We start from the raw sequence: 144,179 nt of genomic DNA on the forward strand, positions 1-144,179 counted from the left end.
TCTATTTCTTTTGTATATGACCTATATCTCCATTTTCTCATTTGTAAAATGTGGATGATTGCAATAGGATGTTGTGAGGATTGAATGATTTAATTTACGCAAAGCTTTTAGTGAGTGCACGCGTGCACACACACACACACACACACACACACACAGCTTTTAGAACAGTGTCCAGCCTATGATAAAGCCCAATATGTTAGTTGTTACTATTTTTATTTTTATTAATTTCCTGCCTTTTGTCTTTCACAGGTCAACATGTTGGGCTTTATTAAAGGAAACATGCATTATATGTTGCCTCATGTATGGTACCCTAAAATTACATAGAACAAAAATCATCACCTCATTTTCTCCCAGTTAAAAATCATATCTATCTGCTATGAAATTCGTAAATGTTGACTCGCAGTCTTTTGTAGCATTTTATTATGTCTCTTTAGGGAAATCCACAGTCCTGGTTGGCCTGGGACTGAGGGGCTCTCCAGGATGGGGGACTTTTTAGTAGGGTGAACTAGGGCAGTTGGCCATGATGGTCTTTGTTTCAAATTGAGTTCCATTTCTGCAGATCAGCTTCCAAACATGATTCCCCAAGTATATATCAGAAGTGAAAACAAAATGCATAAATCAAGGTGACAGACCTGAATGTAAGGTTGGGAATATGACAGGGAAGCCCTCACATGCCATCTTCTCTTCTTATTCATCCAAATGTGCACAGCCTGGGCATTTCCAGGACACATGAAGGTCCTTTCTTACTGGAGAGAAGGATGTATTCTGATTTCTGGCTTTGTTCTTAAACATTGCAGCTGTCTTCAGCTTAGTCTCTGTAAAGAGGATCAAACCAAAATCCTGTTCTCATCCCCCAAGCCTTCTCCTCTCCAGAAGGACTTAGAGGCCAGGAGGCCCTGGTGGCAGCTGACCAGATCTGAGCACAGCCATTGCACTAACTCCCGGTTTGCAGAGACGTAAAAGGGGCTGTTGCTCTCCACCAAGTTTTTTTTCTGGCCAAAAGTATCACCTTTGTTTGATGTGTTGCTATTTTGCTTTTATTCATTCACTCCTTTACTCTGTCAAACACATATGTGTTAAATACCAACTATAAAGAAGTACTAATACATATACATATACCTATAGCCACTCTTTTCTTAGATTATTTTTACATATAGGCCATTAGGGAGTATTGAGTAGAGTTCCCTGTTCTATACAGTAGATCCTTATTAATCATCTATTTTATATATCAGTTCAGCTTAGTCGCTCAGTCATGTCTGACTCTTTGTGACCCCATGAATTGCAGCACACCAGGCCTCCCTGTCCATCACCAACTCCCGGAGTTCACTCAAACTCATGTCCATCGAGTCAGTGATGCCATCCAGCCATCTCATCCTCTGTCGTCCCCTTCTCCTCCTGCTCCCAATCCCTCCCAGCATCAGTCTTTTCCAATGAGGTGGCCAAAGTACTGGAATTTCAGCTTTAGCATCATTCCTTCCAAAGAACACCCAGGACTGATCTCCTTTAGGATGGACTGGTTGGATCTCCTTGCAGTCCAAGGGACTCTCAAGAGTCTTCTCCAACACCACAGTTCAAAAGCATCAATTCTTCAGTGCTCAGCTTTCTTCACAGTCCAACTCTCACATCCATACATGACCACAGGAAAAACCATAGCCTTGACTAGATGGACCTTTGTTGGCAAAGTAATGTCTCTGCTTTTGAATATTTTATATATAGTAGTGTGTATATGTCAATTCCAATATGTATGTATATAGCAGATTTACCTTGGTGTACACCTGAAGCCAACACAACATTGTAAGTCAACACACTCCAGTAAAATTTAAAGAAAAGATGCTTTGGGAAGACTATGGACGAGGCAGTTTTAATGTGGATGTTGAATGCAGAGATATAGAGGAAAATAATAGAATGGGAAAGACTAGAGATCTCTTCAAGAAAATTAGAGATACCAAGGGAGTATATCATGCAAAGATAGACACAAGAAAGAACTGAAATGGTATGGACCTAACAGAAGCAGAAGATATTAAGAAGAGGTGGCAAGAATACATAGAAGACCTATACAGAAAATATATTAATGACCTGGATAACCATGATGATATGATCACTCACCTAGAGCCAGACATACTGGAGTGTGAAGTCAAATGGGCCTTAGGAATCATCACTAGGAACAAAGATAGTGGAGGTGATGGAATTCCAGCTGAGCTATTTCGAATCCTAAAAGATGATGCTGTTAAAGTGCTGCACTCAATATGCCAGCAAATTGGGAAAATTCAGCAGTGGCCACAGGACCGGAAAAAGTCAGTTTTCATTCCAATCACAAAGAAAGGCAATCCCAAAGAGATTTCAAACTACCACACAATTGCACTCATTTCACATGCTGGCAAGGTCATGCTCAAAATCCTCCAAGCTAGGCTTCAATAGTACATGAATCAAGAGCTTCCAGATGTACAAGCTGAATTTAGAAAAGGCAAAGGAACCAGAGACCAAATTGCCAACATCCGTTGGATCTTAGAAAAAGCAAGAAATTGCAGAAAAACAACTACTTCTGCTTCATTGGCTATACCAAAGCCTTTGACTGTGTGGATCACAACAAACTGGAAAATTCTTCAAGAGATGGGAATACCAGACCATCTTACCTGCCTCCTGAGAAATCTGTATGCAGGTCAAGAATCAACAAAACTGGACAGGGAACAACAGACTGGTTCAACATTGGGAAAGGAGTGTGTCAAAGTTGTATATTATCACCATGTTTATTTAACTTCTCTGCAGAGTACATTATGTGAAATGCCAGGCTGGATGAAGCACAAGCTGGAATCAAGATTGCTGGGAGAAACAGCAATAACCTCAGGTATGCAGATGACACCACCCTTATGGCAGAAAAAGAAGAGGAACTGAAGAGCCTCTTGATGAAAGTGAAAGAGGAGAGTGAAAAGGCTGGCTTGAAGCTCAACATTCAAAAAACTAAGATCATGCCATCCAATTCCATCACTTCATGGCATATAAATGGGGAAACAATGGAAAGAGTGAAAGATTTTATTTTCTAGGGCTCCAAAATCACTGCTGAGGGTGACCACAGCCATAAAAATCAAAAGATGCTTGCCCCTTGAAAGAAAATCTATGACAAACCTAGACAGTGTATTAAAAAGCGGAGACATCACTTTGCCAACAAAGGTCTGTATAGTCAAAGTGAAAGTGAAAGTCCCTCAGTCATGTCTGACTCTTTGTGACCCCATGGACTATTCAGTCCATGGAATTTTCTAGGCCAGAATACTGGAGTGGGTAGCCTTTCCCTTCTCCAGGGGATCTTCCCAACCCAACTCAGGTCTCCTGCATTTCAGGCAGATTCTTTACCAGCTGAGGCACAAGGGAAGCCCTGCCTGTGGTCAAAGCTATGGCTTTACCAGTAGTCTTATATGGATGTGAGTTGGACCATAAAAAAGGCTGAGCGCTGAAGAATTGATGCTTTTTAACTGTGGTATTGGAGAAGACTCTTGAGAGTCCCCTGGACTGCAAGGAGATCAAACCAGTCAATTCTAAAGAAAATCAACTCAGTGTTCATTGGAAGGACTGATATTGAAGCTCCAATACATTGGCCACCTGACGTGAAGAACCAACTCAGTGGAAAAGACCCTGATGCTGGGAAAGATAGAAGGCAGAAGGAGAAGGGGATAACTGAGGAAGAGATGGTTGGATGGCATCACCGACTCAATGGACATGAGTTTGACCTAGCTCCAGGAGATAGTGAAGGACAAGGATGCCTGGCGTGCTGCAGTCCATGGAAACACAAAGAGTTGGACTCAACAGAACAACTGAACAACAAAAAAATTTTAAGAAGTACTAATGATGGGTGCCAACAGTAAGACGTGTGATGAAGTTACAGCCTTCACCCATGTGAATTTCTTCTCATTCATCCTCACCAAGGCCTTATTCCAAGATGGGAACCATTTGCAGGAATCACAAGATGTGGGTTGTATGTGTTAGAGATTATGGGATCCATGCAGGCTGCAGTATTGGGAAAATGTGTTCCTGGCTCTTGAACCCATCATATTTACTTTGTGGCCTCTACCCTGCTGAAAATAGCAAGGAGTTAAAGACTAAGAAGTAGACCTTAGGAAGTCAGAAACCTATTTTAAACGGCTCAAGTTCCCCTTTAAGAGGGGAAGATAATGACTGTGAGTTCCAACTGTGTCCCCATTAAATTGTGAATGGCTTTTCCCTGCTCCATTCCTTAGGCCCTTCCTCCTATGTCTTTAAACTTCAGTCTGTCTCTTCCTCCATTGGCACCAGATGTATCTTCATAAAAAATAAGTTCATATTATCTCCCACCCAAGTCAGTTGGTTCTGGAGGTCTGTAAGAGCAGCTCCAAATCCTTGGCTTGCTCTTCTAGGTCTTTTGCAGTCTGGCCCCCAGCTACTCTCCAGCCCCTTCTCCTCACTCTTCCTGGGTGACCTCTGCTTCAGTCATCCAGCACTCACCACCATTTCTCCAGACCACCATGCCTTTTGGATTAGTCTTCATGAGCTGCTGTAATAAAATACCATAGGCTTGGAAGTCCAAGATCAAGGTGCAAGTATTCGTTTCTTGGTGAGAGCTCTCTTCCTGGGTTGCAGGTGCCTGCCTCCTCCTTGCATGTCTGATATCTCTTCCTCTTCTTAGAAGGGCACTAATTCCATGGTGGGGGAGGTCTTCTTAGAAGGGCACTAATTCCATGGTGGGGGAGGGGGGCTCCACCCTCATGATCACAACTAAGCCTGTAAGAGGCTGCCTCCTCTTGGAAACCTTCTTTGGCTCCCCTCTGGGTGCCTTTGTCTAGGCCTAAAGAAGTTGGCACTTTGTATGAGAATGCAGTCACATGTCATGTCTCCTGGAGTCTTGAGGGACTGGACTTCGGGTGTCTTCTTTGAAGTCACTGTGTCTGGTACAGGTGTGGTATAGTCTATTGAACGACTGAATAACAGCAGCAACGAAGTCACGAAGCTACTGCAAGCGCAAATCAACATTTACCCTTGATTGGGAGCGTTTATTCTGTGCTGAGATGCTCTCCTAAATGCTCCACAGGCCTCATCAATCTTCATTCTCATCTCAGTCCTTTCAGGAACGTGAATTTACTATCCCCGTTTTACAAGGAATATAAGTGTTAATTTGGTCAAGAACTGGAGTTCTTTACTCTGTCTAGGCAGCAAGAGCTTATGAGGCTCAGACATATCATCAACTGGATGTTTTTATTTAAAGCTTTAAAATACTTAGTAATAACCTTTATCAATCTATTCTAACGTGTTGGAAACTCTCATGCATTAAGAATGAATATGCTGACCACAAGTTCAGTGTAACCCCTAAGGCAACCTCCAAAAAAAAACTATTACATAACATTTTCTTAACCTGATGTCCTTTCTTGTTTGTATCAAAGTTGTAAAACTTTCACAAGATTCTCAGCTAGGTTGTTTAATAGAGCCACTCGGCCTTACCCCAGTAAGTATGGCTCAGGCTGAAGTGCCATTCAAAGCTCTGTCTCCTACGTGTTTCCCAGGCAATTTCCATGCTCGCTTTAGCAGACACTGCTTTGTGGCGCATGCCTGCTTTGGTGTACCATTTGAAGCGCAAAAATCTCTTTAGTGAAAAATTAAGCCAGCCTACAAAATCAGGCTCTGAGAAAACTTCTATTGGAGGGACAGATAGATGATGGTTGCATCTTTCTAGATAACTATAATGATAATAAAAAGAACTATAGTTTCTCAAGTAAAGTAAAGTTGCTCAGTCGTGTCCGACTCTTTGCGACCCTATGGACTGTAGCCTACCAGGCTCCTCTCTCGATGGGATTTTCCAGGCAAGAGTACTGGAGTGGGTTGTCAGTTCCTTCTCCAGGGGATCTTCCCAACCCAGGGATCGAACCCGAGTCTCCAGCATTGCAGACAGATGCTTTACTGTCTGAGCCACCAGGGAAGCCCCGATAGTTTCTCAAGACCCTCCTATATTTCAGCATAGTCTATAAGGTTGGTGGACCTTCCACATCTTACAGAGGAAGAAATTGAGAATCAGAAAGTTGTGTAACTTGGTTAATGACAGGGCAGAGGACTCAGGAGCTGAACCAAGGTTAGTCTGAGATCCCAGGTTTTTCTCCCGTGAGCTACAAAGCGGAGCAGTGCCAACAGTACGCCGTCTGCAGGCGTCCGACGTTTTAATCTGGTTTGTAAAATCATCAGCTCACGCTCCCCTAATGTGGCCTAGTGCTCATTCCCGGCCTCCGTATTTCTAGCGGGGGTTTCACATCCTGTGTTACCAGGGTCGACCTGTCCCAGAAGTCTTCTCACTCTTCTGTAGGGTTGGAGATTCCTTTGGACATTTTCCCTGAGCAGAGGAAGGGTGCAGCCAGGGTAATGCCATAGTGGGTGACAGCTGGCATAGTATTGAATAGCTTGATAGCAGGAACACTGACTGCCTTGCTTAGTGGGACATATTTAAACCTGTCCCTGACCTTTCCCCAGGCTCTCTGCCTCCATCTTATCTTGTTTCTACTTCCGGTGTGAAGGGTCTAGACCAATTGAATGATGAATAATGATAAAACCCAAGAAATGTTCTAATTAAGTCAACTTTTTATCTTGAAAATGGGAATTATGTGGGCAGGTAAAAACTCCAGGTGAATCCCATGTAAAGACCCAGGTGGCCTTTCTCACTCTTTCACACACAGAGAATCTTGGTGGAGACTGCAGCTTTACAAAGCTGGAGCGATTTGAAAATACATAATTCTCTAGGCTATAAAATTTACTCCACTAGACTCAATCTAATCCCTTGAGCCAAAGATCAAACTCTTTGCCAGATGTGGTTTTCCATTGTCATTTCAGCCTTCAGGTGGGAAAGCAATTGTTTATAGGTTTTAATATTGAGAAGCCGTGTCTCTATAAGCCAAAAGGAGGTGCAAGTCAGAGCAATTAACTGGGCAGTTCAGTCTGCAAACTTGGACCTTTACTGCCCAGAGTAGTCTAGACAAAGCTACGTTGATCCTGGTTTTAATTTTGTAGTTTATCAGTGTCCAGAAATTTGGTTTATTTCAGAGCTTTATTTAACTACTTGCTTTTTGAAACTGGCCTTGAATTAGTGCTTCCTTCATTTCTTTTTCTCTCTCTTTGGTATGTTCACCACAGCTGGAACCAGGGGCTGGAGAGTGTTGAAATGAGATGCCAGAGCCATCCATTGCAGGCTTCCAGGATGGCTCTGGCCGTGGGAGTCCAGTGACCCTGGGAGGCTGAGATGGACTCAGTTCTTCTGACTTAATGTGGCTGGAGGAGCCCCAACTCTGGAATTTTATCGTGATCTTTCATGCTGGGGGTTCAGCCAGCCCATGGGAAACTGGACTTGGGCGGGGCCACCTGGCAACAAATCCAAACTGAAATAGGAATCTGCTCTTTAAGGCCGACTGTGAAAATGTACGTGGGCCCACAGCCCAGCCCAGATGCCTAAAGGACATTGGGAAGGGAGGAAGCGGGATCAAAAAACTTTTAGCCGCACACTGAAAACACCGCTTATTCAACTGGCGTTTCTTTATGCACTAAGCCTGGAATATGGGAAGGGCCACTGAATGTCTTCTCAGGCCCATAAACAATGGCAGGGGCACAGTATTCCAGGAGCCTGTTTTAAAAGATGTTGTAGATTTTTTTTTTTTTTTTTGACAGTCCTAACTACTTTTATTTTTTAAAAACTTTCTCATATTGGACTATAGCCAATTAACAATGCTGTCATAGTTTCAGGCGGACAGCAAAGGGACTCAGCCATATACATATACATGTATCCATTCTCCCCCAAAGTTCCGTCCCATCCAGGCTGCCACATAACATTGAGCAGAGTTCCCTGAGTTATATTCATTTTTTAAAAAAGGAATGGTGACCCTTTGATGAGGCAAAGTAGCTAGCATTGAGTACTCTTGTGGGATATATTGTAAGAGACATGGGTTCAATCTCTGGGTGGGGAAGATCCCTTAGAAGAGGCATGGTAACCCACTCCAGTATTCTTGCTTGGAGAATCCCATGGACAGAGAAGCCTGGTGGGCTACAGTCCATAGCGTTGCAAAGAGTCCAATACGATGGTAACAACTTAGCATATGCACACATGGGATATATTGGTCATTGATTATTTACCTTTTCTAATAGCTCAGGCAGTCCTGAAAGTGAGGCCCCTTAAGCCCAAGTGAAGGCTGAAACTAGAAAGGGATCATTGGGATCATCCATTACAGCGGTCCTTAATATGATCCCACATTGGAATCACATGAGGATATTGTAAACCTACTGGAGTCTGGGTCCCATTTCAGACCAATGAAATCAGAACGTCTAGGGGAACCCTTCCTGACATAGGTATGTTTTAACACCTCCCTAAGCATTCTGCTGTGCAGCTGAGGTTGAGAAACACCAAGCTCGATGAATTTTACATATGAACTCGAGGCTCAGGGAGATGCAATATCTTGCCCAAATCATGTAGCTAGTTATTGTCAAAACCAGATTCTTATCTAACCCTCTTATGTCACATTAAGTTGCTTCTCTTTATTGTGGTTTCATAATAAATTAAAAGCACACTTCAAAATGTAAGTTTCTAAAGTAACTTTAAGAAATGGATTTCCCTTTAAGGCAAACAACGATTGAATCACCAGCGCACTCATGCTTTCCTATGTGATGATCTCTTGACAGATGTGACTGTTCATTGTATTTGGGGCCAGTGAGTCAAATATTGGCTCCTTGACTGCTTCTCCATTGCAGGCTCAGCACTCTGGCACTCTGTTTCTTCTCCGGAAATCTCGCAACTCCTTTGATTCCCTTCGGTAATAGAAAACACTCTCCATGAACCTCTAGCTGGTGATACGGATATACCAAGGAAACATTTTCCACAGAACTCACTTCATTTGGGGACCATGTGTCCAGAAGAGCTATCATTTCTGGCCAAGGCACCAATAGCACATGTGCCATCGCTATTCTACGAGACATCTGGTTACCAACTAAATAACTGAATTGGATGTCAGCAGCCAGCCCTGGAAACGTACTATTTTTTGTCCAGCCCACCATATTTGCCACACTGAAATGAAAATTCATAACCAGGCTTACCAACGATACCATTTAATTTCATTTCATAGCTAAGACTTCAAGGTGTTCTGGTCTCTACACAAAACATTTGAATTTCTTCTTGTGTCAAAAAATGGAAAAACCCATGATGTAAATTTCAAGGCATTTAGAGAAATTGCCTTATCTAGACTAAAGGTCTTCAATCCTGGCTACATCAGACTCATGTGGGACTTTAAAAATATAACGTTGTTTGGGCCCCACCCCTGATATAGTTAGTCTGAGGTGGGACCAAAGCATGAACATTTTCAAATGCTCCTCAGCTGAGTCTCATGTACATCTTGGGTTGAGAACCACTGTACCTGGTTATTAAAGAGGGCTCTGAGCTCTGAATTTTCATTCTGGCCTTAGTACTATAGGAATCACATCTCATTTTATTTATTCAACAAATTTACATTCAAGAGGGAAAGTAATTTTGCACTTCTTTCCATAAGTATCTTTTTCTCCAAAAATCCTACTTTTTTTTCACCTTTGCAGCCTCCTTATGGCTAAAGCAGAGATTGATCACCCCTGGGAAGGAGAAGGTAGGTGCTGCCAAGAATGGTGGTTTGCAAATGGAGATGTCCTTTAGAACCTCCTGGGAAGCTTTAAAAAATTGCCAGTGCCTGGCCACTCCAGACTAATTAAATCAGAGTTTGGGGGAATGGGCCCAGGGAATACTATAAACGTACCCCAGGCATAATAGTTTTTGTTACACAAAGTTGAGACCTATGGCTCTAGGAAGAAATGGATGACGTGTCAACATAAAATGAGGTTCTTGTTTCTTAAGATCTTGCAAATTTTAACGTAAGTTTTTGAAATTCAAGGGAAATTGTCTACTTATCTATAATTGGAAGAGATGGAGGTTAGTTTTATTATTGACAATATGATTTATGATTTAACAAATAAGTATTTATTGAGCAGTGCAAGGAAATTGTGATTAAAACCCACCACCCGAAACAGTGGAAACAGTGGCTGACTTTATTTTTCTGGGCTCCAAAATCACTGCAGATGGTGACTGCAGCCATGAAATTAAAAGACGCTTACTTCTTGGAAGGAAAGTTATGACCAACTTAGGCAGCATATTAAAAAGCAGAGACATTACTTTATCAACAAAGGTCCATCTAGTGAAGGCTATTGTTTTTCCAGTAGTCATGTATGGATGTGAGAATTGGACATAAAGAAAGCTGAGCACCAAAGAATTGATGCTTTTGAACTGTGGAGTTGGAGAAGACTCTTGAGAGTCCCTTGGACTGCAAGGAGATCCAACCAGTCCATCCTAAAGGAAATCAGTTCTGGGTGTTCATTGAAAGGACTGATGTTGAAGCTGAAACTCCAATACTTTGGCCACCTGATGCAAAGAGCTGACTCTTTTGAAAAGACCCTGATGCTGGGAAAGATTGAGGGCAGGAAGAGAAGGGGACAACAGAGGATGAGATGGTTGGATGGCATCACCGACTCAATGGACATGGGTTTGGGTGGACTCCAGGAGCTGGTGATGGATAGGGAGGCCTGGTGTGCTGCAATTCATGGAGTTGCAAAGAGTCGGACACGACTGAGCAACTGAACTGAACTGAACCCCCCAGGAACTTTTTGTTACTTTGAATCAGAAAGGAGATGAGAGTGGACGTATGTGTCTGGGTCCCAGCAGGAGAGAGATGACACATTCAACTGGATGACTGAGTAGGATTTAATAAAGGGAATGTTTATCATGATATGGGCAGGGTTTGTGCATGTGTGCCTGCTAAGTCGCTTCAGTCACGTCTGCCTCTCTGCGACCCTATGGGCTGTAGCCCACCAGGATCCTCTGTCCATGGGATTCTCCAGGCAGGAATACTGGAGTGGGTTGCCATACCCTCCTTGAGGGGATCTTCCCGACCCAGGGATCAAACCTGCGTCTCTTATGTGTCTCCTGCATTAGCAGGCAGGTTCTTTACCACTCGTGCCACCTGGGAAGCCCATGGGCATGGTTTAGGGAAAGCAGCCAGGAAAGGCATAGACTCCTCGGGCTGGCTGCTAGCAGTGGGAGCTGTCATCCTCCCAGGGCTGCAGGGGCTGGTCAGACTAGCTGTACCTGGAGGGCTGCCTGGCAAAGGAGTAAACTTTTCAAGAAGGAAACAGCAAGTCTCGTAGAGACCCTTTCCATATGAGATAATTCTAGCTGAATTCCTGTCTCATGGGGCAAGAGTTCTAAGTAATACAGAAACTGTTACTGGGAGTAAGGAGACACACGATATTTTGAGACTGGATCCATGGAGTAGAGAGTGATGAGGTGCCCCTACTTCTGCCTGGGAAAGCGGCAGTGTAACAGCGACTACCTCAGTCTCTTGGGACTCAGCCTACAAGGCTCACCAGGGCTGGAGCTTCTAGAAACAACATAGAGAATGTCAAAACATCATCCATTCATCCATATATACATTTATTCATTTTGTTAAATCAACAAATACTAAGTGGCTATCAAGTGCCAGGTACTGTTCCAGGATATTAGAGACTGACTGCTTGCAATGGGGTCTAGATCAGCCACGAAGAAGCAGCAAAGGATCCACGTTTGAGTCAGCTGGCCCCAAACACAGTAGCCATTCACACCTGCCGGGGGGTCACAGAGAGGAGCATCAGTGCATCTGTGATTAGATAAGCGCTTTGAGTCCATTTCATAAAGATACTTTGTAAACTTAACATTTTGAATACTGCTTTTCATTTATGGTAAAGCCACAATAAAGAGAAGCAACTTCGCGTGGGAAAACAACACTGAATAAGAATTTGGCTTTGACATGAACTAGGCGCAGAGCTTCCCAGGTGGCACTAGTGGGAAAGAACCCGTCTACCAATGCAGGAGACATAAGAGATGTGGGTTCGATCCCTGGGTCGGGAAGATCCCCTGGAAGAGGGCATGGCAACCCACACTAGTATTTTTGCCTGGAGGATCCTATGGACAGAGGAGCCTGGTGGGCAATGGTTCAAAAGAGTTAGATACAACTGAAGTGACTTAGCATGCACAGCCTCAGAACCCCTAATGTTATTTTAGAAATTTTTGTTATTTTAAATTAATTTTTATTGGAGTATAGTTGCTTTATAATGTTGCATTAGTTTCTGCTGTACTAAATCAGCAGATTTAGTGACTCAGCACACATCCCGTCTTCCTTGGATTTCCTTCCCATTTAGGTCACCATAGAGCCCTGAGTAGAGATCCCTGTGCTTTACAGCAGGTTCTCATTAATTATCTACTTCATACATATGTGTATCAATCCCAATGTATATGTGTTAATCCCAATCTTTCAATTCATCTCACTCCCTCTTCCTCCCTTGGTATCCATCTGTTTGTTCTCCACATCTGTGCCTCTGTAGAAATTTCAGTTTTTATTTCCCTAGGTGTAGAGATGTGACTTGGGCACTGTCGGAAGAAAGATGTCACTGAAGAAATTCAGGAGAAGGAAAGAGGCCTTTCCTAGCAGCCAGGGATGGTCTCCAGAATGAGGAGATCTTCATTCATTCACATATCCTTTTATTGTATGCCTATCATGTGCAGACACAGGTGGCAGGGGTCCCCAGATAATGACTGAATCCTTGCCTTCACAGAGACCAGGGTGTCATGGAGATTCAGGTGAGCTCAGACAGGTAACTAAACAGTGATACCATTTACCTGGAGGTTGTGGAGTTATTCTTTTGGAATCCCTTGAACGTGGTTCAGTTATTTTAAAGAAAAGGAATTGACTACCTGCCAAGTTCTAGCCTGAGTATTTGTGACTGTGTGCTGTTTGTACATTTGTGCACATCCGTGCATGCCTGCACACACATTCTTCATATAGAAATAATTCTCTCCTGAGATTAAAGGGGGAGGAAGGAGGAGAGCTGATAGCTTTTCCCCTAATGTTTCCTAGGGAAACATAAGCAAAAATCAGAGACAGCTCACAGTCTGTAAAGGAAGGAAACTTCATCAGGTCTAAACTATCTACTCTCTTCTGGCTTAAAGCTAAGTGACGCCAACAAGATGTAAGGTTTCAGGACGAGTCCTAGAGTCCACTGAGATGAATTAAACTTCATGACTCCTTGGAACATGGGCCTGTTTTCATGCGAGTCCCCCTGCATCGTTTGAGGGAACCTGGCAACAAATGGGTTTAGTATCTGGGGTTTCTTGTTAGATTGACCTCGCTTTGCTAACATCCAGGACTTTGAAATCTTTGAAGACCAAAAGCTAACGGAAAGCCCAGGAGGAGGCAAGTGTTTTCCACATTCGGAAGCCTAAGAGGTTAATATGCTCCTCTCTTTCTCTGTCATAACTTACATGCTTTTAGTCCTGACTTTTGCTAAGTGACCTTTAGCTGAGATGTCAGGGTCTGTCGTTTTTATATTTGGCAGCCATGGAAATTCATTCTGAACAGAGCAACAGTTACAGGTGCAAGGGGCAGGCTAGTTGGCTAAAGCTAGTTTTTGTAAGGTGAGAACAGTGTCATGGGGAGTAGCTGCCCCAGCAGTAACTGTCTTCTTATTCAATCTCATTGGGAACCAGAGACTGACTGCGCTGGGTCCCAGAGGGAGGAACAGGGGAGAGGGACTGAGGTGGTTATTGACTTTTGTTTAGGGCCATTGCAGAGTTGCTTTTTGAGGAAATATTTGAAAGACATTGGGAAGGAGTAGGGACAGACCCCTTTACAACTGGGGGGTTTGCTATTAGGTCATTTCCTATATACACATGGGTCTCTCATAACTTTGGGTGGATACCCCCTAAATATCGCGAGCTTTCTTTCTGAGTGTACCCAGGGCGACTCTGGGGTGTTACAGTGGCCCCACAGGCAATGGGAGATGAACAGTGACCACCCCTTTCAAGGTCATCCTAGCATCTCTGACCATCCTGGTGTCAAGCTTCTGACTTTGTTCTGCTTCTGATATATATCCTGAACTTCAGGTGACCTATATTTAGATTATGTAAAAAGGTTAAAAAGCAAAGGCCTTTTTGCACTGAGGTCAGAGCTTGGTCCTGCTTGATAACACTGCTTTGATCTCCGGGACCCTGCCTGTCAAGCTCTACGGTGTCTGTCAACTGACTTTGTCCTGCACTTGGCCTCTTGCTTGCCCGGACCTGTGGTTACTGCCAAGATTCTGATTCCTCAAGCCTGTCACCTCTGGCCAAAAAAAAAAAAAAAAAAAATCCCTAAATTCTGAGATTCGATGTTCCAGATTTTTCTCTGGCCACTTACAAACTTGTTTAAAAAGAAGGCCTTAAACACACACACACACACACACACACACAACCAGAAGGCAAAGAAGTGCATTTGAGAGGAAATTTCAAACAAATTATAGGATCATTGATGCAGGACTCAGTAATAGCAGTTTGTTTGGCCAGAGTCTTACAGAAGGCACTGGAATCACAAATTCTAGTTGAGGAGGGTGAAACAGAGAGATTATTTGCTGCAGCTCCCTGTTTTGGGGCAGATAACCCTCCAGTGATCAAAGCCAGATGCTTGTCTCCTGTCCTCTTGAGAATTTCTGAGTGTGCTTTCCTTTCCTTTCCTTTGATTTGCTCATTTTTATATTTTATCACACTGACAGCAAAAAAAAGTCCTTCCTCATGTCCAGCTGGAATCTTTGCTACTTAATTTAAAAGCCTACTTTCCATTCCCTGTCCATTTCGGTTATTTTTAATGGATCCTTTCCAGATGTGCACACAGTTTTCACAATGTGGTAAAAACCCACTTGGACACAAGACTCTCCTAAGGGTCTGACTCTCCCCGGGGTGTTGGAGCCACTGAACTAGGAATCAGGGAAACCCTAGTCCCCTGCCTGCCAAGAACCCATGGTTTGACCTTGGACGAGTCATTTTCCCTGACTAAACAAACTGTTCCTCATTTCTAAAGTGAGGGAATCAGACCACACAATCTCTAAAATTTCTTCCAGCTCTGGACAATTGTGTTCAATAATTTTGCTGACAAACACCATGTCTCAAGCAATGAATCTGTGCTTAGCGTGTAATAGATACACAATAAATATTTGTCAAACAGTATTAAATCATAGGGATTTCCACTGAAGGTTTCTCTTAGCAGTCAGTAAACCTTTTAATCACCTGGATGTCCTGTCTCTCTGTGGAAGGATCTGTCTCTCTTGTAAAAGTAAGAACCGGAGCAGATGTCTTCATAAAGTATTTCAAGGGCCTGGCATAGGAACAGTCAGGATTCTCAGGCTCCATAGACAACCAGGCCCAACCTGTTTCTAGTCACTTCTTTGCTGTCACAGCCAATCTATTAAGATGCCTCTGTGATTCCAGAAAGAAAGCAAGTGCCCATGAGGAAGAGGTGATACGTGTATCCAATTATAAATATATCCCATTAAAAATAGATATCAACAAGGAGCCTCAGCCAGAGTTGTGCTCAGTAAGCTAAGCTGGGATGGAGGGTGGAAAGTAGTGTATTATCCAGAAAGCAACCATTCTTTCTTAGATGATTCCTTAGTAATATCTTTGGGGTTGCATAAGGCTCTTAATTCGGAAAAGGCGATGGCACCCCACTCCAGTACTCTTGCCTAGAAAATCCCATGGACAGAGGAGCCTGGTAGGCTGCAGTCCATGGGGTCGCTAAGAGTTGGACACGACTGAAGCAACTTAGCAGCAGCAGGAGCAAAACTCTTAATTAGCTACTACATAATGTACAGTGGTCAGGGAAGTATTCAGGTTGAAAAGTTCAGTAAAAATAGAATTAAGACTTAATAAATATTTTTCTTCTCTAAGTCATAGGACTTATATAGGAACCCCAGTGAAGGGTTAGGAGTGACTGTGTTTCTGGGAGGACCAGGCTGCCTTTTGAAAGAGAGAATGGGGTGCAATCCCTAACATTGTTGGTCTTTAAAAGCTCTAAGGGAGCCCTTTGTGTGTGGGACAGAGGGAACTCTGGACCTGACATCAGAAACCTTGGACCTCGGCTTCTCACCTGGGCCCAGCATGTCCCAACTGGGTGACCTTGGGGAAACCAATGAACTTCTGAGGCTCAGGTTTGCATTAACAGTTAAGTGAGGCAGGGCTTTCCAGGTGGCTCAGTGGTAAAGAATCCACTTGCCAATGCAGAAGACATGGGTTTGATCCCTGATCTGGGAAGATCCCACATGCTGTGGAGCAACTAAATCCATATACTGCCACTGTTGAGCCCACGTGCCGCAACTACTAAACTCTGCATGCCGTACAGCCCAGGCTCTGCAACAAGAGAAGTCACAGCAATGAGAAGTTTGTCTACCATAACTAGAGAGTAGCCCCTGTCTCCACCACTAGAGAAAAGCCCGTGCGGCAACAAAGACCTAACATGGTCAACAATAAATAAATAAAATTATTGAAGAAGTAATTAAGTGAGGTAATAGATGAGAAAGCATCTTATATGTGGGAAAAACTCAAAGGTCTGTTTCTTGTAATGGCATCTGTGGTCAGAGCTGACAGCAACAAAGCAGTAGGGACTCAGGGCAGCTACAGCTGAGAACCTCCTGTGCTGTGCTTAGTCGCTCAGTCACCTCTGACTCTTTGCGACTCAGTAAACTGTAGCCCGCCAGGCTTCTTGTCCATGGGGGTTCTCCAGGCAAGAATACTGGAGTGGGTTGCCATGCCCTCCTCCAGGGAATCTTCCCAATCCAGGGATCGAACCCAGGTCTCCCACATTGCAGGTGGATTCTTTACCATCTGAGCCACAGGGAAGCCCAAGAATACTGAAGTGGATAGCCTATCCCTTCTCCAGGGGATTTCCCCAACCCAGGAATCGAACCGGGATCTCCTGCATTGCAGGTGGATTCTTTACCAACTGAGCTACTAAGTCATCTCATTTGGACCCTGTGATGAGTGTCTGTCCTCTCTGTATTAGTTTGTTGGGGCTGCCATGACAAAACATCACAGACTGAGTGGCCCAAACAGCAGAAACCTATTTTCTCATGGTTCTGGAGACTCAAAGTCCAAGATCACAGTGCTGGCAGGGTAGGTCTGAGGCCTCTCCACTTGGCTTGCACACGGCTCCCCTCTTGCCGCTGCTTCTCCTAGCCATCTCCCTATGCACATGTACCCTGGTGTGTCCTAATCTCCTCCTCTTAGAAGGACATGGTCAGATTGGATTAACTAAGTCATTTCCTTAAAGACCCCATTTCCACAGTCACTCTCTGGGGTACTGGGGTTAGGACTTCAACCTAGACAGAGTTCAGTCCACAACTCCCAGAAACTCACTGAGCCTGCAGGAGGAGTGCACATCACAGGGCCATGCGGGGCTTTGCAGTCTAGCTCTGCGATGAGGTTTTATGCTCAACATCAATCTTCCCTCCTCTTATCCCTCCCTCCCTCCTTCTTGGGAGGAAAACTCAAGCTAGCACCTCTGTTCTGAAAAGTGAATAGTTCTCCTTTGCAGAGATTTCTTCATCTGTGGTTGCTCAGGTTCATAAGCAGGACATCAAAGTCCCTGGGTTCTTGGGTGAGTCCCTGGGGATTTGGTTGGAGATGGGGGAAGCCTTAAAACTACCCCATGAAGTGGCCTCTTTGGCACAAAAGGCCATGCTGTCAGCTGGCCTGTGCCAGTCCATGAGATAGCGCTAGAGCCACACCCCTGGGACTGCAGGGGGCTCCCCTCCTCTGTGCATTCTCTCTTCTTCCCTCGGTGCTCCTTCTACATTATGAGTCATTCCATACACCCGGCCAGTTGTTTGGAGCGCAAAAAATAACCACAGCCAGAGGCATCTTGGTCCAAAACTCTCCTCTCCTCTCTCTTTCTTGCACTCTTTCTCCATTTTATTGCTCATTCCCCAAGTAATCTCCCCCAACACTCCATACTCTCAATCTTATCCCTTCCAAGGCTTAGTTTGGGAATCTGGTCTGAAGACAGTGAGTCTTTATCAGTGAATGTCTGACCTATCAAAAAATGAGTATTTACCAAACTAACAGTTACATCAAAGTGCTTAAGCCCAATCACATTCCTCTTTTCTTGTAATTCTTGCCTAGATTATTAACTTCTCATGAATGGGGACCATATTGTACTGTCCATGACCCTTAGTACAATTCTTTACACATAGGAATACTCCAAACACTTTGGAAGAAAGCAATAAACCTTTTAAGCATAATATTATCCTCTAAGAGGTTTAGGCCTACAGCATCTTTAAAAAAAATTGTTAAGCCCCTCAGTGGGCTTTCTAAACCATGAGTAGGGTGTTAGCTACTCAGTGATGCAATTTAAACGACTGAACTTAGCCAAAGGTGTTGTTTATTTAAAAAACAGACAACCAAAAAATAATTATAACTTCTTTTGATACAAACATATAAAACAGACAATCATAAAGAGTAGTTTTCATATATGTGAATGCCTAGGTAAAAATGCAATAGCTTATTGACAAGATACAATTTTGCTGTGTTTTTGCATAAAAAAAATTCCCCCCTCTTTTGGCTTCAAAGTTAGAAATTCTCTCTTATGTGCTTGCTCTGATTTTAAAGTCTGTGAAGTTTTGTTGAAGTTAATACCTCCAAGCCTTCCTAAACAAATGGTTCAGTGGTCTCTGGTCCTTGTCCCAATCTTACTTGTTCTTTTTCCTCCCTCTCTTTGCCATCAGAGGAAGAAGAGAGTAATGACAAGATCAGATGTATCACAGTCTCCCATATCTGACCTTTTCTATGCTTCTCCCTACTAGTAGAAATAAGAAAAATTGGGCATAAGTCCTAAATGTGTACTCATTCATTCATCCATTCATTCAACAAATATTAAACACCTACTATGTGCCAGACATTTTCCCAGGTGCAGGAACTACAGAGATGTTGTTGTTCAGTTGCTCTGTTGTGTCTGACTCTTGTGACCCAATGGACTGCAGCACGCTAGGCTTCCTTGTCCTTCACCATCTCCCGGAGCTTGCTCAGACTCATGTCCATTGAGTCAGTGATGCCATCCAACCATCTTGTCCTCTGTCACCCCCTTCTCCTCCTGCCTTCTGTCTTTCCCAGAATCAGAGTCTTTTCCAATGATTTGGGTCTTCACATCAGGTGGCCCAAGTATTGGAGCTTCAGTCTTTAAAATGAATATTCAGGGTTGATTTGGTTTAGGATTGACTGGTTTGATCTCCTTGCAGTCCAAGGGACTCTCAAGAGTCTTCTCCAACACCACAGTTAGAAAGCATCAATTCTTCAGTGCTCAGCCATTTTTATGGTCCAACTTTCATATCCACACATGATTACTGGAAAAACCATAGCTTTGACTATATGGACCTTTGTCAGCAGAGTAATGTCTCTGCTTTTTAATAGCTGTCTAAGTTTGTCATAGCTTTTCTTCCAAGGAGCAAGCGTCTTTTAATTTCATGGCTGCAGTCACCCTCAGCAGTGATTTTGGAGCCCCCCAAAATAAAGTCTCTCATTGTTTCCACTGTTTCCCCCATCTATTTGCCATGAAGTGATGGGATCAGGTGCCATGATTTTAGTCTTTTGAATGTTGAGTTTTAAACCAGCTTTTTGGCTCTCCTCTTTCACCTTCATCAAGAGGCTCTTTAGCTTCTCTTCTTGTTCTGCCATAAGGGTGGTGTCATCTGAATTTCTGAGGTTATTGATATTTCTCCCCGCCATCTTGATTCCAGCTTGTGATTCATCCAGCCCAAATTTCGCATGATGTACTCTGCATAGAAGTTAAATAAACAGGGTAGCAATATACAGCCTTGATGCATTCCATTCCCAGTTTTGAGCCAGTCTGTTTTCCATGTCTGGTTCTAACTATTGCTTCTTGACCTGCATACAGGTTTCTCAGAAGACAGGTAAGGTGGTCTGGTATTTCTATCTCTTTAAGAATTTTCCACAGTTTGTTGTGATCCACACAGTGAAAGGCTTTAGTGTAGTCAGTGAAGCAGAACTAGATTTTTTTCTGGAATTCTCTTGCTTTTTCTGTGCTTCAACAGATGTTGGCAATTTGATCTCTGGTTCTTCTGCCTTTTCTAAATCCAGTTTGTACATCTGGAAGTTCTTGGCTCATGTACTGTTGAATTTTAGCTTGGAGGATTTTGAGCATGACCTTGCTAGCATGTGAAATGAGTGCAATTGTGTGGTAGTTTGAACATTGTTTGGCATTGCCATTCTTTGTGATTGGAATGAAAACTGACCTTTTCTGGTCCTGTGGCCACTCCTGAGTTTTCCGAATTTGCTGGCATATTGAGTGCAGCACTTTAACAGCATCATCTTTGAGGATTTGAAATAGCTCAGCCGGAATTCCATCACCTCCACTAGCTTGGTTTGTAGTGACGCTTCCTAAGGCCCACTTGACTTTGCATTCCAAGATGTCTGGCTCTAGGTGTGTGATCACACCATGGTGGTTATCCAGGTCATTAATATCTTTTTTGTATAGATCCTCTGTGTATTCTAGAGAAGGAAATGGCAATCCACTCCACTCTTCTTGCCTGAAGAATCCCAGGGACAGAGGAGCATGGAAGGCTACAGTCCATGGGGTCGCAAAGAGTCAGACACAACTGAGTGACTTACAACAACAACAACAACAACAAAATCTGTGTGTTCTTGCCACCTCTTCTTAGTATCTTCTGCTTCTGTTAGGTCCATACCATTTCTGTCCTTTATCGAGCCCATCTTTGTATGAAATATTCCCTTGGTATCTTTAATTTTCTTGAAGAGATTGCTTGTCTTTCCCATTCTATTGTTTTCCTCTATTTCTTTGCATTGATTGCTGAAGAAGGCTTTCTTATCTCCCCTTGCTATTCTTTGGAACTCTGCATTCAGATGGGTATATCTTTCCTTTTCTCCTTTGCCTTTTCCTTCTCTTCTTTTCTGATTTATTTGTAAGGCCTCCTTAGACAACCATTTTGCCTTTCTTTTTCTTGGGAATGGTTTTGATCACTGCCTCCTGTACACTGTTATGAACCTCTGTCCATAGTTGTTCAGGCACTCTGTCTATCAGATCTAATCCTTGAATCTATTTCTCACTTCTACTGTATAATTGTAAGGGATTTGATTTAGGTCATACCTGAGTTGCCTAGTGGTTTTGCCTACTTTCCTCAGTATAAGTCTGAATTTTGCAATAAGAAGTTCATGATGTGAGCCACAGTCAACTCTCAGTCTTGTTTTTGCTGACAATATAGAGCTTCTCCATCTTTGGCTGCAAAGAATATAATCAATCTGATTTCAGTATTGACCATTTGGTGATGTCCATGTGTAGAGTCTTCTCTTGTGTTGTTGGAAGACGGTGTTTGCTATGACCCTCTTGGCAAAACTCTGTTAGCGTCTGCCCTGCTTCATTCTGTACTCCAAGCCCAAACTTGCCTCTAAATTCAGGTACCTGTTGATTTCCTACTTTTGCATTCCAGTCCCCTATAATGAAAAGGACATCTTTTTTGGTGTTAGTTCTAGAAGGTCTTGTAGGTCTTCATAGAACCATTCAACTTCAGCTTCTTCAGCATGACTGGTTTGCCTTGGAAACAAACCAAGATCATTCTGTCATTTTTGAGATTGCTCCCAAGTACTATATTTTGGACTCTTTTGTTGACTATGAGGGCTACTCCATTTCTTCTAAGGGATTATTGCCCACAGTAGTAGATATAATGGTCATCTGAATTACAGAGATGAGAAAGTCACAATCCCATTCTGCAAGAAGGTCACAGTCTATTAGGGACTTGAAATATAACCACATTGTTCCTGTATACTGAGATATTAGAAATAAGTATAAAGGACTATGAGAGAACTGAGGAGAGGTCTATTTCTTATCATGAAGAGAAGGAAGGTTAGAGACATGGGCACTAGTCCTTTAAGGGTTAAGGGAGGAGTGGCGAATATCATCTCCAACTATGGGATCCAAAATGGTAGCCACTAGCCTCATGTGGCTATTTTCATTAATTAAAATAAAATGAAAAACTTAGTTTATTAGTTGTGCCACGTTTCAAGTCCTCAGAAGCCAGCTATGGCTAGTGGCTACCACCCTGAACAGTGCAAATACAGGATATTTCCATCACTGCAGAAAGAGGGGAAAAGTGCATGTCAAAATGACACAGGAGCCAACCTGAAAGAGCTCCAATGGCTAGATCTAGAAAAACTTAAGCAAAAAAAAAAAAAAAAAAAGATAAAACAATAGTAACTTTGTGGAGAAATCTTGCAGACACCAAGTGATAAGAGTTAACACCATTAGTGATGGGTATGGCATGCCTTTGGTATGATAATGAGAAGGCACCAGTCCTCTGTAGTATTATTTCCAATTCCCCAAATCCCAGTCTAGGCATGAAAACCCATCAGACAGACCCACAATAGAGGATATTCTATGAAGTATCTGACCAGTACTCCTCGAAAGTGTCAAGGTCACAAAGAATAATGGAAGACTGAGAAACTGTCAGAGATCGGTGAGACTAAGGGGGCATGATGACTAAATACAGTGTGATATCCTGGGTTGGATCCTGGGCTGGGAAGGGATCATAAATGGAAAAGCTGGTAAAATCCCAATAAAATTGAAGTGTGATAATAGTGTTGTATCAATACTAATTTCTTGGTTTTGATAAATGCAGTAGGTTATATAAGATGTTAATATTGGGAGAGGCCAAGTGAAGGGTACACAGGAACTCTCTGTTCTACTATTGTAATAATAGTCTAAATAATAATAATAAGTCTAACAATAATAAGAAAGCCTAAAATTATTCAGATTAAAAATGTATGAAAAATAAAGATAGCTTGGTGAAAGTGTGCAGTGTTAAGTGAAATGAGTGAAGTTGCTCAGTCGTGTCCGACTCTTTGCGACCCCACGGAGTGTAGCCTGCCAAGCTCCTCTGTCCATGGGATTTTCCAGGCAGTAGTACTGGAGTGGATTGTCATTTCCTTCTCCAGAAGATCTTCCCGACCGAGGGATCAAACCCGGGTCTCCCACATTGTAGACAGACGCTTTACTGTCTGAGCCACCAGGGAAGTTAAGTCCCCCAAATTAAGGCCCAGTATTATGTGTTACCTTGACATCAGGTGAAACTGGTAGAGTCTTAAATGGCCTAACTGCAAGTTCCCCTCCCCACTCTGCTCCCACAGATAAGGTCTCGTAACCAAACCACCCTTCTTATCCAATAAACAAGGTACACTTCCTGCTTACCCCTGAGTTCCCAAGTGCAACTCCCGTGTGGTCCTTTGTGGTATGTGGCGTCCTTCCTTCCAGGACCGTGCGTGTATGTGATTAATAAGCTATCTCGTCTGCCCAGTATCAGTTGTCATATGTTCAGTCATCCCTGTAACCCAGGGTGGACTCCACCCCTTACCAATGGGGCAGATAAGAGGAGATTATAACAAGATGTCTAACCTCTCACCCTGTATCCCAGGTGTGCTGCAGGGTTCTGTCTCCTCAGAGCTGCCCTCTGGATTGGGATTTATCTCCTCCTCTTGCTCAGGATTTGGGAACCTGGGCAGGGAAAGGACAATGGGATGATAATCAGAGATGAGGAGGAAGGATACAGTGATGAGGAGACAAAAGAAGAGAAGCCAGGGAAAGAGTCAAAGAAAAAGATTACATACTTCTAAGATTCCACCCAAGGCTGGGGTATGCCCCAGGAACTTTAGGACAAAAGTGACCACCTGGACTTGCAATGGGCATTGAGTTGAGTGTCACAAGCTTGGAGCCTGCTTCCCATCCCATCATCCAGCTGTATGGCCTTGGACAAGTCCTCCAACTTCTCTGACTCTAGATATTCTTAACCATAAATGAGACTAATAGGATTTGAGTGTCTAATACTTCTCTGGTGGCTTGCTAAGTTGCTTCAGCCGTGTCCGACTCTGTGCGACCCCATAGACGGCAGCCCACTAGGCTCCCCCATCCCTGGGATTCTCCAGGCAAGAACATTGGAGTGGGTTGCCATTTCCTTGCCAATGCAGGAGACTTGGGTTTGATCCCTATGTTAAGAAGATCCCCTGGAAAAAGAAACGGCAACCCACTCCAGTATTCTTGTCTGGGAAATCCCATGGACAGAGGAGCCTGGCAGACTACAGTCCATGGGGTCGAAAGAGTTGGACACGACTTAGTGACTAAACAACAACAAACTGTATGAGAGTCAAATGTAATGTTCTATGTGAGAGTGTGTAAAAAGTGTGAAATCATATACATTTTATAGGAATAAGGATGGAAAGATATGGCTTCTGCTCTCAAGAAAGTTGTGACCCAGCAGGAAGTTGCAGAACATGCAGTGGTAACAGCGGTTCCCACGCTCATAGTTTCCATGGGGGAGATGTAAGCAAACTGCTAGAGCGGGGACAATTCGACTGGAGAGTTGGAGAGGTTCCATGGAAGAGGTATGGTTTGCCCTTGGCCTTGAAACAAGTCATCAGAAAATATTACATGGAGTGATGGCGATGGGTTTGGAACACTAGTATTTAGTGTTTACACTTCGTAGTTCTATGACTGTGGGCACGTTTAAAGCGTTCTCAGCCTTAGTTGCCTTGTCTTCAAAACGGGGATAATATCTACAGCTGTGATAGAATCAAATGGAGAATATAAGGGAAAGTGCTCCACAGAGTGCCCGTCATGTAGTGGCTACTCAATCAGTGTTGGCGGAGTCTGAAGCATTTATTGTCTCAAGGCTGGGACCTGGTTTTGCTGGGCAGGAGTTGGATCCAAGGAGTGGATAGGAACTTGACCAGCCCTTGGTGATTTACAAGGCACCAATAGCCTCAGTTTGAAAATGCTTCCCTGAGACTGCTTTTTGTGCGTGAGCCTTGCAGCCTTCAGTCATATTGTAGACAGAGTGGGACATGGGGCAGGGCCTAGGCAGCTGAGTACCCATTGACTATAGCAGGAGGCTGCTGGGTAGCCCCTCCTCCTGGGTCATCTACTCCCGGGGCTGGGTAATGAGAGTGGCACTGTTTCTGTGGCCTGGCAGGCATTGACAAGGATACCCCAGCTGGCTTGGGTGGCTTGCTACCTCAACATCTCCACCTGGACATGTAACAAACCTCTAAACTCGGTACATCCAAACCTGAGCTCTTGAACTCCACACCCACCGGCTCCACCTTCAGGCTATGGCATCTCCATTCTTCCAGTTGCTCAAGCCCAAATCTTGCAAGTTGCCTTGACTCCTCTCTTCTTCTCTCAGCTCCTATTCTGCCATCCAACTTCTCAGAAGATCCTATTGCCTCTACCTTTAGAATGCAGCCAGTATCAAGCACTTGTTACCACCTCCATTGCTGACCCTAGTTGGGGAATTCCGCTTTTCACCTGAATTATTGCTGCAGCCTCTCTGGTCTCTCAGCTTCTGCTCCTGCCACTCCCTCCCACCCCATACAGTCTGTCCCCAGTAGGGCATAATGCTAAAAGTTAGATCGTTTCAGTCTCCACTTACAATTCTTCAAATGCCCCCATTTCTCTCAGAGTAAAGTTCAGGGTCCCTCAAATATCCTACAAGACTATTTGTGAGCCCAGAACCGGGCTTCTGTTTCCTCCCTGACTCCGTCTCCTATTACCCATCTTGCCCTCTGCTCCAGCCACTTGGGCCTCCCCCTGTTCCCTAGAGCCTTTGCTCTGGCTGGAAAGCATTTCCTCCAGATAGCACTATGTTAACTCCCTCATTCCTTCAAATCTTTGCTCAAATGTCAACTTCTCAACAAAGCTTGTGACAATCCTATATTTAAAATAGGAACCACACACCTCCTTGTCTTCGCCCACCGTGCTCTGTCCCCGATACCCTGCAATACTCTTTTCACACTCATCACCCACCCTATCTCTTCATTTATTTCTTATTTTAAAAAATATTCTCTTTATTTATTCTTTTGGCTGTACCATATAGCCTACAAGATCTTAGTTCCTGAACCAGGGATTGGACCTGTGTCCCCTGCGGTGAAAGCACAGTGTCTTAACCACTGGACCACCAGGGAAAGTCCCTACTTCTTGATTATGTCCACTTTTGCTTTTCTGTCTCCCTTGACTAGAAACATAAGCCAAAAGAAAGCAAGTGACTCTCTCAGTTGTGTTCACGAGGAATCCAGGTGCTCAGAACACTTCCTGGTTGCGGATAAGTATTCATTTGCTGTTCTCACCCTCAGCCCCTCTCTGTTGCTGGATGGCACAGCAGAGAAGATCTGCTGACGGAGGAGCCCATTGGTGGCCTGGGTTGCAGCCCCTTGCTTCCCTTGAGGTAGGTTCCAGGAGTGAACTGACTTCCCCAAATTCTCAAGCTGAAGTTGAAGGCTCAGCTCAGTATGGACCTCAGGTGAGCTGATGCCAAATGAACCTTTCACTTTTCTGAGGCCCCCAGGTTGAAACAGTGTTGGTGGGAAAGGTGGTTGGAGCAGCGGAAGGGCTCCTGGGTGGGTTGGTGGTTTAGGGACCCCTGCTTGCCCTGAGTTCATCACATCTGTAGGATGTGACCAGGGTAGCTCTCTCTTTTCAAAGCCCAGCCCCCATCCATGCCCACTAGTTGTATGAGTCTCTGGGGGGGCATCCCTGACGATTCAGTGGCTGAGCAGGGTGGGGGAGGATTTAAAACATCAGAGCTGAGCTTGTCCGAGGGTGGGTCTGGGCTCTGAGTGGAACAAAGAGGAAAGGCGGGAGAGCTCTGGGGCCCCTCAACCCTACTTCTAAGCCATGGATTTTCCATCTGTTCAAAGGGAACAGTAAAGCCTGCCTGTCTCCCTTTCAGCATCTGAGGATCAAGTGAAATAATGTATATGAAAATGTTCCAAAAAGAATAAAGAGCTTTGCCAGGATACAAAATTGTTTTATTCCAAATGATAAGCCAAGGGTGAGATTTCTAATAAGTCATTTGTGTGGGCTGTTCTTTTAAGTCCTGTTTATTTATTTTTTTAAAATAAAAAACACTCCACATCTGCCCTGTCAATGAAGGGTGGAAGTGTGTTGCACAGCTTCAGGCCATCACTAGTCTCTCTGCAACTCGGCCCTTCTCTTCTGAAGCAGCTTGCTCCCAGGTGGGACATGCTGGTTGGCAGAGCACCCTCCAGCTGGCACGACCCCTCGCATGGCTGTGATGGGGATCCACACCCCTTGGTCATGAGGTTGAAATCACTTGCCTCCAGAGCTTCACTGACCCCACTAGGAGACAGAGGGATGTTGGGTCAATAACTTGGTTTGTTCAGGATCTGAGTGGGCAGCAGTAGAAAAGAGGAAGGAAACTCATATTGGTAAGACTTCTCTTTAGGCCATCATTACTTTGGACCATCATTACTTTAGGCCCCATGACTTACTTGTGTCTCTCTAAGGTAGGTTATTCTTATTTTAGAAAGGGGAAAACTGAGGTTCAGAGAAGTTAATAATCTGTTCCAGGCCACACAGCTTACTAGTAACTGGTGGAACCAGCATTGGAACTCAGATCTACCCAGTTTAAAAAGCCATGCCCTTTCCATGACATGACAGAGCAGTGGATGGGGCTCTAGCTTTAGCTCCTTGCCTTAGATGTATGCTCTTAGGCAAGTCATTTAAACCTCTCCCACCTGTTTTCTCAGCCACAGAAGGCAATGATAACTCTATCCCTTATTGGAAGTTGTGAGATTCAAGTGAAATAATATATGTGGAGTGATCTGAGTATTGCAGGTTGTTCCATGCAAGCAAGGAATTACTGTTACAGTTTAGAAGGTATTGCCTTCCTCCTGTGACTCCCTTGGTCAAGAACTTTCAGTGAGTTACTCGTCCCTGACCCAAATGAAGACTCTGGCCTCTCAAGATCCATCTTTTGTGCTTTCTGTTATTACTGTCCTCTCCAGCTAGCCTTGTTTTGATCTTGTAAATGGCACATTCATTATCTGAAATGTCCTCCCTGCCACCTCTCTGCCAATCTGGCTCTTTCCCCACCTTTAAAATGTGTTTGCCTCCTCCAGGAAACTCTCCTTTGCAGCCTCCCCTGGCCATGCCATGTGGATTCCAACATGCTGCTGGGCTGCTGGGTGTAAGTGCTCTTCAGTCATTTCATAAGCTCAAGCACTTCTCTTCAAGGAGGTTTTGGAGTCTTGCAGGCAGAGATCATGGTTCTGTGTTCTTTGTCCTCACAGTACCTTGTGCAGGACTCAGGACCCACGAGTGCTACACTCAGAAAATGTTGACTGATGGACTGATCCAGGGCACTGGACCCATGCCTCTATTTTCTCTTGTTGTGACAGGTCATGGGAAGGCCTGGCAGCCCTTCCAGCCATCCTCCTGCAGCTCCCAGCTGTTTTGCAGGAGCACTCACAGCATGCTTGCCTGGAGCTGTCACCACCCCACTTCTGTCTGGCCAGACCACTCTGTTCTTGCAGGGCCAACCCCCAGCAGAGCTCCTTACCCAAGGACTCTGTCCAAGTCATCTGCCCTACTCTGCACTCCTTTCCAGGCCATATCTGAGTGCTGGGTTATGTTTTGGCTTATCTTCCAAAAACGTTGAAAAGATAGAGCAGCCATGATCATCCATGGGCATGTAGTAGCTGCTTATTATACTTTACTAGGACTGCATATTGATCTCAAAGAAGAAGAGTCAGTTGAAATCTTCACACGTAGATTCCAGAGTTTCCCAGGTGCCTTTTATTATTCAGAATGAAGGCACAAGTACCCCCAAAGAGGGGCGGTAACAGAGAAAGTATGGCTCTGGTGTCAAACATGCCACTGGGTATGTTACCTTATCTCTTAGAGCCTTGATTTCTTAAGAAATATTGTGTATATTGTGGATAACAATAACCCAGACATTCCTAGGTTGTAGTAAGCATGGCTTTAAATTCCATCTTGAGTTCTCTCTTCAATGCCATTGTTCGGGGCTCTGCTTCAATGACCCCTTCTTAGAGAGAGTTTCCCTATACCCCAAAGAAAGCTCTGGTCTTGTCATAAACCATGGCGCCCTGTTAATTACCTTCCTAGACCGTCTTCCATCTACAGTGATTTTATTTGTGTACATGCACAGATAGTGTCTGCTTCCCTGGTAGAACGTAAGCCCCATGAGGGCAGTGTCAGTCTCATTCACCATTGTGTCCCTAACTCATAGGTAAACGCCTGGCACTCAGTAGATGTTTAGTCAATTCTGGTTTCTTTTCTTTCCCTTTCTCAGTAAATAGCATGTTGTTGGTCTCCGAGTCAGGAAGATAAAGGCTCTTTTTAACCTCAAAGAAAGCTCCTGCGATGACAGGAAGGTCCAAACAGGCACATATCAAGAAGAGGCTCCTACACTATAAAACCTTTCCTCCAGAAAGAGGAGGATCAGTGGATGGTGGGGAGGGGCAGGTACGGGTGACCTGTTCATCTGAAGCAGCAGAACAAATGCCCCACTTCCATCTAATGAATTGGTTTGGGGTTATCCTCTGCCTCAGCAGCTGGTCACTTGGGATCTCCAGGTCATAGGCCAAGTCTGGACTGTACCCACCTGGCAACAGGAGAGTGGCATTTCTGGGGACAGGAGCCCGGTCTTGCCCCCCCTCCCCCACTGTGCCCACTTCTGTCTTCCCAGTGCCTAATGAGCACCAGACTTCACCCTTCCTGGGTCTGTCTTGGTCACGGTCAGCACAGTGGCCCCAGAGGAAACCATGAAAGCTGTGACCGTTCTTGCCCAGTGTAGGCACAAGAAGTGTGGATATGGGTGTGAGTATGAGTGTGGGAGAGAGTGTTCATTAAAAAATTTTTTTGAGACAAGGAAAGTGGGAGAAGACAGAACAGAAAAGCGAGGGAAAGGCAAAGCCACAGGGAGGACAAAGGGGGAAGGTGAGGAAGGAAGAGAGAAATGTGGGGACAGAGGACTTTTTGTTTTTATTAGATCTGAGGAGGGTTTGAACTGGTAGAGAGGGAGAGTTTGAAAAGACAGAAACACAGGCAAAAAAAAAAAGGCTACTAACTAGAGCAGAGTCCAGGCTGATCCCAACCCCAATTTGTCCAGGATGAAGGGATGTCCTGGGCTGTGGGAAGAAGCAAACAGGGACTTCTTCCAGGATGTGCAGCAGGGCTGGCCAGGCAGTGGCCAAGAGTGGCTTTGTTGCAGACTAAGAACAGGTTACTAAGAGCCCAACAGGATGTGAACCCAGACCACACCCCATGTCAGCTCCACCCCAACAAACGCGCATTCTCCACACTGGAGGTGTGAGTTTGGAAGTGACCTGACCATGCTCATTTTCCTCATATGAGTTGGTTGGCGTTGGATGATGTGTGAGGGGCTCTGTAGCCCACTGAGCATTGTGAGACAATGGTATAGTTGCTTCTGCTGGGTTGAGTGGCCTGGCTGAGGTCTGCTGGCAGGAGAAAGCATCAGGGACTCCAGGGGAAAATCTTCAGGCAGAGCTGCTCTGGCTGTCAGTGGAAGCCTCTTCCTATCCTGCTGTGGAGGACAGGGCTTTGGGACAGCGATCCACACATGAGTGTAAATGGACCAGTGAGTGGGCGCGTACAGGCTTGTCTTCCCTCAGGAAACCCTGCCGCCTCCGTGCGGTCTGGGCTAGCCCAGCTCTGGCACAGCAGTGTCCATCTGTGCTGCGTGATTTCATCACAGCACCATGTGGCAGGGGCTTGAAGTGACAGCAGCAGAAAATGAGGTGGAGAGGGGGCTGGGGAACTGATCAGGTTTCTCAATTACTCCTTTACACTAACCAGTTCGGGCTTAGTGAGCACCTGGGCTCTTTAGTTTGGGTGGGGGAGGAGGTCCCAAGAGAGATGCTATTGGCCTTCCTTCAATTTGGGCAGGTGGGGACCTCAGCGATATATGTGCAGATAGGAACCAGATGTAACTTTATTTTCCAAGCTGGTGGTACAGGTCATGCCAATTGCTTGAGGTTTTAAAAGGAAGCAAAGAGAAAATAAATAAGATGCATGGGTCTGTGGTAGTGTTCATGTGTGTCGTATGTTGGAGGAGGTGACTGAAATCCCCAATCAATAAGGTAACTGAGTTATTTCCGTGAAGCGTTTAAGGCTATTACTTTGAGTGGACACAGGGCCGTTGGTTGTGTTTGCTGTAATCAGCTGTGGACTCATTGGGCATATTGATCATCCAGCACTATCTGGTGTTCTTAAAACATCGGCGAAACTCTCCCCCTCCACCTCTCCTCCACCCTTTTCTCCCTCCCAAGGCTTCTTAAAAGCAAAAGCACGCTTCTCTCTGCTGGCTGGGCTGCAAGTTTTCCACTCCACATCATCATCATTTGTTCTAAAAGCAAAATGCAATTTTCTGAGAGTCTTTACACTTCTGTGCACACACACATACACATGCACACACAGCCTCTGTACTCAACAATGTGCTTTTTAGTCTAGAAAAGTAGCAGAGACAACAGGTCCACTATAGTCCTGCAATATCCCAGGGCAGGGGAACCATTCCCAGTGCAGCCACAGACATTGTCCCCATTGAGGCGCCTCTCCAGCTCTGGGCGGCTCACAATCCCAACCTTTGTGACCACCAGAGAATCGTGGCCTGTACCCGTCCCCTTGGACTCCACCCTGCTGGCCTCCAAAGGTCACTGACAGTGATGTCACGGAAAAGCATGTGGCCAAGAGAGTCTGTCTTCGGAAGGAGTGCTGGAAACTGTTGGGCGATCCCTATCTGCCCAACCCCCAGCCCCGGGCCCTGGAGAACTTCTGCAGCTTGGAGGCAGTGCCCCGGGGAAATACTCCCGAAGTGGCTTGTGTGGGATAGTCCGCTGAGGGGCCTGCTGCTCTGCCATCTTCTCCACTCCCACGTACGCCCGCCCAGGTCTGTGGAATAGAGGACCGAGCAAGCTGGACCCCAGTGCCCTCTCCTGGGACCTCCAGCCTCTTAGCCGCGTTGTTAGCTCTTCTTGCACAGCTGGCTTGGGCACCACTGCTTTGTGTTCGTTGCCTTTTTGATTCTCTTTCCCTTGTATCACCAGCAGGACTGACATACACAGATTCACCTGCACACACACACACACACACACACACTCTGATCACCCCGTAAGCCCACTCTGTGTCAGCCTCTTCTAACCCAGTCCAGAGAGTGCACTTCTGGGGGCACTCCACACAGCTTCAGGTTAACTGGAGCTGTGCACATCTCCCTGAAAGTCTGGGAACACAGGACTTGCTAGTGCTCTGGGGTAATTTTAGAGAGGACCCCCAAAGAAAACAGCAAAATGTATATTAAAATTGCATTTACTGGGCTCTGTGTGTCATAAGTATTTCACATACATCATTTTCTATGACCTTCTTAGCCATACCAGGAAGGAGGTACGTCTGTTGTATTTTAGTGCTGAAGATGCTGGGACACTGGGGTGACCTCCTATGATCGCCTGTGTCCCAATCTGTGACATTTTCCCTAACCTCCATCACCCTGTCTTCCCAGAACACTTTGCACATCTAACTTTTGCATTCTAAGCATGACCAGAGCTGCATTTTAGAACAGTCACTGAATTGGTGGCATGGAGATGGGTTGGATGAGAGATGAAAGTCTCAGAGAACATTAGGAGTCGCTTTAACTGTTCTAGAGAGAAACTCAGGTGGTGATGCAAAGAAGGGTTCTGGCTGGTCTTGGGGACAGGGTCTGGGGGTCAAGACCACCAGATGTGCAGCTGAGTTTGACGCCAGGGTCTGATTAGGGGAGGTCAGCAGCAAGGTATGATTAAAGAAAGTTTTGTCTCCCCTCAGGGGACTTTCCTAAAAGACCTTTAGAAGACCCTTTCAACCCTTTAACCGATTCGGTTATGCTGCAGGCATTCTTAGGGTTGCTCAGAAGGCAGAAGCTCTAAAATTAGAAAGCCTTATTATTACTGATTAAATTTCTTTCCACCTACAGAATTTTCTGAAAGTAATAAGAAGAGGAAGCCTGAGTCTGTGCTGAAGGGTTCAGGGAGCAGAGATGTATTGAGAGGTGATGAGAGAAGAGGGATGGCGGGGAGAAGGTGAGGCCAGGCAGGTAAGGAGGGGGTGAAGCTAAAAGACATCCCTGAGTGAATACACTGACGGCTGAAGGGACCTTCCATTGTGTATCGGTGTTCAGGGGAGGTGCACACGGGGAAATAAAACATTAGGGTTTCTACTGAGGCCACCGCCTCGCTGCAGGAGGACAGAGGCCGAGGGAGTCAGGGCTCTGAGCTCGCCTCTGCTTCAGGGTGAGGCACAAGTGTCCCCCTGCCCTGACAGGCGTGCAGTTTCTACTCCCTTTATTCTTCTGCCTCCTGACGCATGTCATGCTCATAAAAATTCTGAGGAGGGCACCCATGGTGATCAGGCATCTATAAAGTCATATGCAGAGATGAGTTCGAAGGAAAGAAATGGAAAATACTATATTTGTACATTTAATTATTTATTTTTGTCATTTTTTCCCAGCTGGAGCAAATGAAACAATAGCAAATGAGATCAACATGCCAGTTCATGGCCCATGAGGGGATCACTCAAGCCCAGTTCTGTTCCTGCTGAGGTAGATTCTAAGTACAGAACAGTAAGCATGTTGATGGGAGTTGGAAAACAGAAAAAAAGTATAGTGTGGTTTCTATAATGTCCTTGAATATCTGAATCACTTAATAAATGGATCTTTTTGTTTATATTAAAAAATAAAAAGATGGTTCCCTCAACTGAATCAGCATCAGGTCCTACAAACATGAATCTCTGCCTTAGAATAATTTTGAATGCTGTTAATGCCTCAAGGAAATGGCACCCCACTCCAGTACTTTTGCCTGGAAAATTCCATGGGCGGAGGAGCCTGGTGGGCTACAGTCCATGGGGTTGCAAAGAGTCAGACATGACTGAGCGACTTCAATGTCAATGATGTGAACAGTCCGAGTCCATGTATTTCTTGTATATTCTCCTGTATAACTTGGTTCATTGCCCTGAGTGCTCTCCTCCGTCATCCCTCTAGAAGTATTCTTGTCAGCTTGGAAGACATCAGGACTTAAAAGTCAGCCTAGAAAGCTGGCTCTTCTCATAGCTGGCTTGGGCTACTGACCTCTTAAATGGAATTATCCTAAATTGCCCTTGACTCATAGGTAAAAAATGATGGGATACCAGCATTTTCCCATGATTTGACATAACAAGTCCTCTGAGTTTCTTCTCCAAAATGGAGATGATGAAGGAGTTGTTGTTTAGTGAGTGTAGGGTTTCAATTTTATAAAATGAGAAGGGTTCCAGAGATTAGTTGCCTGACAATGAATGTACTGGGTTTTTTTTTTTTTTAATTTTATTTAACTTTGCAATATTGTATTGGTTTTGCCATATATAAAAATGAATCTGCCACAGGTATACATGTGCTCCCCATCCTGAACCCTCCTCCCTCCTCCCTCCCCATACCATCCCTCTGGGTCGTCCCAGTGCACCAGCCCCAAGCATCCAGTATCGTACATCGAACCTGGGCTGGCGACTCGTTTCATATATGATATTATACATGTTTCAATGCCATTCTCCCAAATCATCCCACCCTCTCCCTCTCCCACAGAGTCCAAAAGACTGTTCTATACATCAGTGTCTCTTTTGCTGTCTCGTATACAGGGTTATTGTTACCATCTTTCTAAATTCCTGTTAAACAAACTTCAACAGAGTAAGTTTTAAAGATCTTATTGGCTTTATTCAGTGATTCATGAATCAGGCAGCATCCAGTTTAGCAGACAGAAAGGAGCTCTGAGCTGCTGTACAAGGTGAAAGACTTTATAGGTGGAAGGGGACAGGAGTGAGAAAGTTACATTAGGCAGAAAGCAGACTGATTATGGTGAGGTTACTTTCCCTGCAGGGGGTGGCAGGATTTCATAAGGCAGATTACCTACTTAATGCTAATCAGGTTGGATGGGTGAAGATTCCATTTCTGGGAGAGTGGGAACTGTAACCGAGTAAAGTCTGGGTTTGGTGGACACTAGGCTTAGCATTAACAACTTCATTTAAGGCCTGTTGTCTTGTTTTTAACAGTGCACAACACGGCCAGGCTGTACACTTGAAGTGGTGTATTTTGTTAATGTGTATTTTACCGCAAAAAAAAAAAAAATCCAGAAACTCCCCACTAGCTATCTATTTTACATACGATGACCTGTGCTCTGTAACAACCTAGAGGGGTGGGTGGGGTTGGGGTGGGGAGTGGGAGGGAGGTTCAAGAGGGAGGGGACATATGTATACTTATGGCTGATTTATGTTGTTGTATGGCAGAAACCAACTCAACATTGTAAAGCAATTATCCTTCAATTAAAAATAAATAAAAAAAAACAGATAATAAAGTCTGTCTCACCCGATGGTGGTGAAGATGGACTAAGATGATGTGTATAAAGTGCTTTCCTGGCACAGAGTAAACACTCAGCTGGATAAATGTTAGCTTTTATTAGTACTAACAGTTTGTCATTCCCAAGACTGGCATTCTCTTTTCCTAGGCCAAAATCAAGTTGTCCCTGTAGTAGTTTGGGAAGGAAAAAGCTATAGGGAATCATTACCTAAGAGAATCACCAAAATATTCATTATCAACATAAGGGTTTCCCTTAAGCCAGAATCTGCATCTCTGTATAATAGTAGCAGCTAACACTCATTTTAAGCTGAATAAGCCCATTTTAGCCACACAAAACTCTAGGGAATGGATATAATTATTTTCATCACTTGTGTGAAGTCACACAGCTAGTAAGCGACAGTCCAGATAAGGGTGTCTCTAATTTTTTTTTTCTTATTTTTAAATTTTTTTCGGAGTATAGTTCATTTGGCAGGTAGTTCAGATGGTAAAGAATTTGCCTGCAGTGCGAGAGACCCAGGCTCGATCCTTGGTTCGGGAAGATCCCCAGAAGAAGGAAAGGCAACCCACTCCAGCATTCTTGCCTAGAGAATTCCATGGACAGAGGAGCCTGGTGGCCTAAAGCTCATGAGGTCGAAAACAGTCAGACATGACTGAGCAACTAACACATACACGCACATAGTTGATTTATAATGTTGTTAATTCCTGTTATACAGTAAAGTGATTCAGTTATATATATATATTTAATATTTTTCCCATTATGGTTTATCATAGGATATGTTTTTAATTGGAGGATAATCGCTTCCCAACATTGTGACCACTAAATCATATGGGCTACACCCAGCCTGCCATTGCTTTAGAGTCTTCAGCTTAGAGCCACTTTTCACGATTGGTTCCTCTTTATCTGTGGCTGGCTAAAATCATTAGGCCTTATTCTCCCGAAATGCCAAATTTGCAAGACGTTTGTATTTCAGATGTAAGAAGGGCACAGCTGGAGGGGTGCTCACACTGGGAGGAGCCTAAAGGTGCTCCCTAGGTGGCTCATTACTCATAAGACTGCTCTATTCAATATGCCTTCCCCCAGAAGTCCTATTTGTTTAGTTTTGCACGTTCTTCACCCACTAATATACATGCAGAGAAATAAACACTTGAGCAATATAGAACACCTGAAAATGAAGAGTGAAAGTGTTTCTTCCCCCTCTCTCACTTATGCCTACACTTAATTACTTGTATCTAGCTCTTCTCGTGACTATTTCCAAACTTTAAATGCTTTTTATGTCTTTTTCTTGTTTTCTTTTTCAACTTGAAATAATATTTACTGATTTTTCACTATGATAGAGGAAAAACACAACTCATTTGTAGTAACTGTATCTCTCTTCCAAATTTTGCTTTTTTGTTGTTCTTATGTAATTTGAAATAATTTAAGTTTATGTTTTTAAAAGATTATGATTCAGTATATCTCAATTTTAGACAATATTTCCTGATTCTAAACTGTAAAATAAGGACTTCAGTGCCCGCCACATTCTAACTTCTGTGTTTTATCACTTTTACATTGTTGACATGAAATATTTACATTGTTCTGTAACTACCATTAGGGCCTCTGTGTTTTGTTTATATGTTGATTTCATAAATTAAAAGCAACTAATATTTCCATGGTAATTTGCATGGGTGCTCAGTTGTGTCTGACTCTTTGCGATTCCATGGACTGTGTAGCCCACCAGGCTCCATAGTCCATGGAATTTTTCAGGCATGAATACTGAATGGAGTTGCCATTTCCTTCTCCAGGGGATCTTTCCAACCCACAGACAGAACCTCATCTCTTACATCTCCTGCATTGGCAGGCAGATTCTTTACCACTAAGCCACCTGGGAAGCTCATTCCATGATGATTATGTAATTATTATTTTCTTCAGAATCAGGTATTTGTGATTGGATCCATAGAAAAGATACAGTTCTATCTATTGTTGAAGTAATTGAACAAAGAGGCATTTGACTGAGGTGACCCTAATGCTTTGGCAGCCTACTAAACAAACCAAGATTAAGCCAGAGTCAACCCCTGTAAGTGTGCTTGTATCTGAGAAAGTGAAAGTCAAAGACAACAATCACAGTTAACTAGGCTTTCCCAAATAGGTCAACCATTCAAGCCTTAGCCAGTTAAATCATTTCCTTGCTTCTGTGTCTGCCCTATAAAAGCCTTTCCCATAGTTCCTGTCGGCCCTGCACCCCAGACCATTCTCAGTTTATCTCTGCCTGATTCAAATTTACATTTGCTCAAATAAACTCTTCAAAAATTTAACATGCCTCAGTTCATCTTTTTAACACTGTGTTATTGAAACTCCTCCATTCAAAAATGACTGATCCCAGAATCAGCCAGATGCGTTCTGTTTTCATACATTCTTTTTTAAAAAGTTAATTTTTTATTTAAGGATCCACCTGCGATGCATGAGATCGGGGTTCGATCCCTGGGTCGGGAAGATCCCTAGAGAAGGGAGTGGCTACCCACTCCAGTATTCTTTCCTGGAGAATCTCGTAGACAGGGGAGCCCGGTGTGCTGCAGTCCATGGAGTCACAGAGAGTCGGACACTAACTGAGCAATTAAGCACACATACACATTTGCGTGTGCCAGGCCTTAGTTGCAGCATGTGGGATCTTTTTTGTTGTGGTATGCAAACACTTCGTTGCAGCTTGTGAGGTCTAGTTCCCCCATCAGGGATCAAACCCAGCCTCCCTGCATTGGGAGCCCAGAGTCCCAGTCACTGGACCACCAGAGAAGTTCCTGTTTTCATACATTCTATCCATGCTCAGAATCATAACATCTTCATTTTTGTATATTTGGATTGTGACTTTCTTAGACAGCTCTTTGCTACTTTTATTTCTTCTGGCATTTCTAATTACTTTTCTTGTTGTTCGGTGATATTCTTTTACCTTCTCAATAAGATCATCCAGCTTCTAATGCCAATGACTTGTTACAGGACATTTCCTTGATTCTTTAAGGTATTTCCAAAGCTCTGTCCTTCATTTCTAATGTGCTTCATTACTTTCTAGATCCTCTGAAGAACTGTCAGTCTAGGGTTTCGTTTCATTTCCCATTTTATGTCCACTCTTTCTGGGTCCCACATTCGCCACTCTTAGATGTCTGTTCTGCTTGGCTGAAGAATGCTTTCAAAGGATTGTTACAGAAAGCTGCACCGGATGCCAGCTTTCTGAGTCTCTGTTTGCCCTGGCACTGCCACCCGAGTCCCTGATTTGTTTGGCTAGAGTTTTAGGTTTAAGATGATTTTTCTCTCTGCTTTAACCTCTAGTACACAATTTTAGTGATGACAAGCTGTTACGTGTTGTTCTATAGATAACCGATTTTATTTTTTCCTAACCTATTAGGATCTTTTTTGTCCTTGGAATTTCTAAATTTTGACCAGGACATATCTGGGTGGTGGATCTAGTTTGTGGTTTTTGTAAGTTCCAAGGCATTTGTCCTCTTTTCTTTCTTTTACTATTTTTTCCCTTCTATTTTCTCTGTATTCATTTTCTGGAGTGCTCACCAAACGGATGGTTTTCTTACTGGATTGAGTGACAAAGTCCCTTGATTTTTCTCTGATATCTTCCATCTCTTTGTCTTTTTAAATCTATGGTCTACAGGATTTCTTTGAATTTGTCTTCCACCTACTCTATTGACCTTTTCTCTTTAGCAATTGTCTTTAATTTCCAATAACTATCTCTTGCTCTGTGAAGGTTTTATTTTTATAGGAACTGTTTTTGCTTTATGAATAATATCTTCCTGAGTCTCTCTAAACATACTAGCTAGAATTGTTTTAAAAGTTTCTATTTTGTTTCCTCTGGGGTTCTTAATTTATCAAGATTCTTTTGTGATGCTGATTTTTTCAAATACCTAGTGATACTTGGAAGTCTACTCATGTTTTTTGAATGAAAGAATACATTTAATTTCTGAAGCCAGTATGAATTTCCTTGGTGAATGTAGGATCCAATTTTCTTATCAGGCTCTTTCTTAAACAGAGAACAATTAAGGTCAGAGCCCAAGTGCTGCCCTCATGTTAGTTGTCATCTTAGGGATTAGTGAAGTTGCTCAGTCGTGTCCGACTCTTTGCGACCCCATGGACTGTAGCCTATCAGGCTCCTCCGTCCATGGGATTCTCTGGGCAAGAGTGCTGGAGTGGATTGCCATTTCCTTCTCCAGGGGATCTTCCCGACTCAGGAATCGAACCCAGGTCTCCTGCATTGAAGGCAGACGCTTTACCTTCTGAGCCAGGGAAGGGACTACATATCATCATATACATAATGAGATAAGTCAATATAAATTTTTTATAGTATTTGATGAGAATAACAGGGCTTTATGAAGGAGCATAGCTGGCAGATCTAATTTAGGTTGGAAAAATTTTAGGGAAGGCTTTTTTGAGGAGGTAACATCCATACTGGGCTCTGAAATATGGATTGGAGTTTTAGCCAGGCAGAGTGGATATAAGAGCCTTCCAAACAGAGGAAACAGCATGTTTAAAGGCCCTGAGAACAGAAACAGATATGGCATATTTTAAGCATTGAAAGGAGAGCTGTGTATCTATGACACACACAGCGATCAAGGGCAGGAATCCATTATTTTAGGGTAAAGAAGTAGCCAGAGGCTTGGTCATGGGACCTTGAAGATCAAGTTATAGTGGGAGGTTATTTTTCAGTGCAATGATAAATCACTGAATGAGTTTAGGCATGGTAGTAATATGATCAGACTCGTGTTAAAAACATCCTGGGTGTTGTGTGGCTAATGGAATAGAGGGGCTAACAGTGGAAACAGGGGAAGAATAAGGACATTTTTGTAGTGGTCCAGGCAGAAGGAGATGGTGGACCATCATGGGTACTTTAGAGATGAGGAGGAAAAACTGACAGGGTTAGATGGTGAAAGAACAATAAGGAGCAAGGAGGGAAGCAGTCGTGGATGACTGTTGGACTTCTGGCATGAGCAAAGTGGTACACAGAGATGCTGTGTGGGAAGGAAGACCCTGGGAGAGAGGCACATTTGGAGAGAAGATCGTGAGTTTAGTTGGGTTATGTCAGGTGTGAGATGGTTGTGAGATATCCAAGTGTAGATGTCCAGTAGGCTTCTGAATACTTGAATCTGGATAAAATGGTACCATGGAGGCCCAAAGAGCATGCTTCAAGAAGGAAGAGAAAGGTCCGCACATAGAGTGCTTTCGTGCTCACCAAGAAACAGCTGAGACATGCTAGTTCAAGCTTAAAACAGAGATTTTTGATGACCTTAGAAAGAGTGATCTTGTTAGAGGGGTGGCTAGACTCATGTGGATTGAGAAGCAAGTGAAGGAGAGCAGACAGACAAGGGTGGGAGTGGAGGAGGGATGCTTAGACAACCCCTTGGAGGAGACTGGCTGTGATGGGTAAGAAAGGACAACAGCTAAAGGAATGCAGTGTAATACGTGTTTCCACATCAGTAGACTGTGAACTATAGAAGGGCAGGGACAGTTTCTTCTTATACTTCTTTCTCTCCTCTCTCCCAATAGTGGAACATGGTAGTTGATCAAACCAAGTTTATCAAATCTACTAGAATATTCAAAGACTTTATAAGAAGAACCACTCTAAAACAACCTAAGTGTCCATCAACAGATGAATGAAGAAGAGGTGGTACATACATACAACGGAATACTACTCAGCCATAAAAAAGAAACAACATTTTGCCATTTGCAGCAACATGGATGGACTCGGAGGGCACTATGTTAATGAAGTGTCAGACAGAGAAAGGTAAATACTTTATGATATTGCTTATATGGGCAACCTAAAAAATACAATGAACTAGTGAATATAACATAAAAGAAGCAGACTCACAGATAAAGAGAACAAATGAGTGGTTACCAGTGGGCAGGGGAGGAGGAATACACGGGTAGGGGAGTGAGAGGCACAAGCTGTTAGGTATAAGATAGGTTCAAGGATGTATTGTACAACACGGGGAATATAGCCACTATTTTATAGTAATTGTAAATGGAAAGTAACCTTTTAAAATTGAATAAAAATTAAAAAAGTAAAAAAGAGAGCCATTCTACTGTTTCATGGAAGGCAGAACTGGCTCAACGCTTAGTCCCCAGTACTGTTGCTGAGACTGACCCCAGGTCCATGTAAAGCAGCCCGTTGATAGCTATGACTTGTGTAAATTGTCTTTGTCAGCCCCGTCTCTTGGGGATTAAGCTGCTGAAGCTTCTATTAATACTTGGAAAAGATGAAAAAAATCTGGCGGGCCTGCTGGGTAACCCCAGGCACTGGATTTGGAGTTGAATGGTCCTCTCAGGATAAGAACAGGGCCCTGTCATTGGTACTGAGTGCCTGCTACGCGACAGTGACCGTGCCCTGTGTTCTCAGAAGTCCTCTCATCGTTTCATGACTCTCTCATTCTCACAACTATCCTTTACCTTTCATGGATAAGAACAGGAAGACTCAGACAGAGTAAGTGTATTTTCTAAGATCATACAGCAAATTTAGGATTTGAACCTAGGTCTTCTGATTTCGTAAGACACACACCTTATAAAGGCATATGGAAAATCAGCAGGATAGAAAAGGAATGAGATGGGTTTTAATCGTCCATGAATCTTGCTGGTGTATCTTTTAGTTGACTTTCGAGGGACATGAAAAACAGATGGTAATTAAATAATCATGGATGGGGGGAGAGTGGAAGAGAGAAGGGGGAGGGGCAACTGAAGAGACTGATTCATTAATGGGATGAGATAGTCTAATGTAATTCAGGTGAGGGGACCCTGAGAGGCTGTGCCAAAGGGATGCCCATAAAATGTTGCTTTTTGTCTCCAACATTGTGGCTTTTTTAGGAAGGTAAGGCTTTCAGGCTCCTTTTGTTTATTTGTTCTGTTGTTTCTTAGCTATTTGCCTTATGAAATCAAATGTAAGGAGGAAAGAGGCTGTGATTTGTTACATACCAATGGCAAAAGCAAGCAATTCTGAAGACTGAAGAATATTTTTGTTCAAAATGTTAAATATTTTAATTATTTTTCTCATTGTAAATATAATAGGTTATAGGCAAGGTTAATAGGGTTGTGGAAGAAAATAGAAGTCATCTCAAAATTCCATGATCCAAAGTTAATCATTGTTCAAATTCTGCTCTATTTCAGGCTAAAGAATATTTTTGTAAAAATCCAGAGCTCTTTTAAATTCATATAAAATCTTTAAAGAAACCAGTAGGCAGTTCCTTCTTTTTCCTGCAGGCACATTTGATCTTATACTACTGCAGGACAGGAAGCCTAGTTTTTCTTAAAAATTCATAGAAAAGAATGTTCTTAGCCAGCCATGCTACTGGGACCCTGGTACCATTCCTGTGGACCCCACATTCTACATCCCAGTAGCCAGGGAGCTCTTTCAGGTTTCCAATCTAAATCTCTCCTCTTTCTCCTACCCATCTCCTTTAGTCCTGGCAACAATACAAACATCTATGTAAACACAAAAATAGCAACACTCAGTTTACCATTGAGGTGGCTAATATTTCAGCCATAAGATGAGATAAAATCAAGAAGGGACTAAGCTCTCTTCACCATCGTGACTGTCTCAGGATCTCAGTTATAAGTGAGGAACTAGCAAGAGGTAAGGAGAAAGCAAAGGTTAAATTGCAGACATTTAGGGACCACCGGAAGAGGAAGCTCAGTTAATAACGAGGTCATAAAAGTGTCCGTGAGCAGATGTTCTTCTCTTTGAGAAAACCCAACGATCTCACAGCTGGCTAGTGCCAAGCTGGGCCCAGAACCCGAGATATCAGACTCCCTGGCGGAAGCTAGGGCGGATAAAGTATCCTGTCCAGCGCCTGCAGCATAGACGACTCATTAGGCATGAATCTCCTTCCTTGCCCATCTAATATGCTCTCCATTGCGCTGGCAGCCTTCCATGCTGTGCAGAGTCCTGATGGACAGGGTAATTAAGTTTGATGATTTGGACTTCAGCATTGCAATTGACCTATTAACAGTGTACAAGCTTTCTAGCCCCCCAAGTTGCTAGGACTCATGGAGAACATCAACAACCAAGAGGTCATGCCAAACAGAGTTATAAGAAAACTTCTTAAAGCCATCTGTTGGTGAATTAAAAACAACCCAAAACAAAAAACTCATGTTTCTAATTTTTTGGTAAAAATCACCAAAAGCCTGATTTTATCTGCACTTATGCATGTATTTAAATCTTTTTAAAAAAAGTTGGGGCTACCAGCTTAAGTACATGGGGAGATCCTAAACTGCAATATGAGCAGAAAATCTGGAGATGCTCAAGATACTCTTCAGCTAGCAGGGCCCAGACAGGAGAAGCTGCCTGAGAGGCAGGAACCCCAACACAGTTTGTTCCTTCCCTTTGGTGCCTACTCTGTGTCTGTCTACATTTGCATTTACCTCCACCCCCATACTGTGTGCATCCCCCCGCACCCTGGTTCGCAACTGCAGGCTCCCTATTCTTATCAAAAGCTATTCCACTTCTCCAGATCATGTAATGCCCGTTACCATAGCACCCAGTACCTCACATTATTAAAACAATCTCTTTATTAGTAAGCCTGCTCCTCCCTGGAAGCTGGGCACCTTGGAGCCCATTTGACAAGATGATGGACCTGTGTCTCAGGAGGCTTAAGGGTTTGTCAGGGGGCAGGACAGAGGGGCCCAGAGAGCTCAGACCTCACGCCCTTCTCTTGGCTTGTACTCTGCTGTCTCGAGATGCTCCCAGCCAAGTCTCATTTCGTTGCCTTTTCCTTTTCATCATGCACTTATAATAATTATACATGTTATCACATGTCACATTTTACAAAAGGCTTTCAAACACATCCCTTCTTTCAATCTTCACAATATCTCTGTGAGCTAAGAATTTTGTGTTCATTTTTAAAGGCTGTGCGTGGATGCTCAGTTGCTAAATCATGTCTGACTCTTTGCCACTCGATGGACTGTAGCCTGCCAGGCTCCTCTGTCCATGGGATTTCCCAGGCAAGAATACAGGAGTGGTTTGCCATTTCCTTCTCCAGGGGATCTTCCCAACCCAGGGACTGAACCCACATCTCCTGCATTGGCAGGCAGATTCTTTACCACTGAGCCACCTGGGAAGTCTTTTGAAGGCTGAGGGTACTGGAAACTGACCTTTCAGGGCAGTCTGACTGATGCAGTTTGTATAGACTCTCAGGGGAAAGCGAGGGCTCAAAACTTGATTCTTTGCTGTCTCTACAACTACTTCTCTTCTAGGGGATCAGCAGATAGACAAATATTCTAAGCCTTTTTGCAGAAAGGATGCTTAGCAATTATTTGTTGATTTTTTGACTAATGTGTTTGCTTTTGATTCAAATGTGATGTTACTGACCCACCATCAGTAACATCCCCTTTAGCTTCCTCTCCTTTCCTTTCCTCTCCTCCTCTCCCTTCCCTTCCATTCCTTCCTTTCCCCTCCCATCTTTATCCCTTTCCCTTCCTTTTTTTGGCACATTCTATGAACAAGGCACTGGTGGAAGTGTTGGGGAAGGACAAACAGTGTCCTTCATCTCCTTATTCTTAGACAGTGAAGAGGGGATGCGAAGTCTTGTCATCCAGCATAGCTTGTAATAAATGCCATTCATCCATTCACCAGCTATTTTTTGACTACCAACTTTGTCCTAGAGTTCACTGGTGAGAAAACAAAAACAGATGTGGGCCTTGCCCTCTTGGAGCTTCTGTCTGTGAAGAGAGCAGGTGTTAAACAAACATTTATGCAATTATTTAATGATAATCGTGATATGTGCTGAAGAGGAAGACTGGGTGCACAATAAGAGCATAGAAATGAGGCTCTGACTTGGCTGGGTGGAAGAACTGGGGGTTGCCACATGGGAAACTTCCTCAGGAAAAGAATTCGATCCAAAGAGGTGGGATGATATGCCTTGCCCCTGCCCCATCTCTGCCCTGAAAGGAAAGTGAGATCCTGGTCTCATCAAAATTAGGCTGAGTCCGTGGTGGAGGCTCAGGAGACAGCGTGAATTAAAAAGGTGAAAGCAAAGGGCAGGAGGGATGGGTTTTTAGTAGCAGCAAGTTCCATGATATCAGTTGGTAGGAATGCCTCACACCGAGAAGATTCAGAGGTCACATGACTGAGCTGGTTATGGATCAGAACCGAGAAATCCAAAAGGCTGGGAGGTGGGGGTGGGAGGTGGACGTTTCAAGGGCAGGGAGAGAGAGAAAGAGCTACAGAGAGCCACAGAGAAGAGGAGGAGAGACCACGAGCTGGGGAGGATCAGCAAGAGGCAGCATTTAGGATAAGCTAGGATTCAGCTAAAGGGGATAGGCAGTAGAGACGATGTTATCCCAGAGAGTGAAGCAGCCTCAGCAAAAGTCTGGGGGCAAAGGAGCGTGCAAGGTGTGTTTGAGGAAAGAGTTCGCTGTGTGTATTTCCAGAGTCTGGCATGTGCTCAGGCAAGAGGAGGCTGGAGGTGCTGGGGAAGTGTGATCGGACTCAGTGTAGATACCTTTGTGGGCAACGTGGAGCTGTTTAGAGTGTTCGGTCTGAGGAGTCACCTTGGCACTGTGCATTAGGATGATTAATCTGCCAGGAGAGCACAGGATGGATGGACGGGGGTGGGGGGGTGGGTGGGGGGGAGCTTCCTCTCCACCTCACTCACAGTGTCTTCCTGGTCTACCCTGGCAAACTGATCAATAAATGGAAGTTTTAAAGCAGTCCTCTGCCTACCCTCCAATGGGAAAAGGGTGATTCATTTTTAGCACTCATCATGATTGCTTTTCTTAATTGCCAGGCATGACGGATCCCTCCCTGAAGTACTGAGAGGGTATATCACTGGCCTTCAAACAGCTGGGGAAATAATGGATGTTCAAGAACTACTTGTTGGATTTATTGAGATCCCTCCTTTTTTGATTTTGCTTTTTGTGGCTTGAAGTCCTTGGGAGTTATTTTTACCTGCCAGGATGTCAAGGGGAAGTCCTCTCTGCTGCAGCTGCCTTCTCTGTCTCTGATTTCACAGTCCTTCCAGTCTTGGCTGGCGGAGGCCAGCAAAGGGCTAGATAGACCCAGTGCATCACCCCAGGCCAAAGGGGGAAGGGATGATAGCAGCTCACACATAGGTCTTGACTTGGCATCAGAAAGGCTCCAGTCCCTAAATATCTGTGCCCCAGGCTGCTGATGGTGCTGAAATTCCACCTTGGGAGTCATTGATGCTTGGGTGATTTCAGAAATAGCGTTGCATCCTTAGCAGCTGCGCATGGACGAAGTCATAGGCAGCCAGCATAGCCTTCCACTTTGCGTGCCATTGCATCAGCAAACTGCTTCTCTATCTGTCCCCAGTCCCTGCCAACCCTTCAGTTCTCTAAGTCAGTCTCTTTAACTGGAGATCTTTGGGGACTGCTCCCTGTATAATAAATGCTTCAAAATATTTCTTGTCTCTTGGGCTTATTTCTCCCAACCAAGTTTTTCTAAGACCTGTAGCTGCAGGCCAGCACCACCTCACTCCCACATGCAACCTATTTTTCAGAACCTTTCTCTGACCAGAGGCTGGACTTCCTGCTTGCCAGGGACAGAAGTTGGGACAGTTCAAGAATTGCATCCAAAGGTGAAGTGAAGCATAGGGGGAAAATGCACAGAATTTAGAATCAAAAGAATTGGCTCTTGAGTTTGATTCCAGTATTTAAAAACTGTGTCTTTAGGAAATCAGTTAGGTTGTGAAAAGGCAATCATGCTGGCCTATGAAGTAACCAGGAGGGGTGCATGAATAATCTCTAATGCTAAAAGGTGGCACACACACCCAGTCAAGATTTACCCTTCTTCAACACCATTCTGTAAGGCTGTGATTCTCAAATTTCACTGCTCATAGGACTCACTTGTGAATCTTGTTAAAGAGACATGTGTCCAGGTCTTCCCTAGCAGTCCAACAGATAAGACTCTGTGCTTCCACTGCAGGAGGCATGGGTTTGATCCCTGGTCAGGAAACTAGGATCCTGCATGCTGCATGGCCAAAAAGAGAATAAATAAATACATAGATAAATAAATAAATCAGTTAAGTTCAGTCACTCAGTCATGTCTGACTCTTTGCGACCCCATGAACCGCAGCATGCCAGGCCTCCCTGTCCATAACCAACTCCTGGAGTCCACCCAAACCCATGTCCATTGAGTTAGTGATGCCATCCAACCATCTCATCCTCTGTCGTCCCCTTCTCCTCCTGCCCTCAGTCTTTCCCAGCATCAGGGTCTTTTCAAATGAGTCAGCTCTTTGCATCAGGTGGTTAAAGTATTGGAGTTTCAGCTTTAACATCAGTCCTTCCAATGAACACCTAGGACTGGTCTCCTTTAGGATAGACTGGTTGGATCTCCTTGCAGTCCAAGGGACTCTCAAGAGTCTTCTCCAACACCACAGTTGAAAAGCATAAATTCTTTGGCACTCAGCTTTCTTTATAGTCCAACTCTCACATTCATACATGACCACTGGAGAAACCATAGCCTTGACTAGGCGGACCTTTGTTGGCAAAGTAATGTCTCTGCTTTCTAATATGCTGTCTAGGTTGGTCATAATTTTCCTTCCAAGGAGTAAGCGTCTTTTAATTTCATGGCTGCAATCACCATCTGCAGTGATTTTCGAGCCCAGAAAAATAAAGTCTGACACTATTTCCACTGTTTCCCCATCTATTTCCCATGAAGTGATGGGACCAGATGCCATGATCTTAGTTTTCTGAATGTTGAGCTTTAAGCCAACTTTTCCACTCTCTTCTTTCACTTTCATCAAGAGGCTCTTTAGTTCTTCTTCACTTTCTGCCATAAGGGTGGTGTCATCAGCATATCTGAGGTTATTGATATTTCTCCTGGCAATCTTGATTCCAGCTTGTGCTTCTTCCAGCCTGGTGTTTCTCATGATGTACTCTGCATATAAGTTAAATAAGCAGGGTGACAATATACAGCCTTGATGTACTCCTTTTCCTATAAATAAATAAATACAAAAAGAGAATTAAAAAATACATTGTATTTTTTTTTTTAAAGAGAGACACATGTCCAGGTCCCAAAGATTCTAATTCAGAGAGCCCAAGCAGGGCTCAGAAGTCTCTGTATTCAACAGACTGCCTCCCTGCCACCCCATATGAATCCGACGCAGATGTGTCTGGACCCTCTGAGCAACCCTGCAACAGCTTCTTCTCTCCTGGCAGTTCCATGGTTGATACTAGCGAAAGTGGCACAACAGTCTCCCATAAGGCTAATGTGTGTGTGTACTGAGTTGCTCAGTCATGTCTGACTCTTTGCGACCCCATGAACTGTAGCTTGCCAGGCTCTTCTGTTCATGGGGATTCTCCAGACAAGAATACTGGAGTGGGTTGCTATGCCCTCCTCCAGGAGATCTTCCCAACTCAGGGATCGAACCCAGGTCTTTCACACTGCAGGCAGATTTTTTACCATCTGAGCCACCAGGGAAGCCCATAAGGCTAACATGATACACTAAATACAGCAATTACTCAAATTCCGTCTGATATTGCTAAACACTCTGACTTTAAGACCTTCCTTGTGCCACAACCCAGGACCCTCCCTGCTCCCAACCCCAGTTAAACATCTTTCTGTCTTTAGCTGTTTCTATTCATTTTTGCTACTGAACAGAGTTACCTGAATGCTGGGGGTTAATGCAGTTCTCATACAATTCCTTCTGAAACTAAATTCTTTCTGGCTTTTTGGGAACAGCTGCCTGGAAATAAAGGTGGTGACAGTGTGTTTGGCTTTTGGCAGGAAGAGGACTACTTCTCAGCTGACCACTAACTCAGAAGACCTTCCCCACTCTGGAGAAAATCATTACAGCAAGATGCATTCTCATGTTTTAATATCCAGCATTCTTTCTGACTGCAGTTCCCTTGGATTTTGCTTTTAATAATATTTTGTGCTTGTTTTTAAATAAGCTATAAAAACACATTATAGAGTATGAGGTGTTATACCTGTGGGAAATTTCATTACTACTGCCTATATAATTGTAAGACCCTCCTATGATATGAATGCCTGAACAGAACAGGGTCAGTTTCACCTAGACCCTCCTTTGCTGCATCTTATACGTTTTGCTCAGTAGATCTTGCGGAGGGCAAAATAGAGATTTTTACTGCCATACCAAACCTATGCCTACTTCTGCTGCTAAGTCGCTTCAGTCGTGTCCAACTCTGTGTGACCCTATAGATGGCAGCCCACCAGGCTCCCCCATCCTTGGGATTCTCCAGGCAAGAATACTGGAGTGTGTTGCCATTTCCTTCTCCAATGCATGAAGGCAAAAAGGGAAAGTGAAGTCGCACAGTCGTGTCCGACTCTTAGCGACTCCATGGACTGCAGCCTACCAGGCTCCTCCGCTCATGGCATTTTCCAGGCAAGAGTGCTGGAGTGGGGTGCCATTGCCTTCTCCAAATCTATGCCTAGGCGCTCCTAAATGAAAACCCAGTCAAATATAACAGGCACTTGCCCTTCTGTAAATATAGCTCTACAAGTGGTGGGGCCTTTGGGCTGTGCCAAGGTTAATGGTGAGCTTCCTAAAGTCCCTGTTTGCCCCGCCCTGCTCAGCTGCTAGCAGTGATCGTCTGCCTCCAGCAGTCACTGGACGGTATATTTAGAGCCTCTTCCCCAAGAGTAAGTGTGATCTGAAAATAGATTGCTTGGCTTGTGTGTGATTGGGTTGCAGCCTCCAGCTCTATACCTGAATAAGCGTAGGTGGTAGCCAGCTCAACACACGTGGGTTCAATAGAATCCAAGGGACAGTGGCCTGGCCTTGGGGGTTGGGCTCTGGGTGAGTATTTTCCCTCCCTCAAAGGGACTTAAACAGGCCTTTCTGAGGTCTGAGGCTGACGTCCACCTCTTTGGCTGGGACTCCTTGGATCTGGACCCAGTCTGGATTAGAGTGTCCCATATTTGCATGGCTGGCCTCACTCTGCTAGGGACCAGATGTTTCCCTCTGGTCTCAGCCCTATTCTTCTCTCAGCAGGATCACAGTTGTTCTGTATCCTGAGAGCTCCCATGTGCTTTGCAGCTGTGGTTGAGTTGTTTATGACAGGGAGGGTTTTATGATCATCATTTGACTGGGAACCAAGAGATGGAGGCATATCCATAAATGTGCCTTCTACCTTGAAATTTTTATGACGATGTTGTTTAGTTTGGAGTTAAGGGTCATTATAAGTTACCCTTAAACTCTCAGCTCATAGCTCCATGCGAGCAGGGAGAGAGCCTGTTATGTTCACGGTTATAATCTCAGCATCCATTCAATAAGCATTTATCAAACCCTTATTGTGTACCAAGTAAAATGCTAGATTCTTTGATAATATAAAGATGAATAAGAGGTTCCCCCTACACTCAGGAAGAAGATTCCAGTTTAACGAGTTATGATACGAAAGGAAATTCAGCTAGTGCTGTAATAAATATTTAAGCAAGTTTTTTTGGAAAGCAGTGGAAGTACTATTTGCAAAGGAAGATTGACAGAGAAAACGGCCTTTAGATAGTGCCTTTAACAAGTAAGATTTTGACAGCAGACAGGGTGGGGTGTGAGCATGTCATGCTGAGAACACAGTGCCAGCAAACCTCAAGTCAAGATATGCAAGTCTACACAGCAGATGGCCTCAGCCACCACATCTCCTGCTAAGCAAGCGCTCCTTGGGTTCATAAGCCCCAATTGTATGTACTAGCAGATGGGCAAAGTGGATCTTATTGGTTCCTTGGAACTATCTTGGGAAGTGGTTTCTCATTTTCTGCTGATGGGTCCTTCCTCTCATCGTGGAACGGTTCTCTTTCCTTAAGTCAATAGTTCCCAAGCTCGTCTGCGTGTTAGAATCTCCTGGCATTCTTTTAATAGTTCTAAAGCACAGACCGTAACCCCAGACCAACTAAATAATCTCTGGAGGTAGATTGTCTAAGTATCTAATTTTTGAATCTTTCAAACTTCCTGGGTGAGTCCAATGCACAGACAAGTTTGGGAATACCTCCCTTAAGGCACATTTAATTCAGTCAGCTGGTTTTATCAATGATTAGAGCAGTTAGCTACAATGCTAACGTGGCTGGTTGCAGAGCCATGGGTGACACCTTGTAAATATAGTGTGTACTATTGGACACGTTTCAGGCCTTATGGCCCAGTTTTTTATGATAACTGATACAGTTCTAACTTAAAGCTAATCATCACTCTTTCTGAATTAGGCACCTCATTTCTCTCCTCAAAGGATCTCAGTCATCAGGACTGATGTCCTGTAGTATGCCATTATGGAGCCTGTCCACACAAGAGCCTGTGATTCCAGAAAAGGGAACTCATGAAAATGAAATGTGGGCTGTAAAGACTTTTGGGGTAGGAACACTGGCCCCCTTTTGTCCAATGCCCTGGAGATCTCAGCGTAATCAGTGAACTTAATTATTCACTAGTCTCACATGTACTAGATTTCTGTTATGTGTTAGACTCTGTTGTAAAGGCTTATGGGGCTACAAGAATGACTCAGACCAAGTTGACAGTTATTTAAGCTTTGCTTCTAGTAGGACAGGTTTTCAGCTGCATTCATGATTAAAATAACATGAGGAGTTAATAACAATGTCTGGTGACACAAGAGTGGTCCCAGCCCAACCATAGACTACAGGAGTCTAGGAGAGAGAGGGGTTCAACCAAAGAGCACCCAAAAGGTGCCATGAAAATGGCCTGGGGGAATGGGTGGTATTTGGATGGAGAACAGAAAGAGGGGAAGGCTGTTCTGCGCAGAGGAGCAGAACAAAGATGGATTACTGGGGTGGTGCCTTGGGAAAACAGCAAGTCATCTGAATTTGACCAGCATGTGGAGGAGAGAAAAGAAGGGAGGCTGTCAGTAGTTCACAGCTGACATGGCGTGTCGAACATCGGATTGTGATAGGACAACGGAATGATGGAAATCTTGAAGGCTAGGTCATCTAAAGGTGAGACCTGAACGTTCTCATTCCTTAGCTTCTCGAATGCACCAAGCTCACTCCCTTGTCAGGGCTCTTAGAGTCTCTTAGGCTCTTAGAGTCTGTCTGGTACACCCTCCCCACCCACTGCTTTTTTTTTTCACCTTGGCTGAATCCTACTCATCCTTCAGGTCTGAGTATAACTGTCATTTTCTCAAAGAAGTCTGCCCTGACCTTTCAACTGAAATTAGATTCCTCTGCTATAGTCTCTCATCTCATCCAATTATTTTCCTTCCTTGTACTTATCACAGATTATAATGATATATTTATGTCTGTGACCATTTGTTTGACATCCACCTCTCCCATCAGCTGGCATAAGCTCCATGAGGTCAGGGACTTTATCTATCTTGTCTCTTAGTGTATCCCCAGTGAGTGACAGGCAAAAAGGTCTCGATAAGTGTTGGCTAAATGATAAGCAAATGAATGAGGGACAGCAAAGAGAAAAAACAATATATATGGAAATCCCCTTACATACACAGAAAGGCACATAAAATAGAAACATATCATTAATAAGAGAAAGATTATGGTCTAGTGCAAGATACATCAGCTAGGAGTCAGAGTTGGGGCCCAGTGTTTATACTCATTTCTGTCACTACCTAACTGTGAGGCCACATCCAAAATCCAATTTGTTAGAGTAGCTATTTTTCCTTCTCTGCTGTCACAGCCTTGGTCTCAAATTCCTCATTTATAAAACTGGGATAATACAACCTGCCCTATTTATCTTCAGTATTGAGGAAAATAACTGAAACAATATACAGTCATGTAGGCAAAGTACTACACAAATATAAAAATATTAATCCATAACATCAGTGTGGAGATATTTGTGTCTAAATCTTATATTTAATGTCGGCAATTGGCCAATAAGTAACTTTGGCTTTTCATTTGTGTTCATTGCAAAATATTGTTTCTATCACCATTTACTCAAAAGCAAAAAAAAAAAAAGAAAAATAAAGACCAATGTTAAATCTATATTCTTTCATTACCAGAGTGAATATAAGATGTTAAATTGAGTCTGTGTTGAACATATTAGTGAAAACACATGCCCTTTTCATTTATCCAAAGGCACAAATGGCTTTCATAAAAGCAGAACATATCGTTTAAGGAGAAAAATTATTAGCCTTAACAAGAAGTAAGCTCAGAATTCTCATGAATGGATTTGGTGATTCCCACTATGGACACTGAGTGTTTGGTTTTTAGTTTGACATCCTAGTGGAAATTCAGGACCAGCTGGAGACACTGGAGTGAGTGAGACACAGGGTTATCTGAGAAGGGCTTAGCTCAGGATAAAGTTGTTATATCAATAACGATCTTAAACAAGGCACAGTGGTGCCAAGCAAAAAATGTGGATTAGAAAGAAAAGCTACATTCATATTTTTTGTGCTTTAGGCTTAGTACGTTATGGCTTGTTATGGAATGTTAAACCAGATGGAAGGTAACCCGTAAGGACAGCAGGCTGGGATATTTGGGGTCTAATCATGTGACTGAAGCCATGAAATTAAAAGATGCTTACTCCTTGGAAGGAAAGTTATGACCAACCTAGATAGCTTATTCAAAAGCAGAGACATTACTTTGCCAACAAAGGTTCGTCTAGTCAAGGCTATGGTTTTTCCAGTGGTCATGTATGGATGTGAGAGTTGGACTGTGAAGAAGGCTGAGCACTGAAGAATTGATGATTTTGAACTGTGGTGTTGGAAAAGACTCTTGAGAGTCCCTTGGACTGCAAGGAGATCCAACCAGTCCATTCTGAAGGAGATCAGCCCTGGGATTTCTTTGGAAGGAATGATGCTAAAGCTGAAACTCCAGTACTTTGGCCACCTCATGCGAAGAGCTGACTCATTGGAAAAGACTCTGATGCTGGGAGGGATTGGGGGCAGGAGGAGAAGGGGACGACAGAGGATGAGATGGCTGGATGGCATCACTGACTCGATGGACGTGAGTCTGAGTGAACTCTGGGAGTTGGTGATGGACAGGGAGGCCTGGAGTGCTGCGATTCATGGGGTCGCAGAGAGTCGGACACGACTGAGTGACTGATCTGATCTGATCTGATCATGTCAAGCATTTTTTAATGCAAAAATAGTTATTGAGCACCTATTGTGTGTTTTAGTGTTTATGTGGAAAAATTTTGTTGGGAGATGGTAACTGGGTATGAACAATGAACTAGAAGTTGGAATGAGCATATTGGGCTCCCACAGTGAGTAAGCAAGTTAGCCAGAGCAGAAGGGACCATCAGAGAAAGGGAAGAAAGAAAAGCAAGAAAATATGACTTCCTTGTTTGCATAGAACTTCTTAGTATAAAACAAACAGACAAAACCCCAAACTAAACCAAAATGCATGCACAGCTCTCATCACATTTGATCCATAAAACAAAACCAAACCCAGAAACCTCAGTGAGGTTGGCAGTGTGGGTGTTTTCCCAGAGAATAAATGAGCTTGCCCAAGACCACACAGCTGGACAGCGGGGGCCTCACATAACTGAACCAGCACACTTTCCCTCTGTAAAGCTCAGAAGGTAGGATGAGATGGCGTGGTAGGTCTTTCCATGCCAGACTAAGGAATCTGGTCTTTATTCTGGGAGGAAAGGAAATAGACAGTACACCTAATTTAGCACAAGGGGAAGAAAGCGGAGTCCACCACAAACTGCCAACAGATCATCTTGACACTGACCTTGGACAAGGCTCTACAGCGAGCTTGCTAAAGAATGGCTTTATAGGACTTGGAAGAACCCTTGCCAGCACCTGTTCACCAAAAAGCCAATTATGTTGGAGCAACTCATTTTCTTCTCTGACAGGAGTACCATAGAAAATGTTGTTGGTACTTCAGCGAGATGCTTCCTTCAGATACCTCTCGGGAGAAAATGGACAATAATGGATGGGTAGTGAATTAATTTGCATTGGATTTTTCTACTTTATTTTACAAATTTTATTTGATTTTTTTTATTGAAGTATAGTTGAATTACAATATTGTTGCTGCTGCTGCTAAGTCACTTCAGTTGTGTCCGACTCTTGTGGGACCCCATAGATGGCAGCCCACCAGGCTCCCCCGTCCCTGGGATTCTCCAGGCAAGAACCCTGGAGTGGGTTGCCATTTCCTTCTCCAATGCAGGGAAGTGAAAAGTGAAAATTGAAAGTGAAGTTGCTCAGTCGTGTCCGACTCTTAGCGACCCCATGGACTGCAACAGGCTCCTCCATCCATGGGATTTTCCAGGCAAGAGTATTGGAGTGGGTTGCCATTGCCTTCTCCATACAATGTTGTATTAGGTTCAGATGTACCATAAAGTAAGTCAGTTATATATATATATATATATATATATACACACACACACATACATATATTCTTTTCAGATTATTCTCTACTATGGTTTATTAAAAGGTATTGAGTGTAGTTCCCTGTGTTATACAATAGATCCTTGTTGGTTATCTATTTTAAATATAGTAGTGGGTATATATTATAGTTTGCATTGAATTTTAAAGTTGAAGGGAATTTTAAAACATATCTAACCCTGCTCCATTATTTTACAGATGAGAAAAGGGAAACAAGGGGTTAATCGGCTTGCTTTGAGCTATAGCATCATCATAATCATCATTATCATTATCATCATCAAAATAGTTTACACACATAGCTTGCACATTTACTATGTTTCTGGCATATTCTAAGTGTTTAATACATATTGGCTTGACAGATGGCTCAGTGGTAAAGAATCCACCTGCCAAGCAGGAGACGTGGGTTCAATTCCTGGGTCTAGAAGATCCCCTGGAGGAGGAAATGGCAACTCCCTCCAGTATTCTTGACTGGAGAATCCCACGGACAGAGGAGCCTGGAGGGCTACAGTCCATAGGGTTGCAAAGAGTCAGACATGACTGGGTGACTGAGTATGCATGCATGGCTGGTTTAACCCTCACAACAAACCTATGTGGTAATGGAGGCTCAGGGAGATTTAGTAACTTGCCAATATCATGAGGTTATAAGCAATGGACCTGGGATTTGTACCCAGCAAGACTGGCTCCTGAATTGGTTCTTTCTTTTTAGGTACAGCTTCTCCAGGCCATAAAACTACCAAGTGACAGAACAAAGTGTCAATGATACTAATGAATGGACTTTCTAGTGGTAGGCTGTAAGATGTCCTTGTTATGTCCTTTTCAACATTGTTATCCATGAGTTGGATAAAATATGGAAAGCAGGTCATCAGATCTTCAGAAGTCATTATATGGGGAGAGGATTAAAAAATACACTGGACAAAGGAAGCAGGATCTCAAAAATTCTGGGATGATGAATTTAAACATTTTCATTTCAGAGGAACGTAGGAAGATACTGCTTATTGATTCTCAAACCAATTGCCCAAAAATGCAATGGGGGATGTGCATAAAATACAACTTGGGGGGAGGGATTTATCAATTCCTACATGAATAAGCATGTGAGGCTGCCCAGAGCTAATGCAATTTAGCAAATGATATTCCATGTATGTTTCTCACTGGTCACGTCCATGTGGGTCTCAGCTGATGTTCTGAGACCAGAGGCCTGCTAGGGGAGCTCTGGGCAACAAGACTCTTCACAGTACTGGCCTGATCTTTCTTCCTCCTTCCTGACCTGCTTTTGCTCTGACCCTCCCTCTTGGCCTCCTCCCCTCTTGCCATCCCGATTCTGTTCCTGCCTCTAGCCTTTTATTCTTAGCTTTTGTTCTGGGCTCTCCTACCATGTGAACCTTGCTTTTTATTTCCCCACCATGGGACTCTGATTTGACTGCCTCTATGGCTGTCTATGTGCAGTGCTGCATCTGAAGAAAACCCTCAGAGCTCAGATTATGACCCTGACCTCTGGTGGGTATGCTGATAGCACCCCCATTGCCCTCCCAATACATACACCATGAGGAGAAGATTTGGACCATATATGGAGTATTGTATCCAAGTCTGGCTGACCCCTTTCCCTACCATAAGGGTATCTATGTAAATTGAAGTACATTCATAGAAGGATAGATTGTGAATAGACTTGAACAGTTGGTGCTATGTGAAATGAATAAAGACAAGAATGCCTAGAGAATGTAGATTATGGCCTTGGGAGATTTATCTCCGAATTTGCTGCTGCTGCTGCTGCTAAGTCACTTCAGTCGTGTCCGACTCTGTGCGACCCCATAGATGGCAGCCCACCAGGCTTCCCCGTCCCTGGGATTTTCCAGGCAAGAGTACTGGAGTGGGTTGCCATTGCCTTCTCCGCTCCAAATTTGCAGATGATCCTATTGTGAAAGACCCCAGAGGCTTCTCCTGTGTGGCCCCAGGGAGTAGCCTAGAACCTGTGGGCAGAAGCAGCAGGGAAGAGACAGATTTTAGCTCAGTGAAAACTTTCTCATGAGCTGTTCAGAAATGGAATGGAATGAAATAATAGTGAGCTTCCCATTACTGGAGGTATACAAGTATAGGTGTAGCAGTGGCTTGTCAGGAAAACCATATAGCAGATCCAAACATCAAAGGGATGCATAGACTCTATGATCTGTGGGTCGGTTCCACCGAAGAAGCTCTGTGTCAGTGAGGACTCAATGGCACTTTTTGAACAGGCAGCCTGCTGACAGTGGTATATAAGGTGAACGCTTCCCGTCAGGAACACATCAGAGGACCACCTGCCTGCCTTCCTTACCTGCACTGTGTTCTGTGTGAGTGAGCTCTGGCTCCTAACTGCCCTTCTCAAGCTTCGACCATTTGAGCACAGACTAATGCTTCCAGCTACCAGAGCAGGGGGTGCTTACCCCAAGTCTAAGGGCCACTCTGGATTAGTTTTTCCAGAGTTGGGGAGGACCTCTCACTCTTGGCCAATCTTGGGTTTATGAAGGGGTCTGTTCCCTCTTCGCCCCATCCCCACCTCCTTTCCCAGATCAAACACCAAGCGCATTGGATAGCTAGAAGCCATAGGGAAGAAACCCATTTTAATAAAACCCCATTGATTTGGGGGAGGGGGTGCAAGTCAAAGAAAAGACATCTAAAGAGTCCCTCCGCACTTCCCCCTCCTCTGTCCTGACCTACTCTGGGTCAGTCACACATCGATTGGCTTCCTAGATAACAGATCGTGCCACCGGTGGGGACCTCTGGGGACCAGCCGGGAGCTGTAAGAGTCGCACGCAGCAGCCCTGCCCCGACTTAATCAAACTAGCAACAGGATCTGCCTCCCGCGGCAGCGCGGCGGTGGCAGTGTGGCAGCGGCGGCGGCGGCATTATGCGTGATTACTGACAGGCACCAGCTGCTGCCGCCACCGCCGGCTCGACGCACGATGTGGACGCTCAGATCGAGAGGCAGATTCCTGACTAATCCCAGAGGGCTGGCCCAGCCCGAGCTGCCCGGGCTGCTAGGAAGCGATGACCACTCTTGTTAGCCCAAGTTGAAGGGAGCCCGGCTGCGCCTGGGAGCAGGGAGAGGCCGAGCCACTGAGCAGACGCGCCCGGGAGGACTATGAACTGAAGAGTCAACATGTATGGAAATTATTCTCACTTCATGAAGTTTCCCACAGGCTTTGGAGGTGAGTATTTCACACGGCTTCAACGCCGGGACCGTCTGGAGAGACCGAGCGGAGGTGGGGAGATCCGGATAACTGGATTAGGATTGAATTGGGAAGGAAGGCATATGTGTTTATCTGCGTCTATAGTGTGTTTCCGTGTGAGTGTGTGTGTGAGCGCGCGGGCAGGAGTGAGGGGCACGGATGGGGAGAGGGAGGGAGGGACAGTGGGAGAGAACGGTCTGTAGGTGAGGATCTGTTTGCACATTCGAATGAGTGAACAGATGGGAGGATATGGGGATATTCTAAGGAGAGCCTGAACCAACATGCTTGGGAGTATGTCTGAGACAAAGGTAGACTGAGAGCATTGTTCTAACTCAGTGGGTTTGTGGGGGTGTGAAGAATGGAAGAGGTAAGAGGAAATTACTGGGATGAACCTAATACCCAGCTTGCCATGAGAAAAAAAAAAAAGACGGAAAAGGTTTTGTCAATATTAAGGGTACCTGGGATAGTTCACAACAACAGACTGATTGTTTTATTTAAAAGCAGATTTCCCTAGAATTGCATTTTTTAAGAAGAAAACATAGTGCTTTAATTTGCTACCGTGTTTTCCTTCCTCTGTTTTCTCCCCCTTTGATTTGCTAATAGCCTCTTGTCCCCTCCCCTGCTGCTGTCCCCAATTCCACTTCCAGGGTCACTGCCACCGCCTCCACTCTGAGGGTCCAGATCTGGGCGTGGTGGGAGGGGGATCTGGGCTCTCGTAGGAGAGAACAGGCAGCTGGAGCTCCAGGTTGCCAAGCCAGGCAGGGCAGCCAGGTGGCACTTCCCAGGGGCCGCCCTCACACCCAGGCACTTTGGTCCCAAGGCTCCTTTGACTCAGTGACAGAAGCAGCACAGTAGCCCAGCTTCGGGTAAATAGGCCCAACAGCTGACCAACTGCCTCTGACTTGTCAGCTGGTGGCAGGAGGTTTGGGTTCTTAGGAGCCAAAGGGGAGAGCAGACACTGGCAGGCACGACAAAGCAGAAATTCTTGTTAGGTCTTGAGGACTGAAAAGTCCCTGCCCTCCCCACCTCCTGTGAGGACAGATAGGCAATTCATCTGAAGGGTTGGGAGCAAAGCTTGCCTATTCCACTGGACATGCCCCTCCATAAGGTGTGGTGGGACACTGGAAGCGGATGGGGTCCCTGTCCTGGAGACATTAAGCCATGGGGTTTGCTTATTTATTCAGGATGCGTTGGACAGTTTTTATGGACCAAGCATGAAGTTAGGTGCTCGTAACACAGACATTCATGAGATAAAGTCTGTACTATTTGTACTGGGCAAGCTTGTCATTGCGTAGACACATTGTAATACGGCATGGTGTGTGTACCATTGGATGCAGAAGGAGGTTGCTGCTTGGATCCGATGGGTGAGGGACCCTGGCCACACGTTCTGGGGGAGACAATGTTGAAGTTACTGGGGCCAGTCTTGTGATGTGACCCAGCGAGTGTGGTGGCCAAGGCTGTGAAGTGGACCTCTGATCTTCAGTAGACAGTTGGGTGCTGTGAAAAGCCTTCCTGACTCCCATCTTGGTCCCATTCTCAGCTGAGAAGCGCTTTTTCCTTTTCCTTCTGAGTTCAGTTGTCTGAAGAACATACCTATCCATGAGATTCTTGGGACCCTCGATGTCTGTGAGGTTATGGCTTCTTAACTGCCAAGGAGACCCTCTGAGATGGTTGGGGTGAATAAAAGGATTGAAGGTGGACAGGTGTAGGAAGAGACAGTCTGAGGAAAGAAGGTCTAGTCCAAAATTCTCTGGGAGCTGCTGTCTGGAATCTTGGGATTGTAATATCCTGAGACCTCAAAGAGTGCCTTAGTCTTCTCCTAATATAGATGTGTAAACTGAGGCCTCAAGGAAGGCAGTAGCAGGCTAAGGTTATATAGGGTTGAGGAGGAGAGCCCTTCTAGAAAAGCCCCTGAGTCAAACTTCTAATAGCATTCCTTCTATCTGATGCAGTGAAAAGAGCATGAAAGATATCTATCTATCTATCTCTCTATCTATATATATAGAGAGAACTGAGTTTGGTTCCCAGGTTTTTACTTACTAGCTGTGTTACCTTAGGCAAGATATTGAACCTCTCTGAGCTTCATCTCTAAAATGTAGTTTAAAATCCCATCTCAGACCATGTTGTGAGCATTAAACATGCAAATGCTTGAAAAAGCAGATATAGAGTGTTGTCTATATATTTGGTGTTTAATAAAAGTTAATATTTTTGTCCCCTCTATTCTGCCCAAGTACTAACATGCAAATTAATTTAAAAATAAAAAATTACTGTAGAATAACGAATTAGGAATCTGGGGAAATAAAATTAAATTCATAAAGACCCTCATACGTTGCTGGTTTAAATTTTCATAATTGTGGGGGCTCTGGTATTTAGTGTAATTAGGTTTCAGATAAAAGGAAACACAATGGCTGGGCCATGCAAGAGTAGGCTGATATAACCATGGGGGGAAGGGGAAGGATTAGACTGTTGAAATGTCTGCCCTGATGCTCCTTTTCCTCCCCATTCCTGAGGGAGGAGAACAATTATTTGGTTTAGTTGTACTGAGGTTTTCCATTGTGTTTGTATTTGCCAGCTAAGAGGCAGAAACATTGAGCAAAGGTAAGGGCCCCATTTGTAGGAAGGTCTGCCTGAGAACTTGCAGAGGTGAGGAGGGTGGTGGGAGGGAGAAGGACACCCCTGCAGGTGCTGGGGAGACCTGAAGTCTGAAGCAGACGTAGCCTACAGTCTCTCACTCCTTTTGCTCCAATAAGGCAAGTTGCACCACACATATTAAATTATTTAGTGTATAACCTCTGCCCTTTTATGTATTAGCAAGTGGAACCGCAGAGGGCTCCCGTGATTTCTGAGAATCTCTAGGGAAGCAATGTCACCCTTGGGAAATAACACCTGGGATTTGTGTCTGGGCTGTGCTTACCAGATATCAGACCATCCTCCCATCAGTGAACAAGATACTGGGAAAACTGGCCACAGGGTGGGGACTAGCTGGGTTGCATTGGCCCCACCAAGGTGCCCACTTGCCTAGCTCTAGTCTCTCCCATGTGATGAGGTAAGAACCTTTCTCTTCTTTTTTTCTGCCAGCTGCCCAGTAAGAGATTTGTTTGCCTGGATGAGACAGTTGCAGCCTCTAAGAAGATGGCAGAACAAATCCTGTAATCCCCCTTCCAATTGTGCAGTAATCCTCAGGGTGAAAAGGAGATCAGGGGAGAGGGGACTTGTCTCATTTCATTTAACAAGCACACAGTAGCACTTACTAAGTGCCCACTACCATTGTAAGCACTTCACCATTATCATCTTATTTAATCCTCATGACAACTCCTTGAGTGGGTATTATTACCATCATTATTACACTCCCTTTATAGATTAGGAAACTGAGGCATGGTAAGCTGCAATAACTCACTTTAAGGTCCCAGAGTTGGAAAATGGCACAGCCAAGGCTTTGAACCCAGGCAGTCTGTTCCTGAGTCCAAGCGGTGCTGAGCTGCCTCTCACAACTTCTGTGGGCCACAGAGTTGCCACAGGAAGCTAAGGCAGCAGGACATCCCTTGAAGGGATGAGGAACCCCAAGCCAGTCACGCCACTGCCTAGCAGCTGTAGACACAGGAGCCTGGCCTTGAGGAGTAAAGTACACGGTAACTTAGCAGTCACTCAGGCGCAATGGTGGCCTCTGGAGAATTAGTTGCTGGCTTATTCTGGGGGCCTGGGTCTTCCCTGGTGGCTCAGTGGTAAAGAATCTGGCTGCAATGCAAGAGATCTTCCTGGGTCAGGAAGACCCCCTGGAGAAGGGCATGGTTATCCACTACAGTATTTTTGCCTGGAGAATCCCATGGACAGAGGAGCCTGGTGGGCTACAGTCCAAGGGGTTGCAAAGAGTTGGACTCAACTGAGCAACTAACACTTTCACTTTTTCCCTGGGGGTCTAATGATTTGTAAGAGCCCGAATCTACTGAGTCTGACCACTTGTGTAGAATAGTCCCCTTCTTACGTAAGAATAGCCGTAGAGGAGGGGTTGAGTTGGAGGTGTGTGTGTGTGAGTGTGTGTGTGTGTCTGTGTGTGGAGGGCAATATGAGGATGTGGGAGGAGGGTGTGTGTGTGTGTTTATGTGTATGCCAGAACATATTTTTCCCCTCCACAAATGTGTGGGTGGCTAATAGGGACTTACCATGGAGGTAAGTGGTTAGGGTTTATGTAGGAAGGAATAAATGTTTATGAGATTTAGGAAGGAGTATATTTAGTATAAACTATTTTCTGAAACATTTACAATCTTACCAAGAGATAGAGAGCTGAATAGCAACTGGGGGAAGAAATTATGCAAAGAGTAATCAAAATTCTCCACCTCTTCCTTCCCCTCATTATGTAGCTTCTGTATCTGCAGAGAACTTAGCCACCAGAGTTGGGTGGCTGGGGTGCCAGGGGCTCCCAGAGGAAGCTGCTATTTTTTTCTTTTATTGGAAAGTAGAAAGCACAGAGGCCCAGGGAATCTAAGATGCGACTGTTCTAGAAGGCCTGGGTTTGGGTGGCTGTCTTGAGACTGACCCAGGTCTTGGTTCAGTGGCTGGTTATGGCCTCTGTCACAACTGCTCAGCTCCTCTGTTGTGATGGGGAAGTGGCTGTGGTCAAACGTATAAGCTAATGCATGGGGATGTGCTGTGTTGATTATGTTGGCCTACTCCTAGAGGATCATTCCAGAGAAGTTTTGGTACTATTTTGATTGTCTCCCAGTTAGCAGTGAATAACAACACTAGCTCTGAACAGCTCTTCACCCCTCCTCTACCCCCTACTCCCACCCCGGCTTCCCTGCAAGAGCTGAATCTTTAAAGCCAGAAAAAGACTTGTAGCTCATCTGAATGGACCCATCAGTTACAGATGAGGACACCAGGGAATGCAGGTGGGGCTTGCCTGGGACCTGTGGCTACTTATGCTCTACAAACTGGGTTCTCCTGAGCGCCCTTGGGGGCCACCTGTGGTGGCAGAAAGAAACGTGGAGGGAGGCTAAGCCACAGAGAGCCTTCGCCTCATGTCTTGGTGAAATAACAATACTACCAACTATACAGGGTCAACGGTTAACATTCCACAGTGTAGGGATTCAATAAAACAAAGGCTGGAAAATTGTAAACACACAATAAAAGTTTGTTTCTCTTTCCTACTTCAGAAAACGTGGAGACTATGGTAGTATATTCAGCTTAAATTTTGTATGTAGGTTTTTCTTAGAGGAGGCATGCCTGTTCTTAAAGTGTCAGACTGTGTACTATGAGAGGCTGACAAAGTGAAGTTAATAAGGCATCAATTCTGGGCCAGTTACAGAAAATTGTATTTTAGCAAATCATTCCAGGACAGACACTTATGAGATGTGGCAGAAAGAGGGCAGTGGCCTGGGACCTCCCATCCCTATAATCTTTAGGATGCCCTCACCCCAGCCCAGTGTCCTTAGTGACTCATACTCCCCTGAGTTTCCTCAACTTCAAATTGCACAGCCTGGGCCTGCTGGCTCCTTTTATCAGATACTGCAACTGAGAAAGGAGTGAGGGAGAGGGCAAGAGTCTGCAGGTTCAAGACCAAGCTCAAATTTCTATTGGGATTTTAGAATTCAGCATCTGAGCTTAAAAAATGGAAAAGCTTGTGATCTTTTACTCAAAATACATTTACAAGTAGTCAGAGGAGCAGTAAAGAAAGTGCCTGATAAATATGTTGGGATGTTCCTTCTAGGCTGGTTGCCTAGGTTGCATTTCTGTGACTCAGCATCTCTTTTGTCTCTCCTTTGGTTGGTCCCTAATGTCATGGGGAAGCAATCTTGGAAAGCTTGGGGCTCATGATACCTGTGTTTTCTCAGTCCTAGTGACATAGGGAACAGAGCAAAAGTTAGAGATCACCAGGAGGGAAATAATATTCCAGACCGCTCCAGGAGGGCCTATCAGTCTTTCAGGTAGCACATTTTGCCTCAGCATCTGGTTTATGCAAGGGTTGTGTAGGACACTGCCGGGGTCCAGCCCCAGCTGATCCAGGGTATTCGAAGCAGGGACGGCGTCGGCGACCTATTTATTTATAAATATTTATCCAAGATATAAAGAGTAATAGAATGAGGATAGCTCAGTAGGAAAATTCAGTGGAGAAAAGAGGCTGAATAGCTTGGTTTACACGGGAGACCAATAAAACTTCAAGACAAGAAGTTTGCACCACTTACGTAGGCCGCAGGCGTCCTTCCGTTCTCCCGAAGGAGAGGAGACACTGAGGCCTCCCTGGTCGGATCTTAGAAGCCCAGGCATAATTAGCAAGCATGGCGGGTTCCGCACTCCAGATGGAGACTCAGCCAGAATTTGAGAGAGAGAGCGACATGGGGAGACCAAGTTTCGGTGAACAAGGCCCGCACTTTATTTTCCAAAGTAGTTTTTATACCTAAAGTTGTGCATAGAGGATAATGGGGGAAGGGGTGGAGTCATGCAAGGACAGCAGTTCCTGGTTCTAATCGAAGCCAGGCTTTCAAACTTATCATATGCAAAAGTTCAGGTGATTTACATCATCTTCTGGCCAGGAGGCCTGTTAACATTTTAAGAAACTTATTTTTCTCTAAAGGTGATTATTCCAAAGTCAGGCACCAGCCTCCAAAAAAGCATTGGACAAAGCTGCATTCCTATAGGGCAAAGGTGAGGTGGGGTCAATCAAGAAAAGAATTAACTCAAGGGTCCAAGGTTACAAACACTGAGGTTACTACTTACATTTCTATACACCCATTATATCAATCAATACACTGCCAAGGACACAGTAGGTAAGGAGTATGGAGACTTAGCAGCAAACATTGGCCCAAGAATTGGTCCAAGAATTAAGACTCATCCTCTGTTCTGAAGGAGTATATAAACCAGTTACAAGTTCTGAAGTCTGTAGGACAGTTGGAGATGATTTATTCCTGGAGATGTTTTTTGGGGCTGAAGTTGAAAATGGTCCAAGGAATTTAGATATTTAGGACCTGAGAACAAATAATACCATGTCCATTACCCAGTGGAGAGGATATGGTTCTCTGTATTTTTAAATTAATTTTTATTGGAGTACAGTTGCTTTATAATGCTGTGTTAGTTTCTGCTGTACAACAAAGTGAAGCAGCTATCCATAAACATATATCCCTTCTTTTTGGATTTCCTTCCCATTTAGGTCCCCACAGTGCATTGAGTTGAGTTCCCTGTGCCAGGCAGTATGTTCTCATTGGTTTTCTGTTTTATACACAGTATCAATAGTTTATGTAAGTCAATCCCAATCTCCCAATTCTTCCCATCCCACCCGTTTCTCCTTTATACCCATACATTTGTTTTCTATGTCTATGTCTCTATTTCTGCTCTATGGTTCACCATATTTTAAAATAACTATACAATCTTTAGATGACAGTTCATATCGAGAGGCTAGGGAGAGCATGGGCTTTACAATGGCCAAGTGGTTAAGGAATCTGCCTGTAATGCAGGAGACACAGGAGATGTGGGTTAGATCCCTGGGTCAGGAGGATACCCTGGAGGAGGAAATCGCAACCTACTCTAATATTCCTGCCTGAAAAATCCCATGGACAGAGGAGCCTGGCAGGATACAGTCCAAAGGGTCACAAAAAGTTGGACATGAATGAGCAACTAAGCATGCTCTAATGACACACTGAACTGATGATTTGTTTGAGACTTCCCTCTTGGCTCAGACAGTAAAGAATCTGCTGCAATGCAGGAGACCAGGGTTTGATCTCTGGGTAAGGAAGATCCCCTCAGAATGTGAACAAGAAGCCTACAGATACAGAGAAAGAGATTGAAGTCATGGATTCAAGAGCTGGGTGTGGGCAGAATTGGTGTTCAAGGACTTCAGGAACAAGGGGTTAGAGGGGGCACTGTAAGTCAATGCCTGGAGCACTTCCTGGCCTTTGTCTTCATGGGCTGGTACATGGAAGTACCAGTGCATGGATTTGGTTTAAAGGGACAGACAGCTGGTCCTGTTTGGTGGAGCCCCTACTCTCTAGTAACCCCTTGTGCCTCCAATACGTTGGGGATGGCACAATATCCATCTGTACCAGCAAGGTTCAAATTTGGTCCTGGGTGGGAAGGGTGGTATGTAAGCAAAATGCCATTAATTATGTGCAGAGAGGCTGACAGAAATTGTGCCAGACTAAACTCAGATTCTAGGTCTTTAATAGTTCACAACAACTACTTGAAAGGGTCCCTTTATCATTCTAAACCTCAGTTTTCTAATCTGTCTAATGAGGATAATTTCTTCCCTTCCAAGTACTCTGAGTCAGTCTGAAGCTTGGATGGAATAGACAGTGGCCTCCAAGGACCTGCTATATCTGTAGCACCTAGCAGGGAGGACGAGATGGTGGGATGGCATCATTGACTCAATGGGCATGAGTTTGAGCAAACTCTGGGACATGGTGAAGGACAGGGAAGCCTGGCGTGCTGCAGTCCATGGGGTCACAAAGAGTCGGACACGACTGAGTGACTGAACAACAGCAGCAGGGAGCCTGGTACACAGTTAGGAGCCCTCAACCAGCATTTTTTTGACTGACAGAACCAATAATTGATATGGGAATACACAGCAGACAATTATAAAGAGTTTTACGAATGCAAGGCAGTATGTAGTGGATGGAATAAGCTTGGACGTGGGAGCAGAAGGCCCAGGGTTTTTGCCCTGACTGCACGACCAAGTCATGCAACTTCTCTAGAAAATGAAGTGGTTCCTCAAGTCCTGAAAGTCTGATTTCTACCCCAAAACAACATGGCCTTACTAATTTGTGATATTATTAATTTGGAATGGTGATTAAATTGATCATGGCTGGAACTAGTCTGTATTTGCACATTCATGAAAAATAACAACAAAAAAAGATTTGTTAAGCAAGTAAGACTGGAAGTCTTGAGCCTCTTTAAGTTACATTGGTTTCTAAGCAATTTAAAAAGAAAGCATAGTAGAAATCTCATTAGCATATTAATGGGGTGTTAATTACAAAAGAATCTTTTAAAGCAGATTTTATAAAATCCCCACTTAATAACCATTAGCTTGTGGTACTTGAAACACAAACTCTTCACGTGTGTTACTTAGAAGTAATAAAATTGTAATTTAAAAGTAATCTGACAACTTGTCATGAATTTAGACTGATTTTTCTCTCAATTGATCCAAATGAGTGAGGTTTTGCTATAATTATATATAATGCTGGTAATAATGAGGCTGATTATCAATCTTTGCTGCTTTTCACTACCTCCATCATTGCAGGTTTTAGGGAAAGGGGTGGGGATGGAGGGAGAAGGAGGGATGGAGGGGAGAGTGGAGGCAGAGAGGGAGGAGGGGCCGCCAATCTCACCCTCCCCCTCATCCAAGCACTGGAAGAAGCAAGCCCCTGCCCCCAGCCCGAACAACCCGCCAGCCCTCCTGTGGGGCTTGCAGGAGTCAGGCTGTGTGGGCTCAGGCTGGCAGGCTGGTTGGAGCTGCACGCAGCTCATCAGCTGCTGCATCCTGTGTCCTCATATTCCTGCTGAGAGGCCAAGGAGGCTGAGCCACTTGGGCCGAGGGAGTGTCTCTTCTCCCACATGCTCCCACCTCCATCATGTGTCTTCATTTTCCCCATTAAGAAAGTCGGAAAGGACGTTGGTAGCAGAGAAGGCTTCCCATTAAAAAATGCAGTTTCTACTTGTGCTTCTCGCTCAGTAAGAATTCAGCTAATAATGTGATGTCCACATCTGTTAAAAAGTGGAGTTCAGTGCCTGTAAAATACTTTCCCGTCCAGTCTCAGAGTGGTGGTACAGCTCAGACGAGTATGTGAAAGTGGTTTTGAAAATGCCACAGCAGTTTAAATATAAGAAATGTATATCAGCCAATCCTGGGCATCTGAGTGCCCCTTCTGTGGAAGAAAGAGAGAGGAAAAAGCTGAGTTGAACTGAGGTCTGGGTTTCCTACCTGATGAAGGAAACCAGGGCTTGGGTTTGATATGAGGGGCTAGAATCAGAAGGGATATATCTTAGTCAGAAAGTACCAGGTCATGTACACACTACTATATATAAAATAGGTAACTAATAAGGACCTACTGTATAGCATAGGGTACTCTACTCAGTACTCTGTAATGGCCTACGTGGGAAAAGAATCTAAAAAAGAGTGAATATATGTATAGTTGAATCACTTTGCTATACAATTGAAACTAAGCATTGTAAATCTACTATACTCCAATAAAAATCTAAAACAGAGAATACCAAGCCAGAATCCTGAGAGAGGCCACAGTTGGGTTAGGAAGGGCAGAGCTGGGGACAAAAATTGGGCCCGGGGAAGCTAGAGGAAGGAGTACTCCTGAGTAACTGCTGTAAGGAGCCACGCAGCCAGTATAGTATATGGTGCTGCTGGGGTTAAAATCCTGGTCTGCTGCCTTTGCCCTAGAATCAGATGCTACTTGTATAATGTACTAGCCATGTTCTCTCGGGCAAGTGATTTAATTTCTCTGTCCCCCAGTTTTTCATTTGTACAATAGGGATGAAAGTTGGTAACCTTAACGGGGTTTGTAGGGATGAATTAAGTCAGTATATGTAAAGTGTTTGGATCTATGTCTGGCTCATGGCAATTGCTTAATAAATATTATCTGTTGTTTTTACTTAGCGGGGGAGATGACATTTAAGTGTCACTCGAGTGTCTTCATATTGCAGGCCTCCCTACCTCCCTTGCAGCCTGTCTGTATATTATGAGCCAAGTAGGGAAAAGACGTGTGAACAAGTTTCCCTTTGACTAGGAAGAACAAGTCAGGTTTCTGAATATTCTACGATTGTTAGGCTTATGTAACACATCCCTCCATTAGCGAAAAGGAGGCAAGTTGGTTGTGAGATTGTGTCCACCATGACAGAAAGTAGATTGGGATACGGCCCCGTGATGTTCCTTTGGTTTCTAATGGAGAGTCCTGACTCTTAGAAATAGCAAGTTTTTTTTTTTTTTTTAACCTCTGACCCCTTCCCTGTGGCTGAGTGTTACCATTATTGATGATTTATCCTAAATTTCCATTTCATCCAGAGGATGGGACAGTGAACTCTCTACCCAGGCACAGGAGTTAAGGGGTGGAAATGCCAAGCCATTTGTTCCCTTGTCTGGCCAATCAGAAAGACTCATGCTTGACATTTTATGTTTACTGTCTGAGGATGACGTTGCTAAGCAACTTCCTTGCCTTGGTTGAATTCTGTAGTTCTAAGTACCTGGGCTTTTCTTTCTCAATAAGTGCCCCCTCAACACACAGATGCAATTTGTTATCTAGAGACTTCAGAGATTTTCATTTTGGTAAACATAAGGAACATAGATTTCTCATGCAAATTATTTCTACTGATGAACTCCCTATATGGTTGTATCAGTTAACAAAATAACTATTCCATTCATTGAAGGTGTTTAATCTCTCAGTAGTGTCCCACTCTTTGGCCCCATGGACTATAACTCACTAGGCTCCTCTGTCCATGGAATTCTCCAGGCAAGAATACTGGAGTGGGTTGCCATTCCGTTCTCCAGGGGATATTCCTAACCCAGGGATCGAATCTACGTCTGCCACGTTGTAGGCAGATTCTTTACTATCTGAGCCACCAGGGAAGCTCATTCATTGATCAGTCAACAAATATTTTTTGAGCATCTACTGTGTTCCAGGCACAGTGCTAGACACCACAATGATAATTGTGATGAAAATTAAAATATGTGATAGCCAGTAGGGCATCAGGCATTCAGAATGGAAGTTAGCATGGAGGAAATCTCCATGTTGTGATGGATAATGGGGAGATCTGGAGGGTCCAAGGGGAAGAGTTGAGGTTGCTGGGATGATGGAGGGGCACTCTGGGCTCAGAGGAGTGGTTAATATTATAAACAACTGGTATGTTCGGACTAGTGGCTGATGGTAGCTGTTCTTAATAGAACATTTACTCTTAGTGTGGCTTGGGTTAAACTCTATTTACATAATCTTCTACAACAATATTCAAGCCAGACATAGGTCTCTCTCACCACCTTTATAGTGCGGTAAGTAATTGTAACTGCTACCCCTGGGCTAGCGGTCTCATATGGTTTTAGCACTTCTGAGCTAGATATGGATACCTCCATTTATGGCTGAGGAAGCTAGATCAGAGAGGTCAAGTTCCTGGCCCAGGTCTACGTGACTGGAAAGTGATGCAACCTCCATCCAACCTAGGGCATTTGGGCAGCTTCAGAGTCTTGTATTCCACACAGATGTCACTCCAGATGCCCATACAATATACACATGGACTTCAAAAATCAAACACTTTGCAGATTCCATAACCTCTTTGGTTCCTGGTGACACTGTCAGTATCTCAAACTGCAATCTGGAATCCCAAACAGCCTGAAGGGTTAACACAGTCCAGCTGATGCTGACAGGGGCCCCTTGGCAAGTGGCCTCTACTCGACCATTCCAGACTACCACCACCTCCACATCCTTCTTTTAGATGCCAGTGAGCTATGTCCTACCCACCTCAGTGTTCATGGAACAGCATTGGGAGGGATCTTAGAAGCCACTAGGTGCTGCCTTCTTATTGGGGAGAGTGAGCCCTGGAAGATGAAAGGCATTTCTTTGGTATGTTGCCAGGAGAGAAGAGAAGGTCCAGAGAAAGTCAACTATCCCTCTCCCATCAGATGAATTAATTTCTATAAAAATTATTGCTGTGCAAAGAGAATGAACATCTGAGAGTGGGCACAATATGAGGGACTGATGAGGATCTAGAGGGCATGTGGTCAGGGAGCAAACAAAGCTGATAGGCTGCGGAGGCTGGGAAAATTGGGCTCCCAACCTCTTCACAGGAGGCAGATAGAAGCATTAGAGAAAACCTTGACTTTGGATTTGGACTAGAAACCAAACTTCTGGAAAATGTGTACTAGTTGTAGTTCCCACATGGCCATGGGGAAAAAAAAAAGTGAGAGCTGAAGAAACTGATAAAAAATGTCCTAGATAGGAATGTTTTAGTGTCTATTTGGGAGAATGGATTCATTTTCCATTAAACAACACTTTCATCTTTATTTTCCACCTTTTCTAAAAGCAAAGCTATTTATTTCTAAGCAACAGTGGTCATTCGTTGTGAGAGGCAAAGAATAAAAATTTGTGAAGATGTGTTTTTCTTTTTGAATTTTTCTTATAAAAATATGGTTATAACATACCCATCTCTTCTGGGCCATTGACTCAGCAGACATTTTAAAGGCTGTGGTAAATCTGACTTTAACTGGCTGTTGCATTCTGTCTCAATGTGCCATTGCCATCACTGAGTAATCAAGGAATCTTCTCATTGTCTTAATTTGTATTATTATTAAATATAATAAAAATAATGTAGTTTAAATTTCAAATCTCTCTCACATCCTCTCATTTTATTCTGTAAACAATTTGTGAGTTTCCCCAAGTCCATATTTTCATATTTTTTGTACAGCTCATGTTTCTTTTTTTTTTTTAAAGTAAATGATCAAGCTAGTCAATACTTTATTTTTATATGTGGAATAAAAGCTAAATTCCATATCTGTCTATATGTATTAGATGTTACAAATAACTACATATAATAATAGCTGCAAAACATTAAATCAGTGTCTATACATAACTGAATCACTTTGCCGTACACCTGAAACAAACACAACATTATAAATCAACTATACTTCAATATAAAATAAAATTTAAAAAGAGTAAACTTAATTCATGAACACAAAACAAAACAGAACTGGAAATTTTGTGTTATTCTCCATGTCTCCCTCCTTTGTCTACAGCAAATTACAGTTCATGTTTCTTAAACATTATTCCTTTGCATACTGTTTTCATGATATTCAACATATCACATGTTCTTGTACATAGAAATTTTCTGAGGTCAGTTTACTTTTTTTTGAAAACTTAAATAGTGATTTTTAGGAAGATAGTTTTATATAAAAGATGGAAGCAGAGTCACTTGCTATAAACAGAGGGAGACAGTAAAAATGAATATAAAACAATTAATATATTTTAAACGTTTGCCTACGTATCACTTAAAACACCACTTCAGATGTTCCGTATCACCAGTGTTACAGGCTGCATACCTTGGTAACTCTCAGATTGATGACTGTGTGAAGGAAAATCTTGTTCCCTTCTATCCCATAGCTCTGGGCTGGTGTGAAGCACTGGACATCTGCCTGGGGATGTAGAAATGAAAAGCACAGTCCCTGAGGTCCATTTCGAGTAGAATATGCAGGGTCCTTGGATCAGTTTTGGAAAGTCCACGCAGGGAAGGAAAAGTCGGTTTCCCTCAGATGGCTTGGGGAAGGGCAGCTGTCATCCCAGCCAAGTTCACGGCTCCTCGCGCATCAGGTTGGGCTGGCTCCTAACTCACCTGACACATGTTAGCTTAGTGGCAGGCTCAAGGTACACATTGGCTTCTTTAAATATCACAGTCTTCCAGGGCTGCTGAGGAGTCTAAAATTCTTCTTTCTGATCAGTGACCATCTGGGAAGATTTTTGGTTTCTCTGGCTTGAGCTCTTGGAAGTTGCCCCCTTCTCTCTCCTTCAGATGAACTTTCAACTCAAGATCACTTCATCATTGAGTCAGCCTGTACTTTGTGATGTGGTGGCTCTCCAAATCGTCTCTGCTGTCCTTGACAGAGCACACAGGAGACAGCATGGGCTTCAGATTGACAGTTTGAATCTAGGATCTGGCGCTTGCTACCTGGCTAGTGCCGGGAAACGTGCTAGTGGTGAGGATACAAAAACAGACACCATTCTCCCTCTCAGTTTAATGGAAAATACAAGGAAATAAACAACAGAAAAGGGCATCAAACCGGATTAAGAATACCAGGGAAGACTTCCTGGAGGAGGTGATACTTGAGTTAGACCTTGAAGGAGAAATAAAAACTTCTTCTAGACAAAGGAGGTGGGAGCAAGTTATCCCAGAACTTGGAGCAGCCTGGGGGTGAGGCTAAGCCTAAGTTGTCATTCATCTGTAGAAGGCTGAGATGATCTTCATAGCCCTATTGTCAAGATAGAATGAGTTAAAGTATGGAAATTGGTAGAATAAGTTAATGTATGGAAAATGCCTGATGCTATTTAGGACACACAAGAAGTGTCTCACCTGTCCCTTCAAACCCTTTGGCCACTTCTCTGTGGACCCACAGCATGTGGTTCACCTCAGTTGTGGTACTTGGAACATGGCAATTGGGATTCATCTGTTTATGAGACAAGTGTCCCTGATAGACTGAAACTCCTGGAAGGTTCTGGCCTCCTCAGACACAGGAGTGACTGTTCTCTCTACAAGTAGACCTTAACTAAGCTAGGAGAGTGGGCTTCCCTGATGGCTCAGCAGGTAAAGCATCCGCCTTCCAAGGCAGGACGTATGGGTTTGATTCCTGGGTCAGAAAGATCCCCTGGAGAAGGAAATCGCAACCCACTCCAGTATTCTTGCCTGGGAAATCCCATGGACAGAGGAGCCTGGCAGGCTACAGTCCATGGGGTCTTGAGAGTTGGACACCACTTGGAAATGAAACAGCAATAAAGCTAGGAGAAGCTCCAAGGGAAACTCCAGGTTGACATTTTTCTAGTGAGATATTTATGTTTAAGAATCGCTGCACAGTTACACCTCCGATGCTCCACGTTCCCCTCCAGAATGTGAAGGGAGTACCCCCTCTCTGCATCCTAGTCCTGGTACTATGTAAGTACCACAAAAGTCTCTGAAAGGCTTAAGACTGCCCTGTAGTTTGGCTCCAGGAGAAAGTGGAGAGTTGGATGACTTCTCTGGCAGGCCAGGCTTACTGACCACCTCTCCCCATAACCCTCTCATGTTCCATCCACGAGGACAGCATGGGTGCCGAGCTGAAGCCTAGCACCTGCTCATTCTGAATCTGTTCTTGCATGCCAGCCACACAGGGAGCTGGCACTGTGAGTCCTGGTGGGCTGCTCTGCTGTTCTCTGAGTCTCTGCCCTGCTGCTGTGGACTCTAAAGTTCACAGCTCCTCTCTTCTGGAGAGAGTGCTCCATGCTGGGCTTCTGAGATGGAAGTTGGGTATGCTTCTTTTCTTTTATCTTGAGTTGCATCTAGGAGGGAACTTGGGCTGAACTTTTCTAGGAAAAAGGTACCAGATGTCATCTGTCCAGAGCCCATTTCACAGACGCTTGTGGCCAAAGCTTCCTATCCCCAGAGGAGAAACAGTCTGGGCAGGCCTGGTCGCACTTGCCTTCCTGGGCCTCTGTGGCCGCTGAGCTATGCCCAGTCATCCTGAGTCTTCTTCCCTAAGCAGTGATTAACCCTACGCTCTAGAGATTGGATAAGAACCTTATGGGACTAAAACTGCAAAAGCTACAGACAGTGAAAGGCATGATAATAGCCTCTGCCTTCCCTGTGATCATAATGGAATGTGTTCCTGACAGCAGGCACAGTGTTCCCATTGATTCTGCTGCTGCTGCTAAGTCGCTTCAGTTGTGTCTGACTCTGTGCGACCCAAGAGATGGCAGCCCACCAGGCTCCCCCACCCCTGGGATTCTCCAGGCAAGAACACTGGAGTGGGTTGCCATTTCCTTCTCCAATGCATGAAAGTGAAAAGTGAAAGTGAAGTCACTCAGTCATATCTGACTCTTCGCAACCCCATGGATTGCAGCCTACCAGGCTCCTCTGTCCATGGGATTTGCCAGGCAAGAGTACTGGAGTGGGGTGCCATTGCCTTCTCTGTTCAATTCTGAATCGCTAGCATCTGATGTGGTCGCTAGCATCTGATGTGGTACCTACACCATAATAGATGGTGCATATGAATTCGTAATTACATATGAATGAATGAATTTCTCCTGACTATAGAGGTTCAGCCCTACCCTTGTTCTCAGAGCAAAATGAGTTTGAACAGGGGATTCTGGGAGCAGCCCATACACCTGCCCACTCCATCCCCCACCTGGGAGTTTGGTATAGACTTACCGTCCCTGTCTGACTGGCTCAGGTCACAGTCCCCCCGGCCTGGGGACTTGTGGATTATGTCCCCCATGGCCCCGATTGTTGTTCTGATACAATTCAAGGCACATTCCATGTGGCGCACCAGAGAACCTGTCCTATAACAAGTCCTTTCTCCTTCCTGGTCTTTGCTGGCCTTTATTCTACCAGCTGTGAGAGTTCACAGGTGTGCAGGTATGGCTAGAAGAAGGAATGATACAGGAGACAAAAGGAGGGGACTCTGTCCTCACACACCATCCCTGTGCTCCCCTGGCCTCCCATCACCTTTGATTTTTTTTCTCCTTACAGGTTCTCCCGGCCATACTGGCTCCACGTCCATGAGTCCATCGGCAGCCTTGTCCACAGGGAAGCCCATGGACAGCCACCCCAGCTACACTGACACCCCAGTGAGTGCCCCGCGAACTCTGAGTGCAGTGGGGACCCCCCTCAATGCCCTGGGCTCTCCATATCGAGTCATCACTTCTGCCATGGGCCCACCCTCGGGAGCACTGGCAGCTCCTCCAGGAATCAATCTGGTTGCCCCGCCTAGCTCTCAGGTAGGTGTGCGTCCATTTTCTTCAATGTCTTTCCAGACATTTTTAATAGTTTCATCCTGGTGCTGAGCCAGCACTCAGTAGGTGCTTAATGCATGCTGGTGAAGGAATTGGGTTGTCTGTGTAGGCTTCCCTCCTGCAAGACCTTCATTGAGTGTATCCTCAGGCAGCTGCAGAGAACTGATGATGCCTCATGGTCCAAGAGTTTTGATGGTTCAGTCCTGGCTGTAATTTCAACAGCTCTTGGGCCTGTTTGTCTTCCATGGGATGGACCCCCTTGATCCTTCTCAACTCAATACTAGGTATTTTTCAAGTTAGTGAACTACCTGGTCCTTTTCTATATCCTGCAGGTGATACTGAAATGATCAGGATGTGGTCTTTGCTCCCCATTGAGAAGCAGGTGTTGCACATGGATAAATCTAAAACAAGGCAGACTGTGTTGCATACATGTTATCTCTGAGATAGAGGCAAAGATTGCAAAAACTCAGGGGGATAAAACCCTAACTTTAGTTCCTAGTGCCTTTTGCTGCAACAGAGGCAAGGATGTGTATGTGTGGTAGACATTGCTTTGCTGCTCTAAGAAAACTACAGGTTGGCCAGATGCTGCTTATTTCCTTCTAGCAATGTTATACTGAGATCATCAACCCTCACTTCTTGTAGTGCTCAGCTATTGCTTCAATGATGCTGCATAACAGACAATCCCCAAATTGCCATGGCTTACAAAAGCACACAATTATTTTCTTACAAGTTTATGTGTTGTCTAGGAAAGTTCTAGATCCCCTGGTGGCTCAGGTAAATAGTCTGCCTGCAATGCAGTAGGCCTGGGTTCAGTCCCTGGGTCAGGAAGACACCCTGGAGAAGGAAATGGCAATCCACTCCAGTATTCTTGCCTGGAAAATCCTATGGATGGAGGAGCCTGGCAGGCTACAGTCCATAGGGTCACAAAGAGTTGGGCACGACTGAGGCGCTTCATTTTCTTTTTGGGCTTCCTGTGTGGATCAACTGGTAAGGAATCTGTCTGCAAAGCAGGAGACCTGGATATGATCCCTGGGTTGGGAAGATTCCCCTGGAGAAGGGAAAGGTTACCCTCTCCAGGATTCTGGTCTGTAGAACTCCATGGATTGTATAGTCTATTGGAATGAAAACCACAATCACAGAAAACTAATCAAACTGATCACATGGACCATAGCCTTGTCTAATTCAATGAAACCATGAGCCATGCTGTGTAGGGCCACCCAAGATGGACAGGTCATGGTGGAGAGTTCTGACCAAACGTGGTCCACTGGAGAAGGGAACGGCAAACCACTTCAGTATTCTTGCCTTGAGAACCCCATGAACAGTATGAAAAGACAAAAAGATAGGACACTGAAAGATGAATTCCCCAGGTTGATAGGTGCCCAATATGCTACTGAAGAACAGTGGAGAAATAACTCCAGAAGGAATGAAGAGACAGAGCCAAAGTGAAAACAACACCCAGTTGTGGATGTGACTGGTGATGGAAGTAAAGTCCAATGCTGTAAAGAGCGATATTACATAGGAACCTAGAATGTTAGGTACATGAATCAAGGTAAATTAGAAGTGGTCAAACAGGAGATGGAAAGAGTGAACATCGACATTTTAGGAATCAGTGAACTAAAATGGACTGGAATGGACTCAGATGACCCTTATATCTACTACTGTGGGCAAGAATCCCTTAGAAGAAATGGAGTAGCTATCATGGTCAACAAAAGAGTCCAAAATGCAGTACTTGGGTGCAATCTCAAAAATGACAAAATGAAATCTGTTCATTTCTAAGGCAAACTATTCAATATCACAGTAATCCAAGTCTTTGCCCCAACCAGTAATGCTGAAGAAGCTGAAGTTGAATGGTTGTGTGAAGACCTACAAGATCTTCTAGAACTAACACCCAAAAAAGATGTCCTTTTCATTATAGGGGACTGGAATGCAAAAGTCGGAAGTCAAGAGATATTTGGAATAACAAGCAAATTTGGCCTTGGAGTACAGAATGAAGCAGGGCAAAAGCTAACAGAATTGGCTTTTGAGAACTGCCAAGAGAATGCACTGGTCATAGCAAGCATCCTTTTCCAACAAAACAAGAGAAAACTCTATACATGGATATCAATAGATGATTGATACCAAAATCAGATTGATTATTTGCTTTGCAGCCAAAGATGGAGAAGCTCTATATAGTCAGAAAAAACCAGACTGGGAGCTGACTGTGGCTCAGATCATGAACTCCTTATTACCAAATTCAGACTTAAATTTAAGAAAGTAGGGAAAACCACTAGACCATTCAGGTATGACCTAAATCAAATGCCTTAGGATTATACAGTGGAAGTGAGAAATAGATTCAAGGGATTAGATCTGATAGACAGAGTGCCTGAAGAACTATGGACAGAGGTTTTATACAGGAGATATTGTACAGGAGGCCATGATCAAGACCATCCCCAAGAAAAAGAAATGTAAAAAGGCAAAATGGTTGTCTGAGGAGGCCTTACAAAGCTGAGAAAAGAAGAGAAGCTAAAGGCAAAGGAGAAAGGAAAGGTATACCCTTTGAATGAAGAGTTCCAAAGAATAGCAAGGAGAGATAAGAGAGCCTTCCTCAGTGATTAATGCAAAGAAATAGAGGAAAACAATAAATGGGAAAGACTAGAGATCTCCTCAATAAAATTAGAGATACCAAGGGACCATTTCATGCAAAAATGGGTTCAATAAAGGACAGAAATGGTATGGACCTATCAGAAGCAGAAGATATTAAGAAGAGATGGCAAGAATACACAGGAAAACTATACAAAAAAGATCTTCATGACCGAGGTAACACTACAATGGTGTGATCAGTTACCTAGAGCCAGACATCCTGGAATGTGAAGTCAAGTGGGCCTTAGGAAGCACCACTATGAACAAAGCTAGTAGAGGTGTCAGAATTCCAGTTGAGCTATTTCAAATCCTAAAAGATGATGTTGTGAAAGTGCTGCACTCAATATGCAAGCAAATTTGGAAAAGTCAACAGTGGCCCCAGGACTGGAAAAGGTCAGTTTTCATTGCAATCCCAAAGAAAGGCAATGCCAAAGAATGTTCAAACTACTGCACAATTTGACTCATCTCACACACTAGCAAAATAATGCTCAAAATTCTTCAAGCCAGGCTTCAACAATACATGAACTGTGAACTTCCAGATGTTCAAGCTGGATTTAGAAAAGGCAGAGGAACCAGAGATCAAATTGCCAGCATCTGTTGGATCATTGAAAAAGCAAGAGAACTCCAGAAAAAACATCTACTTCTGTTTTATTGACTACACCAAAGCCTTTGACTGTGTGGATCACAATAAACTGTGGAAAATTCTTCAAGAGATGGGAATATCAGACCACCTGACGTGCCTCCTGAGAAATCTGTATACAGGTCAAGAAGCCATGGTTAGAACTGGACATGGAACAGCAGACTGGTTCCTAATTGGGAAAGGAGTACATCAAGGCTGTGTATTGGCACCCTGCTTATTTAGCTTATATGCAGAATATATCATTTGAAATGCCCGGGTGGATGATGCACAAGCTGGACTCAAGATTGCTGGGAGAAATATCAATAACCTCAGATATGCAGATGATACCACCCTCATGGGAGAAAGCAAGAACTAAAGAGCCTCTTGATGAAAATGAAAGAGGAGGGGGGCGGTTCTAAGATGGTGGAGGAATAGGACAGGGAGACCACTTTCTCCCCCACAAATTCATCAAAAGAACATTTAGATGCTGAGTAGATTCCACAAAACAACTTCTGAATGCCGGCAGAGGACATCAGGCACCCAGAAAAGCAGCCCATTGTCTTCGAAAGGAGGTAGGAAAAAAATATAAAAGACAAAAAAAGAGACAAAAGAGGTAGGGACAGAGTAGGGATAGAGCTCTGTCCCCGGAAGGGAGTCTTAAAAAGAGAGAAGTTTCCGAACACCAGGAAACACTCTCACTTCCAAGTCTGTGGCGAGCCTTGGAAGCACAGAGGGCAACATAACGGAGGAAAAATAAGTACATAATTAAAACCCACAGATTATGAGCCCAATGGTAACTCCCCCAGCGGAGAAGCAGCGCAGACGCCTGCACCCACCACTAGCAAGCAGGGGCTGGGCAGGGAAGCGTGGGCTGCATTGCTTAGATTAAGGACCAGGCCTGAATGCTCTGAGGGCAATCTGAACGAACTAACTTGGGCTAGCAAACCAGACTGTGGGATAGCTACCACGTGAAAAGCCCTAACCTAAGACACTGCCAGGCCCATGCACAGAACAAAGGACTGAACAGAACTGGCTGGCTGCAGACTATCCCCCTCTGGTGACAGGCAGCCAGAGCCAGAAGGGGGCAATCGCAGCCCCAGAGAGACATTATCTACCAAACTGCAAGCAGGCTTCTTTGCTAACTAAGACTTCTTGGGGTTCTGGACGGTCAATGTCCACCTGAGAAGGTGCGCCAGTTGTACACCCAGAAAACCAAGCAGCAGGGACGAGGGAGGCGATAAGTCGCAATGACCGTGCTCGCCAAACACCTGGTCACCTGAGCTGCTGGGACCTGGGAAGGGCACAAAACACAGGCCCAACCGAGTCTGCACCTCTGAGGACTACTCGAGTGCCTGAACCTGAGCAGCTTAGACCTGGGAGGTGCACGCAGCCCAGGGCCAGCCTCGGACGGTTCCTGGCGGAGCAACCTAGTGCCTGAGCAGTGTGGGCAGGGAGGGCACATGTGCCGTGAGCGGGGGCAGGCCCAGTGTGGCTGAGACACTGCAAGCACACGCCAGTGTTATTTGTTTGCAGCGTCCCTCCCTCCCCACAGTGCGACTGAACAAGTGAGCCTAAAAAAAGTGTCCACCACCGCCCCCTTGTGTCAGGGCGGAAATCAGACACTGAAGAGACCAGCAAACAGAAGAAGCTAAAACAGAGGGAACCACCTTGGAAGTGACTGGTGCAATAGATTAAAACCCTGTAGTTAGTACTGACTACATAGAAAGGGCCTATAGATCTTGAGAATATAAGCCAGACCAAGGAACTGTCCAAAAATGAACTGACCCCATACTGCCCACGACAACACCAGAGAAAGTCCTAGATATATTTTTACTATTTTTACGATATTCTTTTTTTTTAAATTTTTTTAAAATTTTTAAGTCCTCTATTACTCCTTTAATTTTCATTTTTATAACCTACTATTACTTTGTAAAAAAAAAAAAAAGACCCTATATATATATATTTTTTTTTTGCCTGCTCAACATCCATCTTTTATTCATTTGTTAATAGCACATCATCCTTAACATCTTTTTTTTTTTTTTTTTGGTATTTCTTTTATTTGTATTTTTTTTTAATTTTATTTTATTTTTAAACTTTACATAACTGTATTAGATTTGCCAAATATCAAAAAGACCCTATATTTTTAAAGCAAACTTCATATATATATATATATTTTATAATTTTTGTGACTTTTTTTCTTCTTTTCTTTAATATTGTATTTTTGAAAATCCAACCTCTACTCTAGATTTTTAATCTTTGCTTTTTGGTATTTGTTATCAATTTTGTACCTTTAAGAACCCAATCTTCAGTACCCATTTTTACTTGGGAGCGAGATTACTGGCTTGACTGCTCTCTCCCCCTTTGGACTCTCCTTTTTCTCCACCAGGTCGCCTCTGTCTCCTCCCTCCCCCTTCTCTTCTCTACCTAACTCTCTGAATCTCTTTGTGTGTTCTGGGCTGTGGAGAACACTTAGGGAACTGATTACTGGCTGGATCTGTCTCTCTCCTTTTGATTCCCCCCTTTTATCCTCCTGGCCACCTGTCTCCTTCCTCCTTCTTCTCTTCTCTGTATAACTCCGTGAACATCTCTGAGTGGTCCAGACTGTGGAGTGCACATAAGGAAGTGATTACTGGCTAGCTTGCTCTCTCCTCTTTTGATTCCACCTCATCTCATTCAGGTCACATCTAACTCCCTCCTCCCTCTTCTTTTCTCCATGTAACTCTGTCAACCTCTCTGGGTGTCCCTCACTGTGGAGAAACTTTTCATCTTTAACCTAGATGTTTTATCAATGGTGCTGTATAGAAGGAGAAGTCTTGAGACTACTGTAAAAATAAGACTGAAAACAGAAGCAGGAGGCTTAAGTCCAAATCCTGAGAACGCCAGAGAACTCCTGACTCCAGGGAACATTGATCGACAGGAGCTCATCAAACGTCTCCATACCTACACTGAAACCAAGCACCACCCAAGGGCCAACAAGTTCCAGAGCAAGACATGCCACAAAAATTCTCCAGCAACACAGGAACACAGCCCTGAGCTTCAATATACAGGCTGCCCGAAGTTACTGCAAACCCATTGACATCTCATAACTCATTACTGGACACTTCATTGCACTTCAGAGAGAAGAAATCCAGCTCCACCCACCAGAACACCAACACAAGCTTCCCTAACCAAGACACCTTGACAAGCCACTCATATAACCCCACCCACAGTGAGGAAACTCCACAATAAAGAGAACTCCACAAATTGCCAGAATACAGAAAGGCCACTCCAAACCCAGCAATATAAACAAGATGAAGAGACAGAGGAATACCCAGCAGGTAAAGGAACAGGATAAATGCCCTCCAAATCAAACAAAAGAGGAAGAGATAGGGAATCTACCTGATAAAGAATTCTGAATAATGATAGTGAAAATGATCCAAAATCTTGAAATCAAAATGGAATCACAGATAAATAGCCTGGAGACAAGGATTGAGAAGATGCAAGAAATGTTTAACAAGGACCTAGAAAAAATAAAAAAGAGTCAGTATACAGTGAATAATGCAATAAATGAGATCAAAAACACTCTGGAGGCAACAAATAGTAAAATAACGGAGGCAGAAGATAGGATTAGTGAAGTAGAAGATAGAATGGTAGAAATAAATGAATCAGAGAGGAAAAAAGAAAAATTAATTAAAAGAAATGAGGACAATCTCAGAGACCTCCAGGACAATATTAAACACCCCAACATTCGAATCATAGGAGTCCCAGAAGAAAAAGACAAAAAGAAAGACCATGAGAAAATACTTGAGGAGATAATAGCTGAAAAGTTCCCTAAAATGGGGAAGGAAATAATCACCCAAGTCCAAGAAACCCAGAGAGTCCCAAACAGGATAAACCCAAGGCAAAACACCCCAAGACACATACTAATCAAATTAACAAAAATCAAACACAAAGCACAAATATTAAAAGCAGCAAGGGAAAAAAAAACAAATAACACACAAGGGGATTCCCATAAGGATAACAACTGATCTTTCAATAGAAACTCTTCAGGCCAGGAGGAAATGGCAAGACATACTTAAAGTGATGAAAGTAAATAACCTACAGCCCAGATCACAGTACCCAGCAAGGATCTCATTCAAATATGAAGGAGAAATCAAAAGCTTTACAGACAAGCAAAAACTGAGAGAATTCAGCACCACCAAACCAGCTCTCCAACTAATGCTAAAGGATATTCTCTAGATAGGAGACACAAAAAGGGTGTATAAACTCGAACCCAAAACAATAAAGTAAATGGCAACGGGATCATACTTACCTTAAACGTAAATGGGTTGAATGCCCCAACCAAAAGACAAAGACTGGCTGAATGGATACAAAAACAAGACCCCTACATATGTTGTCTACAAGAGACCCACCTCAAAACAAAGGACACATACAGACTGAAAGTAAAGGGCTGGAAAAAGATATTCCATGCAAATAGAGATCAAAAGAAAGCAGGGTAGCAATACTCATATCAGATAAAATAGACTTTAAAACAAAGGTTGAGAAAAGAGACAAAGAAGGACACTACATAATGATCAAAGGATCAATCCAAGAAGAAGATATAACAATTATAAATATATATGCACCCAACATAGGAGCACCACATTATGTAAGACAAATGCTAGCAAGTATGAAAGGGGACGGAGAAGGCAATGGCAACCCACTCCAGTACTCTTGCCTGGAAAATCCCATGGACAGAGGAGCCTGGTAGGCTGCAGTCCCTGGGGTCGCGAAGAGTCGGACACGACTGAGCGACTTCACTTTCACTTTCCACTTTCATGCATTGGAGAAGGAAATGGCAACCCACTCCAGTGTTCTTGCCTGGAGAATCCCAGGGATGGCAGAGCCTGGTGGGCTGCTGTCTGTGGGGTTGCACAGAGTCGGACACGACTGAAGGGACTTAGTAGTAGTAGTATGAAAGGGGAAATTAACAATAACACAATAATAGTGGGAGACTTTAATACCCCATTCACATCTATGGATAGATCAACTAAACAGAAAATTAACAAGGAAAACAAACTTTAAATGATACAATAGACCAGTTAGACCTAATTGATATCTATAGGACATTTCACCCCAAAACAATGAATTTCACCTTTTTCTCAAGCGCACATGGAATCTTCTCCAGGATAGATCACATCCTGGGCCATAAATCTAGCCTTGGTAAATTCAAAAAAATTGAATCATTCCAAGCATCTTTTCTGACCACAATTTAGTAAGATTAGATCTCAGTTACAGGAGAAAAACTATTAAAAACTCCAACATATGGAGGCTGAACAACACGCTGCTGAATAACCAACAAATCACAGAAGAAATAAAAAAGAAATCAAAATATGCATAAAAACTAATGAAAATGAAAACACAACAACCCAAAACCTGTGGCACACTGTAAAAGCAGTGCTAAGGGGAAAGTTCATAGCAATACAGGCATACCTCAAGAAACAAGAAAAAAGTCAAACAAATAACCTAACTCTACACCTAAAGCAACTAGAAAAGGAAGAAATTTGAAGAACCCCAGGGTTAGTAGAAGGAAAGAAATCTTAAAACTTAGGGCAAAAATAAATGCAAAAGAAACAAAAGAGACCATAGCAAAAATCAACAAAACCAAAAGCTGATTCTTTGAAAGGATAAATAAAATTGACAAACCATTAGCCAGACTCATCAAGAAACAAAGGGAGAAAAATCAAATCAATAAAATTAGAAATGGAAATGGAGAGATCACAACAGACAACACAGAAATACAAAGGATCATAAGAAACTACTATTAGCAATTATATGCCAATAAAATGGACAATGTGGAAGAAATGGACAAATTCTTAGAAAAGTACAACTTTCCAAAACTGAACCAGGAAGAAATAGAAAATCTTAACAGACCCATCACAAGCATGGAAATTGAAACTGTAATCAGAAATCTTCCAGCAAACAAAAGCCCAGGTCCAGACGGCTTCACAGCTGAATTCTATCAAAAATTTAGAGAAGAGCTAACACTGATCCTACTCAAACTCTTCCAGAAAATTGCAGAGGAAGGTAAACTTCCAAACTCATTCTATGAGGCCACCATCACCCTAATACCAAAACCTGACAAAGATGCCACAAAAAAAGAAAACTACAGGCCAATATCACTGATGAACGTAGATGCAAAAGTCCTTAACAAAATTCTGGCAATCAGAATCCAACAACACATTAAAAAGATCATACACCATGACCAAGTGGGCTTTATCCCAGGGATGCAAGGATTCTTCCATATCCACAAATCAATCAATGTAATACACCACATTAACAAATTGAAAAATAAAAACCATATGATTATCTCAATAGATGCAGAGAAAACCTTTGACAAAATTCAACATCCATTTATGATAAACACTCTCCAGAAAGTAGGAATAGAAGGAACATACCTCAACATAATAAAAGCTATATATGACAAATCCACAGCAAACATTATCCTCAATGGTGAAAAATTGAAAGCATTTCCTCTAAAGTCAGGAACAATACAAGGGTGCCCACTTTCACCACTACTATTCAACATAGTTTTGGAAGTTTTGGCCACAGCAATCAGAGAAGAAAAAGAAATAAAAGGAATCCAAATTGGAAAAGAAGAAGTAAAACTCTCTGTTTGCAGATGACATGATCCTCTACATAGAAAACCCTAAAGACTCCACCAGAAAATTACTAGAGCTAATCAATGACTATAGTAAAGTTGCAGGATATAAAATCAACACACAGAAATCCCTTGCATTCCTATACACTAATAATGAGAAAATAGAAAGAGAAATTAAGGAAACAATTCCTTTCACCATTGCAAAGAAAAGAATAAAATACTTAGGAATATATCTACCTAAAGCAACTAAAGACCTATATATAGAAAACTATAAAACACTGGTGAAAGAAATCAAAGAGGACACTAATAGATGGAGAAATATGCCATGTTCATGGATCGGAAGACTCAATATAGTGAAAATGAGTATACTACCCAAAGAATCTATAGATTCAATGCAATCCCCATCAAGCTACCAATGGTATTTTTCACAGATCTAGAACAAATAATTTCACAATTTGTATGGAAATACAAAAAATCTGAAATCGCCAAAGCAATCTTGAAAAAGAAGAATGGAACTGAAGGAATCAACCTGCCTGAATTTAGGCTCTACTACAAAGCCACAGTCATCAAGACAGTATGGTACTGGCACAAAGACAGAAATACAGATCAATGGAACAAAATAGAAAGCCCAGAGATAAATCCACACATCTATGGACAACTTATTTTTGACAAAGTAGGCAAGAATATACAATGGATTAAAAACAATCTCTTTAACAAGTGGTGCTGGGAAAACTGGTCAACCACTTGTAAAAGAATGAAACTAGAACACTTTCTAACCCCATACACAAAAATAAATTCAAAATGGATTAAAGATCTAAACGTAAGACCAGAAACTATAAAACTCCTAGAGGAGAACATAGGCAAAACACTCTCTGACATATATCACAGCAGGATCCTCTATGACCCACCTCCCAGAATGTTGGGAATAAAAGCAAAAATAAACAAATGGGACCTAATTAACCTTAAAAGCTTCTGCACATCAAAGGAAACTATTAGCAAGGTGAAAAGGCAGCCTTCAGAATGGGAGAAAATAATAGCAAATGAAGCAACTGACAAACAACTAATCTCAAAAATATGCAAGCAACTCCTACAGCTCAATTCCAGAAAAATAAACAACCCAATCAAAAAATGGGCCAAAGAACTAAATAGACATTTCTCCAAAGAAGACATACAGAGGGCTAACAAACACATGAAAAGATGCTCAACATCACTCATTATCAGAGAAATGCAAATCAAAACCACTGTGAGGTACCATTTCATGCCAGTCAGAATGGCTGTGATCCAAAAGTCTACAAGCAATAAATGCTGGAGAGGGTGTGGAGAAAAGGGAACCCTCCTACACTGTTGGTGGGAATGCAAACTAGTACAGCCACTATGGAGAACAGTGTGGAGATTCCTTAAAAAAGTGGAAATAGAACTGCCTTATGACCCAGCAATCCCACTGCTGGGCATACACACTGAGGAAACCAGATCTGAAAGAGACACGTGTACCCCAATATTCATTGCAGCACTGTTTATAATATCCAGGACATGGAAGCAACCTAGATGTTCATCAGCAGATGAATGGATAAGAAAGCTGTGGTACATATACACAATGGAGTATTACTCAGCCATTAAAAAGAATGCATTTGAATGAGTTCTAATGAGGTAGATGAAACTGGAGCCTACTATACAGAGTGAAGTAAGCCAGAAAGAAAAACACCAATACGGTATACTAACACATGTATATGGAATTTAGAAAGATGGTAATGATAACCCTGTATGTGAGAAAGCAAAAGAGACACAGATGTATAGAACAGTCTTTTGGACTCTGTGGGAGAGGGCAAGGGTGGGATGATTTGGGAGAATGGCATTGAAATATGTATAATATCATATAAGAAATGAATTGCCAGTACAGGATGCTTGGGGCTGGTGCACTGGGATGACCCAGAGGGATGGTATGGGGAGGGAGGTGGGACAGGGCTTCAGGATGGGGAACACGTGTACACCCATGGCCGATTCATGTTGATGTGTGGCAAAACCAATACAATATTGTAAAGTAATTAGCCTCCAATTAAAATAAATAAATTTTAATTAAAAAAAAAAGAAAGTGAAAGAGGAGAGTGAAAAAGTTGGCTTAAAACTCAACCTTCAGAAAACTAAGATCATGGCATCTAGTCCCATCACTTCATGGGAAATAGGTGGGGAAACAGTGGAAACAGTGTCAGACTTTATTTTCTTGGGCTCCATAATCACTGCAGATGGTGACTGCAGCCAAGAAATTAAAAAGCACTTGCTCCTTGGAAGAAAAGCTATGACCAACCTAGACAGCATATTAAAAAGCAGAGACATTACTTTGCCAACAAAGGTCTGTCTAGTCAAAGCTATAGTTTCTTCAGTAGTCATGAATGGATGTGAGAGTTGGACCATAAAGAAAACTGAGCGCCAAAGAATTGATGCTTTTGAACTGTGGTGTTGGAGAAGACTCTTGAGAGTCCTTTGGACTGAAAGGAGATCAAATCAGTCAATCTTAAAGGAAATCAGTCCTGAATATTCATTGGAAGGACTGATGCTGAAGCTGAAGCTCCAATGCTTTGGTCACCTGTTGTGAAGAACTGACTCATTGGAAAAGACCCTGATGTTGGGAAAGATTGAAGGCAGGAGGAGAAGGCGATGACAGAGGATGAGATGGTTGGGTGGCATCACCAACTCAATGGACATGAGTTTGAATAAGCTCTGGGAGTTGGTGATGGACAGGGAAGACACGTGTTGCAGTCCATGGGGTCACAAAGAGTTGGACACGACTGAGTGACTGAACTGAACTGGGGAAGGTTCTGTTTCAGATGGTGGGGGAGTTGGTCTAGGCTGCAGCCTGGGTGCAAGTCAGCTCTTCATGTCCCGTCTACAGGAGCAGCTACCTTCTTTTCTCAAGGTATCCCTCAGGAGTGCGAAAGTCTAAACCAAATCAGGAAAATACAGTGACGTCTCTGCTCACATCATGTCCATTGATATCCCATTGGTCTAAGGAAACTGTATGACTGACTCCAACACTGGTGGGACAGGGGAATAGTTTGTGCCTGTTTTAGTGTAAGGAACTACAAAGACACTCTGCAAAGGTTGTGAAGAATTAGGAAGAGTGAAGCATTAGGAATAATAACCCTGTCTGCCGCACTCTCACTGTGCTGGTACCTCACGACTAGGGTCAGGGTCCCTCTTGTCCCACCTACCAGCACGTCTAACAGTAGAGTTAGTAGGTCTTATAGTCTCTTTTGAATTTATAGTTTGAAGAAGAGACAAGGCCCCCATTGGTTTAGCATTTCTTACTGCTACAAAGAGAATTTCAGAGACTCTCCCTAGACAGAGAGTGTGTGCTCAGAGTCTAAAAGCAAAGCCATGTGAAGTCATAGAATTTTATAGCCAGTAAGGACATCAGAAAGTTTTTCATGTGTGGATTAAAGAAACTGGAGAAGACCTTATCAGTTCTCTACTGTAGGGATTATAGGAGCCAGGGGCCAGACAGGTAACACAGGGGGGTGAATCAGATGGGTGGGGGTTGAAGAGAGCTGCCCTCCCCACTTGAAGCCATTCAAATTCAGAGACTTGAAGTATTTCATGGCCAAGGAGAGTACTTCTGTGGGTCCCATTTGGCCGGTCCCTTTAACCCTAATTTGTAATCTAATGGCCCTCACCTGTAGGATCTTTCTCAGCATACACATTTCTCCCTCATCCCATATTTTGGCCTTTGTGTGAGTTGTAAAAGCCCCACAGAGGATTCTAACTGCCCCATCCCTGCCCAGCTGAGAACCACTAATTCTGTCCAGGCTTCTCATCCGATATAGGCTCAGTGGGCTCAGGTGATGTGTCCAGCTTCACACAGCTAGTCACAGCGGAGCCAGGGTTAGACCTCAAGTCTCCACACCCCACTCAATCTCCACGATGCTGCATTTACTCACAGCTATGGTGTCTTCTGTCTTAAACAGTGAACCCAGGATCTTCCTGTTGGCTGCCAAGGATTAAAAGATGAATAATCAGCGATCCCAAGGAGTCCTGTGGGGCATGTGGCACATCACGCAGATAAATTGCAACATTGTGTAGGTGTAGGGACAGAACCGAAGGGAGCATAAAAAAGGGACCTGAGAACTTCCAGTCTTGTGTTCCATGAGAGTGTCAGCCACTCAGAGGAGTGGAGACCAGGCGGCAGTGGGAAGGGACGTGGATTTATGCTGCTCTCTCCCACTGTCATCAGCAGAGCTGGTGATCCTCTACCCTTTAGAACGTGGGATCTTGACGAGATTTGTTTATTCATTTTCATTCATGTGAATGGATTTCAGGAGGGCAGGTCAAAGTCAATAGATTAGAGACAGAGAGGGAGATTGAAGTTCTGGAAGTAAAATTTTGCAAAGGACTCTCACATTTGTTCAAATAACTATTTAGCAGGACCTAATCTGTGTCACTATTTGACACTGTCCTAGGTTCTAGGGATAAGCACTGAATAAGTCTTTACTTTCATGGCAATTATACTGCAGCAGGCAAGACAGACAAAAACCAAATGAATGAACCAGATAGTTTCAAATGACCATGACTATATTCATGAAGATATAAAACAGGGTAAGGTTATGACCGGTGACAGGATTTGTGGGTGGGGAGGGGGCAAGCCACCCGCCCTCCAAGCCTGCTTTTAGACACACTCCAGTCTCAGTGAGCCAAATCTGGCCAATAAATTCAGCTCCACAGCCGTGTGAGTGGCAGGGCTGCTATTCCTGGACCATATGTCTGTACAGAGGGATTGGGGTTGAAAAGTCAGCTGGAAGCTCTGGTCTTGGCCAACTGGGTTGTGTGCAGAGGCCAAAGCCAAGTTTGGCTATGAGAGCTGTATTAAGCTTGCCAAGCACTGGGAGCTCAGCAGCCCCAGACACAGGGCCGCATTTGGGGCTTGGTTTCTGGAGCCACGGGGCAGTGACACTTTGCCCAATTAACTAGGTGACACGGGACACCCAGTGCCTTCAGAGTTAGCCACCGTTGGCCGGGCTCTGAACGACCCAGACAGACAGTTCCTATGCAGCCTGCCTTTCTTGCCCAGGACTGAGGCTGAGTGGAGTTCATGTGGGAACATGTGTGTTCTGTGACCTGAGTCTCGGGTGAGTGTGATTTAGGGGTGAGGGGAGAAATGAGGTGCTCGGGGTGAGAGCAGGCGGGGTGTCCTGTTCTGCGCTCTGCCTTTCTGGTGTTTGAGCTTCTCTTTTTGCTCTTGTTGGATTTTCAGTTTTGAGAAGTAAAGAGAAGTGAACTGATTACTCCGGAGGCAAGGACCATGTAACCTTTTGCAAAAACATCACTTCGAACTTATATTTATCTCAGTTTCTTTTTCTCTATTGTGGGATAACACACTTTGCCCTGATTATCCGACAGAGATTTTTTGTATGTATCAAACAAGATGTGGACTTAAGAAATCCCTTCTTAAGTACTTATGATGCTCTATGGCCATAACGTGGTATTATTTTTACTATTATTATTATTATTATACCCAGGTGGCATATCAGGCACCAAGGTGATGAATATTATATACCTACATGGTCATTAGTGCAAGTGTGTGTTCTCTGTTGTTGAAAGGTTCCAGAAAAGTTCATTTCAACAAGCATTCATTACACTAAGAACTGGAGATTTTAAAAATGTATAAGACTCAGTCCCTGGCCTGGGAAGGATCTAAGTGGAGTGAGCTGTTTCCCAAAACAACATGTATATAATTGAGGAGATATTTATGCAGCTTTCTGACAGATGATCTAGATTACATTTTCCTGTGTGTGTGTGTTTGTATAATGCTGTATTTTTGTAAGTTTGATGTCTGTTGACTGGACTCTGAAGCAGGATCTGCAAGCCTTTGGAAGGCCCCCACCTGATTTGCCTGTCCCAACCCTGCTGCCTGATCTGGGTTCTGTCTCTGACAATTCCTGCCCAGGTAGTGACTGATAACTGAATTGTTGCCCTTTCAGATGTTTGCATTTTTACAGAGATTACTTTGATCATAAAAGTTGCAAATGTGAGACTTCCCCAGTGGTCTAGTGGTTAAGACTCTGCACTCCCACTGCAGGGAACACATGTTTGATCCCTGATTGGGAAAATAAGATCTCACAGCTATGTGGTGTGACCAAAAATTAAAAAATAATAAAAATATAGTAAAAATTTAAAAATGTTGGAGCTAGAACAGATCTTGAATACCATCTTGTTTAATGATCTTTAAAAAGCCATAAAGTCTTCAAGTGAAAGCATGTTTGGAAGTCATTGCACATTAAGTAAAAACAGGTCTGGTGAACTCGAGGTAGGAGATATGAAAACTTCTTACTCAACCTCCCCACCCCCTGCCACACATATTCTCAGCTTGAAAACCACTGCTTTAGTCTGTGCATAAGTTAGTGGAGTCTCTGAGTGAAGTCATCCTGTCAAGATCACACAGCAATGAAGTGGCAAGTCTAGGCTCTGTACTTTTCACGGTGAAGACCCTCACTCGACTAAAGATATGCCACTCTCAGGACTCCACCCACTGGAAGAGGAGTGCCTGCCTGAATCCTGCCTGGCTGGCCATGAATCTGCCTTGAATGGAATAATTTGGGCTGAAAGCAGCTCAGAAATGTGGGACCTGATATTTGGTGATGGCTCCAGGGCATCTAGGATGCATTCAGTCCTTGGCTGAGAGTCTGCAAATGGAAGACAGGTCAGCCAAGTGTGTTTCTTTACTTTTTCTCAGGAGCAGCCAGCCGCCTGGTAAATCCCAGCTCTGAAGTGCTCACTTCAGCAGAGCTGCTTCTAATGGAACAAGACAGCTGAAGCTGTGGGACTGGGACCAGGCAGCTAATGGGTTTGAGCTCTGGTGGCTGCCTTCAATCTCATCTACCATTGCTCTTAGCCCCCACAAACCCCAAGCCAGCAAAGAGACGGACAGAGGAGAGGGTGTCAACCCATCTGTCCCCACCACTGCCTCCCACCACCATCCAACCCAGGAAGAGGAAGGGTTTTGGAGAGGGGCTGCCAGGAGACAGTGACCCAGATGCAAGTCTGCTCCTCCGGGGGCTCATTGCCTATGAGGTGGGGGCTGGAAACAGCCAGGGCAAGGGCGGTCTGGGGGCTCCTGCCGCACAACACAGACAAGGTGGGGAAGGAAGAATGATGAGCTGGGATCCAGAAGCCCAGGGTTCCAGCCCCAACATGTTAGATCTGGGAAGGTGCCTAACCTGCTACATGGGCAGCTGCCATAGCCTCGGGTGTCTCTCTTCTCTTCCTTGTGCTGCTGCCTCATACTTTAAGGGCTTTTTTCCTTTGCTGGAAACCTCATGGCTCCTCATGGCCTCTTAGATTAAATCCACTCACTTTCCCTGAGCAATCAAGCCTCAGCTTGGTTACAGCCCACCTCTCAATCTTATTTCCCATCCATCCTCACAAATAGTTGGGTTTCTCTCCAGGTCTTTGTTGTCAAAACCTTTCACCCACTGGCTCATTCAAATGCCATTCTTTTTTAAAAATTGTCAAGTCCCAGATCAAATGCTCCTTCCTTCAAGACATCTTTCCTAATCTCGCTTGTGATCTTTCTTTCCTAAATTATCCCAACCAGCTTTTTATCTCAATGTCCAGTTTCCTGAGGCAGTGCCTGCATCTTCTCTTTTGTATCCCAGTAGGACCTGTGAATGAATGAATAAATGAACCACTTTATGGCTCAGTTTCCTCAGCTGAAAAATAGGAAAACCTCATAGGGTTGTTGTGAGGATTAAAAGAGTTAATAGGCTCTGAGCAAACTTTCCTTGGATGATAGCACTGAGTAGCAAGAACAATAATTACTGTTCTGTGATCACTGCAGACTGGAGAAGGTGGAGCTGGTCCTACTGGAGATGGGAGTGGGAAGGGAAGGTGGGTGAGAGTCTCCTGAGCCCCAGGTGATACTGTCTTCCTCCTTATTCCCATATTTCGTATCCATTTCAGGATATGTAGACAAAGGTCAGTTAGGGAGCTCTCTAGAATATTTCTTTTTCGTGGGATGGATCTAACTTTCCTTGAGATGCTCAGAATTCCTAGCACATAGCAGAATGTTGGTTCATAATAAACATTCAAAATCTGAATTAACTGGATTTTATTGGGATGATAAGAGCTCCAATTTATGGAACATCTACTGTGTACCAGGCATTGTGACAGGCATTTTACATTATCATCTCATCTAATCCTCCCAGTGACTCTGTAAATTAGGTATTACTACGTTCATTTTACAGACAAGGAGACAGAAGGTCAAGGAAGATAAATAAGGAGGAATGTTGACCTGGGATCCAGGACTGCTTTGAAGTCATGCAGCTAATAAGGGTAGACGGGGGGTCAATCCCAGGGCTGTGTGATTTCAAAGCAAGTTTTCTCCTCTACATCAGTGTTTCGGAACCCTGGACTGCCATTAGCATTATCTGATCAACTTAAAGAAATGCCAGCACCAATAACCCTCAGACCATTTCTTGGTGTGGGACTTTGGAATTAAATTTTTTCCAAAGCTCCCAGGAGTACATTCGGCAATGAAAACCACAGTATTATACCAAAAGAGAAAAAAATACTAAACATAAATTCTAGATAAATTCAGTTCAGTTCAGTTCAGTTGCTCATTCCTGTCTGACTCTTTGCAACCCCATGAATCACAGCACGCCAGGCCTCCCTGTCTATCACCATCTCCCGGAGTTCACTCAAACTCAGGTCCATCGAGTTGGTGATGCCATCCAGCCATCTCATCCTCTGTCGTCCCCTTCTCCTCCTGCCCCCAATCCCTCCCAGCATCAGAGTCTTTTCCAATGAGTCAACTCTTCACATGAGGTGGCCAAAGTACTGGAGTTTCAGCTTTAGCATCATTCCTTCCAAAGAACACCCAGGGCTTATCTTCTTTAGAATGGACTGGTAGCCTTGTACAAAAAGGAGGGAGGAGGAGGAAGAGGAGGGAGAATTCTCTCATCGCATATGTGTTTTCATTTCTCACACAAATTAATTTTTAAAAATTCCTGGTGACTTTGATTTCAAAGCAAGGCCCTGAATGCTATCTTTTCTTTTTCGCATCCCTTACAGCATTTAATCCAGAACCTTTGCCCATTTCCTGCTCAATAAATATTTGTTTAGTGAATTGAAAAGATAGTAAATTTTGAAGGAACCTAACTCAGGCTCTGTTATATTTTATGTTTTATTGATCATTTCTTGTGTTTCAAAGGCCTTCAATAGAGAAGACAATCCTACCTTTGGTTCAGTTTGGGAGTTGCAGTCACTTCGGTTGGGCAATGTGACTCAGAATTCATATAGACCATGCAGAAGTCAGTGGGCCCTCCCTAAAGCCCCCAGGCATTCCCCGGGTGCTGCCACTGGGCCCCTGAGCACATGCGCACTCAGCATCACCTTTGTTTGCATTTACTCGGAAGTGTTCTTAGTGTTTGTGTGTGTTCTGACTCCCCTCTGAGATTGTGACCATTTTTGACAAGTGAGAGACAGATCTAGATTTTATATCTCCCTTCACAGTGTCTGGAATGTTGACCTGTACCCATGGTACAGAAATGCTGCTGACTGGATGATGGACTTATGTTTATTTAACTTTTCTTTGATGACTAGAAAACAGGTAGCAGTGGCTTCTCGGTCATCTCCATTAGAGCACCAAGAGACGTGGAGCTGGTGCTGGTGAAGAGCTAATGTTAACTTGTGCTAAGCGGTGAGGAAAGGCATCTCACTATGTTCCTTTTTTGAGCCATTCACTTCTACCCGTTCCCTACTGATCCCAGAGAGACAGTGGGGAGCGAGATCCTGCAAAGAGATCTTAGCTCCCTGCCCAGGAATTGAACCCGGGTCGCCTGGATGAAAACCAGGAATCCTAGCCAACCAGGGACTAGAGGCTAGAAGCAAAGTGGCCCTGGCTCTTTCCCCTGTTGGAAAGCAAGAATGTTTCATGGAGGCAAAAGCTGTAAAAATAGTTACAAAGTTTATTAGAGACACAGCCTAACATGCATGGGAGAGCACACAGAAAAACAGTTTATTTAAGACAAAAGTAAGGACGAAATACACACCCAGAAAGAAAGAGTATGAGCGTCCTCTCTAGTGAGGAGGAGCACCGGAAGTCTGAAGCTAGGCAGAAAAACACACCCGGAGAGGAGTGCAGGCATCCTGAATGAGGAGGAGAGCAGTAAAGAGGTGATTTAAATCACTTATGCAGGACTGTCCTTCTGGGTCTTTGTGCGTGTGCTCAGATGCTCGGTCATGTCTGACTCTTTGCGACCCCATGGACTATAGCTAGCTAGGCTCCTCTGTTCAAGGGATTCTTCTAGCAAGAATACTGGAGTGAGGTGCCATTTCCTCCTCCAGGGGATCTTCCTGTCCCAGGGATCTAACCGACGTCTCTCCTGTCTCCTGCATTGGCAGGATGATTCTTTACCACTAGCGCCACCTGGGAAGCTTGTCTTTGTTTACACTGGCCAATTATCTTACTTTCTTCATATCGGACTGCTCCTAGGAACCCCCTCCTCCAAGATGTGTTCGCAACTTTTTGTTAAGATGGATCCCACTGCAGAGGGCTGTTGGGTGCATGTTTACACTTTTTATGGCATGGGGCCCATGGAGCCCCCTCCCTTTTTGACCCCAAGGAGCCTTCCTGCACATGTGCAGACAGGGAAGTCCTCCTTGATCTCGAGAGTGAGCACCTTACCTCGCTACTTTAGCAGAGTTCAGCTGTTGCCATAACTTTGTCCTTGGAGCCTGGGTGAGAACAATGCTTGATTTCTACCCCCCTTGACAAACACCAGCTCTCCAGCCTAGAGGCCCATCTTTCTCCTACTGCACCACCACGTGCTGGGTTGATGACAGGCACTGGCAAGTGCTGGTTTTTGGTGCTAAAGATTTTATATTTCCATGGAGGTTATTTTTTTCCTTATAGACAAGTTCAAAAGTATGATCAGGGGCTTTTAAGCTAATTTTTAGTGCTACTTCAATGATTTGGGCATTTGGCTTAGTGTCTTAAGTAGGTTCACTGAGATGGCCACCACACATTATCTCCGCTTCCATTTTGCTGCAAACATCTTAAGTGGGCATTTTGTTTACCTTTGTACTACAGAGCCTGGCTTGGTGCCTGACATAATGAGTGCTTGTGAATGTCTGTTGATTCACTAAACAAATGTATTTGCATATTGTGCTTAGTTCTCTCAGAGTCTCAGTCTTTTGCCCGAGGGCCATATCTCCTCTTGGAGCACTGCTGAATAGGCAAGAGGTAGTTAATAAAAAATTTAGAAATACCCAGACTTGTCCTAAATGTGCTCTTCAGTGCGGATTTCTAGCTCAAATAATACATGAGTAAAATGAGTTAAAGTTGAGAGCTCTGATGTAGATGTGTTGTGATTTTCAGTTTAGGTTTTGGCATTTAGAAATGACTTAGTTCCTCTATGTTATTCTTTTTCTCCCTTAAATTCACATCCTTCATAGGCAATTTTAGACACTGTACTTGGAAACTACTTCTTGAAATAGAACCTACATTTTTTCCCCAAGGAAGGCCTTGTTAGTTTCTGCCTTGGGGTTTGGGTTTACTCTGGTTCTGTGTTTTATTGTATATTTATTTATTTTTTTTTATGAAGCTAAATGTGGTCAACAGTGTCAGCATTTCAGAGGACATCAAGCCCTTACCAGGGCTTCCTGGCATTGGAAACATGAACTACCCATCCACCAGCCCGGGATCTCTGGTTAAGCACATCTGTGCCATCTGTGGGGACAGATCCTCAGGTATGTACAGAGGCAGACACCCCTCCCAAGTGCCCCATGCAATGGGGATCCCAGAGAAGACACCTGTTCTACTTCCCACTTGGCTCCTTTGTACCCAATAAGAAAAAAAGAGTCCTTTAGGATGATCCAAGCTGGGGCCCAGACTGTAAATTTCTGTCACCACAGTCCTGATGAATTTAAAGCATGATTTCACTTTAGGCTGTTAGATTTATAGGAAACATTTCAGGAAGCTTCTCTGGAGTTACTGGGTTGCATGTGTATCTGGGATAAAGAAATGGTTGTGATGAGCAAGTATGTCAATCTAGAGTCTCTTTAATTTAAAAAAATTATTTTTAGAATTATAAAAATAATATCTTAATGTACAAAATATGGGAGAACTAGAAAGTCATCAGTGAAAACTAAAAAAGTTATCTATAATGTTCCCAACAAAGAGAAATCCTTTGATATTTTAGCAAATTTCCTTCTACAACCTTCTAGGATTTTAACATGTTTCCCTGGGTGGAAATTCTTGTTTTCCCTGATTTTATTCTCTTTATTTTCTTCCACTTTTGCCCAAATTATTTCTTTCGTGACTTCTTTCCCTACCTCTCCAAAATTCCTGCCCCTCTATTCCCCATCTCAACAATTTTGATGATAATTGAATCTCTGATTTGATGAAAGAGAAGATGAGGAAGATTTCTATGTCTGTCTATGATGGCTGACAATATTTTCTCTGCTTTTTATTGCCACTAAAGTCACTGCAAAATGTCAGTCCATTGAAAGTTCCCAGTGCCTGGAACTTAGCTACATGGCTAGTGTTTGCTTGTTCTCAAAAAGTTGTTCCCAAATTGTGCAGATTTGGCCATTGCCATAGCAGCAGAATCCCAGCCACACCCTGATAGAGAGTTCTTTTCTGCTATGGTTTAATTGAAGTTGGGCAGTTCATTCATATATGGGAGAACCATGGAAATGATAAGTTGGTCCCATGTTTCTTAATGACAAATACTTCAGAGCTGAGAGCATTATTTGCTATTCTATGAGTTCAGTATGCTTCATCAAGCAGGCTATCTCTAGCCACCATTGCACCTTAAAGTGGCTTCCTCTGAAATATAAGCTCCTGGGATCCAGATATTAACACTGGTTAGTTCTCAGGGACTTCAGATTCACCAGACTAGAAAGTCATATCAGGTCTATAGCTAAACTGCATCACATGTCACACTCAAGAATCAGACATAAATTTGTTTTGCATAATTTGTCTCATTATATTATTCAAGTCTCACAATTTCAACCAATTGAGCACAGCTGCCTGGTGTGTCGTATTGGGAAGACGTCTACCTAGATAGACTCCTTTTTAAAAATATTTATTTCTTTGGTTGTGCGGGGTCTTAATTGGGCACGTGGGATCCTTTTAGTTGTGGTATGCAGGATCTTTTTTAGTTGCAGCATATGCAATCTAGCTCCCTGACCAGGTATTGAACCTGAGCCCCTTGCTTTTGGAGTAGTCGTAGGCCACCGGACCACCCAGGAAGTCAATGGTGATTGATTCTTGATGCCTGTGTGGTCCTGTGTGAGGTGGCTCTCCTGACACAAATTAGCCATCCTTGGCTGGGGTCACGGAAAACTGGATGTGTGGAACAGGTAATAAGGGCAATGAAAGAGGTAACAGATTATCCTGGATCAAGTAAAACCACCTTCCATCAGACCTTTACGTCACATCTCAAGATTACATGTCATGTTATGCCGTAAAGATCATATAACAGTTTATTCCTCTGATAGGCAATAATATTTGAAAAATTTATAAGTTAGTTTCTTGTACGTAGTTTATGATAAAGGATAATAGTTCGAAGTGAGATTCTTAAGTCCTTGGACTTCAGTTATGGAGAAATACGAGTGAAACTGAGGTTGTTTCCCTGCTAGATAATAAACAACAATCCTAGATATTTTAATTTTTTTATGTACACTAATGTCTTGAATGAACGCAGAACATTTTGCTTAACTAAAAATAAGAATTTCCCTGTTAAATAAATGGAAGCGAAGTCTTAGGTTAGGACTTTTTAAATAACATTCTCTGGAATTAGTGATTCCAGAGAATTGCTTCTAGAGGGTAGACACAAGAAAGGGCATATTTACTCTGCCTTGGTTTGGTTCCTGTCATCAAGCTTGCATTCTCCACTAGTTATTCTTTGCTTTTGTTCCCATTGCCAAGGTGATGTGCTAGTTTTTCTGGGGAGAGCCAAGAGCTTCTTTTGAATGAAAGATCCAGATAAACACAAGAACTGCTTATGGAATGTCCTTCTCTTGTGGCCAGGAAAGCACTACGGCGTGTACAGTTGTGAAGGCTGCAAAGGGTTCTTCAAGAGAACCATAAGGAAAGACCTCATCTACACGTGTCGGGATAACAAAGACTGCCTCATTGACAAGCGTCAGCGCAATCGCTGTCAGTACTGCCGCTACCAGAAGTGCCTGGTCATGGGCATGAAGAGGGAAGGTAAGGCTTCCTGCTACCCTGCTCTCCACTCAGGGGAGGGAGCAGTTTGCACATACATAATGGAAGCAAGTGCAGGACATAGGACAGAGTCCTGCTAGGCTGGACTATGTGAACAAGTTTGAGGCAGAGGAGGGAATGACTTTGGGTGCCATGATTTTGCAAGTGCTGCAATTGAATACCTCCTGCCCTGGTAAGTGTGTATCCTTAAGCAACTTGAGCAGGAACATCTTCCTTCACCATTCTCACCTGTCTTGGACCTCAGATGATGGTCCAAACGGGACCCACTCTCTTCCTCTTCCAATATCCAGGCAGTGTTAGAGCTGAGGTCTCAGGGTGCTGGCCCACCATGGAGCATCAGACTGACCTTCTGGGCAGAGCTGACTCTCCCCTCTAATCCTCACCCTGGGGAAGCCTGCTGGTTTGATTAATCTCTCTGGGCTTTTATAACCTTGGTCTGCTATAAATCCTCTGAGATTGGTGTATTCCAAAGTGTTTGGGGATTATTGGCATTACCAATAATCAGACAGCCTTCTCATTCAGAGAGATCATCATTGTGTACTTTTAAAATGTTTCAAATTTACAGGGTAGGTTAGCTGGGTTGTCGTAAGGAAAAAAATCTGAACATGCTTTCTGTTTATTTACAAGATCAAAAAGTCTTTCCATTAAGTAACACAAATAAATCAAATCAAGAAGTTAATTAGCTGGTGAACTCAAGAGGTACAGGGTGTAAATGGTAAATCTTAATAGATTCAAGAGTCAAGAGCCTCTCAGAAATGGGAACAAGGCATTTTTTGGTCTCTCCCAAGTGACTCTTTATTCTTAAAAAACTTCTCTTCTATGAGGAGAGGGGAGGCTGGCTAAAAGATCCAGTGAAAAAAGGGTTTGGACCCCTTATAGGAAAGAATCCTACCAGCAAGGAAAAAATGGCACTCTTACAATGTTTGGGATGGAGGTGGCCATTAAGAATAACTTAATAACCCTAACCATTCTGAAAGTGAAAGTGTTAGTCACTGACTTGTATCCAACTCTTTGTGACCCTATGGACTGTAGCCCACCAGGCTCTTCTGTCCATGAAATTCTCCAGGCAAGAATACTGGTATGGGTAGCCATTCCCTTCTCCAGGGGATCTTCCCAACACAGGGATTGGACCTGGGTCTGCTGCACTGAAGGCAGCTTCTTTACCTAACCATTCTATAGCTGAGGAAATAGACTTGGATTGATGAAGTGAGTTTCCCAAGGTCCCAAGGACAGGTGATAAACAGAGACTGGAACTTCTTACTTCCAGGTCAGAGCTCATCTCACATCTCTTCTCCTACCAGGGCAAGAAGGCACTATGGAACGAAGGGGGGAATCTCACTCTGATATCGGTCAAGAATCTCAAATTGACAGACCCACACCTGCCCTCTCAGCCTGTTCATCATATGGTTCTCCCCATTTTAGGAAATAGCCATTTTTCAGCTACTCAGATCAAAAGCCATTGAACACCTCTTTTTTTTTTTCATGCACCACATTCAATGGGTGAGGAAATCTTGTCTCTTTCTCAAAATATGTTAAGAACCTTTCCATGTCTCACCATTTTTACTGTTATTGCCAAGCCACTGTTTTTTGTTTTTTTGTAATAATACAAATATCCTCCTAAGAAGTTTGCCTGCTTCCATCTTCATCTTCCTTCAGTCTCTCCTTATCAAAGCAACCAGAGCAAGTCTTTGAACAAGTGGGTCAGGTGAAGCCTTTCTTTCGCCAAAACGCTATAGTGCCTTCACTTCTTACTTAGAAAAAAGGCAGAATCCTGGTTATGATGTCAAGTCTGTACATGGTGTGTCTACCCCCTGTCTTTCTGCTCCAGCCTCAGGGCTTTACACTTACTATTCTGTCTGCTCAGACTGCCCTCTCCCAGGTATCTGTGTGGCTCACTTCTCCTTCATATCTTTACTTGTCAACTTCTTAAAGTTTTGCCTGACTACAATGACTCAAATCACATCAACCACCCCTAATACTTCCCAGTTTATTTCCTACAGCATTTATTACTATCTGACAGGAATACACAGAAGAACTGTACAAAAAAGATCTTCACGACCAAGATAATCACAATGGTGTGATCACTCACCTAGAGCCAGACATCCTGGAATATGAAGTCAAGTGGGCCTTAAAAAGCATCACTATGAACAAAGCTAGTTGAGGTGATGGAATTCCAGTTGAGCTAGTTCAAATCCTGAAAGATGATGCTGTGAAAGTGCTGCACTCAATATGCCAGCAAATTTGGAAAACTCAGCAGTGGCCACAGGACTGGAAAAGGTCAGTTTTCATTCCAATCCCAAAGAAAGGTAATGCCAAAAAATGCTCAAACTATTGCACAATTGCACTCATCTCACACACTGGTAAAGTAATGCTCAAAATTCTCCAAGCCAGGCTTCAGCAATACGTGAACCGTGAATTTCCAGATGTTCAAGCTAGTTTTAGAAAAGGCAGAGGATCCAGAGATCAAATTGTCAACATCTGCTGGATCATGGAAAAAGCGAGAGAGTTCCAGAAAAACATCTATTTCTGCTTTATTGACTATGCCAAAGACTTTGACTGTGTGGATCACAATAAACTGTGGAAAATTCTGAAAGAGATGGGAATACCAGACCACCTGACCTGCCTCTTGAGAAACCTGTATGCAGGTCAGGAAGCAACAGTTAGAACTGGACATGGAACAACAGACTGGTTCCAAATAGGAAAAGGAGTACGTCAAGGCTGTATATTGTCACCCTGCTTATTTAACTTCTATGCAGAGTACATCATGAGAAATGCTGGGCTGGAAGAAGCACAAGCTAGAATCAAGATTTCCGGGAGAAATATCAATAACCTCAGATATGCAGATGACACCACCCTTATGGCAGAAAGTGAAAAGGAACTAAAAAGCCTCTTGATGAAAGTGAAAGAGGAGAGTAAAAAAGTTGGCTTAAAGCTCAACATTCAGAAAACAAAGATCATGGCATCTGGTCCCATCACTTCATGGGAAATAGATGGGGAAACAGTGGAAACAGTGTCAGACTTTATTTTTCTGGGCTCCAAAATCACTGCAGATGGTGATTGCAGCCATGAAATTAAAAGACGCTTACTCCTTGGAAGAAAAGTTATGACCAACCTAGATAGCATATTGAAAAGCAGAGACATTACTTTGCCAACAAAGGTCCGTCTAGTCAAGGCTATGGTTTTTTCTGTGGTCATGTATGGATGTGAGAGTTGGACTGTGAAGAAAGCTGAGTGCCAAAGAATTGATGCTTTTGAACTGTGGTGTTGGAGAAGACTCTTGTGAGTCCCTTGGACTGCAAAGAGATCCAACCAGTCCATTCTAAAGGAGATCAGCCCTGGGATTTCTTTGGAAGGAATGATGCTAAAGCTGAAACTCCAGTACTTTGGCCACCTCATGCAAAGAGTTGATTCATTGGAAAAGACTCTGATGCTGGGAGGGATTGGGGGCAGGAGGAGAAGGGGACGACAGAGGATGAGATGGCTGGATGGCATCACTGACTCGATGGACGTGAGTCTGAGTGAACTCCGGGAGTTTTTGATGGACAGGGAGGCCTGGTGTGCTGTGATTCAAGGGGTCGCAAAGAGTCGGACACGACTGAGCGACTGAACTGAACTGAACACATATTTAAATTTTGTCTACTGCCTGTCTCCAAAAAGGCAGGGGTATTTTTCCTGCCTCCCTACCCCCCACTGCTGTATCACCAGTGACTAGCACATAGTAGATATTTAGGTAATATTTGTTGAGAGAATCAATGAGTGGTTTAAACTAAATATTGGAGTCAGATGTTTTAGTAATTTCAGATGCTTCTAAATGATTCATTTGCTCAGTCATTCATTCATCATGTATTAACTGGGTGTCTACTTTATGTTTGTGTCATACTTGCTGTAGAGGGGTCAACAGTTTTCTAGACTGGAACATGTGATGTGAAAAATCAGATGGTAGAGACTGTCTTCTCTTCACAAGCATAGAATTGATACTCACTCTTTGTAGCTTCCACCACTGTGATAGTCAAAACATTAAATTAATGACCCCAAAGTGTGTCTCCCATAAGCATAGAGTGTGATTGCTACTGAAAATCACCTACATTTGATTCTATTGCTTCACAGTCTAATTCTGTCTCTCAAAACTCAACCTAAATATTTCTGGCTCAATTAGGGTCAGAGTGGTTCATGGAGAAAACTATGGGAAATGTGATTCTTTATTTTAAAAAAGTAAGTCAAACAAGGACATGTGGATTATAACAGCCTGGGCTGTCATTTTTATACAAAAATTATTTATTTTAATTGGAGGATAATTACTTTACAATATTTTGATGGTTTTTGCCATACATCAGCATGAATTGGCCATACGTATACATGTGTCCTCCTGATCCTGAACCCTCCTCCCACCTCCCCCCACCCCCACCCCTCTATGTTATCCCAGAGCACTGACTTTGGATGCCCTGTTTCATGCATCAAACTTGCACTGATCATCTGTTTTTCACATGGTAATGTATATGTTTCAATGCTATTCTCTCAACGCATTCCACGCTCTTCCCCCACTGAGCCCAAAAGTCTGTTCTTTATGTCTGTGTCTCCTTTGCTGCCCTGCATATAGGATCGTTGGTACCATCTTTCTAGATTCCATATATGTGTGTTAATATATGGTATTTGTCCTTTTCTTTCTGACTTACTCACTCTGTATAATAGGCTCTAGATTCTTTTAAACCTAGTATTCTGATTCATTATTAGAAAACTGGGTCCAGTTTTGGTTCCTGAATTAAAAAAATAATGTGGTGAAACAAGAGTGATGAAAAGCTGAATCATTAAAAATTAGGAGTGGAAAAGGGCTGTTTTGGAAATTACTAAAGGAATTCATACTATTTACCTTGACAAAGAGAAGGTGAAGATATGAATCAGTTCCTTCTCTCACTATATGAAATGTCACTTTAAAAAAGTGACTGGACAGCTTTCCCTTTGCCACTATAATTTCTGGTCTTTATTTGCAACATTTAGGGCTCAGTTCATACACCTTCTTGTGGACAAGAATAATGAAATTCTGGAGCAGATAACTGAGTGATACTATGGAATTTATATGACTAGAGAGATGGACAGATAGAAGAGATAAAACTGGGGTGGGCTCAGAACTCACCTGTCTGGGATCAGGATACATATTGGGGTGAAGCTGAAATGGACATTTGCTGTTGTCTGATGTAACACATTTATTTTCTGAAAGAAGAAGAAGTTCTGAGAGGCTAGAGTCTTGCCTAAGCTTACATAGCAAGCCAATGGCAGAGCTGCTATAGGCCTGGGACCCTCTGGCATCCAGGCCACCAAACAGTCCTCAGAGTTCTGGGGTACTCTGTTTCCACAATTTTGGGTCATATAATGTGGTTTGGGTAGTAAGAGAATGGATTATTTTGAGGCAATTTAGGCAGCATTTGATATCCCTGTGGGTTTATTAATCCAACCAGCTACAGCCTTGGAGGTAGTAAAGAGGAGTTAGAGGTAGGCTCAGCCAGCCAGCCTAGGTCTATCTACAATGCTGACTTCATCATTTTCTAGCTCTGTGACCTTAGACAGGTCACCTAACTTCTCTGTGGTTCATAGCTCTTCAGAGGGTTAAATGACATATAATCTATGAAAAATGTTGAGCACAATTCTGACACAGAGAAAGAGCTTGATAAATTTTGACTATTTTAGTACATCCCAATAGATATATGTTGGACTAAAGAATAATCCTGTTTTAGATCCCTCTGTCCTCTAAATGTAGCCTGATGTATGGAGTAGCAGTAGCTCAAAATGTCTGTCCACAGAGAATTTCCTCCAACCAGAGATACTGGACTCCTACTGACGACAGGAAGATTCATGGCACACACACAAAAAGAAGTGACTAGAAAAGGATCACTCAATTAATGACAGAATTAGAATTAGGATCTAATTCCCTGAAGCCAAGGTTATTTTCTTTGAAGCTTGAAAGTTATTTTCCTTGAGTGTTACAAATCTATAGAAGAAATCAATTGAGGACCACAAAAGGAACTTATGTTGCTTTCCCATCTTTTCAAATTAAGACAAATAGAAGCCCATTAACCTATCTTAAAAATTAATACAAGAGGCATTCAACTTTAACCAGCAAATCCAACTGAATATAAAAACACATATGAGAGTTTCTGTATGTTGTCAGTGAATGAGGGCTAACAGAATAGACAGAAAGAAAGGATGAGGGGAAAAGAGAAACAAGGAGAGAGAGGATGAGGTCTAAAGAGGGGATGGAGAGAGGACCAGAGCAGAGTCCAAGAGTGTAAAGGGAGACCAAGGGGAGGAAAAACGCTACTTTTTTAACTTTTAAATTATTACTTCATTTAATCTACAGAAAACAATCTAGGTTAAGTACTACAAGCCCCACCTTACATATAGGGAGGCTGAGGCTTTATAGGCTGAGTAACATGTCTGATGCTACTAGCTAGGAAATGGTCAGGCCCATTTTGAAAAAGATTTGACTCCAAGTACATGATTTTTTGCTCTTCGGCTATTTTCTCGTCTTTGTTCTCTTTCTCTCCTGTTTCTTCTTTTTCTTAATCCCTTGCTTTAATCTCTCTTTTCTTCCTTTACTCCTTCCTTCCTACCCTCATTCCCTCTCAACCCCTGAGTATTATTCTCATCTTGAGGCTTCTTGGTGCGTCTCTATTTGAGACTGTGATGTATCAGCTGTGTCTGTGAGGCAGACCCTTTTCTGACCTACTTTGACAGATCAATAATATCCCTTGCGTGACAAACTAAAGGTCCAGCATCCAGTCCCAGTTCATTCTGCAGTCTCTGCAGCTCCTTCTGCCCTCAGAGAGTAGGAGGTGCCTGGGAAAGTGGATGATGGGGAGGGAAGGAGAGGGGCTGAGACGTAGAAGTCTCTGATGCAGTAGTTATCACTGAGGTCCCGCTTAGCCACTGTTTAGAGTATACTTTTCTTGATTCTTGGGATTTAAAAAGATGTGTGCTAATATTGAATTCTGTATATTGCTACTGGGAATAAGATGAAAAAAAAAGCTTTTGAGAGAATTGAAACTAACCTCATAGAGACTGTCCTCCCAATGAAGAGGACAGAATTGGGGAAGGGGTCTGGCTGACATTCTCATGCACAGACCCAGAATGTTCTAGATGAAAACCCTAAGTTTTGGGAATCTGAGAAAATTCCAGCCTTCCCCTCTGCCTGTGTACCCTTCCTCATCCCCTAAATCATCTACTGATTCTGAAATGTCATCTAGGTGACATTCCTCCACCCTTCTGCTTACTAAATGCCCACGTGGCTCCCTAAAGATCTTCCCTGACAAGTCAGATTCAGGTGATGTTGTGTTCAGGCTAGTGCACTAGGGGCAGACCTAATGGGACGTGAATGCCAAGGATGATGCATAGGATCTGACAGGGAGTTTTTAGAGTAATGTGCTTGTTACTTAACTATTGCATGCTCATAGTTTATTAGAGGTAGCAGGTGGAGAAAGGACATGGTATACAGCATGCAAGGAGACGGTGGTTCATTTAAAGAAAGGGCAGAATTGGAGGTAATTAAAGCTTAAAATGCATACTTCTTAGAGAGGTCACCATTATGAACTGGAAAACATATGGACTGAAAAATCCACACTTCTGCACAGGCATAAGCAAACACTCTGCTTTCTTGATTTCATCTGTTAAAAGGAGAATGTCCTGATTCACTACCATGATGATGCCCATTTTACAGATGAGGAAATGGAGGCTTAGGGAGGTAACTAAATTTCCCACTGTTGTCCTGGGCACATGGTAACACCTGCACTTGCTTGTCCCTGCCAGCTGTGCAGGAAGAAAGGCAGAGAAGCCGGGAGCGGGCTGAAAGTGAGGCAGAGTGTGCCAACAGTGGCCATGAAGATATGCCCGTGGAGAGGATTCTGGAAGCTGAACTTGCTGTTGAACCAAAGACAGAATCCTATGGTGACATGAACACGGAGAATTCGGTAGGTGGTCTTAGATCTCCATCCAGCTGCCATATCTTAGATGGGGCTAGACGGGCAAGGGACGTGTTTGAGTCTTCGAATCTGTCCCTTCAGATTACTTTGTTCCTTTTTTAGACTAATGACCCTGTCACCAATATATGCCATGCTGCTGATAAGCAGCTTTTTACTCTCGTTGAATGGGCCAAGCGTATTCCCCACTTCTCTGACCTCACCTTGGAGGACCAAGTCATTCTGCTCCGGGCAGGTAAGTGATACCAAAGATCCTTTCTTCTTGGGACAAGCACTTGGGTTGCCATTTTGCCCCTGGGGTTCTAAAACAAGTGACCTGGTGGAGTTGAACCCATCCAAGCTGGTGCATCTTGTTGAGACAGGATAATACTATGTGCGATTGTTCTTTTTTATATTACTTACAATCTCTTAAATTTAGATGGCCCTCTCCCAAACTTTTCATTCCCAAACAAAACAGTTTGTTAATGGAGGAATAAGACTTTTTCTTTTTTGATCTTAAAAATTTTTTTACACAATGAAATTCGTATTAGTTTCGACATGCATTTTATTATCAGAGAAAAATAACTTTTAAACACACACATAAAAATTCAAAAAGAGGAAAGTTAGTAAGAAGCAGAGACTTTTCTGTCCATTGGGTTCTTAAACTGCTTCCTAGAATCCTTATAGTGACCAGGAAAGAACTATTTTTCCATGCGAATTGCACATAGCCTTTATAATTTGCATTTAATTTTCAAAGAGAGTTAAATAGTTTTTACTGAAGACAATCTGAAGCTCTGCCTCATTATTATTATGATATTGGAAAATAGAGATATTCCCATTTCACAGATGAACTGAGGGAAGCCAAAGATTTTTGCTCAGACTGGTACTAGATGGATTCCAGGGTCCCTTCCTATTTTAATATTCTATGTGCTGTAATCTCTCTCACCTCCCATTTCTGGGACACTGCAGTTGACATATGCCAAAGCTCCTCTTTGTCACGGAGCCAGCAGAGAAATTTCATGAAGATTGGCTGAGCCTTGGAAGCCAGTGCACTCATTTCATTCCTATCAAATAATGAGTGTTCCCTGAGTGTCGATGGAAAGCTTCATGCCATGCTGGGTGATACTAGACAATGCCAAAGAAATAAAACTAGGTTGTCAGGTCCTGGGGGCAGAGACTGCAAGGTATGCTTGCTTTATCCACCACGGCAGCTAACATAGTGACTATTACCCATTAAGTGTTCAATCCATATCTGTTGATGGACTGGGGGATAAAGAGTCCTTGTTCTCAAGCTACCATTCTAGGCAGCATAGGGGGAAACTGGGGGATGGGCATAGCCCCAAGTCAGGAAACCCCAGTCTTATCATTTGTTTCTTCACTAACTAGCAGTATTGTCTGGAACTGGATTTCTGATTCTACTTTTATTCCAAAGGATAATAAAACATGCCTTGGATGACTATCCATGAAGCGAGAGTGCGGTCAGGTTTCCCTCAAGGCCACCTCCTTATCCTTGCAGGGTGGAATGAGCTGCTGATCGCCTCCTTTTCCCACCGCTCGGTTTCTGTGCAGGATGGCATCCTTCTGGCCACGGGATTACACGTCCACCGAAGTAGTGCCCACAGCGCTGGGGTTGGCTCCATCTTTGACAGGTGTTTCTCTTCTGCTTCCAGCATGTGTGTGTGTGTGTGTGTGTGTGTGTGCATATGTGTGTTTAGAATGGATAGCTCAAGCAGCTGTACATATATGGTTGGAAGCAGAGACCATTAAGCACATGAAAGCATAAACCTGGGGAATGAGAAAGTGATTAAAAGAAATGTTGATTCGAGGAGACAGAGCTGGTCAGAGGCCAACAGAGTTACTGGCAGATGAAAACCTGTGGGTTTCTAAGGAAGAGACGGTGTTACTAACATTACCTTAGTAAGACTGGGCTTCCTTCATAGCTCAGTCAGTAAATAATCTGCCTGCAATGCAGGAGACCTGGGTTCTATTCCTGGCTCAGGAAGATCCCCTGGAGAAGGAAATGGCAACCCACTCCAGTAGTCTTGCTTGGAGAATCCCATGGACACAGGAGCCTGGCGGGCTACCGTCTCTGGAGTTGGACATGACTGAATGATTAGGGGTGGGGAGTTTGAACTGCTTATCTTAGAGGGCTGGGACAGAAATGAAGGCTTAGAATCTGACTTTAGGAGTCCAGGAAAGATGAGCTAGGGTTTTTGCTGGACTCTGCATCTCCCTGGGACAAGCCTGCTGAGGGAGCAATGGCCTCAGTCTGGGATTCTGTGCCCTCAGGGAAATTAAGCCAGGTGATTTAAGGAGATGAGAAATGGGTAGAGATGAATGACTTGGGCTGACAGGATGGAGATGCACTAGGAAAGGGAAGGGTGAGCTTGAAGATGGTCTCTACCCAGTGCTGGGGACCTTTGGTCCCTTTCCAACCCCTAAGTGGTCTTCCAGGGCCATATGCATGTCGATCTAAGACATCTCTACTCCTTCCCTGCCTTTTCCCACAACATGTTCCACACGTGGTCTTCAGTGGACTTAGTCCTCTTGATGGTGCCTGGAGATTTCTACTGTGTCAGTGAACACCAGAAAAGCAGTGCCCTTGCCCTGCTTTGCCTGTTGCATTTCTACCAATTTCCAAAACCTCTAGGCTGCTTTTCCAGCCCCCTCTCTGAGTTCCCTGCCTCCTCCTGGGACTTTGATTATGTCAGTCACTGGCTTGGTGTTGCTGCTATGTGCTGTTTCTGTGTCTATTGCTTCGATTAAACTGTGAGCTTCTTGAGATCAGGGACTGCATCTGATTCATCTCTGTGCCCCTAGTACCTGGCGCATTGACTGGAAAATGTGGGGGGGGGGTGTGGGTACGCAATAAATATTGATTGCATTCATTTTATCAGCCTTTGGTCTGGTGCTCATGATTTTCTCATTACCTGTCATTGTTTCCTGTGAACAGAGTTCTGACTGAGCTGGTCTCCAAAATGAAGGACATGCAGATGGATAAGTCAGAGCTGGGGTGTCTGCGAGCCATCGTGCTGTTTAACCCAGGTGACAGCGTCTTGCTTTGCCCTCCTCCCTGGTCAGCCCCCAGTGCGCTGATGTTCTTTGGCCCTCTAGCTCAGCTGAGACAGAGAGGGGAGAAGGCAGGGCCAGGAGACCTGTCAGTGGGGAGGACAGTCACCTCTGCATGGCCTCTGCTCCTTGAGCCATCTTGAAAAGTGTCTCAAATGGGCATGGAGTGTACATGTTGGGGGTCAGTGGGGAAGGTGGGAGATCACAGAGGCCTAGGATAGTAAAGGAAGTGGTAAAATGTGGTCAGGTTCTCCAGGGGTGACAGAAACTAGTGAGTAAATAAGTGCTTCCATCTTCCTTCCCTAGGTGGACAATTCTGCAGTACATTCCACATACCTCCTTAGAGGGTCCCTGTGAGAATGAGTCCCAGTTGCCCATGGCCATGATCAGTCCAATCATGTACTCTTGTGTTGGCTTTTCTTCTTTCTCTGCTTTTTCTTCTTTTAGTCCCTCCCTCCTCTTCCCTGGGTCACTGCCTCAAGTAAACTACTTCCATGCAAAAAAAAAAAAAAAAAATAGTAGTTAGGTTCTGCATATATTTTTTGGCAGAACTTATGGGATTTTGCTGATGGATTGTACATAGGATATGGAAGAGAGGCATTAAATATTTTTGTTTCCTGAACAACTGGAAAACAATTTTCATTGACTGAAATGGAAATTCTAAGGGTGGGTGGCTAGGAAGCAGGTCTTTGGACGTGAAACTCTGAGATGGATGTAGATGTCCAAGAGTGGCTGTCCAGGAAGCAATTATTCATGTGATTCTGGAGTTCAGAGGAGAGGCAGGACCAGAGATGTACATTTGAGAGCTGTCAGCCTATACCTAGCGTGGAAAACTCAGGCTGGTGCGAACTCATCCAGGGAGTAAGCAGAGGCAGAGCAGAGGGCTGAGGACTGAGTCCTGGGGCATGGCCACATTTAGAATTTGTGGAGGAAAGGAAGAAACAGCAAAGGTGCCTGCAAGGGAGCAGTGGGTAAGACAGGGAAGAACCAGAGAATGATGTCCTGGGGGCTCAAGGAGGAAAAGCATTGCAAGGAGGAGCAAGACTCAGCTTTCACCAGAGGCTGCCATGGGTCAGGAAAGATGAGTATTCAGAATTACATAGTAACTGATGCATGCACTTCATCTCTTGAATTAGGTGATCAGTTAGTTGAAGCAGGACATAGGTATGTCTGGTTTTTGTTCCCTGTCTTTTCATTCAGCCCACACTTAGTCAATAAATGTGTAAAGGTTGTATATGTACAATGGCCCAGATAAAAGGAAACTCTCCTCCTTGGAGTCAGCACTGGATACCTTTGCTTCAAGAGTTTATTGGGTAGATTGGTAGGCACAAAGCACCAGCTCTGTGTATTTCACAGTGTCCTTCATCCACTGTGTCTCTAGTAACTCTACTGGAGGTGGCCTATATGAATGGGGACAGCCTCTGTAACAGGGTGTTCCACAGAGGTGTGTAACCAGAGGTTTAACCAGCTGTCTTTTTCAGATGCCAAGGGTCTCTCCAACCCATCTGAGGTAGAGACTCTGCGAGAGAAGGTCTATGCCACCCTTGAGGCCTACACCAAGCAAAAGTATCCAGAACAACCAGGCAGGTGAGGGAGTCCTGAAAGAATGTTAACAACATAGCTGTTGATGGATGGTGATGGTCAGCAGGCTCTGTCTAGATTTTTTCACAACCAGCTCAAAGCTACTCAAACATTAGCTTCATGAAACTGGAGGTCTTGTCTCTCTTGTGCATCCACCATTCACCACTCTGGCATCACTCTAGCACTCTAGAGCCTATCACCATTCTTGGCAAGTAATACTCATCTTTAAATGTTGAGTGAACGTGCAAATGAATGAATAATTGTGGAAGTCCTTATCTCTAATTTCTAAAGAGGTCTCAAGGCTCAGAAAGCGTGAGGAACTTGCCCGGGATCACAGAGCTGGGGCCTGGTGTAGTGAGATGTGAACACAAGCGTGTTTGATTTCAAAGAGCCTGTGTTTTCCGATGTGACTGCACGGCTTTCCGCTTCGCCCCAATGGGAGCCCTACTGCAGTAGAAGGTACAGGCTTTGGCAGCCAAGAGGGGTGACCGCTGGACCTGAGGGCGCCATCTGTAGGCTCTGGCAAGGTCCTGGGTCTGAACTTCTTGTCTGAAAAGGAGGACATGGGTCAGAAGATCTCAGACCATCTGCCAATATTCCTGAGTCGTTGAATACTTTTCCCAAATGTTTCCCCCAAGTACAACTGAATAAAAGTTTCCTTACTCTGCTAACTCTAGTTAAAAAGAGAGAAAAAGATCCACAAATCTCACAGAAAACTGAAAATGAAACCTAAATAAACTCCTTTGAATGCATTAGTTTGTTTTTAGAAATAATTATATGTGTTCCCAGTTCTCACTGATGACTTTTATTCCCCTATGAAATCTAATTTCTCTTAGCCCATTTGTCCTGGATCATAAGCCCCTATCAGTTGTCTAGAAGAGGCTGAGCTCTGCTTTTTTGTCAAAGGAAATGAATGCATGTGGGTGAGTGGGACCCAGCCTGTTGGCACAATAAACGTGCGGGCCTCGTGTGTTAGGGAGAGTATGTTGTGACAACAGGTTTCCCAATGTCCGTAGTTGAACACAAATGTATTTCCTCCTCACATATCAGTCCTGGCTGGATAATCAGTCTAGAGCACTGACTGTTTTCCACACCATCGCTCGGGAACCCAGGTTTCCTCCTTCTCGGGGCTCCATGGTCCCCTGGTCACGTTGTGTTTGTATGCTGATGGTTGAGGGGCAGAGGAGGAGGGGCACAGGGGTGAGACTCTACGAGCAACACCTTGACCTGGAAAGGGCCCATCTCCCTTCACTCACTTCCATTGGCTAAAACTCGGTCACACGGCTCATCTGGAGAATGTACGCAGCTAGATGCCAAGGAAGAAGGGGAGAGTGGATTTTGGAGGGTGCCTGGCAGTCTCTCCTATACCTAAAGTGGGTAAGATTGAAAAAACTCTACCCAGCAAGCAGGGCCTGGCTGCCAACATCAGCTCAGCCTCTGGACCTTAGAAGCTGACTGAAAACTCACAAGAATACTGGTGCCATTCACTGGATCTCCCAGCTGTAAGGCAGCATCACACATGGTTTTTTGTGTGTGTGCACATGTTGTGTGCCAGGCATTAGAACTAGGACAGCTCATACTCATCCTTTTCCTCTTTAGAAAACAAAACTCGTTTTTTTGTCTTATTATAAAAGCCAAGCATGCTTTTTTGAATAATGAATGTATCTAAAATGTATTTTTAAATGTATTTATTTTTATTATTAAAAATGAATGTATCTAAAAAATACATTAACTCTATTAAAAATGAATGTATTTAAAAAATTAAGTGGATAATATTGATTGTAAATTTGAGAGGTCTAGTTCTAGTAGCTTCATTTATACATATATGTATACCTAGAAACGTATAGTTACAGATCTGAAATCATTTGGTTCAGTGTACTACTTTCTTCCCTTAGCCCAAAATTCTGGCTTTCAATGATTTTGTAATATTTCAGAGGATAGATGGACCCTAATGTGTCTAGTCATTGCCCTGTGGTTGACATATTGTTGTTTCTGATGAATGTCACTTTGAAAACTTTGGAACTTGCCTGTTTTCCCAGGAAAGGGACTGCCAGGGACTTGAGTTGCCTCCAGGCACGAGTGAGAAGTGCCAACACTTCTTGCCTGGCCTGAAGTAGGGCCTGGGGGCTCAGGAAGTGGGTGCAGAGGGTACCTCTGGTATGTCCAGTACAGCCTGGAGAGACAGTGACCACCCTGAGACCGAGCAGGTCCATCAGGATGTTACTTGGCTCAACCAGGTAGGAAGTGTGTCAAAGGCTGCTTACCTCTGGTTTGTGAAATGGCAGACGGTGTTCCTGGCACGCAGGGCCTGTCACGGCCATTTTCTCGGTGGTGGAGGGCTGCCCCTCCGTGGAGACTTTTCAGAAGTACACCTTGCAGGGCTGAGCTCTGCTTCCTGTAGCCAGAAAGCAGAGACCAAAACTCAGGAAAGGGCAGAGCTTGCAGGAACGTTCTCTCTCACACAGCAGGGACCCTCAAAGGCCTTCCTGCCAAACTTGTCAGAGAGAAATGCGACTGCCACCCGGTGGCTCTGTTAGCGAGCGTGCTTATTCCTCCAGGCTTGATCTCAGCTTCTAAACCTGGGCAGAAGGCAGAGACAGCCGTGTTCCAGCATGGTTAGCATTTTTAAAAATGTATTTTATTGATAATGCTGCGTTAATTCTGCGTACAGCACAGTGATTTTAGTTATACACGTTTGTATATATATATTCTTTTTTATTATGGTTTATCAGAAGATATTGAATATAGTTACTTGTGCTAATCAGTAGGTTGCTTATCCATTCTGTCTATAATAGTTTGCATCTAAAATGCCTAGTATTTTACATATTGTGAAACTTTGGCCTTTTTAGAGTTAAAAAAAATACATTTTCAGAGATAATCTAATTGTACACTTTATAAAGAAGTGTAAAGCCTTTTCCTTTGCTTAATTCCATAAAACTTCCATTCGGAGCCACAACCAGGGGCTCAGCCTCCTTTTCTTTATCTGATGGCCTCTTCACAGCATGGCGATGCCATTCAGATGCACTCAGAAGCTTCCTAATCAAACATTTTGAAGGTGTGTGCTGGCCTTGATATAGACCTTTAATTTTTCCATATAAGAAGGTAATTCTTACCTCTTAAGATGGTGCTACTTTATTTTTCTTATATTGCCACATTTCTTTAAAACTTCTTTTGGCACAAATATAGACCTATATGCATTTTCAAGGAGTAACAAAATTCCAATTTGAAAATTTCTCATGAAATAATGTTGTGACTGCCAGGGAGGATCCAGCCCAACCAGAAGTTGCTGATTTAAGGCTGTAGTGGCTAACATGATTTTGGTTCCTGTACTTTTTATTGAAAGTTGTGAGTCAAGTTATTTAATGTCTGGTCATTATCATAAATAACATTACAAATAAGCTTCATTGGCTAAAAGGACTTTGAGAGATGAAGAATGGCCACAGAAGCAGGTTGGAAATGTGGCTTGATTGAGGGACATGTTGGAATGAGGCTAATTCTTCACATACTAGTCTCTCTCCCTTTGTTGAGCCCTGCAACTAAAGGTCTTTAATTATAGAAAAGTGTGAGTGTGTCTACATGTGCCTGTGTGCCTGAGTGTTTGTACAGTGTGTGAAGGCAGATGAGGATGGAGGAGAATATGTGTGTGTGCAAGCTTCTGTGTGCAAGGGTGGGTTAGAGTGTGAGTGAGTGTGTGTGTACACATCTGTGTGTGAGAGTGATGAGGGTGTGTGTGTGCACATGTGAGGGAGGCATGTGTGAATAAGTGTGTGTGTGTACATGTGTGTATTATCTCCCTTAACAGACTGTGGGCCCACAAGGGGCAGAGACCACTATTACCTATCTCCCTCTCTTCCTAATTAGTAAGCACATCCATGCTGATGCACATGGCATTATTTCCTTCTTTTTATGGCTGAGTAATATTCCATTGTATATAGGTACCACATCTTCTTTATCCATTCCTCCGTTGATGGACATTTATGTTGTCTTGGCTATTGTATATAGTTCTGCTATGAACACTGGGGTGCATGTATCTCTTTGAATTATGGTTTTCTCTGGATATATGCCCATGAGTGGGATTGCTGGATCATATGGTAACCCTATCCTTAGTGTTTTAAGGAACCTCCGTGGTGTTCTCCATGGTGGCTGGAGATTATCATGCTAAGTGAAGTAAGTCAGACAGAGAATGGCAAATATCGTATGATACTGCTTATATGTAGAATCTAAAAAAGTGATACCAATGAACTTATAGAACAGAAATAGACTCACAGACGTAGAAAACAAACTTATGGTTGTCAAAGGGGAAAGGGGAGGAGGGATAAATTAGGAGTTTGGGATTAACAGTTATGCACTACTACATATAAAATAGATAACCAACAAGGACCTACTGTGTAGGACAGGAAATTATATTAAATACCTTGCAATAATCTATAACAGAAAATAAGCTAAAGAATATACATGTATATATACATATGCATAACTGAGTAATTTTGCTGCACACACCTGAAACTAACACAACATTGTACATCAACTATTTTTTAATAAAAATTTTTTTAATTTAAAAAAGAAGGCCACATTTCTTAGGCAAAAAATAAAACAAAGGTAAGCAATAGACGAAGAAGCTGATGTACAAAGTGGTTATAAAGTGGTAACAAAAATGTAACTGAGGCACACTGAGGTCACATTGCTTAACATAAGTGTGTCGTGAAGAAATGCATAGTCTGGTGAGGCGATCAGAACTGTTGGTCCTGAGAGCAGGGGCTCCCCCTGGATCCCAGAGCCTATTGCAGTGCGTGATGCGTGGTTTACCAAGCTGTGGCTGTACTCCCAGCCCCACGCTCCAGTGGCTTGAATGCCTGGAGCACCTTCCCCGATGGTGACAACCCCTGTGGATTCAGCACATCTGTGTGCTGTGCTCTAAGTGTTTGGGCAGATCTTCCCAGGAACCTCTGAACACAAAGAACGTAAGGAACATCTCGTGGTTAGGATTGGTGCTGTGAGTCATCGCAAGCAGACTAGCTCTCACTTGGCATGAATGGGGGTGCGGAGGGCAATTCTGGGATGTGACCACAGAAGTCAAGAGTTCCTCAGGAGGTCACAGGATCCAACCTCCATCTAAAGAAGCTAAATGAGACCTCAAGCCTATTTCTGAAGCTCCCCCAGATTAGAGATTCTCCGGCTGTGTTAGATTCCTCTCTCAGGCTCTTTCTTCTAACCATAGATTGGTCAAGAAGACCAAACAAGAGGCCTCATGCCAGCAGCTAGCCCCCAGTTCTTAAGGTCTCCTCGCTTCCCTGCAGGTTTGCCAAGCTGCTGCTGCGCCTCCCAGCCCTGCGTTCTATCGGCTTGAAGTGCCTGGAGCACCTCTTCTTCTTCAAGCTCATCGGGGACACACCCATTGACACCTTTCTCATGGAGATGTTGGAGACCCCACTGCAGACCACCTGAACCCCACCAGCCCCCAGCCCCCCTGCACAGGACTAGCTCAGGCAGGTGTGTGCGGACCCCACCCTGCACATGCTCCTCCGCCTCCCACCCTGACCCCTGCCCATTCCCCAGACGTGATGCTTATAATAAAGAAACCTTTCTACACATGTGACTTTTATAGGTGGAGTTTTGTATAGATGTTAAATGTAACCCTTCTTTGCTATCTAAGGGGATGGGGATCTTTCTGGAAGTTATTGGGAAAACTAACCAAGCCTCTGTACATAATTGGTTTAAATTATTTTTTCACTTGCCTTGGAAAGCCAATGAATGCATAATAAAGTAACGTATGTGATGTTGGCACTGCTTGGAGCATAAGATGAATTATTATGCTGCAGGGAAGTTATCTTAGATGCAGGAGGAAAGGTATTGGAGGTTATAAATAGGGGTTGAGGCAGGGGTCCTGAGACCATAAATCTCACCGTTTGATGCCCCAAGTCTAAGCTGGGCACAGCCAGCTTTGCCCCGGGGTAGCCTCTGGAGAGATTGGGAAGAAACATTGTCTTTCAGAGTCAGCTTGGTTTTTTTTGTATTTTTGCTTTTTAACTCCTAAGAATAATGAGTACTAATAGCCTTGTCCTGATTGGGGGCAATGGAGTATAAGGACAAGAGAAGATGTTCTTTTTTTATTTCCAACTTATATTTTGTATTGGAGCATAGTTGTTTTAACAATGTTAATGTTAGTTTTAGGTATACAGCAAAGTGATTCAGTTATACACACATATATTCTTCAAATTCTTTTCCTATTTAGGTTAGAGAAGATGTTCTTTTGATAGGGGAAGATACTTGGGTCGTGGGAGTCCGTGGGAGGTGGTAATGGTAAAAGAATGGAATTTTTGTCATTAACTAGCAATAATAACAGGCTTCCCGGGTGGCTCAGATGGTAAAGAATCCACCTGCAATACAGGGGACCTGGGTTCAATCCCTGGTCATGGCTACCCACTCCAGTATTCTTGCCTAGAGAATCCCCACGGACAGAGGAGCCTGATGGGCTGTGGTCCATGGGGTCGTAGAGTCAGACACGACTGAACGACTAAGCACACACACACTAAGCCCACATACACAGCAATAATCATAAGGAGACCAGAGTACACCAAAGGTGTTTTCCATCATTATCTAACTCTACATATGTAGCCTGTTCTTAAAAGAGAAAAAGTGAGAGGCTCTTCCAGCTTCTAGCCTGTAATCTCCTAGTGTCTTACAGCCCTGCTGTCTGCTGGATGGTGATCTCATTGAGGGCAGAAACTGTGTCTAACTGACATCACAGCCAGCCATCTGTCATCTTCAAGTCACCTTCCAGCATCTGCAGGAACAGAACTTAATGCATAGACAATTCTGTGTCCCTTAGGATTATAGAATGTACAACCTGAAGAGCTGCCCATGGCATGCCTCCTTACCTTCTTCATGCCACCAGAACCTGACTCAGGATCTGGCATGCAGTATGCACGAATAGGGGCTTCCCCAGTAGCTCAGGGGCAAAGAATCTGCCTGCGATGCAGGAGCCACAGGAGGCGCAGTTTCCATCCCTGGGTCAGGAAGCTCCCCCGAAGGAGGGCATGGCAACCCACCCCAGCATTCTTGCCTGGAGAATCCCATGGACAAAGGAACCTGGTTACAGTCCCTAGGGTCACAGAGAGTCAACTGAAGTGACTTAGCACACACGCACACAGGCACATAGCAAAAGTGTGTTTTGAACTGAGTTCCACACAAGTGGAAAGGTTCCCTAAAGGGCTGTGTGGACGGCAGATACCTCCTTCCCAATCAGCAACTCGTCCTCTCAAAAAAAGGAAAACACCCAGGGCTAACTCTCCAGTCCACATATGTCCCGTCAGTGAGCATACAATTTTGAAGAAATAAAAATTGCTTTATTCCTGGGAAAGAAAATTTAGGGATCCCTTGTGTGTGCTTGCTGCTGCTGCTGCCAAGTCACTTCAGTCGTATCCAACTCTGTGCGACCCGATAGATGGCAGCCCACCAGGTTCCGTCGTCCCTGGGATTCTCCAGGCAAGAACACTGGAGTGGGTTGCCATTTCCTTCTCCAATGCATGAAAGTGAAAAGTGAAAGTGAAGTCGCTCAGTTGTGTCCGACTCTTCGCGACCCCATGGACTCTTCGCAACCCCATGGACTGCAGCCTACCAGGCCCCTCCATCCATGGGATTTTCCAGGCAAGAGTACTGGAGTGGTTGCCATATCTGTGTGTGCTTAGTTGCCTTTAATACAATTAAACAATGGAATTAAAATCTTAATTATGCTGTTTTTAATCTATATATAAATAAATTATTTATATATAAATATATATATATAAATTTTATATATACATATAAAAATAAATAAATAAATTATTACAAATAAATATTTGTAAACCATGATGGAAACAATTGGGGTGGGAAGAGACTAGAGTTTAATGGTGGGCTCCCTGACCTCTTTCCTTCACCAGAATAACTCACTGGACACTTTCAGCTGCTTAACAGGTAACGTGGGGCTTCCATGGAAACCCACCAGGCCCCAGGTGTGGTAATCCAAGTTCTATTCCAATCTTTGATCCCTTCCTCATTGAACTCTGTCTCTTGCTTGGAGCACAATCCAGGCTGATGAAGGCTCAGCAGGGCATCTAAATGCCCATCACACGGTGTCTCCTGGAATTGTTCTCACAGAACCCACTGAACTTGGCTAAAGCTGGGCAGGCATCTCTTCTCAGGCTGGTCCCGTGACATTTGGGGTCCCTAAGGCCACTTCCCTTCTGACCTGGTTCCCCTCACACCCCAGTATGAGCAGCTGAGTAGATATTCAAACTTCGTTAAGGTTCTGATCCATAGCAGCCCGGGAAGCTTCTAGAGTCCACACCTCTGAAGAGAGAGATTTCGCTCATTCAATTTATGTCACGGTTAAGAGAAGTCAGCTTTTGGGGAGAACAGATTGTCCCAACAATGTTGAGTAACTTTCCCTGAGAGTTACAGCCCCATACTCCCTAGGCTGACTCACACATACAGGAATATTGGAGGAGCCAGCTTTGTGTCTTTGTGTTCTCAAGAGTTCTCATAGAGCTGGGACCCAAGCCTCCAGGGTGAGGAGTGTGGGTTTTGCACATAGTCAACCAGATACTGGCTCTTATTTTTTTTTTTTTTCATACATGATATTTTACATGTTTCAATGCCATTCTCCCAAATCTTCCCACCCTCTCCCTCTCTCTGAGATACTGGCTCTTAGATCCCCCAACTGGTGATCTTGTGTTTGGGGGAAGTCACCTCACCTCTCTGGCTTTTCTTTCTTTCCCTAATTTGCAAACATCAGATAATAATACCTACCTTGTAAGGTAAAAGATAAAATAAAACAAAAAGTCCAATGTAGGAGCGTGTGCCTTGGCACAAGTCATATTTGAGTTTGAGTCTTTGCCATTTGTGATGGACATCAATCTCACCAAGCTTCAATGACCTGATCTGTAAATTGGGATAATTAAGCTCTTTGCCCTAGGATTCTTGTCAAGATTATATAGAAAATGTGCACAAAGCTTTTATCACAGCACCCAACATAGAAGATGGGCATAAATACTAATTTTCTTCTAAAGTGTGAGATTGTAATAGTTAAAACCTTTTCTGGTTTTGAGAGTTACCATAATATTCCATTCCATATCCTGGTCAGGATCACCCAACGTACTGTATAAAGAATCAAACCATTCTGATTTCTAGTTTTGGTTTAACACTTGTATTCTAGTTTGTATCTTCATCAGTAAAATGGAACTATGGCCTCGCTTACCTATCAGTGCTGACAATGAAGTGGAAGAGCTTTGGAAACTGTAGTGCCTCTGGTCTCTCACATGCTGGAAACTAGTTTAGGATTTGCCGTGGTTATAAACGGGCTTCCTGGGGGGCACTAGTGGTAAAGAACCCACCTGCCGATGCAGGAGGCATAAGAGACGCAGGTTTGATCCATGGATTGGGAAGATCCCCTGGGGGAGAGCATGGCAACCCACTCCAGCATTCTTGCCTGGAGAATCCCATGGACAGAGGATCTTGGCTCCAGCCCATGGGGTCACAAAGAGTCGGACACGACTGAAGCAACTTAGCATGCAAACGCATGGTTATAAACAAGGGATCTGGAGTCAGCCCAGCAGCCTTGGTTAAAATTCCAGCTCTGATCACTGAGTGACCTTGAACATGTGACCTGACCTCTTAGAATTTAGTCTTTGACTTTGTAAACTGGAAATAATAATAGTACCTGCTCACAGGGGCCTGTTGAGAGACTTAAGTGAGTGGATCTGTGAGACACACAGCACATGGTTAGCTCTTAATTTCAGTTACAGTATCTATTATCATTGATCCAAATATTTTCTACAGGATTCCTGCTCTGAAAAGAAAGTCCTAGACTCCGTGGAAAAGGACCCTCCCCACTTCCCACACCATTATTCTTCAACCTGAAGGCTCCCCAGGGCAGCCCCTTCCTCTGTCTTTACACTTCATCAGTGGAACATAGTCCCCCACCTTCCAGAAGGTGGCCATGGAAATGAATGAGGTCATGTTACGACACTGCTTTGTACATGGTTAGGGATTATTAAAAAGATACCATCTGCACAGCAAGCGTATCTTGGCCTTGACCACTCCTGTTCTTATCATCACCAATCAAGTGATTGTTGATGATAAATCACCAACAAAGTGATTTTTGATGATAATCTTACCTTACTTCCTTGCTCAAAAACTGTCAATGATTCCCTTTTGTCTGTGAGGCAGTTTTTTGCCACTTCTCCCCCAGCCCCACCCGCAGAGGATGGGAGGTTTAAATGTCTGAAGAGATTGTCACAACTGGAAGAGATGTATTGGGTAGGTGCCTGGGATGCTGCTAAACGTCTCTGATACATAGGACCTGTGACAAAGAGCTGTCAGGGCCAAAATGTCAATAGCACTGATATTGAGACCTTGCCCTCAAGCATCACTAATGGAATTAAAAATTGAATGGAATTTTCCTACTGTTAAACATTTGGCTAAAGTCCCAGTGTGTGGCGAGGAAGTTCCCTCATAGTCTAAAGATCAACTACAAATTCTTTCACACAGGACTTAAGACAGATGAGCTGTTGTACACTGTTGGTGGGAATGTAAACAGCCACTGTGGAAAACAGTATGGACATCCCTTAGAAAACTAAAAATAGAGCTACTAAATGATCCAGCAAGTCCACTCCTGGGTATATACTCCCCCACCAAAAATCCCCAAAATTCAAGATACATGTACCTCAGTGTTATACCAGCATTATTTACAATTAGCAAGATATGGAAGCAACCAGATCTCTTTAAGAAAATCAGAGATACCAAGGGAACATTTTGTGCAAAAATGGGCTCAATAAAGGACAGAAATGGTAGGGACTAACAGAAGCAGAAGATATTAAGAAGAGGTGGCAAGAATACACAGAAGAACTATACAAAAAAGATCTTCATGACCCAGATAATCACGATGGTGCGATCACTCACCTAGAGCCAGGCATCCTGGAATGTGAAGCCAACGGGGCCTTAGGAAGCATCACTATGAGCAGGTCTAGTTGAGGTGATGGAATTCCAGTTGAGCTATTTCAGTTCCTAAAAGATGATGCTGTGAAAGTGCTGCACTCAGTATGTCAGCAAATTTGGAAAGCTCAGCAGAGGCCACAGGACTGGAAAAAGTCAGCTTTTGTTCCAATCCCAAAGAAAAGCAATGCCAAAGAATGTTCAAACTACCACACCATTGTACTCATCTCACATGCTAGCCAAGTAATACTCAAAATTCTCCAAGCCAGGCTTCAGCAATACATGAACCATGAACTTCCAGATGTTCAAGCTGGATTTAGAAAAGACAGAGGAACCAGAGATCAAATTGCCAACATCCATTGGATCATCAAAAAAGCAAGAGAGTTCCAGAAAAAATCTACTTCTGCTTTATTGACTATGCCAAAACCTTTGTGTAGATCACAATAAACTGTGGAAAATTCTTCAAGAGATGGGAATACAAGACCACCTTACCTGCTTCCTGAGAAATCTGCATGCAGGTCAAGAAGCAACAGTTAGAACTGGACATGAAACAACAGACTGCTTCCAAATCGGGAAAGGAGTACATCAAGGCTGTATATTGTCACCCTGTTTATTTAGCTTATATGCAGAATACATTATGTGAGGTGCCAGGCTGGATGAAGCACAAGCTGGACTCAAGATTGCTGGGAGAAATATCAATAACCTCAGATATGCAGATGACACCACCCTTATGGCAGAAAGCAAAGAGGAACTAAAGAGCCTCTTGATAAAAGTGAAAGAGAAGAGTGAAAAAGTTGGCTTAAAACTCAATATTTGGTCCCATCACTTCATGGCAAATAGATGGGGAAACAAAACAGTGAGAGACTTTATTTTGGGGGGCTCCAAAATCACTGTAGATGGTGACTGCAGCCATGAAATTAAAAGACACTTGCTCTTTGGAAGAAAAGCTATGACCAACTTGCTGCTGCTGCTGCTGCTGCTGCTAAGTCACTTCAGTCGTGTCAGACTCTATGTGACCCCATAGACGGCAGCCCACCATGCTCCTCCATCCCTGGGATATTTCAGGCAAGAGCACTGGATAAGAAAGCTGTGGTACATATACACAATAGAGTATTACTCAGCCATTAAAAAGAATTCATTTGAATCAGTTCTAATGAGGTGGGTGAAACTGGAGCCTATTATACAGAGTGAAGTAAGCCAGAAAGAAAAACACCAATACAGTGTACTAACGCATATATATGGAATTTAGAAAGACGGTAACAATAACCCTGTATATGAGATAGCAAAAGAGACACTGATGTATAGAACAGTCTTTTGGACTCTGTGGGGGAGGGAGAGGGTGGGATGATTTGGGAGAATGGCATTGAAACATGTATAATATCATATATGAAATGAGTTGCCAGTCCAGGTTCGATGCACAATGCTGGATGCTTGGGGCTGGTGCACTGGGACGACCCAGAGGGATGGTACAGGGAGGGAGGAGGGTGGAGGGTTCAGGATGGGGAACACATGTATACCTGTGGCAGATTCATGTTGATATATGGCAAAACCAATACAATATTGTAAAGTTAAAAAATAAAATAAAATGAAAAAAAAAAGAGTACTGGAGCGGGGTGAACAACTTATGCAGTGTATTAAAAAGCAGAGACATTACTTTGCAAACAAAGGTTCATCTAGTCAAAGCTATGGTTTTTCTAGTAGTTATGTATGGATGTGAGATTTGGACTATAAAGAAAGCTGAGCATCAAATAATTGATGCTTTTGAATTGTGTTGTTGGAGAAGACGCTTGAGAGTCCCTTGGACTGCAAGGAGATCCAACCAGTCCATCCTAAAGGAAATCAGTCCTGAATGTTCATTGGACAGACTGATGCTGAAGCTGAAACTCCAATACTTTGGCCACCTGGTAGGAAAAACCAACTCACTTAAAAAGACCCTGATGCTGGGAAAATTGAAGGAAGGAGGAAAAGGAGATGACTGACAGAGGATGAAATGGTTGGATGGCATCACTGATTCAATGGATATGAGCTCGAGCAAGCTCCAAGAGTTGGTGGTGGACAGGAAAGCCTGGTGTGTTGCAGTCCATGGGGTCACAAAGAGTCAGACATGACTAAGCAACTGAACAGACTGACTGGAAGCAACCTAAGTGTCCATAACAGATGAATGGATAAAGAAGATGTGGTATATCTGTCATAAAAAGAACAAAATTTTGCCATTTTAAGCAACATGAATGGATTTGGAGGGCATAATGCTAAGTGAAGTATGCTAAGTCAGACAGAGAAAGAAAAGTACTGTATGATATCACTTATATGTGGAATCTAAAATAAACTAGTGAATATAACAAAAAAAAGAAGCAGACACGGATATAGAGGATAAACTAGTTGGGTAGAGGGGCAATATAGGGGTAGGGGATTAAGAGGTACAAACTATTGGGTATGAAATAAGCTACAAGTATTTATTGTACAGCACAAGGGAAATTGCCAATGTTTTATAATAACAATCAATGGAGTAAAACCTTTAAAAATTGGGAATCACTGCATTTTACACATGTAATATATATGTACTTTAATAAATAATATGTACTTTAATAAAAGAAAAAAAGATGAGCTGATTCTGTGACTTTTACTTTATACTTCTTGAGCCTAAATTCATAGATTTAAATTTAAGAGGAGATTTCTTGAGAATAAAGGGTACTCAGGGGTGGTCCTGTGGCTTTACCCCACCACTTCAGGGGGCCCGGAAGGGGGAAGGGACCCGCACATACAACCCTAATGAAACAGACAGAAAAGAACACCCTCAGTGAGACTGGACATGGGTATCTACAAGAAGGGGAGCCTGGTCCCTTGCTCCCAGCTGGGTGCTGGCTAGGTTGCAGAAACACAGAGCCAGCCTCATGGGAGTGAGAGTGCCTGGAAGGCCTGAGGAATACCTGTAAGCATACAGACTGATGCCTTCCTGTTGACCAGAGTGCTCTGAAGACAGGAATCCATCTTCCTGTCTTCCTTCATCTTCCTCCCAGCTCATGTCCCTGTGTTCATGTCCGGCTACAGAAAGGGGCTTGAATTCAATGTGAAATTGAAGTTCAGATTCCACCAGATGTTTCAACGACTGAAATGAGGTATTTTGAGCATTGCCTGGGGCACCATCAATGGGGAAAGAATGAAGATGCCACAGGGCAGTTTGGGGGCTGTATGGAAGAAAAGAAAACCTTTCCCTGTCTATCTTCAGAGGTTTTGCAATACGATGTGTGTGTGTGCTAAGTCGCTTCAGTCGTGTCTTACTCTTTGTGAGCCTAGGACTGTAGCCCGCCAGGCTCCCCTGTCCATGAGATTCTCCAGGCAAGAATACTGGAGTGGGTTGCTGTGCCCTCCTTCAGGAGATCTTCCCAACCCAGGAATCAAACCCGTGTATCTTATATCTCTTGGATTGGCAGGCAGGTTTTTCTCCACTAGCGTCACCTGGGAAGCCCTTGCAACTCCACAGCACCGGTCAGAACCAGGACTCAGACATGCACCACCTTGACTGCTTTTTTTGATTGCCTTCGAAACACCATGCCACTTGCCCCTTGGAGTCCCCTTGGAACCAACCCAGATGGCCCATCTTGAGCCCTTTGACCAATACATTAGCTGTAATGATTTCATTTCGGATTTGAGATGAACCCATTCTTTTTAGCAGGACAACAAATGTGCCCCAAGGCTAGGCCCCAAAGCAAAACTTGCTAGCTTTCTCTTTCTTACATGTCCCCCTGCACTCACCTCCTGCCAGCGTAACCTTTCTCTAACAGTCTGCTGGTGATGTCTTTGCTCAGATGATCTTCTCTGCCGGCATGACCACTGTATCAGATTCATTTATCCAAGTTTATTCATCCTGTAAGGCCAGCTCAAAGGCCACATCTCTAGGAAGCTTGTCCTGGTCACTCCATATTTGCAATTTTTCATTATTTTGTGCCTCCTTCTGAGTACATCTAACATGGTACTTGGCATTATTGGCCATTTGTGTGTGCTATCAACTTTACTTATAAACTCCTTGAGAGTGGAGATCATGACTGACTCAACTGTGTATCCATACCAGATCTGAGCAGACTTCTGGTGCTGTTCAATACATGTTTAGTGGAATTGGTACCTTTGACTCCATTCTCAATAGATGGCAGCCCACTGCAAATAGAAGTCCTGTAGCAAGCCCAGGAGCCCCATCATTGTAGCCACAAGCCAGAAAACCAGCCTAGGTAGACTGTTAACAGAAGGTATAGTGTCCCCACTGTCTTCTGAGTTACTCTTCATGGCACATGACCAAAGAAGTTGAGGCATGGTTTTTGCCTTCAAGAACTTGTAATTGAGAAAATAGAACAAGAACCACAGGATACTAAGAAATGAAATGCCTACCGCACTCTGGAGTTCATAAAACACATAAAAATCTGTGATTGTAATCTGGCCTCAGGGTAATAGGCAGGGGAGCACTTGCTGGCTCTCTTTTAAAGATGAAGAAACAGACTCTGTAGACCCATGCCTTGCCCCAGGATCCACAGGCAGGCAGAATGAGGGCCTCAGCCACCCTCAAGGATGATGCAAAGCAAGTGCCACAGAACTCCAAGACCTCTGGTCTTTTATCTTCAGTTCAGTTCAGTCACTCAGTCATGTCCGACTCTTTGCGACCCCATGAATTGCAGCACGCCAGGCCTCCCTGTCCATCACCAACTCCCAGAGTTCACTGAGACTCACGTCCATCGAGTCAGTGATGCCATCCAGCCATCTCATCCTCTGTCATCCCCTTCTCCTCCTGCCCCCAATCCCTCCCAGCATCAGAGTCTTTTCCAATGAGTCAACTCTTCCCATAAGGTGGCCGAAGTACTGGAGTTTCAGTTTTAGCATCATTCCTTCCAAAGAAATCCCAGGGCTGATCTCCTTCAGAATGGACTGGTTGGATCTCCTTGCAGTTCAAGATACTCTCAAGAGTCTTCTCCAACACCACAGTTCAAAGGCATCAATTCTTCAGCACTACCTTTATATTTGATAGCCAAGAAGTCTACATAGATTAAGAGATTGATAAACACAATGCATGTGCTCACTGGCTCAGTCGTGTCTGACTCTTTATGACCCCATGGACTGTAGACTGCCAGGCTCCTCTGTCCATGAAATTTTCCAGGCAAGAATACAGGAATGGTTTACAATTTCCTTCTCCAGAGGATCTTCTTGACCCAGGGGTTGAACCCATAACTCTTGCATCTCCTGCACTGGCAGGTGGATTCTTTACCAACTGTGCTCTAATAAACACAATAAGCAAACAAAATAATAAGGAAAGGTGTTTTTAATAAATGTGGAACTTGGGCAATTAAATCACATTGAAATTGTCAAAATTTTTGCTGAAATGATATTTTGTTTGGATCGTTATCTTTTACATTTGTCTTCAGAGCTGCTTTAGAGGCCACCAAAAAAAAAAAAATGGTCTCATGGTTCTACATCAAAAACTTATGCACGCACCTCGATGTTCATTGCAGCTCTACTTAAAACTGCCAGGACACAGAAGCAACCCAGATGTCCACTGACAGAGGAATGGGTAAAGAAGATGTGGTACATACACACAATGGAATATTACTCAGTCATAAAAAGGAATGAAATAATGCCATTTGCAGCTACATGGATGGACCTGGAGATTGTCATACTGAGCAAAGTAAGTCAGAAACAGAAAGACAAATATTGTATAATATCGCTTATATGAGGAATCTAGGAAAATGGCACACATAAACTTATTTGCAAAGCAGAAATAGCAATAACCTCAGCTTGCAGTATGCAGTATGCAATAACCTCAGTATGCAGATAACTCCACCCTTATGGCAGAAAGTGAAGAGGAACAAAAAAGCCTCTTGATGAAAGTGAAAGAGGAGAATGAAAAGTTGGCTTAAAGCTCAACATTCAGAAAACTAAGATCATGGCATCTGGTCCCATCACTTCATGGGAAATAGACGGGGAAACAGTGGAAACAGTGTCAGACTTTATTTTTTTGGGCTCCAAAATCACTGCAGATGGTGACTGCAGCCATGAAATTAAAAGATGCTTACTCCTTGGAAGGAAAGTTATGACCAACCTAGATAGCATATTGAAAAGCAGAGATATTACTTTGCCAACAAAGGTCTGTCTAGTCAAGGCTATGGTTTTTCCAGTGGTCATGTATGGATGTGAGAGTTGGACTGTGAAGAAAGCTGAGCACCAAAGAATTGATGCTTTTGAACTGTGGTGTTGGAGAAGACTCTTTAGAGTCCCTTGGACTGCAAGGAGATCCAACCAGTCCATCCTAAAGGAGATCAGTCCTGGGTGTTCATTGGAAGGAATGATGCTAAAGCTGAAACTCCAATACTTTGGCCACCTCACGCGAAGAGTTGACTCATTGGAAAAGACCCTGGTGCTGGGAGGGATTGAGGGCAGGAGGAGAAGGGGACGACAGAGGATAAGATGGCTGGATGGCATCACCGACTCTATGGACATGTGTTTGAGTGAACTCCGGGAGTTGGTGATGGACAGGGAGGCCTGGTGTGCTGCAAAGAGCCGGACACGACTGAGCGACTGAACTGAACTGAACTGAACTGAACTGAAATGTATTCGTACTTTGCTCTACAGCAGAAATTGACACAATAGGGTAAAGCAAACTATACTCAAATGAAAATTACTTTAAAAAACTCACTAAATGACAACAACTACAATAACTACCAGTGAATCCAGAGTCACAGGTCACCCTCATCCACCCAGAGCTCCTTATACACCAGGCTCTGTACTTTCATACCTCCAAGTTTATTTCATCCTTTATTTAATAGATTTGGGTCTGAATGTCTTTTGGCTGCTTCTAAAAAAACAACAAAAAATCAAGTAAACCCTCTGTGAATGTTAATTTGCCACGACTGATGTAATTCAAAAGACTGGGACTCAGACCTTGGAGGATCCGTCCCCTAAACGATCTCAGGGCTCCAGACAATAAATCTATAAATGCCTTCCTGCAGTAGAGAGATTGGGTCCCCAGATACGGCATTAGTTGAGGGCGTTCCTAGGAGGGACTGCGTAGCGAGCAGAATAGAAAACACTTCCCTCCCACTATCCCCAAGGCAGACAGGAAAGCCGAATCTGGGAAAGGACCCTGTGCGAACTCGGGAAGAGGTCGAGCTCATTCCCAGCCAGGGAAGAGAAGCTTTCACCCCTCTCCATGGAAAACTCCATGAAAATCTCTCCCGTGACAGTTTTGGAGTGCACAAGCCGCCTCCGACCACACTTAGCTGGCCCAGGTCCAGGCCCCCAGGGGAGGATCTTCGCAGTCAGAGCGGCTGCTGAGCGCTTTCAACCGCTCAGCCCGAGTTGGACGGTTGGTGCCAAGATTGTTTAGCCCTGCGCGCCCTCTGCTGCCGGCTCGGGGCATTACAGGCACTTTCCCGGGAAAGCGGCGACCCGGAGGGGCGGGACTTTTAAAAGAGAAAACAGTTGAAAAATGAACCTGAAATGGACTCAGAAGGCCAAATAGACATTCACTCAATGGAGGTTTCGCTTTGGAGAATTAGGCCTAGAAGAGAGATCTCAAAGGAGAAAGGCTCGAGAATCTCATGGAGATTGCTGAGAAACAGGAGTCCATCTAAGCTGGGAAGGAATCATCTTCCTGGTAAAGGGGTTACAGACCTGTAAGCTGCTAAGCCACCAGTATTACATATGAAGTCCAAGGGCAAGGCCACATCAGGGGTGATTTAAAGCTGGCTACTACTCTGCAGCATCGGATGTTTCCAAGGCAGCATTGACAGACTTCTTTCTCGGAGGCAGAACTGGAGATTTTGGAGGGTGACAGAATGTGAGTTTTCAGTGGGGCTGTGTTATAGGATCTATTGTTTTTTCTCTGCCACAAGCCAGTTGCAGTGTGCAGTGTAAAAGTGCTAGCTCACTCCTTCCAAAGTGTGCCAAGCCAGCTGTGGGCATTCTGGGCAAGCTGAAGTCCCAGCACACCTGGAGGCAGCGATGCTAATGTCAGGCCACCCAGTGGAAAAAGCAAAGGACAAGAGGGGAGAAGCCTGGCGTCCCCTTCTGGTCTCACGCAGCAGGCTCCTTTTCTGACCTTGGGGAGTCACTGGACCTCTTAGGACTTCAGATCCCTTCTCGGCAAAGTCAAAGATTTTGATGCGATGAACTCTGTTTCCTTCTGCCTCTTAGAAATTGATTGATCTTCTATTCCATGACCTCGTAAGGTAGTAGTAGATCACCCTGATCTCTCAACACCAATTCTAGAGAAAACTCTGAAAGATCTTTTATCTTAGAAAGTCCAGGATCTAAAGTATAAAACAAACACATTAAAGATTGTTAAATTATTAATTGAACACCTGTTCCTGCTGTGGGTTTAGTGTTCTGTCAGATGATAGAGCGGTGTAGCTGGTTCCTAACCCCAGTGGACAGAATTTTGTTTATCCTTCTCAGTCGATTGAAAAGCAAACCATTCACAGCACCTCTGTTTCTTTTCCCCCACATCTGCTATCTCAAGGAGAAATCCTCCCAAAGGTAGCTTCTCCTTATGTATTTCTAGTAGGTCCCTGAAAATCCACTTTCTGTTTTGTTCTGTCTACATATGACATCTATGGAAATTATGCAGTATTGTTTGTATGTTTTAAAAATGTACAGAATGATTTTTTTGCTATCGATCTCCTTTTGATCTATCCTCCTTTGTTTTACTCAGCATTAATCTTTGAGATCCATCAGTGATGTTCTGTGTAACTCTAGCCAGTTCCTTCTGATAGCTGCACATTATTCTGGTAGAGTCGTCATTGGTCTAGAATCCTTTCCCATGACAGGCACTCTTGTTCAAGGCTCCTTGTTTACCTGTATGGGAGTTTCTCTGGGGTATGTACAAGGGGTAGGACTTGCCTAATTGCAGAGTAGTCACATGCTTATTTCACTCATACTTCTACCTCTTTCTCTACGAATTTCACCAATAAATGCTACCACCCGAGCTTGAGTGACCCATTTCTATATATCCTTCCTTTCATTTGGTCAAATTCTCGATTTTGTCAAATATGTTGCACATCAAGTGAGATCTTTCTCTGAATTTCTTTTCTTTTATTACTGGAAAAGCTGAGCTCCATTCAATGTTCTCATTAGCCATTCAGATTTCCTCTACCATGAATTTCCTATTTACAGTGCTCTAAGCTGCTGCTGCTGCTACGTCGCTTCAGTCGTGTCTGACTCTGTGTGACCCCGTAGACAGCAGCCCACCAGGCTCCCCAGTCCCTGGGATTCTCCAGGCAAGAACACTGGAGTGGGTTGCCATTTCCTTCTCCAGTGCATGAAAGTGAAAAGTGAAAGTGAAGTCACTCAGTCATGTCCGACTCCTAGTGACCCCATGGACTGCAGCCTACCAGGCTCCTCCACCCATGGGATTTTCCAGGCAAGAGTACTGGAGTGGGGTGTAATTGCCTTCTCTGAGTGTTCTAAGTGATGCAACCAAATTCTCCTTAGTGATTAGGCCCCCAACATTCTGAAAATTGGTTATTTGTTTCTTTCTCACAGGAAACCAGGGTGCTCAGCAAGTTGTTCCTGTTATCTTTTTACTTAAATAAATTACAACAAGATTTATATGCAACTTCCTCCAAAAGATAAATTTCACATCTTGGCAACAAACAGAATATATCATGCATGCTCAGATCCTATGAGAAAATTTTGGTTCAAAACTGGACCAGGCTGCTGCTCATCGCAGCTGCCAAAGAACAGAAAGGAGGCTGCTTGTTTAGAGCCTCAGGTGACCAATGGGATTTTGACTAATTGTTATCACTGCCGGTCATTGCTACCCTAAGAGGGTATTGAAGTAACCATCCTCCCCTTCTGAAGGGGACACACGGGTACAGGTAAGGCCCCTAAAAGTGTTTGGGGGAAGCGTGCAGGTTTGCTTGGGCACGGGAAGTAAATCACAAGAAAAGGGCTGACATATAGATGATAAATCTGTGGGTTGAATGACAATGTGTTGGGTGGAGAATAAGGAGGTGACTGAATTAAAACTTGAAAGCATCCAAACGTTTCTGCTTTGCTTCCTATCTTAATTAACAATTAGGCCTGGCCTGCGTCACTCTTTTTTGGCACGTGCCTAATATATATGTCCTTCGTCCAACGTTCTATTTTGTTTTTCGATGTTGCTTCCTGAGTGGCAAGTGAGTGAAAGTGAAAGTGAAGTCGTGTCCGACTCTTTGCGACCCCGTGGACTGTAGCCCACCAAGCTCCTCCATCCATGGGATTCTCCAGGTAAGAATACTGGAGTGGGTTGCCATTTCCTTTTCCCTCCTGAGTGGCAAGGGTTCTTTAAATAATTTATATATTACATCTTTGAAAACTATAGATGTTACAAGTGCATTCTCCCAATCTAGTATCATTTATTATCTTGAACAGAATCTTTAATTTTGATGCAGTCAAATCTATTTCCCATTTTATGGTGTGCAAATGTGGAGTCTTGTTGGAGAAATCTCTTTCTTCCCAAAGTTAGTGAAACATGTTCTCATTCTGAAGTATGTGGAAAATTAACCTAACCACAGACTCCAGGAGCCAAGTGAGAGTTCAAGTATCTGCTTTGTAAGGGGTAGATTTGGACTAGAAATATGACAGGCCTTTCTTCCTGAATTAAAGATGTCCAGATCCACAGTGCAGGCTGACCCGATTTACCCCAGCCCCTTCCCAGGTGGAGAAGCTGGCAAAGGGCACCCTGGGTGGTGAGACTGGCCCTGCTCGAAAGTCCATCCCATGGATCCGGGCAACACGTGGCTCATACACGTGAACATACGTGGCACCAGGCAGCCTGCCGGGCTGTGCTGGTCCACCTCGCCCAAGAGGTAACAAGGCTGAGCGAGTGTTGACTTGCTCCATTCCCGCTAGTCAGGCTAGTCACCTTCCCTCCCATGAGGAGGAGCAAGTGACAGGGAAGACAGGGAAGCTAAAAGGTTTTCCCAGTTTACATCTCTGGTCGAGAAGCAGAAGCCTTTCAGCTTTGGGCTGGGATGGAAATGTGAAATTAGGAAGAGAGCAATTCCTTTCGCTAGATAGAATATCTTCATAATGCAGTTGAAGAGACTGAAACTTGGGGAGGTCAGTAACTTGTCCATGGTCCCACAGCAAGAATTTGAAACCAGCTCTTAACTTCTCCTCTGTGATGCTGATCCCCTCCATGCTGTATCTCCCTCAAATCACTGCCTCTCAAGATACTGGAGCCTCAGTGGTCACTTCTCACAGTGGCCTGATCTGACTGCTGAGAACTCAGAGAGCAAAAGGACTTGTCTGAAGCTGCCAGCAGATCAGAGGTAGAGGACAAGTGTCTTCCAAACATATAATGAAGTTCCAGCCATTGTTGGTCGCTCTTAGCCTTGAGTTTTTGTTCTGAAGAGAACCAGTATAAACAACAGAGACCCAACTCAAGATGATTTAAGCAAAAAAAAGGGAACACATTGTCTCCACAAGCAGAAAAGTCTAAAGGCAGGTCCAGCTTCAGGCACAGCAGGATCAAGACACCTGGTTTTGAATTCCCTGTGCCATCTCTTGGGTCTGCCTTTCTTTCTATTGAAACCATTCTTGGTAAGCTTGACCAAAGATGACTTACCAGGAGCTCTCACTGGGCATCCTGGCAGAGCAGCAACCCGGGAAAAAGAGAAGAGTGTTTCTCTCTCCTCCTATTCCAGTGTAAATCCTGAAGCAGGCATTCACAGCCTCTAATTGACTGGAATCGCGTTCCAGCTACACTTGTAGGGGTGGTGGTAGAAACAGCGACACTTGAATCACAGGGGCTGAGAATGTGTAGGGGTAGCTTCTTAAACTGAAATGAAAAATGAGATATGGGCACCAAAGCGGTTGGGAATGGAGGCTGGAAGGCCACAGGGAAAGATGGCAACACAACTGGCACGTTCGGGCTGCAGTCACCCGTGTGTACTTGTCTGTGATTACCTCTGCTGCACGCCTGCTCTACTGGACACGGACCTGGCGTCTCATGTGTAGGACCTCAGTCTGTCCTCCAGGCACTTCTGTGAGGTGGGTACCACCTGAGCCTCGTTTTAATGATGAGGATAGCAAAGCTCAGGGAAGTTATATTACTAACTCCAGGCCACATAGTAAGGGATGGAGCTCAAACTCAAGAACGCCTTCATTTAAATCACATACCATTCACCACTACGTAGCCTCCTTTGCAAATAAGACAGCTAATCCCGGGAAAAGAGGACTGCGTGCATTCTGCAGATAATATGTCTCCCTGCCCCCCATTGCCACATCATAGAACAGAAAGCGCAAATCCATACTTTCATTGCCTATGATTTCTCTCTTGAAATTCTGGATTTCTGCTCTACTCACAGACACTTCCTCCCTTGGAAAAAGCTGACCACCCATGTTGGAGAGCCAATGTTGTAAGGGGACAGCTGTTTAGGAGCTGTTCACAGCTATAGACACACGTTATTTATTTTAAAGCTGGAGAAAGATATTCTCCTCTCAAGATGCCTGGTTCCAAACTGGCTAAACCACTTTTTGCTCAAACTTTCCAAGCAGTTTCATCCCTGGGGTGGAAACAGCGTGGAATGATTTGGAGCAAAAGGACAATTTGGGGACAATTATGAGTGAGTGAGAACAGAAGGCTATAATAGACGTTGTCTTTCAACCCTTAACTCCGGCGTCTTGTAACCAAGAATTCTGTCCCTCAGGTTTTGGTGGTGGGAACGTAATTCTGAGCAGTTGTCTGGAACTGCTTCTAGATGTTCAGTAATTAGAAACAGGAGCACTGACTCAGGAGCTCTTCAGTTGGGTTACAGAGCACCAATTCACATGTGAAAAAAAATGTGCAAATGTGCAAAGATTAAAGGTGAACAAAAACGAATAAATATTTCCTGTGGATTTGAAAAGTGACTTGCAGTTCTCCTTTGAAAACTGAGTTGTCAACTATTTAATGTAAGTTAGTCCTATACGAGGAATGAGCTGGAAGCAAAGTTGAAAATTTTTCAGTAATGACGAGAAGGCAAAATCTCGCATGTAGGGGCATGTGGTCAATGCAGGGAGGCAGTGTGGTTAGGAGGAAGTCAGGTGACACCCTAGGAAGTTGTCTGCAAAAGTGTATGTTGAAATTTGGTCCAGGATGGGATCAGACATATTTCCATTTCCTTGATGAGATTTAAAAGCTGGAAAACACCCAGCTATTGTCCATGACCTAGACACAGTCTTCCTGGAGGCAGAGAAATGCTTTTGGGCGTGTTCTTTCTAACTCAAGGATTCTTGAGAGCCCGTCCGTCGTATCATGGGTGCCACAGCAAGGAGTATGTGGCGAGTCCGTGCACATGTACTCACACATACACAGGCACACACAGAATGTGGTCATTTAGCCAGCCAGGCTCCGGTGGGATACAGCAGAGGAGCAAACAGAGGCTTAGACGGACATAGGAAAATTTCCCACAGGGTGGAGCCAGGCTGTCTGGGGTCTCCCACGCAGGTAGGAGCGCATCTTTTGTAGCAGCTGCAGATGTCGCAGCACTGTTTTCCCTCAGGGAAACCAGGGCAGATGAAACCAAGTGGCAAGTAAGACGTAGACTCCTGGATCTTTATCTGTCTCATACACCACTCTGCTCCATTCTTGGGAATATTTTGCGAGCAAACATGGCCAGAGCCTGGCATACTATTAGTCTATATCTACTCTGCAAATGTCTACTGAGGGAATAAATGATACTTCTCAGAACTGGGGCAAGGGCTCTGATCTGGCAATCTCCTGAATCTTCAGCTCGGGGAGTACTGAGTGATGGAGTGCTGGAGACTGGGACAGAAAGGACTGTCTACACAATGAACTTCGGGTGCCTGTGGGAGGAGCCGCCAACCTCCCCCCAGGTGGCTGACTGCTGCCCAGTTCACATCCCTTCTTTGTACTCAAAGGGCTTGCCAGAGCTTGAACCCATTAATAGAGAGGCCAGAAGGACCTGGCCCTGATGCTCAGCATTAGGTGGGCCTTAGGAAAACTTTAAGAAATTTAATACTCATCAAACACACGTTATGTGTAGAACAGACATTTACTCTATGTGAAATTCTATGCCAAGTAACAGGGTGATGCATAAAATGCTATTTTGTTTTTTAAAAAAAATAACTGAATCTGACACCACACTTATGGCAAACAGCAAAGAAGAACCAAAGAGTCTCTTGATGAAAGTGAAAAAGGACAGTGAGAAAGTTGGCTTAAAACTCAACGTTCAGAAAACTAAGATCATGGCATCTGGTCCCATCACTTCAAGGCAAATAGATGAGGAAACAGTGGAAACAGTGACAGATTTTATTTTGGGGGGCTCCAAAATCACTACAGATGGTGACTGCAGCCATGAAATTAAAAGACACTCGCTCTTTGGAAGAAAAGCTATGACCAACCTAGATAGCATATTAAAAAGCAGAGATGTTACTTTGCCAGCAAAGGTCTGTCTAGTCAAAGCTATGGTTTTTCCAGTGGTCATGTATGGATGTGAGAGTTGGACTGCAAAGAAAGCTGAGCACCGAAGAATTGATCCTTTAAACTGTGGTGTTGGCGAAGACTCTTGAGAGTTCCTTGAACTTCAAGGAGATCCAACCAGTCCATCCTAAAGGAGATCAGTCCTGGGTGTTCATTGGAAAGACTGATGCTGAATCTGAAACTCCAATACTTTGGCCACCTGATGTGAAGAGCTGACTCATTGGAAAAGACCCTGTGGCTTGGAAAGATTGAGGGCAGGAGGAGAAGGGGATGACAGAGGATGAGATGGTTGGATGGCATCACTGACTCAATGGATGAGTTTGAGTAAGCTCCGGGAGTTGGTGATGGACAGGGAGGCCTGGCGTGCTGCAGTCCATGGGGTCGCAAAGAGTTGGACACAACTGAAGAACTGAACTGAACTGAACTGAATATGGGTTATATGGTGTACATAAATGCATGGGGAAAAGATAGAAAGAGTGTACATTGTTAACAAGTGTTACTACCAAGAGTAGAGTGGAATTAGAGATGGTACTAAGGTGTACTTTTCATCTTCTTTATTTCTTTTCACAATGAGCATGCATTTATATATCACTTCTGAAATTCTTCAAGACATTTGTCATTTTTTGTCATTAAATACTTACAAATGTATATGTGTTTATTTTCTGTCTCCCTCACGAAGACAGGAAAATTATTTGTGCTGTGTCAAGGACTTGGGTGCACCTAAATTGTTTACCTTTGTGTCCTCAGAACTCCAAACAGTTTCTGGCACAGAGTGTTTAATATATATTTGTTGATTTGAATGAATAAATTATTTATAAAATAAAGAATCAGAAAAGCATGTACTCCAAATGGAGGGCTTAGGTCTCTTGAACAGAGCCTGGTCATGCTAAGTACCTAATGTGTGCATTTAAATTGAATACTTCAGAAAAAATAAATAAATACTTTGGTATAGAAGGCTTGGTGCCTGCTGTTAGGGATTTTAAAATCCAGACACCCACATTTATAACCATGTTACAAAACAGATTATGACAAGTCTCGTAAACTGGTACAAGCAAAGAATAACAGGGCTCAGGAAAGGAAGCTGTAGTTTCCAGAGGAGGTAATTAGAGCAGGCTTCATGGAGAAGGTGAGGTCTGAGAAGGGCTTTGAAAGATGATATCATGGTGTCCTGGGCTTACCATACGAGTTACAATTTGGAGGCTTAAAACAATAGAAATTTATTTTCTCATTGTTCTGAGGGCCAGAAGACCCAAATCAAGATGTCAACAAGGCTGTGCTTCCTCCCAAGGCTCCAAAGGAACCCGCTCCTCACTGTTCTGGCTGCTCCTGGATGCCGGGCAGTTCTGACGTTTCCTGGCTTGCTGAGCGCTGCCTCCTGTTCACAGTGACTTAGCTTCTGTGTGTGTCTGTCTGATACTTCTCTGCCTCCCTCTTACAAGGATACATGGAATTACATTCATAAAGTCCTTCTCTCAAGATTATTACTTAAGACTTCTTTTGCCATATAAGGTAATATTCAAGATTCTGGGAATTAGGACAAGATTTTATCTTGCATTTTTCTACCTAACATGGTTGGAGAGGACTTCCAGATGTGGAGGAGAGATCAGTATATACGGGGTGCTGGGAACGGGAAATTACCAGTCAAGGACTGGTAGGTGGTTTACTCAGTGGAAACCGGGTGTGTGAAAGGGGAGAGTGGGCAATTCCTTGTCTTCGCACGGTCCACCCTCCATACCTGTGGGTTCCTCATCCACAGACTCAACCAACCATGCATTGAGACTATTGAAAAAAGTTCCAGAAAGTTTTAAAATATAAAACTTGAATTTGTCACATGCCAGCAACTATGTATAGCATTTATATTAGGTATTGTGAATAATCTAGTGATGATTTAAAGTACATGAGAGGATGTGGATTGGTTTTATGCAAATATGACACCATTTTATATAAGGGACTTGAGCATCTTATCTTATATTTGGATATCTACTAGGGGTCCTGAAACCAATCCTCCACAGATTCTAAGTGACAACCGTGTATACTACCAAAAGATTTGAAAACAGAGACTCAAACACATACTTGTATGTCAGTGTACATTGCAGCATTATTCTCAATAGCCAAAAGGCAGAAGCAACCCAAGTGTCCATTAGCAAATGAATGGATAAATTTAACATATGGTATATCCATACAATGGAATATTACCCAGCTATAAGAAAGAAAGCAGCTCTGATACCTGCTACAACATGACGAACCTTGAAAATATTCTGCTAAGTGAAAGAAACCAGGCCCGAAAGGGAAAATATATGTTTCCACAGCTATGAAATCTCTAAAGTAGGCAAATTCACTGAGGCAGAAAGATTAGAGATTACAGGAGCTGGGGTAATTGGGGAATGGGAAGTTACTGCTTAAAGATGATAGAGTTTCTATTTGGAGTAATGATAAAATTGTGGAAATAGATAATGGTGATGGTTGCACAATAGTGTGAATATAGTTAACGCCACTGAATTGTACACTTAAAAGTGGTTACAATGCACGTACATTTGTCAACACCAAAAGTGAGCCCTAAAATAACAAAGGGTTGCAAAGAGTCGGACACGGATGAGCGACTGAACTGAACTGAAAATAACTATGGAATCTGAGACACATAATGGACATATAATGCTGTGCTGATGTAGGTTTTTCAATTGTAGCAAACATACATGTTTGCTGGAGGATGTTGGTAATGGCGGAGACTATGCATGTGTGGGGGTAGCGGGGATATGGGATATTGTATCTTCTGCTTAATTTTGTTATGAACCTAAAATTGCTCTAAAAAGTACAGTCTATTTTTAAAAAGGTTACAATGGTACATTTTACGTTATATGCATTTTACTCCAATAAAAAAAAAGAGTAGATCCCGTGGTTGAGAGGGAAGTGAATATCTGACTCATTTGAAAAGTCCCTGATGCTGGGAAAGATTAAGGGCAGAAGGAGCAGGGGGCATTAGAGGATGAGGTGGCTGGATGGCACCACTGATGAAATGAACATGAACTTGGGCAAACTTCAGGGGATGGTGGGGACAGGGAGGTCTGGTGTGCTGCAGTCCATGGGCTAGCCAAGAATCGGACATGACCTGGCAACTAAACAGCAACAGAGGACCTAAGGACCTGAAGTAGGATGTTGGCAGGAAGTGGGAGAGGATGGGAAAAAGAATTTGAGACAGTAAAATTCACCTCACTTCACTGGCAGGTGAGGGCAGTTAACTGGATAGAGGACACAGATGAGGTTGAGATGCTACGCCTGAGGGATTTTGAGAGTCACAGGGCATGCGAAGCAGGTCAAGAATTGCAGTGAGGGGATGGTGAGTCTGAGATGCTGAGGGTGCATCCTTCCTACCCCAGGGGAAAGCAAGAACACGGGGGTTTAAGGTCTCCCCCAGGATGAGAACAGAGGCTCAAGGAAGAAATTTGGAGAATATGCACCCTTGAGGAGATGTGACTAACCAGCGAAGAAGGTAAAGGAAGAGTGATACAGCCAGGGATGCCCAAAGGGGACGTTGAGCAAGAAATGCTGGGTGCTACGGGGGAGCCAGATGACTGTGGGCTGCTTCCGTACGCGCTTGTGTGCTGGCAGTTTTTCCCAAGTAGAACAAAGGTGGCATGTCCCCGGTTGGAGTGGAACCTGGCTCTTGAACTCTCTCCCTCAGCCACCCTCAGCTGTTCTATACTTTGCCCACTCTCACCTTCCTGCTTCTAACGGTTTGTGCAATTTGAAACCCACATTACAATCCTTGGCTTGACCCCTCTAGAAGCCATTTCATGCCCCATAAATGCCATAAATATAGATCCACAATAGCAAACATCCAACCCAAGCACTGCAGACTATAATCTTAATACATATTACTCTAGCTTCTTATAGAAATATCACCACAAAAATGACAATTTATCATTATTCTTTCTTGACAGGGCTATTTTGGTGAAACTACTTTGGTAGATACCATTTCATTGTTCAGTGATATTAATACAAAGATCTTGAAAATAATATGTTCTCATCCTTTCAGAGCTAGGAAATGCTTGCCATTCCACACCATCTGATATATTGTCTCTCACAGAAAACTAAGGGCATTGTGATATATCCTTGTTCCTGTCTTTTCTGTTGGCCATTGGGATGCTTAAGGTCAACTTTTGCACCAGATTGTGAGAACTTCCATTTGGTCTTCTGGTGCAACCACTCTTCTTATCTGTCCTCTTCACCCCATTTCAGTTCAGTTCAGTTGCTCAGTCATGTCTGACTCTTTGTGACCCCATGGACTGCAGCACACCAGGCTTCCCTGTTCATCACCAATTCCCAGAGCTTGCTTAAACTCATGTCCATCGAGTCGGTGATGCCATCCAACCATCTCATCCTCTGTCTGTCGTCCGTTTCTCCTCCTGACTTCAATCTTTCCCAGCATCAGGGTCTTTTCTAATAAGCTGGGTCTTCACATCAGGTGGCCAAGTATTGGAGTTTCAGCTTCAGCATCTGTCCTTCCAATGAATATTCAGGGTTGATTTCCTTTAGGATTGACTGGTTTGATCTTCTTGCAGTTCAAGGGACTCTCAAGAGTCTTCTCCAACACCACAGTTCAAAAGCATCAGTTCTTTAGTGCTCAGCTTTCTTTATGGTCCAACTCTCACATCCATACATTACACTGGAAAAACTATAGCTTTGACTATAGGACCTTTGTTGGTAAAGTAACATCTCTGCTTTTAAATATGCTGTCTAGGTTTGTCATGGGCTTCCCTGGTGGTTCAACTGGTAAAAAATCCACCTGCAATGTGGGAGACCTGGGTCTGACCCCTGGGTTGAGAAGATCCCCTGGAGAAGGGAAAGGCTACCCACTCCAGTATTCTGACCTGGAGAATTCCATGGACTGTATGGTCCATGGGGTCTCAAAGAGTCGGACACAACTGAGTGACTTTCATTTCACTTCACTTCACTTCACTTCACTTCTAGGTTTGTCATAGATTTTCTTCCAAGGAGCAAGCATCTTTTACTTCCTCTTCACCCCAGCCTTTTTCAATACCTGTCCCATACTCACAGAAAACTAGTCAATCTAATCACACTAGGACCACAGCCTTGTCTAACTCAATGAAACTAAGCCATGCCCGTGGGGCAACCCAAGATGGGCGGGTCATGGTGGAGAGGTCTGACAGAATGTGGTCCACTGGAGAAGGGAATGGCAAACCACTTCAGTATTCTTGCCTTGAGAACCCCATGAACAGTATGAAAAGGCAAAATGATAGGATACTGAAAGAGAAACTCCCCAGGTCAGTAGGTGCCCGATATGCTACTGGAGATCAGTGGAGAAATAACTCCAGAAAGAATGAAGGAATGGAGCCAAAGCAAAAAGAATACCCAGCTGTGGATGTGACTGGTGATAGAAGCAAGGGCCGATGCTGTAAAGAGCAATATTGCATAGGAACCTGGAATGTCAGGTCCATGAATCAAGGCATATTGGAAGTGGACAAACAAGAGATGGCAAGAGTGAATGTCGACATTCTAGGAATCAGCAAACTGAAATGGACTGGAATGGGTGAATTTAACTCAGATGACCATTATATCTACTACTGCGGGCAGGAATCCCTCAGAAGAAATGGAGTAGCCCTCATGGTCAACAAAAGAGCCTGAAATGCAGTATTTGGATGCAATCTCAAAAACGACAGAATGATCTCTGTTCGTTTCCAAGGCAAACCATTCAATATCACAGTAAGCCAAGTCTATGCCCCAACCAGTAATGCTGAAGAAGCTGAAGATGAACGGTTCTATGAAGACCTACAAGACCTTTTAGAACTAACACCCAAAAAAGATGTCCTTTTCATTATAGGTGACTGGAATGCAAAAGTAGGAAGTCAAGAAACACCTGGAGTAATAGGCAAATTTGGCCTATGAAGCAGGGCGAAGACTAATAGAGTTTTGCCAAGAAAATGCACTGGTCATAACAAACACCCTCTTCCAACAACACAAGAGAAGACTCTACACATGGACATCACCAGATGGTCAACACCGAAATTAGATTGATTATATTCTTTGCAGCCAAAGATGGAGAAGCTCTATACAGTCAGCAAAAACAAGACCAGGAGCTGACTGTGGCTCAGATCA

At 43.8% G+C, this 144,179-nt stretch overlaps 1 protein-coding gene across 2 annotated transcripts; it reads left to right on the top strand.

The window, feature by feature from the left end:
• Positions 1–58,178: 58,178 nt before the first annotated feature.
• RXRG (retinoid X receptor gamma) lies at positions 58,179–118,390 on the top strand. 2 transcript variants are annotated; one of them, XM_055587210.1, is made up of 10 exons: positions 58,179–58,503; positions 75,712–75,959; positions 97,423–97,567; positions 99,855–100,034; positions 107,850–108,010; positions 108,125–108,254; positions 109,515–109,647; positions 110,952–111,043; positions 112,549–112,654; positions 117,946–118,390. In XM_055587210.1, the coding sequence occupies exons 1-10, from the start codon at positions 58,455–58,457 to the stop codon at positions 118,091–118,093; spliced, it is 1,392 nt and encodes a 463-aa protein (XP_055443185.1). In that variant the 5' UTR covers positions 58,179–58,454; the 3' UTR covers positions 118,094–118,390. The 2 variants fall into 2 exon arrangements, with proteins under 2 accessions (XP_055443185.1, XP_055443186.1); XM_055587211.1 differs by lacking the exons at positions 112,549–112,654; positions 117,946–118,390 and adding an exon at positions 111,374–111,558.
• Positions 118,391–144,179: the final 25,789 nt, after the last annotated feature.

This window comes from Bubalus kerabau, chromosome 6 (genome assembly GCF_029407905.1).
Source record: "Bubalus kerabau isolate K-KA32 ecotype Philippines breed swamp buffalo chromosome 6, PCC_UOA_SB_1v2, whole genome shotgun sequence".
Lineage (NCBI taxonomy): Eukaryota > Metazoa > Chordata > Mammalia > Artiodactyla > Bovidae > Bubalus > Bubalus kerabau.

Coding starts and splice junctions, on each gene's coding strand:
- RXRG (XM_055587210.1), top strand. CDS start 58,455: ATGTATGGAAATTATTCTCACTTCATGAAGTTTCCCACAGGCTTTGGA. Junction 108,255..109,514: donor AGTCATTCTGCTCCGGGCAG/GTAAGTGATACC, acceptor TTATCCTTGCAG/GGTGGAATGAGCTGCTGATC. Junction 112,655..117,945: donor TATCCAGAACAACCAGGCAG/GTGAGGGAGTCC, acceptor GCTTCCCTGCAG/GTTTGCCAAGCTGCTGCTGC.